This window comes from Ananas comosus, linkage group 4, assembly GCF_001540865.1.
Source record: "Ananas comosus cultivar F153 linkage group 4, ASM154086v1, whole genome shotgun sequence".
Lineage (NCBI taxonomy): Eukaryota > Viridiplantae > Streptophyta > Magnoliopsida > Poales > Bromeliaceae > Ananas > Ananas comosus.
Window position 1 is genome coordinate 2,754,097 of NC_033624.1, and position 140,714 is coordinate 2,894,810.

Below are 140,714 nucleotides of genomic sequence, written 5' to 3' on the forward strand. Positions count from 1 at the left end.
TTTTAATTTTTTTTTTGAAAGCGCAAAAAGAATTGTTGTACATATGTTGAGAGAGATCAAAGTGTAATATCAAGTTAGTACAAGGTCTATCCATTCATTGTCCACCAACGGCATCAGAGAAGGTACTATTTTGCAGAGGAGAGAGAGGGGCACACCTCACTAGATAATAATAGAGCTCCTTGCATTCCCATGTCCTCCGCCACCTTCTCCAACCCCTCCCTCTACCTCTCCACCACCACCACCACCACCGCTCACTCCCCCAGCCCTTCTCCGCCGCCGCCGACGCCTCCCTCTCTCCTCGCCCTCCGCCCAGCCGACCTCGCCGGCCTCATCACCGAGTCCACCTCCCTCCGCCGCGTCCGGGAGCTCCACGCGGCGGCGCTCCGCTCGGGCCACCACCTCCACCCCATCGTCAACTTCCGCCTCCAGCGCTCCTACGCTCGCTCCTCCTCCTCCTCCTCCGACCTCGACCGCTCCCTCTCCCTCCTCCGCCTCACCCCGCAGCCCAACGTCTTCTTCTTCACCGCCTCCATCCACTCCCTCGCCTCCCATGGCCGCCCCCTCGACGCCCTCCTCCTCTTCTCCCGCATGCTCTCCCTCTCCGTCCCCCCCAACGCCTTCGCCCTCTCCGCCGCCCTCACCGCCTGCCCCCTCCACCCCGGCCGCGCCCTCCACGCCCTCGCCCTCAAGCTCTCCCTCGTCCCCCACGACCCCTACGTCGCCACCTCCCTCCTCCACATGTACGCCCGCGCCGCCCACCCCGCCGCCGCCCGCCGCCTCTTCGACGCCATGCCCCGCCGCCGCCTCGTCTCTGCCACCGCCATGATCACCTGCTACGCCAAGATGGGCGACCTCGCCCGCGCCCGCCGCCTGTTCGACGAAACGCCCCACAAGGACGCCGTCTGCTGGAACGCCATGATCGACGGCTACGCCGCCCACAGCAGCCCCCGCGAGTCCCTCCGCCTCTTCCGCCGGATGCTCGCCTCCGGCGCGACCCCCAACGAGGGCACCGTCGTCTCCGTCCTCTCCGCCGTCGCCCAGCTGGGCTCCGCCGCCCCCGGCAAGTGGCTCCACTCCTACATCAAGTCCGACGGGTCGATCCGGCTCACCCCCAAAGTCGGCACCGCGCTGATCGACATGTACTGCAAATGCGGCAGCCTAGAGGACGCCGTCGCCGTGTTCCACACCGTCGCGAACAAAGACGTCGTCGTGTACAACTCGATGATCGCCGGCTACGCCATGCACGGCCGCAGCCGTGACGCGCTCGAGCTGTTCGCCCGCTTGTGCGACCGCGGCCTTCGGCCCACCGATATCACCTTCATCGGCGTCTTGAACGCGTGCAGCCACTCGGGGCTCGTCGACGAAGGCCGCGAATTCTTTCACTCCATGGAAAAGGATTATAGCATCGAGCCCAAGATCGAACACTATGGGTGCATGGTCGACCTCCTCGGCCGCGCAGGTCAGGGTGAAAACTTGGTTAGATTAAATTCGTATATTCATAGCAGTTTAACAATATGCTTATTTGTTCCATGGTTCCATGGTACAATGCTTGCCTTGTTCTAATATAATACTCATAAGAAAAATTATGAACATATTATATAATTCCATTCATATCCGTATCCGTACTGAGCAAATATGATTTCCTAAGCTATTATCGAATTGATGTTTATATCTGCATCCCATATTTGGAGTATTATAGTTACTGATACGGTTTATTAGCGGTCGTCTGATCCATTTTCGATCCGTTTTATCCCCTACATATGCGCAGGACTTGTGGACGAAGCGTACGAGCTCATTCGTAGCATGAAGATCGAGCCCGACACGGTCATGTGGGGATCGCTGCTCGCCGCTTGTCGGCAGCACAAGAACTTGGCTTTGGGGGAGAACATCGCGAACTTTTTACTAAGCAACGGGATCGCAAACTCTGGTACATACGTGCTCTTGTCGAATATTTATGCGGCCGTGGGGAATTGGGAGGAAGTGGCGAGAATTCGGACGCTGATGAAGGAGAGCGGAGTTCAGAAGGAGCCCGGGTGCAGCTCAATTGAAGTCGGCAGTAAGGTGTTTGAATTCGTCGTCGGAGATTTAAGTCACCCTAAGAGCAAGGAGATATATAAGATGTTGGAGGAGATGAATGGGCTATTAAGGGACCGCGGATATGTCCCTCAAACTGAGCTGGTATTGCATGATCTGGGGGAGGCCGAGAAGGAGAGGGCTCTCGCGGTTCACAGCGAGAAGCTCGCTGTTGCTTTCGGGTTGATCAGCACTCGGCCCGGGACGACGATCAAGATTGTGAAGAACCTCAGAGTGTGCTCGGATTGCCATACGGCGTTTAAGATGATATCGGAGATCGTGAGGAGGAAGATCATTGTGCGGGATCGTAATCGATTTCACCATTTTAGTGAGGGTTCTTGTTCTTGCGGAGATTATTGGTGATTGTTATTTTGATTTTGCCGAATTATATATTCCGGGTATTGTACAAAATTTGATGTAGCTTCTTTTGGACTTGGCTACCTGTAAAGATTGTATCCATCTCCTTATTGCAGGGATCATATTCTTGATTACAAGAATAAAAATGAGGTTAAGTTAAACAGTAGCAGGGATCATATTCTAGTTATTTCCGAACAACTTCCTATTACTGTAGAAACGGCAGAAGCTTCAAATATCTGCTTGGAAGAGGCAGAAAAGTTTATTTTATCTTCTCACTGTAAAAAAGAGAAAAAATGTTGAAGTTTCATGTTTGGAAAATGCTGAACTCTTTATCAAATAGTAAGATTTAGAGATGTTTACGAACCGTGTGTGACTCATTTTGGCTGGTTTGGTTTAGGTTTTTTTGTAGTTCGGTTTGGTGAATTTTGAATACATCGATTTCCTCTCTCAAGTTCTGACATTTATAAAGAAGAAAACTTCTAAAAAAAAAGAAAAGAAAAGAGTACACTAAGTTGGATTCGGCAACGAAATAGCTGCGATCGCCGAATTCAGCAGCGAAAAACACTTCCCCTTGGGTGAAAATTGCCGACTCCGGCCACGCTCAGCTTAAAAAAATGATATATTTTTTTTATCCTGTTCCCGTACTTAAAATTTATGCATAAGACACTCAATTATTCTTATTTACACCAGAGTCCCTTTCCTTCCTTTCTCTCCTTACCGCTCCGCTCCCTTTTTGCCCTCGACGTGCCAAATAAACTGAGGCGGTTTGTTTTATTCCCCCATTTTTTTTATTTTTAGTTTTTTTTCCTTGTCTTGCACTTGATCTATTTGCTTTATTGCCTCTACCATGTTCCTACACTAAGTACATTTGATAATTTTTAACAAATTTTTTTTATTAAACCGTGCAGTTTTTAGGGTTTGAAACCTAGGATTTGAAGCGCTTGATGTAGAGGTACTCATAACGTTTCTTTTCTAGATTTTTTTTTTCTTAATATATAAACGTGTCTGTTGTGTGTGTGTGTGTATGTGTGAAATTACCGAAAAAATTTATTTTGATATGATTTTTGGTGACTTAATCGGTCTTAGGAATGGACATGGATAGTTTAACTTATAGTCGTTTTTGTGATTATTGCGAGATTACATAGTAGGCTCAAGAATAAATTTTAAGTGTGGATGTTCACTATTTACAACGGAGAATGGCTCAGTTCAATTTTCTATAGCATCTCTTCCATGCACGTAACCTGTTCGATGAATTGCCTCTTTAAGGTTTTATAGCCTTTCTTACCATAATTTGTTTCACTCCATTTCTTCATGGTTAGAAAAACCGCATTTCTTGAATTTTGGAAAAAAAACAAAAAAAAAAGAATGTGAGCTATCATATATATAGGCGAGCATATCTTTCACACTATGTTTTCGCTCATAATATGTGGTTTAATTGTGTAAGAGCGTTCATAGATGAAGTTGGTGAAGCCAAAAGAGCTGTTTCAAAAGGTGTACAAGTCCGGTTCGGCGGAGCAAGGTCGGTTGCTTGGATTGGATGTTGGAAATAAGTATGTTGGTTTGGCCATTTCTGATGCTTGCAACAAAATTGCATCACCTGTAAGGTATGAATCGCTGGTTATCATTTTACATAATTGAGATCTAAGAAGTTATGTTTACCTCAAGAAACTGATACCTGGAATCATGAGCAGAGTGCTTCATAAATTAGTTTATTGTCAAAATAGATGCCTTCAGATTTAGCTTATAAGTTCATGACGATTGAAGAAATTTTAGAGTATCTGTGCTGTCAAATGTGAGCCCATCGTAAAATTACCCATGACTTAACCAGGAAAGGCACTTTTGTAATGTTTGGCTTGCTTGCGGTCACAGCGATATAGCTTTGGCTTTTGATCTGATGGGAATGCTTTCAAAAAGTTATTGATTAATAGTTAGCTTTGGATTCTATACGTTTTGTGGCATTTCACTGCTTGTAATTTTCCGTAGTCATGTTGTTAATACTATGTGATGCAGTGTCTTGGTTAGGAAGAGGACAAATATTGACTACATGGCCGGGGACTTCAAAACACTGGTATGCTGAATATCTAAAATACAAAATGGATTACATCCTCTCGTTTTAAGCAGAAAATAGACCGAATAAAAGCTTGGGCTATGTCACAAGCAGCACTAATACCAATTTTACCAAATCACTTTTCTTGAGCCTAATGGGCCAACTTGGCCTTCTTTTTGGGCCCAAATATAAGACCAAGTCTGCCTCAATAATGAACTTCAAGTCCGTTCTTCAACAGACTCAATCCTATAAACAGAAAATGGAAGGATGGAGGGCAATAGCTTCTGCCGCACAGTCATACGCATGCATATCTATGTATGAATGTACCTATAATCAAGTGTTCTGCAAGTATTAGAACAAAGTGAATTTTCTTCTATTATTTTATGTTGCAAAACATGATTTTATTTTTTCCTGCTCTTAACTTGTTAAACAAATCTATTCATGACCTATGAAATCAATAAGTTCATGTACGAGGACATCCTAATAATGCTGATTATGTTATCGAAACAGAATCTCTTACTGATTCACTGCTTGCATTTTTTTTTTTTTCATTTTCCCCTTGAATATGTTCAAAATTTAAATAACTTCTATTAGTTCTCTTCACAGTTATTCGACATGAAAATCTATTAATCGATATGATGCTTCTGTGAAATAGGTTTCACAGTTTTCTCTCGTTGGCCTTGTCGTTGGTTACCCGTTCAGTTTACAGGGTCAAGCTAATTTTGAGGTTGGTTATTATATTGGTGAATTGTTGTTAAACCCTGTGACTCGTCCTTAATTACTACTGTCTCTGCAGAGCAGGCTGTTCAAGTGAAGCTTTTTATCGAAGATCTTCGCAAAACAGGAAAGCTAGAAGGCCTCAGCTACACATATTGGGATGAAAATTATACTTCAAAGGTGATGAGCAATCAAGTTGATTGCTGCTTTAATTTTTCTACAATAAGTTGATTGCAAATTTAGTCCCTGAACTTTTGATTCTAATTGGAGTTCGGATTTTAACAATTTAGTAGCTGAAATTTGTTGGTAACAATTTAGTACTCCCTGTTAGACTACTATCTGCAAAAAAAACATCAGATCAGTCATCAGCAGCACTTTTAAAATTGAAACCTCATGAACATGGGTAGCTAAATGAGGCCTAACCGAAGGATTTAATCCTCATACAGGACAGATTTTAGTAACTAATCTATTGAAATTCTAAAAGGATCTAGCAGGGTTAAACTCGAAGGGAAATTTTTTAATCTTAATTTTGTTTGTTTTTCAGTGTGTGGAAGCCCTTTTAGCTCCTCTCAATTTTAACCCAGTATTGAGCAAAACAATGACAGACAAATTCGCCGCAGTTGGCATACTACAGGTAACTTTGGGTGACTGCTTAAAAGTTGGTGTGTTAGAACTGATAACTTTGATCCTTCTCTAATGTATGATTTTTGGCTTCTCATGTTCAATAAATTAACCGATATAATCGCGCACTTCTTTTGTCTCGTAAGTTCATACTTGGTCTAACTTGGAATAACTCATCTACCTCTAGAAACCAATATGAGTTTTTGAGCCTTCTACTTCTATTGCAGTAAGAAGCTCTCGGAACAATTTAATAAGAAAATTGTTAATGCTTCTTCAAACAGCTCTATGTAAACAACGCTTTTGCATAAGATCTAGAAAGGCGCAATAGGCCCTTTGAATTCATTGAAAACAGCAGTATTTAATGAGGTTTATGTCTGATGAGTTTATTGACAGGGTTACCTCGACAACATGCATAGGGAGTCGAGGTCGGGAGACATGTCTGAAGAATAAATCATGTTGGCTAAGAATGCTTGTCTAAAGAGCACAAGTGGGCATAGAAGCAGCTTCCTCATGGATCTAATGTAATGGGCCACAAAATTTTTGTTATAGCATCTTACACTCTATGTAACTCAGAATTCTATTTTGACCAGACTTGTTAGTTTTGAAATGTAATTTAGAGTTCATGTTGTAGAAAATTTGTCGAGTAAACTGCAGTGAGGATCATCACCCTTTAACATTCGCATTTGGTTGCAATTGTAACTCTGATTCTCACCATTAAATTGCATGGATCAAAATGTTTACGGTATCGTCATGTAACTGCCGCTGAGCAGAATTAACCCAAACAAATAGTCATTTAGGTGGCTATTACATGGTAATTACTCAAACATCTCAGTCCATTTTAAGAGAGAAATTTAACATGCAAGGCATGAAGGGATTTAGCTGTAACTATCCAATTAACAGTTGAGGACCACCTCTGACAAGAATTTGAGCTTCTTGTGTTATTCATCAAATGCGTGCGCGCGTGCGCGTGCGCATGCGTGTGCGACGAAATCTATGTGCACGCAATTATCTACACTTCTTTCAAATTTCAACAAGAACTTAGTCTACAATTGCAGCTGAACCTTTCGTCTTGCGACGGGAAACATCATATGATTGGATATCGATTTCAGAAGCTAAATGTTGCTTTCCATTTAAGGTTTTCTATCATATGAACTAAAATTTCTCATTAGATAGCTAATAGGAAGGGATAACTTGGTCCAAAAGCAGCGGCTGAAGCACTAATTAGTCTTAATCTACTGCTTTAGTCTTGAACAACTTTTAGGGATCTCTCTTATCACTTTGACAAAGAGAAGCAGTTTCATTATTTGTCTCAGATTACTGGTACAAATTGACTTCTTTGTGTAGTCATTGTTGCACTTGTTTGTCTCCATTATCTTATCTTCAACCCTAAAAGCAGCTTTGAAGAAGCTTCTGTTTTAAGGTTGCAAGTAAGCTCAATTATGGTCTAGAGAGAGAGAGAGAGAGAGAGAGAGAGAGAGAGAGTCAAAAGTTTGTACAAAAGTACAGTTGAATAAAATTGTTCAAAAAAGTCCTAACAAATATCCTTTTTTTTTAAAAAAAATCATCTAATTAGTTTTTACTCGTTTAAACTTTTTCATCTTGTACAAAAGATTGAGATTTCTTAACCAAATATTTGACTTTGTCTTTGAACCACGAGATTAAAAACCTATACCTATTGGGTAGATAAAATAGTTATATTCAAAAACGTTTTTTCTGTATAATACTTACACCAAATAAGTTAGCAAAATAGAAACACCATCATCTAGCATAAAATGTTTAATTAACAATCTTTTCTCTTTCAACATTCTTTGTTACTCAAGATTAATTTCTCCAGTATAATGCAATTATAATATGATTCTTGACAATTTTTTCGTCATTTTTGTCGGATCGTTGGCGTTAACTATTAATCTCAAAAACTTGAACGGCTAGAAATATACAATTAATTCATTTATAGCGGACAGACACAGCATCTACGGATTTCGTTTGTGACTCGGCTCAACCAATCTCACGTCCCTTCGAATATGACTCGGCCCAATCCTACCTCCCGCCACCGGACACGATAAATTCACAGCATGGGAGAATCAAACCCGTGACCTCTATCTCATATACCATTTGTCGAATTGCTGGCGCTAACTATTAATTCAAAAAACTCGAGCTTTTAGAAATATAGAACTAATTCACTTAAAAAATACAGACACAGTACCTACGGGTCTTGATTGTGACTCAGTTTAATCAACCCCACACCGCGCCTCAAACATGACTCAACTAACCCGACCTCCTGCAATTTTGAACATGACTCGATCCAACTTAGCCTCCCGCCAAAGAGCAGGACGCTAGCTGGCCCCCTGTAAGCCAACACTCCTATATATCTCTCTATCTTCCTATCGAGGATCGAAAAGTGTCTCCGATCGGACGGCCAACGCGTCGCGATCATCATCCCCATATTATATCCCTTGTTGGTGTGACATTGCATGCACCTTTCGATCAACATTACCACAAAAGGCTTCTCTCTTCTTGCTTGCCGACTGAGAACACTACGTAGTACACCCTCCCCCCCTTTTTGTGAAATTATTCAAGTTGCTCTTTTTTATTATTTTATATAGTAGAGTTGCATTTCATTTCTATGTGGGACAAACTGAGCAAGTAGGACTTAGAGAAAAGAAGAGAATCACTTTTCTTTAATTTGGACCACCATGTACGTATATTAGTCCCTGTTGATTAATTGGTCCCGTTTTAGCCTACAATAACTGGCATTTTATTTAGCACGTCACGTTTCCTGCAGCTTTAGTGGTTTGTTGACAACAACATGGTACATCTTAATTATATCTAATAATACATAACAAGTGAAGAGGCCCACGCTTCGCACCGGAAGGTGCCCACGCTTCGCAGCGGATAGAAACTAAAAAAATAATTAATAATAAGAGAATATTAGATATTTTTTTATATATCTCATTTGCAACACCCACCAAAGGTTCGTCATTATTGGCAGCGGAAATGGGCCCGACGATGTCTTCTCTAGTGATGGCGATGGTGACAACAACAATAATCTCTTCGGCCGGATGGAGACGAGAGGTGGGCGCACATTAGTGACAAAAAAAATGAGAGGCGATAGTATTCAGAAAAAGATGAGGGATAGAGAGGTGAGAATTGTATATGGCAGCAGACCGTTTAGATGGATTAATTAGAAATCTAGTAAAGGGAATGAGAAGAGTCAGGATGAATTAATTAGAAATAAAAAGGTAAAAATTATAAATGACAGTGAGATCATTTAAATATATTAATTGAAAGTTTTATAGTAAATTATTTAGATGCATTAATTAGATAAATTAATTAAAAATTTGGTAGAGAAAAAAGAAAGATCACACGTTGGTGAGAGTAAAGAAAAACTTGCCACGTAACAAAAAAAAAAAAAAAAAATTGAAAACCCATATAGATTAATAATTAATAGTTAATAGAGGGGCCTTTCACATTTATGCACTGCAATATTATCTATTTACATGCATACTCCCTCGGAGAATCAAATGTAAATATTTAATGTTCTCTTAAAGAGAAATGCTCTTACCACGTTTATAGTTTAAGAAGAGGGAGGAGAAAAAGAAATGTCTCCCACGTTACCCATAATATGTGGAAGCATATATATATATTGACATTATTTCATAAAGTTTCCACATTATAAAATGGGGAGACCTAGGATGTAGATACCAGGGAAACGAACACATGGGAATTAATTAGTTTATTTGTCTTCGAATTAATCTAGATCTTTAATTTAAAAAAAAACAAAACAAAACAATTTTTAAATGACAAAAAAGAAAATTTCGTTTTGCAAGGGCGCATTTGAAGGATATGGATGAGATGCATTCCAACTTTTGCGTATAAATATATACTTACTAATTTAAATGTACTTAATTTGTTAACCTGTTATCAGATTCAGCTCTATTAATTAATTATATTACTTTCGTGGTGTATCAATGTGTAAGATAAGTGACTTTTCAAAGGTCAAAAAATTGAATTTGTTATGCGCATATATAAAGCAATTAATAACTTTGAAACAAACCAAAAAGATATGGAAGATCACAAGGAAAGAGAAAGAAATATAGATAGGGGTCTACTTTTCTTTGTGAGACTGTGTATTTAATTTCTTTTATTAGACCCACAGTTTGTAGTGATTAATCATTGTAAGGGTAATTAATGAGGATTCTCCCTATAATAATAATATAAACCCTAGCAAATATTGTAGGAGCAATTTGCAAATGAAAAAGGATGGGGGTTGTTGGTGCATGCTAGGGATAGAGGAGGCAAAAGAATCAAGTGTGGTCAAATTTGGATCTGATTGTGATTTAGGGCAAATGTGGTAGGATTTAACTAATTAACCATGTGGATTAAAAAGTTAAGCATGTGTTTTTCCTAGTTGTTAAAGAATGAATCTACCTTAAATAGTAATATTTCTTAGAACACATCTTTCTTTAATCACCCTTCTTAAGCACCTCAACAGTTGCTGTACTTAATTAGGGCATGTTTGGTATTGAACTACGTCTAATACTAATAGATAAAATAGAATTAGAAGAAAAAAACGTACAGGAGATACTTCTGGGTTTTCTGATGTGATCGTAAAAAAATATATCGTAACTGATTCATTGCAATACTACATATAAAAATAAATAGAGTTTCTCCCATCATATATTCTTACTGCACATAACGTAATTTCTCCGAAATTCCAATCGAAGCCTAAGTGTCCATTAATATGGTAACATAAATAATATATTGAAACTGAAAAACAGGCCTTTAATTATAAAAGTCCAAAATACTTATTGAAGTGTCGGTATTTGCTACATAGTGAGGACGCTTGGAGACACTTCCTCTAAGCATCGCCAATGATTTTTTTTTTTTTCTATGGAGATTGTAAATTTCTTTGTTTTATCAGTGTTATCTTCTTTTTGAACATTGTCACCTAAGTTTAGGTCTATTTGGATGCCAAGATATATAGCTAGAGCTTCACAAAAATTTGAAAGCGCTCAACCCATGTATAATAATCCAATCACAATGGATATATACAGGTGTATTTGTGTGCATAGTTAGAGATCCAACTGTAATGCCCTAACAGTCCCACATTGGATGAGATACTGATTCCGATCAGTTTATATGAGGCAATTCCATAGTTTTTCTCTCCCATTTCAATAGTTTATATGAGGCAATTCCATAGTTATTTCCTCCCTTTTCCATTCAGTCCCACATCGGATGGGATACTAATTCCGATCAGTTTATATAGTTATTTCCTCCCTTGATCGTGTGCGCAAAAGTAATTGATCGAGATTTTGAATATCACAATTCCATAGTTATTCTCTCCCATTTCCATTCCTGAAAAGGAATGGAAATGGGAGAGAATAACTATGGAATAGGAATAGGAATGAAAATGTGAAAAGGACAACGATAGATTGGCTGACGCTAACTTCAATGACCCGACCTGCTAGCAATAATAAATCGTTAGCCCCAAACAATCGGCCCAAAATACTTAAAATCAGTTATTATTACTAGCGTATAGGTCTCATATAAACTGATCAGAATCAGTATCCCATCCGATGTGGGACTATTGGGGCATTACACCAACACACCAATTAAAATATTTTTTGACAAACTATTTACTCTAGTACTCTAGGTAAAAAAAAAAATTTAATTAAGTCAGTTATTCAATTTTTCAAAATTTTAATTTTACTATATATTTTTTTGATTTGTTTGATTTGAGACAATCAACAGTATTTTGACTTAAAAATTTATATTAACTATTTATTTTAATAAATTTATAGCTATGAGCATTACAAAAAGTATACTAACTTAACTTATAAAGATAAACAATGCATTCAGATTTTAAAATCAAAATATCATTAACTAATTTAAATCAAACAAATTAAAAAATTAAATAATTAACTCAAAATAATTTATAATACGAATAAGTTGTGTATAATTTTTACTTTGTCGCCCCGGATCTTTGAAATCCCACAACTCATCCCAATGCTACAAAACAGCTGCAGAAACATCCACCGCACAAGCATCCCACCAAAGGGCCAAAATTTTGACAAACTAATAAGATAACAACAATATTAAAAATTAAACAAATTTTATATATATATATATATATATCTTGTTTCACCTTTTTATTATTATTATTTTTTATGCCCCTCCGCGCCACGTCATCACCTGCGCCGCGCCAATATTTTGCCGGGGCCGCCGGCCACGTATCCCTATCGCGGGCCCCGCCCCTCCTCCACTCGTCTCTCGCCACGTGTCGTATACCTCCCGCGTGTCCGACACTCGGGGCCCCACCCTGTCCCCCCTCCCCGGCACGTGTGGGCCCCCACCTTGTCCCCCTCCTCCCCCTACACATCCGTCCCCCCCAATGCTCTACGTGCATGGGCTCCCTCCCCTATTTATACCCACCCCTCCCCCCCCTCCTCTCTCCTCACACCCCTCTCTCTCTCTCTCTCTCTCTCTCTCTCTCTCTCTAATTGCAATCGTTCGTTCCAAAAGCGCTTTTGGAAATGGCGGTGGAGGAGGAGAAGCGCTTCCCGACCCCGCTCGGCGCCGCGGCGTGCGAGCGCGACGCGGAGAAGCTGGAGTTCATCGAGGAGACGACGCGGGACGCCGACCGGGTGCAGGAGAGGGTGCTCGGGGAGATACTCGGCCGGAACGCCGAGACGGAGTACCTGCGCAGGTACGGGCTCGGCGGCGCCACCGACCGCGCTGCGTTCAAGCGCAAGCTCCCCGTCGTGTCGTACGAGGACCTGCAGCCCGAGATCCAGCGCATCGCCAACGGCGACCGCTCCCCAATTCTCTGCGCCCACCCCATCTCTGAGTTTCTCACCAGGTGCTCCAATCGCACCTGATGTATATATTAAGATACTATACTTTGAGCCATAGATCCATACTGTAAAGAGTTTCTCAAAGTATGATGTATTTTGTTTGTTAATATTACTAAAGAGTGTTTTTTTTAATTATTATTATTATTTGGTTTAGCTCGGGAACTTCGGCGGGGGAGAGGAAGCTGATGCCGACTATTGAGGAAGAGCTCGACCGGCGACAACTGCTCTACAGTCTCCTCATGCCCGTCATGAACTTGTAGGTTTTTTTTTTCTTTTTTAATTAACTATAGAAAATAACATTATAATCATATATTTAAGGTGAAAAAAAATATTATTTATGTGTATATAGTAGCATAATTAATGTTCTCAACACAAATAAGATTCCGTTTGAAAGATTAAAACACATTTGAGATGCAGATATATAGTTAAGATGGAATTTTAATTTGTTAGCGTATTCTTCACCTGAGTTAGATATGTATCGGGACTGGATAAGGGGAAGGGTCTGTACTTCTTGTTCATCAAGTCGGAGACGACGACCCCTGGCGGGCTCCCCGCCCGGCCGGTCCTGACGAGCTACTACAAGAGCGACCACTTCCGCCGCCGCCCCTTCGACCCCTACAACGTCTACACCAGCCCCACCGCCGCCATCCTCTGCCCCGACCCCTTCCAGAGCATGTACGCTCAGATGCTCTGCGGCCTCCTCCTCTCCGCCGACGTCCTCCGCATCGGCGCCGTCTTCGCCTCCGGCCTCCTCCGCGCCCTCCGCTTCCTCCGCCTTCACTGGCCCCAGCTCTGTCATGACTTATCCACCGGAACCCTAAACCCCACTGTCGTCACCGACCCCTCCGTCCGCGAGGCCGTCGGAGAGCTCCTGACCAAGCCAGAGCCCGAACTAGCCCAGCGGATCGCCGCGGAGTGCTCGGGGGACAACTGGGAGGGGATCGTGCGGCGCGTGTGGCCGAACACCAAGTACTTGGACGTGATCGTGACCGGGGCGATGGCGCAGTACATACCGACGCTCGAGTACCTCAGTGGGGGGCTCCCGATGGCGTGCACGATGTACGCGTCGTCGGAGTGCTACTTCGGCCTCAACCTCCGCCCCATGTGCGATCCCGCCGACGTCTCCTACACCATCATGCCCAACATGGCCTACTTCGAGTTCCTCCCCCACATCAGCGACGCATCATCATTCAGTCACGACCACCCACGTCAGCTCATAGACCTTGCCGACGTGGAGGTGGGGAAGGATTACGAATTGGTTATTACCACGTACGCTGGATTGTACAGGTAAATCATATATATATATCGATTTATCAAATCAAATATTGTAATGCTTCTAATCTTGTTTTATTATAAACAGCATATTATATTATAAAATGTCCGCATGAGACTAAAAATAATAATAATAATAATTTTTCAGAATTGACCAGGATATATCGATTTTTTTGATTCAATTTTTAGTCAAATGGTACGATTCTGTAATAATCCAGTCCGCTAGCAATAATAACTCGTTAGATTCAAATCACAAGTCTTAAATATTTAAGCTTAATTATTATTAATAGGGCGAAGGTCTTTTTTATTTCCATCAGTATCATTCTCTAATGTAGAATTATTGGAACGTTATAGTTCACTATTCGATTTTCTCAGTACATATTATAATATATGTGCAGGTATCGGGTGGGGGATGTGCTGCACGTGACGGGGTTCCACAACGCAGCGCCGCAGTTCCGGTTCGTGCGGCGGAAGAACGTGCTGCTGAGCGTGGACGCGGACAAGACGGACGAGGCCGAGCTGCAGCGGGCAGTCGGACGCGCGGCGGGGCTGCTGCGGCCGCTGGGCGCCGACGTCGCAGAGTACACGAGCCGGACTGAAACGAAGGAGATTCCCGGGCACTACATCATCTACTGGGAGCTGCTGCTCAAGGAGAGCGGGAAATGGCCCGAAAAGGAAGTGTTTGATAACTGCTGCTTGGAAATGGAGGAGGCTCTTAACTCTGTTTACAGGTATATATTTCTATCACAATTGGACCAAATCATTACTAAAGTTCGTTTGAAATTACAGAAAAATTACATTACGTGCGTTGAGAAAGTACGATAAAAAAATATTTTATTTGTTTTCGTATATAATATTACGTTATGCATATCACGATGAGTCGGTTACGATATATATTTTACGATTCCACCGAAGAACACAAAAGCCTAAAACTTTTCAATCTTTATTGAATTTCATATGAATGTTGAACTTGTGACTTTGTGACTATGATTACAACAGGCAGTGCCGGGTCGCGGACGGGTCGGTCGGGCCGTTGGAGATCCGGGTGGTGAGATCCGGGACGTTCGAGGAGTTAATGGACTATGCGATTTCGAGAGGGGCCTCCATTAACCAGTACAAGGTGCCGCGGTGCGTGACATTCGGGCCCATCATCGAGTTGTTGGACTCGCGGGTCGTGTCGGCTCATTTCAGCCCGGCCTGCCCCACGTGGACCCCACACCGGACCAATTAATTAACTACCTCTACCTCCATCAACCAAGTTAATATAATATAATAATGTAATAATATAATATAATATAATACATGCTTGTTTTATTAATAATAAAATGTTCAATCATCCAGTATATTTGTTTAAAGTATTTATTAGGTGAACTCGGCAACGACTTTGGCGGGCTGTGAAAATTATTATGCAACCAGTAACCACCAGATAGCGTCGCCGTCTAGTTTATAAAAATATCTATTTAGCTAAAATCGGCGACGACTTTGGTGTCTTTGACGAATATATGTAACCGCCTGATAACGTCGCCGATTTCTTTATAGTTAATCATATCTGCTTGTCTCTGTTGTTTTTCTCTTGGGGGTGGGGAATATCTTGTGATAGGGAGATGTTGTGGTTGACTAAGCCATGTGTTGCGTTTGTATTTTTTTTTATTTTGATGTATCAATTGGGAAATTTAAATACTATTTTACTTGCGTGATTAGTTACTGGTATTCTTAGCAAAAAAAATTTTCGGGTAAATTACATGTTTGTTCCTCAAACCATGAGTTGCGTGACAATTTGGTATTCAAATTTAATTTGTTACAATTTCTACCTCGAACTCTCAAAACTATTGCAATCAAATTCTGTAACTCAATTTAGTTAAATATAATGTATTGCTAATGTAAAAGTAATATGACAATGTTGTAGTTGATAGTACAAAAATAATTAAGATGCTGCTGCACATATCACTTTTACATTAGTGGTGAGTCAACATTTAGTCATATATTTGGGATTTGATTGTAATAATTTTAAAAGTTCAAGCCTAAAAATTACAATATTAAAATTTGAGCACTAAAATATCACTAGCCTCATAGTTTAATGAACATAGGAGCAATTTACCTTTTTTAAATTTTGAGAGGTGTTCTTGCCTGCTATTCTTGTTGCCTTGGTGGAGATTTATAACTAGAATAGCATCTTTTGCTTTTGGCTTATCATCTTTATCGCTTGTTTTAGTTCGATTGGAGTTTCTGCAAATGTATTGTTTAAATTATCAGAAGAAGCACTAACTGTAGGCGCAAAAACTTCAAACTAAAATTCTTTCTAGCACGATCTCAAGTTCATTTTGACTCTCTAATTGTGTAACAAAAGCTTTGCCATTTGGATTTCGCGTTCCTATCATAATCAAAAAGAACATTCTTATTCCACATACATTTTTTCTATAATTTGTAACCAAACATTGATATAATTAATAAAAAATTCAAGGAAATATTTTAGATAGTTTTTAGAGTGTAGACCTTTTTGATAGGGAACTGTGTCACTCCCCTAACTGTAGGGTGGACAAATTATAGTTAGCAACAAGAATAAATAAAAGATTGAGTAGGTCATGGAAGTTAGAATCTTAACCTAACCCATGATGGTTCCAAATTAAATTTGGGTCCACAATTTGGGTTCAGGGTGGTATGGGTCATGTCTCATAATGTGGGTCCAATTGACCCACTTTCTCTACTGTTGCACCCCTAACTAAGCACAATCTTAATTAGATTTATTTGTCTGCGGTTTAACGCGCAAGAGTTTACTTACACTGATGTTAACAGGATAACCTTATTTAATGATCAAATTATTCCAACTAATTCCAATGGAATCTTATACTTAGTGTCTTATATATATATATATATATATATATATATATATATATATATATAGAATTAGGCTGGAATACTATTAATAGTAAAATGCTCTTTTTGCTATCAAGTTTTTAACCTTTGGATGAAAAATTGTAGGGTCATGATGATATTAGTCGGTTAGAGTTGAGTGGTCCCCCTAGGGTTGAGTGGTTCCCACTGGGTTATAGTATTTAATCCAATGGTTAGAAATAATGAAAAGAGTTAATCCAAAGGCTAAAAAACTGGTAGCAACAATGAGATTTTGCTACTAATATGTAACGCCCCCAATAATATTGCAACAACCCAACCCGCTAGCAACAATAACTCGCTAGGCCCAAACCATCGGCCCAAAATACTTAAGTCGGGTTATTATTACTAGCGTGTAGGTCTTATATAAACTAATCGGAATCAGTATCCCATCCGATATGGGACTATTGGGGGCGTTACAACTTTACTTTTGGTCGAAAACTGAAAACTCTTCCGAATTGTATAATTGACTTTTGGCTCACACCAGTTTAAAAGTCAATTACAAAAATAGATTATAAAATATTAATCTATTTCTCACACTTTTAATTTTTGCGTTACCAAACAAACAACAAAATTAGAAAAAGTTCAGTTCCACAGCTATACAAAACAAACAGCAGAAGCCAAAAAGGGAAGTAATTTCTATCTAAACTCTAGTTCACCCAAAAATCTACTTCAATAAAACAAACACGTCTTTAATGAGCCGCGCCGGATGGCTCGGCCCAAATCCAAGTTTTATATGGGTAAGCTCAGAATTGATCATTCAGAGAGGCCCACAGTTGATCTCTCTAGAGTTGGCCTTGTTAGTTTGCCCAACTCTACATTGAGGAGAGAGAGGTGACAACAAGGGGCATGAGAGAGAGAGAAAGATATGTTGAAAAGTTTTTTTTTTTTTAATTTTTGAGAGAGAAAGGTACAATGCTATCCGCTTTATTTATTTATTTTAGAAATAAACTTAGCTGAAAATGTAAATCAACTAGGATTTGAACTTAGGACCTCGAATATCAACCATCAAGCTCTTTGCCACTTGTGCTAAGGACAGTCGGTGATATGTTGAAAAGCTATTCGAGAAATTTTTAGAAGAGCAATTGTTAGTATTTTTTTCAAATGATTTTACTTAGACAACAATATGAGAAAGCTATTATTGTTAGTGCTATTTCAAGAAGTATTAGACAAACCAAGATGGCTCAAAGAGAGTGTCTAGATTGATGTAAATGCTTATTAATCTACGAAAATCCAACTAAACTAAAAGCAAAAAAACATAAAGTTTCTTTGTAGATCACACTGCATAGATGTGCGCTTAATATCTTATAAAAATATTTCTTTAAGAGGTTGTTTGGATTTGAGAGCCATCAAATACTGTGGGGGCAAAATAAGTTAGGATAAAAATATATAGAAATATATTTTTTATTTTCTAATAAAGTTGTAACAAATATATAATAATCAACACGTTATATGTGCGTCGTAATATAAAACAAAGCGAGAGAGAGAGAGAGAGAGAGAGAGAGAGATACAATCATACAAATATTAAAATAGCCATGTTGCAGCGAATTTGCTTTCAAAGTTTCCAACTTAATCGTTGCTTTCGAAAAAAACCAAAAAAAAATGCGATCACTATCAAGAAACGAAAATATCTAGATGGGACCATAGAGAAAATCAAGCCACAATTTTGTCCTCTACCATAAAAAACTCAGCAGTGACTTCACAACTTTATCTATTTTTTCAGGAGTGGAAGACTCTTTCAATGCTTAAATGATCCTCAATAATAATTGGCACACTCAAAAAATTACATGCAATGCACCAAAACAAATCCAACATCATTGGATTTGTTGTGACCAATGATATAGACCCACGACCGACCGTCTCTAAAGCAAGTGGCAAAGGGCTTGGTGGTTGATACCCGAGACCCAAGTTCAAATCCTAGCTGTTTCACATTTCCAGCTAAGTTTATTTCTAAATGAAATAAACGAAGTGGGTAACGTGCTATCTATCTTTCAAAAAAAAAAAAAAATGATATAGACCCATACTTAGAAAAATATCAAAACTTTATCTCTTTTTCAAAACAAAAAACTCAAATAGCTCAGCTTTGCTATAAATTGTAAGACCCAAAAGCTAATTGTAGCTTCCAGTTACAGGAAAATCGATCTCTAAAGTCTGGTTTGTGTGCTTTCAAAAATACAGTAATCTTCATGCCATCAAGTTCTTTCCGATGCTAGAACTTTCGAATTGACTCCGTTACACTTGATTTAGAGTATTGAAAGTACTTAGAATATAAATTTCATATTTTTTTAATATTATTTATCTAGTAATTAATGTACATGGTTCAAAATTAACGATTGAAAATAAAAATCTCACAGAAGTACTGATATGACGCTAAAAGTTTAGATCAACTGTATTAATCTTGTTTTATATAATATAAATAAGTTTCTATTAAAATTTCACATGATTTGGATATTTCTATACCGTTAAACTTACAAACGGCTCACCACCGTCATTAAAATTGTTAATTCTATACCTCTTCGATCGTTAGATAAATGATATTGGAAAATCGTGAAATTTATTTCCTAGATACTTCAAATACTTATATTAAGTCTAACAGAGTCGATCATCGATTTGAAAATCCTAATATTGAAAATGGCTTGATAGCACGGAGACCACCGTGTTTCTAAAAACGCACAAGCCTAGCTCAAATCTCTATTTTTCTTTTTTTGTAAGAAACATGATTGTACCTATTTTGTAGAAAAATTTACAACAAAAGGAGCTAGCTTCCAAACTATTTGCTATTGCTTTTCAGACAATTTGCTGCTGCTGTTTCAGAGCAGAGAAGTTGATAAGATGCTAGCTCCAGCATGTAGCCTGAAGCCAATATGGCAATATGAGAGATTCCAAATCAAAAGCTCTTCTTAGATAAGGCTTTTGCTTCTTGCTACACAGAGAAGCCATCATGAATCTATGTTAATCTAAAATAGAACTTCCTCAACAGATCTGCTCAAAGCAGCTCAACATCCTTCCATCACACAATCCCATATACATTTACAAAGAGAAGTTTCAGAACAAAGAGAGCTCACAGAAAGAAACCATATGCATGGCTCCTCTCACTCCAAGAGTGGTGGTGCCCATAGATGTGAGGAAGAAGCCATGGGAGCAGAAGCTGCCCCTACACAACCGGTGGCACCCGGAGATACCTCCGGTGGCTGACGTCACCGAAGGGGAGCTCTTCCGAGTCGAGATGGTCGACTGGACTGGCGGCCAAGTTACTGACAATGATTCAGCAGCAGATATCAAATTTATGGACCTTTCGATCGTAAGTCGATGCAATCGTGCATTACTAAATCAGTTTCCGCAAAAGAATTGATCAAGTGTTATAGGAACAATAAGTTCATGAAGGAGATGCAGCAATAAAATCTATTATGTATGCTTTTTACTGTAATAGCATGGAAGAAAAATAGCTTACAAAAGCCATCTACATATAGGAGCAGCACCCTTTGTTTCATTTTCAGAAAGAGCATTTTGAAGTTAAATTAAATGATTTACCACAAAAAAAGAGTAAATTCAAGTAGAATATCTTTTTCTTAACCTTATAACTATGCATTAAGGCTTATATTTCAGCACGAACGAATCGAATTCACACGAAATTTAAAAGTTTTAAGTAAACTTCACTAGATATTAGGTAATTAGCCACAATTTTCTCTTTCACAGACCCATTATCTTAGTGGCCCTTTGAGAGTTTTGGACCCCCAAGGGGTTCCGGCACAGCCCGGTGATCTTCTTGCAGTGGAGATCTGCAACTTGGGACCGCTCCCGGGCGATGAATGGGGTTACACAGCAACATTTGATAGAGAGAATGGAGGTGGTTTTCTAACTGATCACTTCCCCTCTGCAACCAAAGCTATTTGGTACTTTGAAGGGATCTATGCATATTCCCCTCACATACCAGGTATATTTTTTTCAGCTAAATTGTACCATAATTCCTCAATTTTTCACAAATTCAGGGTCTAAAGCTTTGAATCAACAATTAGGGACCAATTATGATTCGTCGAAAACATTTTATATACTTCTCTACCCTTTTACTGCATTGTCTATCAGTATAACTGTTTACAGGAATGATTTACTAATAAGGAAAATGTCGTCAACAGGTGTTAGGTTCCCGGGTTTGACCCATCCTGGAATAGTTGGGACTGCGCCATCAGTTGAGCTTCTAAATATATGGAATGAGAGAGAAAAGAAATTGGCGGAGAGTGGAACTGGGTCAATGAAATTATGCGAAGTTGTGCACCAGAGACCTCTTGCGAACCTACCGACACCCAGGAATTGCCTTCTTGGAAAGGTTACAAAGAATGTTGAAAATACCGAAGATGTTATGTAATAGCATACCTATTTCAGATTGCAGTGAATTATAGCATTTCTCTAGAATTTATACACTACTGAGTATCAATGATATCACAAAGGTAAAAATATGCAGACACTATCTACTTATATCGCATTTTGAAATCGGTTCTGAACTTCATGCACCCTTCAATTCTTTTTATCTCACCACCTCTCTGTCAAAAACAACTATAGTGATTTTCAGTTTTTTGATAGAATGTTCTGTAATCTAATGTATCCACTGTTACTTGTCGTAGTATCGATGCTTTTTTTTTGACGAAAACTGTGATTTTTGACTGAATCTGAGTGGAGAGGTACTGTAGTGAAATATAATGGAAGGTTAGTTGCTGAATCAACATTTTTTAAAGGTTGTATCCTTTTCAAATTGCATGATGGTTCAGGTAGCATCTATGATAAATACTCCCAAAGTCATTAACAAAAGCAATATATTTGCCATTTACCATTAATATGTTATTGTAGATAAAAGAAGGAACACCCGAGTGGGAACAGATTGCAAATGAGGCAGCAAGAACAATACCGGGAAGGGAGAACGGAGGGAACTGCGACATCAAGAATCTCAGTAGAGGCTCGAAAGTGTATCTTCCAGTGTTTGTAGAAGGAGCAAATCTTAGTACAGGCGACATGCACTTCTCGCAAGGCGATGGCGAAGTTTCATTTTGCGGAGCCATAGAAATGAGTGGATTCCTTGAGCTAAAGTAATTCTTCAAATCTCTTTGTTCTCAGCATTGTGCTGTTTTCACATATTCAGATCAATAGATTATGATATCCGCGAATACATATTGCGACAAAAAACAAAATCTTTTCTATTTCTTAAGCAAATGCTCAGGGATTTTGCCTCTCAGAAATATATTTAAGGAATAGTATTATGTTTCGGCATCAAATTTCAAAAACAGAAAATGCAATTAGGCATACATCCTTATAACATAGTATTACTAAATTTATGATTACTATTTATTATAGTATTTTTACTGTTATTACTTATTACAACTGCTACTTTTAATGTGATTAACACTGTTATAGTCATTCACTATAATCATGACAAAATCATGCATAATGGATCAGAAGATTCACTCTGGTTACTCTGAATCAGAATCATGACAAAACAAAGGCATGGAAAATAACATGTAATGTTTGATAGCAATAATAAAAATACGTAAAATGCTTCGAGTCTTTTTGCAGGTGCGAGATTATAAAGGGAGGGATGAAAGAGTACCTGACACCGATGGGCCCGACCCCTCTACATGTGAATCCAATCTTTGAGATAGGGCCAGTCGAGCCACGGTTCTCCGAATGGCTAGTGTTCGAGGGAATAAGCGTCGACGAAACCGGGCAGCAGCATTTTCTCGATGCCACAGTGGCTTACAAGCGCGCGGTGCTCAACGCCATCGACTACATCTCGAGATTCGGGTACTCCAAAGAGCAGGTACGGCGTGCTCAACTCAGCTCAACTCAACCACTTTCCTTGTATCAGTTGCACTCATGAAACAACTAAGCATTGAACAATAGTAACAAAATGGTGGATCAAATTCAGGTATATATTTTACTCTCATGCTGCCCCTGCGAAGGAAGGATTTCAGGAATTGTTGATTCCCCGAATGCAGTCGCGACCCTCGCCATTCCTACTGCCATTTTCGATCAGGTTAGTTTGTCAGTTTGCTTTCCAAATCACCTAATTGAGGGGGCAAAACAAAGCTACATTTACAGCAGAGTTTCTGATCTAGGCATGCATTAAGATCATGGAATGATCAAATGACAAACTATATATTAATCCCTGAAACAAACTATGAAATACCGAATTATGGTTGTGAATAGCGCCGATAGTAGAGAATATTGCATTCTGCTAGAAGTGATCATTGATAAGCTAGAGGGACTAATAATTATTAAAGCTCACTTATGGTACACAAATTTGCTAAGCTCACTACTATTGCTACTTTGGAAAAGCAAAAAAAAAAAGTAGTAACTAGTGTTTAACTCATACTAACATAGTATGTGATTTTATGCATGGTTTCGATGCAATGCGACAAAAGGACATACGACCGAGATCAGGGAAGGTGCCACAGGGACCGAGACTAATAAAAAGGCTTCCCGATGTGCTACGGTGCAAATATGACGGAGATCTACCGATAACACAAAACCCAGGAGGGACTACATAGAATTGTCATCGTTAAAATGACACTTCTATACAAATCTCTCTGCATTCGCAACTTGTTCTTCGTACATTTGAAATGTCGTCTATATGCGCATATCGAACTTTGTGTTACAGCTGAATAATTGTTGTAGAACGGAGAGTATGTATGCATCTTCACTACAAATAAATAATGTTTTTGATTCTGAATTCAGAGTATAGGTATTCCAATGATGATCATAGAAGCCCAAAATGCACAGCAAACAAACTATAGAGAATTGTATAGATGTTTTGAATTTACTGTTACAAGTAGTAAGAGTAGAGTACTCTTTGAGGCATTTTGTCGAATAACTTGTTCGCAACAAAATTTTAGTCCAAACAACACAGAAAATTAGGAAACAATGTGCATACAAAACAAAATATGAATGCATACACGGTTTTTTTGAAAAAAAAAAACATAAAGAAAAAGTTTACGAAAATAAATAGACGCCGTACTATGTACATCACTGCGACATTTTAGACTTTTCCGTAGGGCCCACAATCCTGCTTTGTGGGCCCATGTGTGATCGAGGCCCAAAACTAGCATTTGGAAGGAGACATTACTGGGCCCAAATTCAAACTTTTGGGCCCAAGCAACGGGCACTTTGGGCCCATCTAGGCCCATTATGTGGCCAGAGAGTTTAACACGGTGGGCCCCACTACCGACGCACCGAAGAGTCTAAACCCAACCAGTAAGAAGTGCGACACAGGTCAGCACGAATCTGTCGCCCGAAAATTTTCACACTGGACCAGGTTCACAGTGTTACCACTAAACCCTCCTGGTGACTTGCGTGATATCTTCGGCTTTCCTTGGATGGCGTGGTGAACATGGTCTAGGGAAAATTACTCGGTCGCCCAACAAATTGGAATTTATTAAGTGAACCCGGTGCAGGTCTGTGGACGGCGTTTATTGACATCTCGAGTAAAAGACGGTTGAGGAATTCTCGGTTCAAGAATATTGATGCACCGGGTGTGCTTATTATTACTATTATTTTTGTGTTTTGTTTTTGGCGAAGAGTCGACCTTTCTCTCCCGCTTTTCCTTTTCCAAAGCGACTGCGCCGTTTTTTTTTTTTTTTTTAATTCTATTCTTCGTCCTACTACAGCGTGGAGTATGCCTCTTTTGTCGTCGTCGTCGTCGTCGTCGTCGTCCCCTTTCACGCTCTCTTCGTCTTCTTCTTCATCATCTTTTCATATCCTCCGTCTCCAATTCCCCTCTCGCTCTCTCCTCCTCTCTCCTCCTCTTCCTCCTCCCCGCTCCTCCTCCCTTCTCCGTAGTACTCCGAAGCCGCCTCCTCCGCCCCTCCTCCGCATAGCCGCGGCGGCGATGGCCTCCTCCGACTCCGGCGTCGCCGGCGCCGGCAACGCCGACCCCCGCATCCCCAGGATCGCATCCTCAATCCGCGTGATTCCCAATTTCCCTAAGCCTGGTGCGTCTCTATCTCTCTCTCTCTTAGGGTTTTCTTGGCGCCACGGAGTTATAGAGATGTTTGGGATCGGGCGCAGGGGTAATGTTCCAGGACATCACGACGCTGCTGCTCGATCACAAGGCGTTTAAGGACGCGATTGATATGTTCGTGGAGAGGTACAGAGACAAAGGGATCACCGTGGTAGCAGGTAATGTGGAATTGATCTGATCTGCTCTGCTTTCATCTCTACATCTCTTTGCTTTTTGAATTCTAGCTCGGAAGTTTTGGTGTGTACTTACAACCGTGTGAATTGTGATGGAAGGGGCTTTTGATTAGGTGAGCATAAAGTAGCAACAATTTGCTTAGAATTTGATCCTCACTGTTCATAGAGATTTGGAAACACTTTGTTATTGTGTCGGTGATGATTGTGTGCCCTTGGTAGGCATTGCTATTCTGGTAATGCAATCTCTTTGAGGGCTGTTTGGCCTGAGCTAGAGCTATGAAAAAGTGTTGTTTGAGTAGTGTTGTTTGAAAAACTATAGCTTTATGCTGAACTTAGAAGCAAAAACTAAAACTTTGGCTTATGGCAAATAACCTCATTTCAGCTACTTATACTAGCAACAAGCTTGAGGAGTAGATAAGCTGTTTCAAAACCAGGATGATCAACTTAATTCATGTGTATAATGATGTTAAACCTTTGTGCTTTGTTTCTAAATTCTTATACATGTTTCTTATATATTTGCATGGGTTTGTCATATTAATTAATTAAATTAAACTTATTTTGCTTCTTTATAAATGTGATTTTGTTTACATGCTTCATTAGTTCCCTAATATTCTGCTCGAAAAGAATCTAGAATTTCTTTTTTCATTACTGTACTTCATCTAACGCGAGTATACAGATATGAGGTGCGACCCCTTTTCTTCTCAAGTGCAGTACTGTAGTTGAAACTATGTGTTTTTCGTCGTTTTTTGATAGATACTATGGTTTGCTTCTTTCCACAGCTTTCTTAGGTATACAGTAAATTCAAGTGCCTTTTATTTTAACCAGACATCTAGGGGTAAATCACTGTTTCCATGCGGGCCGCGAGAGCGGTACCAAATCGAGGCTAACCAATCTGTTGTTGATACTGATATGTGTAATTGAATTGCATTTTTATATTTATATTGAAATAATGATGACCAATTTGGTGGCCATAGATAGAAATAGAGCTTTTCCAAACATTTGTAATTTGTGGTTTTAATCAGCGGAGGAACCCTTAGGTTCTCGGGGCATTGGATTCTCAGTCTGAACAATTCGCGAGGTTTTTTAAATCCACCTGTGAGATACACATGACATACGTGCAGGATCATCACGAAAACCATCATACTTGCTGACTATCAATGAACTAATCGGATTAACCAACCTTTATCTGGTCTTGTTTTCACTTTTCTATTTATTCTAGATACAATTGTCAAATTTTGGACTTTCCATTATTTTTCTCATTCTTTGATCACTTGGGATTCGAATTCGAAAAAATATCCATCCCTTGATTTTACGCAAAATGCCTATACGAACTCAATTTCTTACTTCAGGATAGAGATGTAGTGTAAAAAGAAGTGCTTCAAATCATTGCTATTTGACTCGGCCCGTGAAATAGGATTGCAATTTTCCATGAATTTCCCATTTTTCACTCAACGATGAAACTTTGCTTATTTTCTCTTTTGAGGTTAATTTAGGAAAAAAGCGAAAAAACTAGAAATTTTAAAAAAAAGAAAATGCAAAATAAGAAATGAAAGGGGTTTGGATTTGATTTGTCCTCTCTCTAGACTTTGAAGCTATTGTTTGACTTCTGGCTTCTTTGTCTGGTATATCTTTTCCACTAATTTTTGTATATGGTGAATTACTTTTTTACAACTGAAAGTAAGACCAGTTAGCTGGGTTCTATGTTGGAGGAGATAGTATATTGTGATAGAAATTTGGTGTAAGAAAAATTAGCGAGAGTCTTATTGCTTATAGAAATGTTCTATGATAATATTAGAAATACCTTTTCACATAGTGTTCTGAATTTAGTTTTGACATCAACCAGGTATTGAAGCAAGAGGATTTATATTTGGGGGCCCCATTGCCTTAGCTATTGGAGCAAAGTTCGTTCCTATGAGAAAGCCGAATAAGTTGCCTGGTACTTTTTCTTGCACATCCTTTTTTATCCTATTCTGGACCTGGATACATCATTACTGTCTAATTTAATTGCTTGAAAGTGTATTGAGTCGGTACTGATATTTGTGGCCCCATTAGGTGAAGTCATTTCAGAAGAATATTCTCTCGAATATGGTACGGACCGAATGGAGATGCATGTAGGAGCTGTAGAGCCAGAAGATCGGGCCCTCATCATTGATGATCTAATTGCCACAGGAGGAACTCTATGTGCTGCCATCAGGCTTCTTGGTTAGTTCTCTTCGCTGCAATTGAATTTCTCTAATTACGATTATTCTATTCAGTCATGTCAATTTTCTTTTTCCTTTATAGAAATTGAGTTGAATTAGAAGTTAGTCTCCATAATCTTGTTGTGTTATTCTATTCAGATTTTGTCAGGTGTATGATTGATTTAGCACAATTTGTAATGACAATGAGTAATTGGTATATAAGGTGTATGATTGATTTTTTGTGGAATTAGTTATAGGTCTCAAGCCTATTTATCTTAACCTTTTTTTAATCTATCATTTCTCTTTATTTTATCATGGCCTCCCAGTATTTCTTCCTTTTTCCACTATCTAATTACTTTCCTTAACATTTATAATTACTATGTTCCAAATTTATTGTTATCCGGTCACATCTTATACACCTACAATGTGAATCTAATAGGAGTCATAGTTGCTTCTTGCTACATGTTTCTTTTGTCTATGAGTTCATCATTTCAGTCTTTCTTTAATTCTTTTTTGACTTTTGCAACCCAGTTGTACGATGTTGCAATACTACCATTTGAAATGATGCAATTACTTCTTTTTTTCCACTCCTTTTGGCTTTCGGAGGAGTATCAATTGTTAAAATCTTTGACAAAAATAATATTATCTGAAGAAGACAAGTAAGAAGATGAATTTCTGCCCACTATAATTTGTTTGGCATATCTCAACGGCATATCTCTTCTTTCTGATAATAAGATCTTTTCAGATGAATTTTGATTCATATTCACCATGGAATTATGACAGTACTTTATTCTCATCACGAATATACATTGGAAAGTTGTAGTGGTTGGTAGATACCATGGTGCATGTGGTACGAAATGTTAGTCCAATTTCCAGAGGGTTAATATTTCTCAAGATTCATACTGTAGGGAAGGAACTAAAGCATGGAACCTGTACCAAATGCAGTGTCTGATGGTTTAGAATATGAAACAAAAGCTGTTAAAGGGATGAAAAATCAGTGACTTATGGATGAAGTCTTGCTTTAAAAAACTGCTCAAAACAAAGAAATTCAATTTTCACGAAATATGAATACCCTGATGATTTCTATTTCGTCCATATATTATTCTTTCATTTGACTAACCCCACCTTAGTAGAATCTTACCTATGGCTTTTAATTACTCTTTCATATAATAGTAATGCACTACTTTGCAGAACGTGTTGGAGCAGATGTGGTCGAATGCGCATGTGTTATTGAATTGCCAGAACTCAAGGTAGCATGCTTGTTATAATCTTATTGCATTACTTTTTATGATTAAATTGCTTGGAGCTATTATACTGGTCAGCATGTATGATTTCTGCTTATTATTCTTGTTTTAACCTGAGTGTGGCGAAAGACTAATTTATAGTTTAACCTTTGAATGAACTGATTGTGGCAAAAGACTATATAATTTTACTTTTGAATGAACTGTTTTTCTATTTAAACATTTTGTCATGGAAAGAAGTAATATATATATATATAGCATAATTGCTGAAGTGATTTTTACTAGTTTAAGCAAATACCTTTTGACTGTTTCTTAAATAAATAAACATCTTCCTAAATAGCTCTTCGCTTTTAAGATAAACTGCACAATCTGAACTCAAACTTTCTTCACGAGCACAGACACCACCTTGGCTATGTAATCATTCTGCTAAGATATGTTTTTGGAATCCATTTATATTATTATAAGTTTTTAGGGATAATTTCATACAGCTCCTCGTAAACATATCGAATAGCAAATATATCCCTGCAAAGTTCAAATTGTTAGATTTATTCCTTCAAAAGTCTGGTGATGTTCATATTTGTCCCTCTGGTTTGTTTCCGTCAGCTCACTATTTATTTTTTAACAGAAGATAAGTTAAATGTCAATTTTGTCATCACGTCCATCTGAAAAACCCTAATAGTTAGAATCGTACAGAAATGTCCTTCCAAAAAAATTTCAATAGTCATCTTCTTCCTCTATAAAAGCTAACACATTCCACTATTATTGCAATCTCTTTTCTACCTCTTCTCTCACTCCTTTACTCCTTTATCTATCTAATACTGATACCCGGCGCTCGACATGAGGGAAATAATGGATGAATGGGGACGGAGAAATCCTAGTTACGGATTCGAAACTAGCATAAAGGAGAGGGACGAAGAGGAAGAAGAATTTCCATTGTTAGGTTTTTGATCGAGCTAGGGTTATGATCAGGAGAAGAAGGTATAATATCATAGAGGTAAAAAGGTCAATTTACCTTACTCACTAACCAAGGTTAAGTATTTTATCTATAGTTAACTACGCTTTTCTAACAGACACTAATATATTTGAAACCGTTAGGACTTTTTGAGGGATAAATTTGAAAAAATAAATTTTGTAGGGATATATTTGCTATTCAATGTGTTTACAGGGAACTGTATGAAATTATCCCAAGTTTTTAACGGTGTATACTCAATTAACTAACTCTATTTACAATACTAAAAGACTTGCGCAGCATTTATTAAATAGAATTAGACATAAACATGTGTAGAATTGTTATTTCCAAAGAATCCAAACCCCCCTTTTTCTAATTTGCAGTAAAACCTTGCATTGTTTAGTAAATGCCGAAGCATTTCCTAATTATTATGAGCACTTTTGACTGTTTCAGGGTCGGGAGAAACTCGGGGACAGACCACTCTTTGTACTTGTGGAAGCAGCGTGAGCAATGCTCATTTAATTTTATTGTTTGTTGAGTTACTTCCGTCGGATAATATATGCCAAAACATTTCCCGAAAGCTAGGTCAAAAGAAACAACCATCGTCAATTGGCTAATTCTCCACTTGGGAACAATAATGTAAGCTCCCTGTTCAAATTTGTCTGGGGTCTTTTCGTATTACATTACTACGTCGTGTAAACTATTATTTATAAGTTGAAATAAGGGAAGAATTTTATGTGTTGTCTATCTTTGGACTGCTCCGTTGTTCCTTTTTTCCATTTAGAGTAGTAGTGGTTTCGCTTACAGGATGTCAATTCTTTTATAATTGGTAGTTCAATTGGGCATGTTGGGTACCGTCCTCACTCTTGGTTAGTTATATTTTCTTGACAGGAAATAAAGATTGTTGCTAAGCGACATTTGGATCAAGTACTTTGTGATTGTGCATGTAACAAACTGTGCTGGACTGGTCGTCCATCTTGAATGGCTAGCATGGTTCCTGCCGCAGGTTCACTTAAGAGTGTTTGGTTGCATGTAGTCGCAACTAATCACAATGTAGTCGCAACTGCTTGGAAATTTAAATTCGCTATTTGATTTTATGCATTTAAATCCAACTATCATAGTTGAAACTATATTTAAATTAGCCACAGCTCCAAAAATAGTTCTATAAAGTAAAACCTCCCTAATAATTTTCTAATAAAAAATAATTATTTTCTATATAAAAAATAATCTCACCATCCTATATATATATAAAATAATTAAATTTTACAAATGCACTCGTAAGTCACATATTAGCATCAAAGTATTGTTTATAGTTGCTATACTTTTTATAATACCCAACCAAAAATAATGTATGTAATTATAATTATTGTATTTTTAATTATATACATCTGGAATTATACTGAATGTATTATTATATTTAACTAAATGGTCCCTTATGTGGAGGCAAGTATAAAGGAATTAAAATAATGCAGTGTTTATTATCCATAAAAGAGATCCTCAGAGAGCTTAATTTATCTACAAATGAATTTTAACACAATACATAAACTGTACAGTTGTCATCAATATTACTACCTAATACAACTGCCGTATAACTCCAACCTCCTTTTTTCTGATGTTATTTGGTACATACAACAAGAAACAGTAGTGCACAAGATTAAATCAACCCTACTCTCCGATTCATGGAAAGAATCACTTAATCAGCTTACACAAAACCTCCCTCTATTTCTAACTCTAGAAAAAATGAAAACGAAGGAAAAACAAAAAAAAAAAACGAAAAGAAAAAAAAAGGAACAGTGGTAGAGCACATGGAAGATGGTGTGGATGCTACCAGCTATGCAACTCAGGATCCTCGAAAACTTTGAATTGCTGTCGTGCAGTGACCATTAATATTTATGAGAGAATCGATTTCAAAGTTCCTTAGCATGAGGCTTAGGCAATGCACAGGGGTGAGGATTTCCATCAGTTGAATTGATACCGTTGAGAACAATTGATTCAGAGCTAGTTTTAGCTGATGTGATGCACTTTGAATGTGGAGAAAGCATAGTAGTAACTATTTCGGCATTGGATGGCGGTGAAGTACACACTGCTGCTAGCTTTGAAGTCTCACTATAAGAGTGGTTTGTTTTACTGTTAAAAGAGACAAAATTAATATGGTTAGATGAATTACCAAATGCAAGAATAGGAACATTTTTCTCGTAATTAATAAACCAACATAGGTTAGTTAAAAAGAAATTAGTGTCCAAAGTTGGATCCCAATTTCAGTAACATCCTGACAAGTTTCATCAGTTTTCTCAATTTAGTCCTCAGAGCTTCGTCCAACAGACTTTTTGCAAAGGACCAAACTTCGGTTGTCAGAGGCTAAGTTGCTGATATTAAAACTCTTGAGGACCATTTATATCGGGATCAAACTTTACGAACTCAACTCATAATTAAGCCTATTCACTAGCAACAAGAGAAATTACTAGTGGTTACCCATTGGCAGACGGTTTTCCTCTCACACACGAGTCGCTTTTAGAGGACTTTGTTTTGTCTCTAGGGTTACATGTAGGATCCTGTCCAGTAATTGGAGATATAGGTTTAAATATACTTGGAGCTGCAAAATTTGAAACAATCTAAGATTGAATTGGATAATATAACCCTTACAATGAGCTTAATCCCTGCAAACGAGTGTATTGAACCATGGAGGTTGTAGTGATGTGAGTTCCGAATAAACGGATGGTCCAATAGCATGGTTGCTGTTGGCCTATCCACAGGATTCCTACGAAAGCAGCGCCGGAGAAAGTCCTTTCCCTCAGAGGATAATCTGTCAGGTATTGGTGGGTCTTTGTGCAAAACCCTGAACATAGCTGCAGCCTAGGACAAATCAAATTTAAAAAGGAATAAGAATTTTAGTGCTCACAACACAAACAAGCCAAGCGCTTGCAGCAGATGATATTTCCTACATATATATTAATAAACGGAGCCGATCACAATTGTAGTCCTCAGAAGTTGAAAAGTTTAAAATAGGGTTTATTTTCGATTAATTATGGGTTATAATTGGGCTTATTAACTGAATCTTGAAAATACCCCTCAGCAGTTTGAAACATCAGAAATACCCCTGTAAACTAGATATTCTTGAATGATTTGTTCTAATTTTGACGGTACCCCTAAGTTTGAAAGTGTTGAATATATCGCTCGCAAGGTTGGGATACCTCTGTTACATGCTTATTCTTTCATGAATGCCCTTTACAGAGGACACTTATTAAAATCAAGCACATTTTTAGGGCCTTTATGATACTCCGAGAGCATTTCTTCAAGTATTTTCAGTGGGTTTTTATACTACCTTCAACTTTTGATGGGCATGCATGAAAATATGAGTCAGTAGTATACGTGCTTTTTTCCATAAATTATCCTACATCTCAAGCCAGAAGGAAAAACAGTATTACCCCTTCAAGGCCACTCCATGGATGTTTTCCAGTGAACATTTCAATGATGGTACATCCCAAACTCCAAATGTCTACAGCAAGATCATAACCAGCATCTTTCTTCATTGTAGCCTGTACAACCTGCAATAGAGAAAAGCAGAGAGTGCAAGAGTTATCAAGGATGCAACGGCAACAAGTGTTGATATGAGTTGAGAATTTAGTGGGTTAAAATGCAAGTTTAAAGCCCCAGTTATATTGTGATAAGCATATTAACCTTTCCTTGAGGTAAAGTGCAAGGTCTTCTAACAAACCGAGGGGTTATTTGTAGACTTTGATTATTGAAAAAGGTAGAGTGCATATTGCAACATATCCAGGGATTTTTCTTCAGCTAAGCCAATTCGGAACCAGAGAATAAAGAACCTGAGAGTTCAGATAAAATGTACCTCGGGAGCCATCCAATATGGTGTTCCCTTCAATGAAAGATTGGGTGCAGCATCACTCAACTGCAGGAACAAAAAGAAAAGGGTCGTACAAATATGTTAGTCATTCTATTTTTCTGGTCACAAATGGTGAGCTACTAATGGAAAATCTCTAACAACAAATTACTTAATCCAATAATTTAGATATAGAAACCTGGCAGGTTTCTGCATAGAAATCTCTACTTTGAGAGGCAAATTACTGTCCTGAAATGAGGATTACCAATTATTGTGGAGTGAGTTCTTGCTTATGAGATTCGTGTAGGTAAAGTTGAATTAACATACCCACATACACAAAGAGGACAGTCCTTCATCTAAGAATTACATAAAGCTATAAAAAAGCCAACACTCACATGTTTCGCCATCCCAAAATCAGCCAACTTGACAACACCATTTGCATCCACAAGTAAATTGGCTCCTTTAATATCCCTGCCAGAAGCATTTACCTTTTTAGGGTACGAAAATTCAAGTTTGACCTCAATATTATGAACAGAAAGTCCTTTTACGATACAAACACACAAAGAGATGCACATCCACACAAATATTCTCTCCCTCCATTCTCTCTCCCTCCCTCCCTCCTCTCTCTCTCTCACACACACACATACGCATTACGATACAAACACACAAAGAGATGCACATACACACAAATGCACTCTCCCTCCCTCCATCACACACACACAAGAAGGGACAAACATCTCTCTCTAGAAAGGCTATCGTACATATAGGACAAAGAACAAAAGAAAAGATGCAAGCTAATTATTTCTGCTCAAATCTGGAATAAAGGTACGTACCGATGCATTATCTTCTTGCTATGCAAGTAAGTCAGTCCATTAAGAATATGACGAGTGAAATTACGAACCACTGATTCTGTCATAGCTCCACAATGTTGACGGACGTATTTGTTGATTGAACCAGGATGAACATACTCCAAGTATATGTGAAAACGATCATCAATCTGCAAGCATAGAATAATTAAATCCATTAAATTGCATTTACAATAACTTCAAGAGTTCCAAATATAAATCCATTAAATTGCATTTGCAATAACTTAAAAGAGTTCCAAATAAAAAAAAAAAACAGTAAAGAAAGCTCACAATTTCACTCCCATAATATTGCACTATATTTTGATGCTTGAATTGACTAAGAAATTTTATTTCCTGCAAAAAGGCAAAAGAATTGATTAAACCCACTCTTCAAGCAGCAATAAAAGATGAATCGTTATTCACAATCATTACAAGAAAAAAGAGGAAAACATTTAAACAGTAAAGTGATTCAACAAATAACCGAAAAGTCAAGAAAGTACATCTTCTCTATTTGTAGCAACATCTTTCCAATTCATGTCACCTCCAGAAAATAACTAGTCTTAAATATATTGAGTTACTATTCATCTTGGATTCAAAGTAAACTGACTGTGATCTTCACCAGAATGTGACTCTTGGATGACAAAAAGAACTAACCTGCTCTAACTGCTTCAAACATTCTGCAGATTTGGAGTCGTCCGCAATAATATTGACTTCCTTCATTGCACACAAAGCTCCAGTTTGCCTACAAAAAAGACAATAATATTAAAAAAAAAAAAAGTAATGGTTCAATCAAAAAGAGACCAGTGCAACCCTGCAACTTTGTCTAGTCACACGTATACTGTTGTGAAATTGAGATTTCATATAGCTATTTGACTTAATTTAAATACAACAATTACCTTTTCTCCCAAAAAAAAAAAAAAAAAAAAAAAAAACAACAACAACAACAACAACAGATACCCATCTTCACAAAACCCAACTTTCCCCATGAATTGGATGACTCCCCATCTTACGGGTATTTGTGAAAGCAGCTACATTATTGAGGGTTACACATATCATATCATTCAGATTTTGCAGGCTTACCTATGTAGACCAATGATATTGCAGGTGTACATATAGAAAAGCCCCAATTAAACAAAAAAAGAGAAAAAAATGAGAACAGCCATCAAGCAGGACATACCTATTGGTGGCAACGTAAACATTCCCAAATGTACCACTCCCAATAAGTTTCCCTTTTTGCCACTGACCGGTCATTGGAGAAGCCTCAGCTTTCAATGCACTTCGATGAGCAGCAGGGGAATGCAAAGGAACTGCGGCTCCAGGAGGGAGAGGCAGTGGGTGAACATTAGCACTCCCATTACTGTCATGCCGCAAAACAGAATTATCTGGAAACATTTTAGAATGGACTGGTGATGGGGGAGCACTCGAATCGCTTGATCTCCATATTGTATTCTTTGTTGTTGGACTGTAACGGGCCGAACGGCCAGAATTACTGAAAATTCTTTCAGGTGAAGTTTGGCACGAGAGAGTAGTTGTTGTTGAATCCATGGAAGGGATTGCCGGAGCTGACCAAATATTAAGTCCGTTACTTGATCTTCGAGGGCTCCGAACTGGGCTTGCAAGCCCACTGGTTGGAGCACTTTTTGCAGGTATATTCAATTTAAAATCCTCCGTTTCAGTTGTATCCATGTCCTGGAATAGCTTTCGATGATGATTATAGGCTGATCCATTTGATAGTACATCACTGCCCCCTGTACTTCTTCGAGCAGTTTGGTATGCCAACCTAACATGCATCACAAGAATAATTATGAGTTATAAGGTCCTAAAAGGTACCAGCATAATGCTACATAACGAACCAAATGTGAAACAAAATCATTTGGCTGTTCACTATCAATTACAGAACCCGGCTACTGAATGTATTTATTTTGTTATGAGAAAGAAAAGTGAAATATTTGGCTTATATTGAAAAAGGCCGTTGAAACAATTGAAGAAGCTGTTAAGAACAAGCAAAGGATAATGCAATAAACAGAAAAGCGGTAACTTTTGAACAGGAGCACTGAGTAAAACACAGGATAATGCAATAAACAGAAAAGCAGTAACTTTTGAACAGGAGCATGGAGTAAAATCTCTGAGTAACAATCTAACGCAGGCCTAAGCCGCGTTGAGAGGGAAGAAGCATAAGGACAGAAAGAGAGGTATGTGAAGAACACAATTCTTCGACAAAGGGAAAAATATTATTGATCAACTCTAAAAACTAATTACATTAACCGTACGCCAAGGATTTAAGTGCCGTGGCACGGAGTCGTGCCAGAAACTTGCCGGCATGGTATGGCATGGTGCGTGCCGGGCCATGCCGATGCGTGGCGGTCACAAAAAATGTGTGTGCCGACAGGTAATGGCATGAAATATTTATTTTCTTTAGCAACAAAATATGCCAGTTATTTATTATGTATTTTTATCAAATTTTTTGAACTTTATTGAGAAAATTACTTATTAATGTCAAGAATAGAGGGTTTTGAGTTGTGTCATCGGCACGGGGGCTGTATCGTGCCGATATCTTGCTGGCACGGTGAATACAGCCCGTGCCGATGGGCACTTTAATCCTTATCGTACGGCGTACGCCACATATATATAGAAACAAAACCTGAATCCTACTATGATAGAAGATAATAAAATATATATATATATATGTCTAAATCTAAACCAATAAGAAATAAGTAAATAACTAGACTCAAAATAGAAAAAATACAAAACTTCCCAAATATATCCTAAAAATGCAAATTCGGAGCCCTAAATAGTTAAATTGTCTTGAAAAGTGTTTTCCAAATTGAAATTGCACGTTGAAAACGGACACCCGAGCGAAAATTTATGGCCGTTTAAAGATTTTTCCATGCCGATTGTAAAAACTGCCGAACTCAATATGATTTTTGGCCTAGCTTGGTTAAGTCACGCTTTTCCATGAATTCTAATGCTAAATTGGCCGCATCACAATCATTTACCTTTCATCTTAGACTAGCAAGAAACTTCTGCTTCAGTGAAACATTTAGGCTTCATCTATCTAGACTTCTTCTTTTTTAAAGCTCGAATTTTACATGATTAGATGCATCTGGATATACTTGATTTTCTTCCTGTTGTTAGTTAGCTTGCAATGCGACTAGGCAGGTGAAAAGCAAAGCAAAAACTGCCAATACAGACTCCTTTGGATAGAAGGCTTTTTTTGTTTCTCTCAATTGAAATTCAGTTGTTAGCAGATGGCGGATTGCTCACAGTCCATGCATCTAAAATTTTTAAACAAGAAGCTATCCTGCATCCAGCAGCGGCTACCGCAAGTGACAAGAATAGAGAAGTCTATCTGCTGACACACTTAATCACATAAAACTTGCATTTAAGACCAACACGGTGCTACCTTTTTGCATTTCTGTTTTAAATGACAAACATAGGTGTATAGATTGCCAACTTTCTGCTGCCTGGCCAACCCATTTAATGGCATAGACCTTGAGTTTAAATATTTGAATAAACACAAGCAAAATCAAACAAGGTATTACTATGTAAAAAAGGAAAAGGCATTGACCAAGAGAAGACATCAAACATTTTCAAATGGAGAACCATCAAACCACAATAGCGAATTCCCACATGAATTATAGCCAACATCACCACCACCACCACCACCACCACCACCACCAAACCACCATCGCCACCACCAGAGCATATGTACCCATCACAACAACCACCATCGCCACCACAACCAGAACTACCACAGGTTGGTTGGACTGCCGAGAAACTGTAAACATTTTCGAAAATTCCACCACTACCACCACCTTTACTACCATCAGTGAAGGGCAACCATTAGCAATACCAACACAATCACTACCGCTGCCACTATATGTTAATTGACAATAACCAACGATACCGCTGCTTATGTTAATTGACTATAATCAACGATACCGCCGCTACAAATAAACCGCAACTGCTTGGGAACCCACACCATCCGCCATCAACTCCCTCACTACCATTAAACTTATAGCTCATTCCGAACAGTCAATTTCATAGGAATGAATGAACCTTCTTTTCCTTCCAAACAAATGAACTCAACTCTACAATATTCAATTCAGTTAGCTTTTAATTACAAATCACTTCAATTCTATCTGAATTCAACCATAAGTTACAATTCCGACCAAAAACTAGTAAATCACTTGATAATGCAATACGATTAGAAAAGAACACAAAAAAATTTCGCTTACCTCCCAACAGGCGATACCGACGAGGCCCTCTCGCCTCCGACCGGCTCACTGAGAGACAATCGCACACAATCCCTCGCCGAGACAATCCCCGCCTCTCCCTCCGCTCTACCCGGCCACCCTCTCGGCGAAGGGAGGGGGCAACCGACGGAGCTCAATTGGGCGGCAGCAGCGGCGGCCTCCGGAAGCGGAAGCGGGTGCGGTGACAACACCGGCGGCGACGAAGACGACCTCGGCGGCGGCGGGGAGCGAACGGGGTCGGCGGAGGAGTCGAAGGAGGCCAAGGAGCCGAGCTCGGCGTCGTCGAGGTAGCGGAGCTTGCGCTGGCGCGTGAGGCGCGGCTGCGACTCACGGCCGCGGCTCGGCGACGCGGCGGAGGAGACGGAGGAGGCGGTGGAGGAGGAGGAGGAGGAGGGGGGGGGATTGGAGCTCTTCCACCAACGCATCTCGACGCGGGTGGAGGAGGAACATCGTAAGCGGGGCAAAGTGGGGGAGGAGACGAAACCCTAACCTTAACCCTAGAACATGTCACTTCGCCATGATCGGGGGTGGGGAACGGAACCCTAGATCGGGGACGAGCGGGTTGAGGAAGGAAGACGAGACGAACCCCGTCTCTCTCTTTTTTATTTTTTTTTTCATATTCTTTATTTCTTGCGCAACAATATTTTCCGTAGACCGATCTGAGCACGTGACCATGAACTAAACGCGTACTGAGCGAATCCTCCGCTTATGAATGGACGACGAAGTGTAGGTGGGACGGGGTCTAGTAGACGGGGTCCACCTAATTGACTACGTGGCGCACGTGGGTGTTGAGGGTTATGGATTTAGCAGAGGCGGTTCGAATCCTCGCTGTGAAAATCCAACGACGGCAAAAGCACGAAGTTGTTTTGGTTGTTGTCTCGTTGAACAGCTCATACAACGGCCCGGCCCGGCCCGGCCCGTTTCCAATTTATTACCGTAATGAGACTCGTTATTGGGCCGGCCCATTTGAAGAGCAAATTTTCTTCTTTTTTTTTTTAAGGTTTTTTTTAGTATAAATATCTACATGCAAAATACATGAAAGGAAAATGCTAAGACAAGTAGAAAAATCCTTTATTTTTTGAAACTTTTTTATAAAAATAACAAGGGATAAGACAAGTCAAAAAATTTACATCCTATAAAAGCTTAGGGATAAGATTTAGACCTTTGATATAGTGATATTTGCCTACGTATTACTAAATATCTTTTTTTTTTTATTTGCGTCGCTGCACTTGTCTAATTTTTTTATATAAATTTTTTAGAATTTTTAATAGACCTGCTGATGTGAACATGCATGCCAATAAACAATAATTATTTGCAAGAAACCAGTGCAAATAAATACCAACTGTAGGGAAATGCTTGTGCATTTTATTTTATTTTTATTTTGCAAGGGTATGTGTGAAAAAAAAAAAAAGAAGAAATGATTCATTGTTGCCTAGACCACGTGACGCGATAATGCAAAGGAAAATAATAATAATAATAATAAACTTAAGCTTACATGCCCTCGTACAAATCATGCGAGCACATCGTGAGGCATTATTCTCGGCCCATTTTTCAAATGTCTTAATTACTGAATAATTAAACAAATAAATCCTAGCCATCTAATGGGCGTTCACTCGGAGAGTCGACCAGCTAGTAACAATAATTTATTAGATCCATAATCTCTTATATATCTAATCATAATCTAATTCTCAAAATTATCAGGTGATAACCGACCGTTCCTAGAACAAGTGGCAAAGGACTTGGTGGTTGATATTGGAGACCCAAGTTCGAATCTTAGTTGATTCATATTTTCAGCTAAGTTTATTTCTAAATGAAATAAATGAAGCGGGTAACGTGCCACCTATCTCTCTCAAAAAAAAAATGAAGAAAGATTATTAGATGATATAAGACTTGTTTGATTAGCAACAGTCCAAGATTATCAGATGATATAAGAGTATTCGAGACCCAAGTTCGAATCTTAGTTGATTCACATTTTCAGCTAAGTTTATTTCTAAATAAAATAAATGAAGCGGGTAACGTGCCACCTATCTCTCTCAAAAAAAAATGAAGAAAGATTATCAGATGATATAAGACTTGTTTGATTAGCAACAGTCCAAGATTATCAAATGATTTGAGACTTGTCTTGTTAGTTTTGTATTCTAATTCAGCCTATCACCTTGTGATTTTGATCTTGACTTAGCATGTCCTCTTATATATCCAATCATAATCCAATTCTCATCTAATGTGGGACTATATATAGGCCATGACGTCTCACACACACAGCCCAAAATCCAATGATGTGAGATTTGTTTGACTAGCTACAGCCCAAAATCATCATGTGATGTGAGGCTAGTCTTGTTGTTTTGTCAGTTCGATCATGACTTAGTTTGTCATCCTACCATTTCAATTGTGGCTTAGTCTGTTATTCCGACCTACTTCTGACCGGTAATCGACTTTGATATCAAATATAATGATCCGATCCACTAATAATAATAACTTGTTACGTCTAAACCACTAGTTCAAAATATTTAAATCTAATTATTATTATATTACTAGTGTCCATAATCTCTTATATATTCAATCACAATTCACCATCTATTCACTACGAAATTATTAAAGTGTCACACAAAATCAAAAAAATTCAATTACACAAGCGCGTAATGGCACGGGGGAGTAACTGCTTTGAATTCGCAGCTCCTCCACGGGGAGTGTAATGATGAAGAGCAATGAATACAAACACCATCTAATGTTTTGTTTACTCCACCGCGTTTTGAGCTGGACCCGCCGAATCCAAACACCGCCGAAAATCGCTGCGTGATTTGCTTCATAATCCATAAGTTTTCCTTAAAAAAGAAAAAAAAAAAAAACCTCCAATGTATAAACTCTAATTTATATATAGCCTCTAATTTTTATGCACTTTGTTGAATAACAATACATTTTATAGCAGGATAAACACTGCTACATATTAAGTACCACACACAGAATTAGAGATTTTTTAAGAGTAGAAACGGGTTCAAGTGAAAGATACGTTATGAAAGTAAATTTACTCATCGTTCGCTAACTAAAAAGAATAAAATAATAACATAGTAAAAGATTAAAAACTGGTTATAATAAAAAGAATTAGAAAGTGCTAAACAATTGATTAAAATTGGATTTCCTTCAATTAGATGCATTTATTCTGGTCCATGCTACGTGATGAACGGTGGTGGTTGAGTGTAAGGTACACATTTTTAAATTATTATTATTTATTTGTATTATTCTTATTATTTGGGAAAGAATGTAACCATCTAAAGATGTTTACTGTAGAAAGATGTACTTATTGAATTAAACCAATGGTAAGAAGGCACGTATGCGGCGGATGTATTTTTTTTGTACAGTGGGGTTGTAGCGAGTTTGTTTGCTCCCAAGTCCCAACTGTCCCCGGATCCAAATCCATTATTTCGCCGTGGATTCGACGCAGTGGTTTGGTTCACTGCCCACACTCATTCCCACGCACCGCCCATCTTATTGCGTGGACCGTGTCTACCACGTCATCCGCAAACTTGGCCAGAAGTAGCTCGGTTTGATACCATGTTTAAAAATTATAAAATAATTAAGTAGAGTTTTTTTAACCACTTGCAACGGTGAAATTAATTTTTTGATGTTTGAGATAAGTTTTATATAATTTCATCAAATAATAATTAAAATTAGCTCTATTAAAATTAGCTTTATTTTTTATTTTTTTAGGGTAAATTTTAAATACCATTTTTGTCGCTTCGTATTTTTCTCACTTTAGTATTCTATGATTTAAAATGTATCAATTTAGTATCCTATGTTTNTTTTGTCAATCCCATCGTTAACTTTTCGTTAAATTATATACAAAAAACTTATGATACCCCAACCATAGTTTGTCGAATATATTTTTTAGTACTTTTAGTTTTAACTTGGTCACTGATTTAACGATGACAATTAGTGGAGGGAATAATAAAAATAAAAAAAATAAAATCATAAGATACGAAAATAATACACTTTAAATTAAGGATTTTAAGTGCTCGTCGGCACGGACCGTATCCATCGTGCCGTACCGTGCGAACAAGATATCGGCACGATATAGATTCCGTGCCAATGGTACAATTCAAAACCTTCTATTGTTTAAATTAGTAAGTGATTTTCTCAATAAATTTCAAAAAATATGATAAAAAGATATAATAAATAATTAGAATATTTTGTTGTCAAAGAAAATAAATATTTCACACTATTATGTATCGGTACATAAGATTTTTTTTGACCGGCACGTATCGACACAGCTCCGCACGCATCGTGCCGGCAAATTTCCGGCACGAACCCGTGCCACGGCACTTAAATTCTTACTTTAAACTATAAAGTACCGAAGTGAAAAAGTACAAAATCATAAGAGTGGTATTTGAAGTTTTTTTTTAATTAAAAATNNCTTCTGTTTTATGTGATGGGCCTCTTGAGTGTGGCAGTTCCCGACACTCCCACTTGCGCTTGGGCCCGTGGAGTTGATTAACGCTCCGAACCGGATCCGGTTCCCGCGCGTACGCGCAACCGCGTCGAGTGCGGCGCGGTTGGAGCGGCGCGCGCCAAAATGTTCCCAGCTGTAAAATTAAATGGAGGAACTGAGGCAAAATTGTACAGACACCCCTCACTGATATCTATGTTTGAAGTCGCCCCTCAGATTTAAATTCTACATATTTATAGTCTTTAATTTGTGACATCAAAGTTAAAAATTTAAAAAAGAATCTCCGAGTTAAAGACTTATTTTCAGAACTGCTAACTTTTGAGGGGTCTCCGTGCATTTTTACCCAATAGCATCTACTACACTTACCGATGTAGTGACCCCACCCCACCGCTCTCTCTCTCTCTCTCTCTCTTTCCCGCGTCTTTATTTAAAACCCCATCCCCCCACTTTTCCCCCTCCATACATACTCTCTCTCTCTCTCTCTCTCTCTCTCTCTCTCTCGATCTCGATCCCGATCTCGAGGTCGACAATGGCGAATTCGCCGGCGCTTCTTCTCCCTCTCCTCCTCCTCGGCTTCGTCCTCTTCGTGGCCCCGCCGCTCCTCGTCTCCGCCGACGACCCCTACCGCTACTTCACCTGGACCGTCACGTACGGCGACATCTACCCCCTCGGATCCAAGCAACAGGTTGCTTCTCCTCCCCGATTTTTGGGGATTGAACCCTACTTTTATGCATCTATTGGGTGTTTTCTATGTGTGATTCGGCTAAAGGATCCGTTCTCGGGTTGTCTCTCTGTGTGTGTGATGAAGGGGATTTTGATCAATGGGCAATTCCCGGGCCCCCGCATCGATTGCGTCACCAACGACAACATTATCGTCAATGTAATCAACAAGATCGATGTGCCCTTCCTCATTACTTGGTGGGTGATTCTTTGTTTTGTCTTTTCTTTTTTCGATCTCTCTTACTCCTTTTCCTTTAATTTATGGGGTGAACTAATTGCTCTTTAATCCACTAGTTTTAGTTTGGGAAAGAACCCGGATAACATTTTTTTCCATTTGCAATTTGATCCAAAAATGTTGGTTAGTGCCAAAAAAGAAAAACTTTGGATTACAAAAATGTTATTTAGTACCAAAAAGAACTACCCTTAATGGTATTTATACATTTCGTGAGGGTTTTTTTCCCCCCCCACACCAAATTAAACCATATGGCCACATTGCAATGGAAAACAAGTTAGTGGGCAATTTTTTTACTCGCTATTAAGAATACAAATATTGGGTTTTTAGGATTTTAACCAAATAATAATTAATGGGGTTGTGGTGGTGTTGTGGACTACTAGGAATGGGATTAAGCAGAGGAAAAACTCATGGCAAGACGGAGTATTGGGCACAAATTGCCCTATTCCCCCAAATTCGAACTACACTTACAAGTTCCAAACGAAGGACCAAATCGGGAGCTTCTTCTACTTCCCCTCCGTCGGCATGCAGAGATCTGCGGGCGGTTTCGGCGCTCTAAATGTGTATCAGAGGCCGCTGATTCCCGTCCCTTACCCCACCCCTAGTGGGGATTTCACTTTACTCATTGGTGATTGGTATAGGACCAGTCATAAGGTAATATTTATAGCAAGATACTTGTTTCTTTTTTAAGGCATTTCGGTGAACATGTGGGTTGGAATGAATTTTATTTGGTACAATGCATATGTTGCAGGTGTTGCAGCAAACTTTGGATTCGGGAAAAGATCTATCTTTCCCTGATGGGCTTATCATTAATGGTGGTCAGCCGACAGCCTTCAACGGAGATCAAGGTACTCTTTGTTTTGATGTTGAGGACAGTTCTAGTTTTCTCACAAGAAGCTCTTTTCAGTTTCAGGAGATCTTGCATGTATACTCTGGTAAAATTATCTTTTCATGGAGTAGGCCGTTTGATTCTTATTTGACCGTATTATTGCAGTTGCTTTATTAATCTCAAACACTTAATTGAGCGTCTACATCTTGTATATGAAATTAAACTGCAGCTTACCTACAAAATGTTCATATCATAATTGGGAAAGTGTTTTTGAAGGGCATACACAAAAAGCTTGATTTTACTGAGGGCCAGATATGAAAATGGAGATTTTACATGCATATAAGTATCTCATGATTTCTTCTCAAAAGAGGTAAAGATCTCGTATGATAATTTGGCTTCATTGTGCAGGGAAAACCTACCTGTTTAGGATCTCGAATGTTGGGCTAACAAACTCCATCAACTTCCGGATTCAGAACCACAAGCTGAAGCTTGTGGAAGTTGAAGGAACGCACACACTTCAGAACACCTATGACTCCCTTGACATCCACGTGGGCCAGTCATTGGCCGTCTTGGTTACACTTGATCAGCCTGCCAAAGACTACTATATTGTTGCCTCGACCCGGTTCACCAGGAAGATTCTTACCGCAACGGCGCTCTTGCACTATAGTGGCTCGAACTCCCCGGTCACTGGCTCCATCCCGCCCAGCCCTCCTTACCAAGTTCATGGGTCCATGCAGCAAGCTAGGACCTTTAGGTAAGCCATTCATGTGACTTTTAAGCTTGTTTACCCTTGCCTGATTTTTTGCGAAAATGCTGTTTAAGTGGAGTTTTTTCTTTTTTTTTGAGAAAAAAAAAATGCTGTTTAAGTGGAGTTATTTCAATATCCTTTATCACTCTCCAATACAGTGGAAGCTAATGCTTCAAAGTGGACCTTCTGGTTTTGGGGGTACAAAAGCTTGTTTAGCTTCCTTGAAGCATAAGCTCCAGATTTTTTGCTAGTCTTGTTTTTGCAGCCTTCACTTTTTTAGTGTAGAGTTGCCTTCCAAGAAGGCAACTTCTCTCTACTCCATGAAGCGAAAGTTAGGTGTTTGGCAATAAAAAGCTTAGAATTCCTATTGGAGTTAAAAGTTGGAATGAACTTCCAGGCCCTAGAAGCTTCTATAAAGGAGAGCTGTTTTAGAGGATTTTAATAAAAAAAACTATTGTTGTTTCTCCAAACAAGTCTTTTCTCAAACAACTCTTTTGAGGAAGCTCCAACGCAATTAAACATGCCCCAAGTGCAAATTCTTTTAAGACGTGGAACAAGATTCACACAATGCATAATTGTTCTGAATTACAGGTGGAACTTAACAGCAAGTGCGGCAAGGCCTAACCCTCAGGGCTCATACCATTATGGGACTATTCCTAGGGCAAGGTCACTACATATATTTAATTCCGCACCGATGATTGGTGGGAAGCAACGCTATGCAGTTAATGGTGTGTCATATGTCGTGCCTGATACGCCTTTAAAGCTTGCAGATAATTTCAATATTGCAAATGTGTTTGCTTGGGATAGCCTCCCATTTCCACCTACAGCTGGCCCAGCTGTACTTGGCACCCCAGTTGTTCGGTTCAATCTGCATGATTTCATTGAGATAGTGTTTGAAAACACAGAAAATACGATCCAAACATGGCATCTTGATGGCTACGACTTCTGGGTTGTTGGGTAAGATTTTGAATAGTGAATGTTCTTTTTTTATTTTGATGTCCTTATATTTGTTTATAAATGTTTTTATAACTCCTTGTTTTGTTTATTGATACTTGGAAATTACCCAAGAAAAACTTTGCTTGTTTTATTAAAATGTTAGTGTTTGAATTTTGCAGTATTACCTTTGGGGGAAAAAAAAAAAGAAAAAAAAGTAAGAGGCGTGCGTTTATTTTTCCTTTCCAAACCGTGAATGAAAATTGGCTAAGAAATTTCTTATCATTTTCTATATAAAGAAGAACTAAAATAAAGTATTTTATCAAGTGTTTATCAAATATGTAATTTAAAATAAATAACAGTGATGCCCAAATAGTTTTTTATCGTACTTGCTGACGTAATTTCTCACATTTTTGCTCTAAAATATTAATCAATCTCCAATGCAAGCATCTTTGAAGGGCCTGTAAAGGTAAATTCTCATCAGTCTGTTCTATATTCTAGGTAATATTTCCAAAAGGACCCACAAGATCGTCCATGTATCGTTAGCAATTATGGTAGAAGTTTAGGAGATGATTAGATCTCAAGACTCGAGAGAGTTTCTTTGTTTCAAATCTTGAACCTATCTATTATTTTTTATTCTACTTTTTTCCCTCAAATATAAGTAAAGATGTTTCCTGATATTACGGAGTTAATAATATTAAGTCTTTGATTTATAAATAATAAGTGTCGTTTGATCTTATACAAAACTTCTTATACTTTTTAAAATTTGTTTCTATGCAGCTATGGTTTAGGGAAATGGACACAGAATGTCACCAAGAGTTATAATTTGGTTGATGCTGTCACCAGGCATACAGTTCAGGTAAGATAGTATTTACTATTTACTTGTCCATTTCGTTATTTCTAGTTTTATCCATCAGTAATGCTAGTAACCTGAGAGGATATACACTCTGGATGTAACTTCTATAGAAGCTTTTCATGTATATATTTTCCTGTAAAATCATCTTTTTGCATCTATCTGACTCATAATTACACCTTTTCTGTAAGTTTAGTCATCTACTTCATGAGAAGACATATACTCTTGTATATCTAATTTGATGGGCATGAATGATAACTCAGATGTTATAGGTATAGACATGTATTTTGAGGGTTATATACATGTATCTCCACAAGAAAATGGTCGTAATCCTATTACCAAAGCAACATTTATGTTAACAAGCTTTTTTGCTTAATCGATTTATAGGTTTATCCCAACGGATGGTCCGCAATATTGGTATCTTTGGACAACGAAGGAATGTGGAACCTTAGATCATCGATGTGGGCGAGGCAATACTTAGGCCAGCAGTTCTACTTCAGAGTGTGGACTCCGCAGAAGAGCTACTCCAATGAGTATGACATTCCCCCGAATACTCTACTGTGTGGCAAGGCTGCTGGTCTCCACCATTAGCAGAAATTTACGCAACTATTTTGTTTGTTGAACTAGTTTTCGTCACAATGGGGTGACGGCAAGAGGCAAAAGATTTTTAAAAAAACACAAAAACAGGAAGAAATATTATATTTCTTGATTAAAAAGACAAATGTATTTGATTTGTGATTCTATTGTTTTTCTCAAAAAAAAAGAAAAAAACAATGTATGGGCAAAATTTGCTACTGAAATTTGCGCCAGATCTGCCTTTCTTAAGTCTATTCATGGTAGTCTAATTCTGTTTTTAACAGTTGTATTTCATCTTTGGTGAGGAACTCTATAGTTTTACTGTTGATGAATGCATACTAACTACAATACGTAATCACAGTGAAGCATTATGACTGCTCTTTAACTTCTCTGGTTACGTACTCACAAACTTTGGTGATTTGTCTTAGCTGTTTATAGGCACGTAGAATTGTTAGGGGTTACTTTTTTAGCTGATACATAATAATTAGTCCACGCCAAGTACTGCACTCCTTTGTATTTTTATCCAGAGGAACTGATGTCTGCCAGAACAATATCTACTATTGCAGAGTAAAAAGGATTAAAATATGATTAGATATAATGTATTGGCTCTGACAATCATAAAATTACCATCTTTACTTGTTAGTAAGCCTTGTGTTGAAAATTTAGTTAAATATAATATAAAATGTGATTAAAACCTTAATTATGGCTCCATGAGGGGGCAAAATGGACAGCTAAATAATGAGGAAGCTTTTACTTTCTGTTATTAGGAGTATAATCAAGCTTAGGCTTGTGGAGATAAGAACTGCAAACAAATCAGATGAGATCTTAGGGCATTGGAATGAGGGGCACAAGTTTTCGGTCGATGGGGGCATATTAGGGATGCATTATCGCTTAGATCTGGGGGCTGAAAATATTGCTGAAAGTGAAGACTTTTATGGTCAGTACTTAAGAAAAGAACTTCCACCATAAACAATCTACTTCAGATGGGGGTGGATGGGGGACTAAGCCTGTGTGTTTTATGCTGATGCTTACGAGACAGTTGATCATCTATCTGTCAGATGATGCATATTTAGCATATTTTTATTTGTATCGATACTTGAAGAGCCATAAGAACTCACGACTTATGACGACATGCGGATAAATTTGAGCACTATGGCGGCAATCTGATGAATAATCTGGCTGAAAAAAAACAATATAATTTTAAAATGTATAGCTCAAACCCTATGACAGTCATCACAAAGATCAAGAGCCTTATGAAACAATGAGGAAAGTTTTGTTATCCTCAAATTGTGCTCCTTATTCTTAGGTTTATATATATATATATATATATATAGAGTCCGGCTACTATGCTATTAATAGCACGAAGCACTTGGTGCTACCAAATTTTCCGCCGTTAGATCTACCATTTGGATCATTTTCACCCGTTAGATCATACTATTCAACCAACCACCTACTCGACCCTAGGGGGCCCACATTATCCTAACCACACATCTCTTAATCCAATGGCTAAAAACTTGGTAGCACCAACGACTTGGTGCTATTAATAGCATAGTAGCCTAGTTCATATAGAGTCCGGCTACTATGCTATTAATAGCACGAAGCACTTGGTGCTACCAAATTTTCCGCCGTTAGATCTACCATTTGGATCATTTTCACCCGTTAGATCATACTATTCAACCAACCACCTACTCGACCCTAGGGGGCCCACATTATCCTAACCACACATCTCTTAATCCAATGGCTAAAAACTTGGTAGCACCAACGACTTGGTGCTATTAATAGCATAGTAGCCTAGTTCATATAGAGTCCGGCTACTATGCTATTAATAGCACGAAGCACTTGGTGCTACCAAATTTTCCGCCGTTAGATCTACCATTTGGATCATTTTCACCCGTTAGATCATACTATTCAACCAACCACCTACTCGACCCTAGGGGGCCCACATTATCCTAACCACACATCTCTTAATCCAATGGCTAAAAACTTGGTAGCACCAACGACTTGGTGCTATTAATAGCATAGTAGCCTAGTTCATATAGAGTCCGGCTACTATGCTATTAATAGCACGAAGCACTTGGTGCTACCAAATTTTCCGCCGTTAGATCTACCATTTGGATCATTTTCACCCGTTAGATCATACTATTCAACCAACCACCTACTCGACCCTAGGGGGCCCACATTATCCTAACCACACATCTCTTAATCCAATGGCTAAAAACTTGGTAGCACCAACGACTTGGTGCTATTAATAGCATAGTAGCCTAGTTCATATAGAGTCCGGCTACTATGCTATTAATAGCACGAAGCACTTGGTGCTACCAAATTTTCCGCCGTTAGATCTACCATTTGGATCATTTTCACCCGTTAGATCATACTATTCAACCAACCACCTACTCGACCCTAGGGGGCCCACATTATCCTAACCACACATCTCTTAATCCAATGGCTAAAAACTTGGTAGCACCAACGACTTGGTGCTATTAATAGCATAGTAGCCTAGTTCATATAGAGTCCGGCTACTATGCTATTAATAGCACGAAGCACTTGGTGCTACCAAATTTTCCGCCGTTAGATCTACCATTTGGATCATTTTCACCCGTTAGATCATACTATTCAACCAACCACCTACTCGACCCTAGGGGGCCCACATTATCCTAACCACACATCTCTTAATCCAATGGCTAAAAACTTGGTAGCACCAACGACTTGGTGCTATTAATAGCATAGTAGCCTAGTTCATATAGAGTCCGGCTACTATGCTATTAATAGCACGAAGCACTTGGTGCTACCAAATTTTCCGCCGTTAGATCTACCATTTGGATCATTTTCACCCGTTAGATCATACTATTCAACCAACCACCTACTCGACCCTAGGGGGCCCACATTATCCTAACCACACATCTCTTAATCCAATGGCTAAAAACTTGGTAGCACCAACGACTTGGTGCTATTAATAGCATAGTAGCCTAGTTCATATAGAGTCCGGCTACTATGCTATTAATAGCACGAAGCACTTGGTGCTACCAAATTTTCCGCCGTTAGATCTACCATTTGGATCATTTTCACCCGTTAGATCATACTATTCAACCAACCACCTACTCGACCCTAGGGGGCCCACATTATCCTAACCACACATCTCTTAATCCAATGGCTAAAAACTTGGTAGCACCAACGACTTGGTGCTATTAATAGCATAGTAGCCTAGTTCATATAGAGTCCGGCTACTATGCTATTAATAGCACGAAGCACTTGGTGCTACCAAATTTTCCGCCGTTAGATCTACCATTTGGATCATTTTCACCCGTTAGATCATACTATTCAACCAACCACCTACTCGACCCTAGGGGGCCCACATTATCCTAACCACACATCTCTTAATCCAATGGCTAAAAACTTGGTAGCACCAACGACTTGGTGCTATTAATAGCATAGTAGCCTAGTTCATATAGAGTCCGGCTACTATGCTATTAATAGCACGAAGCACTTGGTGCTACCAAATTTTCCGCCGTTAGATCTACCATTTGGATCATTTTCACCCGTTAGATCATACTATTCAACCAACCATCCACTCAACCCAAGGGGGCCCACATCATCCTAACCACACATCTCTTAATCCAATGGCCAAAAACTTGGTAGCACTAGTGACTTAGTGCTATTAATAGCATAGTAGCCTAGTTCTATATATATGTTCTATGATCAGGAGCACTGTACTGGCCAACATTTATAGTTGCTGTTGCTGCATCCATTATTGCCAGCCAAGCTCTGATATCCGGCACATTTGCGATAATATCGCAGTCGCAGACTTTGGGCTGCTTTCCGAGGGTCAAAGTAATGCACACTTCTGCAAAGTATTAAGGGCAGGTGTACATTCCAGAAATCAACTTTGTGCTCGCAGTTGCTTGTGTCATCGTAACGGTGGTCTTTCGATCGACGGAAAAGATCAGCAATGCGTGCGGTGAGAGTTAAATTTCTGCATTCTCATCAACTAGATTCTTAATTACTGTTTGGTCGCGTATAGTTGTAAGCCTGTAACTACACTACAGTTATAACTGCATGTAAATTCAAATTTGATATGCATTTCTCGACTACAATACATGCATAGTCGTACTTGCTGTATCTACAACTACATGCGCCTCTGACTGAACTACATTTCTAATAGTATCTAAGTTTTGACAAAATACATACGAAGATACTGCGAAGAAATAAATGGAAGGCTAGGTATTGAAATCAAATATTTCCAAGTCAACACTATTTTTTGAAATGTGCTACAGTTGGACACTCTTTGTACATTTATAATATGCTCACCTAATACTTGCATAATCCAAATTTATAAGGAGGGGATTATTAATTCTTTTTGTCATTGTAATGAAAAACTCTGTTACGACATAAACAAATTTAAGGGTATAGTCATTCAAAAATAAACTATATCAAATTGGTGTCCAATGATTTCTATGTACAGAAGCTTTGCATTCGAATCTTGCAGGAATCGCGGTTGTTTTTGTGATGCTGATCACAACATTCATGGTGGCACTCATAATGCTTCTCATATGGAAAACAAGCATCTGGTGGATCACACTATTTGTGATAGCATTCCGCGGAGTGGAGTTAGTGTATCTATCTTCGGTTCTGTACAAGTTCGCGCAAGGCGGATACTTACCGCTAGCCTTCGCATTTATTCTGATGATGATGATGGGCATATGGCATTATGTACATGTGAAGAAGTACAGGTTCGAACTTTGCAATATAGTTTCAAGAGGCTATATGAGAGAATTGGCTCGGAAACAAACCCTACAAAGAATACCCGGTATCGGGCTCTTGTACTCCAAACTCGTGCAAGGTGTCCCACCAATATTCTCACACTTCATAGAAAAGATACCGTCCATTCATTCGGTCGTCGTTCTTGTCTCGATAAAACAGGTACCAATCCCTCGTGTTGAGATAGCAGAACGATATCTTTTCAGACAAGTTGAACCGAGGGATTTCAGATTGTACCGCTGCGTGGTGCGATACGGTTACATTGATGCCCTAGAAGAGCCGAAGGTATTCAAAGAGTCACTCATTCAACAGTTGAAAAAGTATATCGATGAAGAGAGTACCTTATGGAAAAGTGAGGCGCCTAGGCAAAGTGAAGTTCAGCGTGAGGAGCTTAATGATACAAAGCTACGATCAGGATCTTCGATTATACACATAGAGGAGACATTAGAACAAAATATTTCGTCGAACGAAACACACTCTTCCGAGCGAATTTCTATTGAGAAAAGCCGAGAAATTGAAGAAGAGAAACAAATCATCGAGAAGGAGCTCGAGAAAGGAGTTGTATACCTTGTCGGAGAAGCCAACGTGAGGGCGAAACAAGACTCTTCTATCCTCAAGAAAATAGTCGTAAATTATATGTACAACTTCATGAGGACAAATTTCAGACAGGGAGATCGATATTTGATGATTCCGCAAGACAAACTGCTCAAAGTGACCACCTCAAAATCATATTTCCTCAGAAACCTGACATTTTACTTTTCCAATCTTTATATTTTTACGTTATATAAATATAATCCTTTCCATGTATCTTCTTATTATAATTTCTGATCCCCTACCTTGGTGAAAAATTTGATATAGGCATAGGATCAAAAAATTATAGCCCTCCACTTTATGCCTCTGTTTGGTTATGCCTCTGTTTGGTTGGGACATAAAGAGTGGGATAAGAGGTTATTCCACGTTTTATACCCAAATAAAAAATGATTAAGACCGAGTTAAGGATGGGAACAACAGTTCCTATCCCATCCTGGAACAACGTTGTCCCAACGCTGTTCCTCTTGCACCCCACTTCATAAAACTTAAAATTTAAATTTAAATTTAAATTTAAATTTTTGAATATTAAATATTTCAAGTTAAAAATTAAAATTTTAAATTTTTAAAAATTATAATTTGTAATTTCAATATTAAAACTTATAATTTTAAAATTTTCAAATTTAAATTCGATCTTATATTTAAATTTTAAAATTTTAAAGTTAAAATTTTTAAATTTAAAAAAGTTGAATATAAAATTTAGAAAATCAAATTGAAATATAATAGGAGTGATTTCTATTTATAACTATATGCTATTTTTTTAATTATATTTTTATCTATCCAAATGTTGTTTTTCTTATTCTCGAGAACAATCCAATTTTCATCCAAGCGTAAAATTAATCTAATTCTTACTTATACCTAAACTTATACCTATCCCTAAAATAAGCAATTCTTGATTATACCCAAACTAAATGAAACCTATTGAGTACCAATACATCAATAGCAAACAAACCATGGTTGAATGTCAAAACAACTTAATCGAGTGATAACCTTATACTACGAGAATTTTTTTTTTTTCATAATGAGAAAATATGTAGAAATTTGATTTAACAAAAGGAAAGAAAAGAAAAAAATCTAGACCAATAGAGTTTTTTTTTTTTTTTGGCTTAAACTAGCAAATGAGAGTGAGTGTTACAAGCATTAAACAACAACAACAACAACAACAACAAACTTCGACATTTTTTTACTACATAATCTCCTAATATTAATTTAAAACTTTGATAATTTAGTAAAAGTTTACTGTCAAAGTGAGATGAATACTTCTGATTGACTCTTCTATTCCAGTTCATTAGTATATCTTCGGGTTGGTTGATTCGAAAGAAAGAATGTATAGGTATAAAAATACACCTATATTTCTATGTAGAGGTATAAATATAATCCTTCACCAACTCGGCAGCCCATTGTGTGAACAATGGAGGAGTGGCGGCGGCTTACCAGTGAGCCGCCACCAATTGAAGGATTTAGGGTTTAGGGTTTAGGATTTACGGAGGAGAAGTGGTGGCCATCCGCCGCCGACATACCTTCTTTGAAGGAGAACGGAGAGGTGACTACCCGCTGCCGCCATACTAGCGTCGATCGGGAAGGAAAAGTGGCGGCTGTTCGCAGGTTTTGATCGAAGAGTAATAATAGCCGACCAGCACCACCGCCATGTCGTCATCGAACGAGACGGAGAGTTGGCCGTCCGCCGTCCGCTGCCATCGCTGTGCCGTCTCCGATCGAAAAGGAGAAGCAGTGATCACCACGTAATACCTAAGAAAAAGGAAAAAGAAAATAAAACAACAAAAAATGCTTAAAACACTACTCCCAGTATTAGGTTCCAGAATAGAAGTGTAGGAAATGAAACATTACCTGCTGTACTAATATAATAAAAGCACCAACAATTTGGCCATCTAATTTAGCTTGACAATAGAAAGTTTCATTCAGATTCTACTCAGCTATAGCAATTTGGGAATTAATCAAACGATCATCGCCATGCCAACCGTCATCAAGATTGCTCTCAACTTCAAAAGTACAAACAAGAGTTCTCTAAGCTAGATTTGTCCGTGCTAATTTAGTATAAGCAGCAATAGGAATCGTATATGTATATTTAACCTCACATAGCTCCCGCTAGATCGATAGCACAAATGATTACATACACAAATGATTACGCCACTTCAAACATGACTCGGCCCAACCCGACCTCACCACATTTCAAACGTGACTCAGCCCACTTGGCCTCTCACCACAGGGCAAGATGCTGGTTCATTTAAGCCAACAAAAAAGAGGCAACGAGGAACCGAAGAAAGCGAGTTGCAATTGAAACAGACTCCCTGAATGGAGCGAAGATGTCGATGATATTGTCGAGGCCTCGTGGACTTGGGGAATCTTATCAAGGAGACTCAAACTGAAGCAAGATATTTGGATATTTCGAAACTTGTGCATGTATTGAGAGAGGCTAACCAAGCTGCTGACTAGTTAGCTCATTATGGTCGGAACAAACAATTTATTTTTTTAGAAGGGTTCCCGATTACTTAATATGGATATTATGGGCGTTTTTTTCTCGCTCCAATCTATGTACTGCAATTCGGCCATAGGCTGATTTGAATTAAAGCTCTGTTTAAAAAAATAAAAAAATAAAAAAAGAAGAAAGAAAGAGGAATCAAGAATTTTATCTATCAACCGAAGTTCTTGTACTGGTTCCCTCAAAGAAATGTGAGTTGATGCACCTGGAACAAAAAAGGAAACATAACCCAAATTTCCTTTTATGAGATGCAACAACACGAATAAATGTAGGTGAGCTTACTGACCATTCACACAAAAAACTGCAGCGATTGAAGCTGCTTGATGTGATTGGCTAATTAACCACCAGCTTAAATTCTTTTTTCCCCCTTTTTTAAATCCAATTTCCTCATTAAATCAGCTAATTATACCAAATTTTCCGCACAAAATTAACTAAAACTATCCTACTACTACTACAACTACTACTACTAATAATAATAATAACAACAATAATAACTAAGAAAGGAAGAAATATTGAGATTACCTTCAAAAGTAAAAAAAGGCCACAAAATCTAAACTATTAACATTAAGACATACCAATCTCTCATAACGATGAAGAACTACAGATCCATTATTCTGAATATGATTTGTGAGAATATAACCACAGCAAATACATAAATCACTATCAATCAAACTAAAGTCCTACAGTATTTCTCTGCATAACCTCTGATTCCAACTGCAACAAAGCTCATAGATTTTTTAAAAAATCCTTTTTTTTGAAAGCACAATGCTGAGACAGAAGCTCATAGATTTACCACAAGAAGAACAACCGGAGACGTAGATCAAACAAGAACTTGGGTGCTCAAAAGGTGTCCTCCTCGATCTCGTCGTCCTCTTCGTGAGAGTGGGGCGAGCGCGGCTCGGATCCGAACGTAGAGCGAGGACGAGTGGGGTCTACGGTTCGGTGTTGGGAACACGAGGGAAGCAAGGAGAGAGGGAGCGCCTGAGGGAGAGGGCAGGGAAACCCTAGAAATGGCCACCACGGCACCACCTCGTCGTCGTCGTCGTCCTCGCGAGAGAGCGGAGCGCCGGGACCAAAAGTCGGCCGAGCGCGGTGAGAGAGAGGGGATACGAGAGAGAGAGAGCGCCGTCGAGCGAACGAGTAATAGGGTTTAGGGTTTCGTCCGGGACTTTTTTTGAAATTGACACTAAGAAGGGAAAATTTCAAATACCATCCCGGGGTTTCATACGTTCTCATCTTAGTACCCTATAGTTTAAGGTGTATTAATTTAGTACCATCTGATTTTATTTTTATCTTTTTATTATCAATTTCACTAATTTTTTTGTTAAATCAGTGACAAAGTTAAAACTAAAAAGTACTAAAGTGAATATTCGATAAGTCTAGGTGGGAAATCTGAAGTTTTTTTGTATATAATTTAATAAAATATTAACAGAAAAGCTGACGAAAAAATAAAAATGAAACCATAGGACACTAACTTGATACACTTTAAACCACAGAATACTAAAGTGAGAAACTGTGAAACCACATGGTGGTATTTGAAGTTTACTTAAAAATTTTCTCCCCCCGCCCGCCCCATTTGGTTCGAAAATAAAACAGGGAGGAATAACAAAAGTTATCCCCGTTATCCAACCAAACAGGATATTTTTAGGCTGGAATATTTTATTTCGGTCAAATATTACTATTTCTGACTATTCCGGAATAACTTGAAATTTACTATTCCACCATTTTAAAGCAGAATAGTGTTATTCTATTCTAAGGTTTAATTTCAAATTTTATTAAGATTATAAATTGAATTAAAACTAAATTATATAATTTATGAGTATAAAAGGGTCAATACTCATAAAAGTATAGTAGCCGGACTCTACATTTACCTTACGATCAAGAGGTTATAAATTTGACAATTTTTAACGGCAGGTATGGGATACTTGCTAGTTTAATAATGGTGTAAAAGAATCGAAATTTGTTGAATTTTTGTTAAAAAATTCTATTCACTACATAGACAATAACTCCGATCTTGAATTGAAGGATCCGATCATTCTTTTTTAGGACGTCATTCGATTTTGACCGTTTTTTTTATGCCTACTTGATGGATTTTATTTTGATTTCGAAAATTTACGAAATTTATTTTCTAGAAGTTTCAAATACTCTTGATCATATTTAACTGAGTGGATCGTCGATTCGGAAATTCCATCATTAAAAACAACTTATAAGTACGAGGGCTCCAATACTTATAATAGTATAGTAACCATGGCCTATATATATATATATATATAGAACTAGGCTACTATGCTATTAATAGCACGAAGCATGCTACCAAGTTTTTGGCCATTGGATTAAGAGATATACGGTTAGGATAATGTGGGCCCTCTAGGGTTGACTGGGTGGTTGATTGAATAGTATGATCTAACGGGTGAAAATGATCAAAAGGATAGATCTAACAGCGGAAAACTTGGTAGTACCAAGTGCTTCATGCTATTAATAGCATAGTAGCCGGATTCTATATCTATCTATCTATCTATATATATATATATATATATATATATATTGTGAAATCAAAATTAAAAAAAAATGTAAGTTGAGAACCAAATGTTAGATTCAATTTAGATTTTACTAATTGGTTGAAAAATTTTTCGCCGACTGCGGTGATATGATTTGAAAAAAAAAAAAGAAAAAAGCCTGCAGAAAGAGCGTGGGGCATAATTTTCGCACATAATGCGAGTGTGCTCTTACCGTTTCGCATGATTTTTTTCCTGAATTGCATCGTGCAGTATTCGTGAAGTACAAATTATATAGTTGAGGGTCCATGCAATTTTTAAGTTAAAGAGATGGCAAATTTGATGACTATCTGATTTATACTTTTTTTGTTTCAATTTGTGCGGAAAAATTGTGGGTGACCTTGTGGTGGTAAGCAACAATTATACAAAAAAAAAAAAAGACGATCAGTTTGGAGATTTCAAGCCAGATTCTGGTTGGCAATAATAAAAAATATTCTACTGTTCTATGAAAAATACCGATGCAGGACTCAATATTTGAGATTTTATGCATCTGTTGGTTGCAATTGAGTGTATGGCAAAAAAAAAAAAGATGGTGCTCTTCCTGTCTGAGCAGATTCCTCTTGCTTGCTAAAGTTTAATTGAAATAATTTTCCTTATAAGCAACACTCAATGAACACTAAGGTCAGATGAATCAAGAAAAATATATGGAAAAATTTCAAAAAACCCTCCTGTAGTTTCGTAGTTTCTCACTTTGCCCTCCTGTGGTTTCTTTTTTCTCTTTTTCTTATCAATTTCATTATTTTTTTTCTTAAATCAGTGATAAAGTTAAAATTAAAGGGTACTAAAATGAATATTTGATAAATCTAGATGGGTATCTGAAGTTTTTTCTATATAATTTAATGAAATATTAACGAAAAAGCTACCGAAAAGATAAAAACGAAACCACAGAGGAGCAAATTAATACATTTTAAACCACAGGAGGCAAAGTGAGAAACTATAAAACCACAGGAAGGGCTTTTGAAGTTTTCCCAAAATATATAAAAGTAGTGACGCAAAGAAATGGACAATCTGTGGGCTCAAATGGTTTACCGGGCAATGATGATACATAATCAATAAAATAGGGCAAGTTTGATGGCCTTACAGCAACAGTTGCGCCTGTTGTTAGTTGAAAAAATGTGCATTGAATATGTAATGGAAAGAATGAGAGGGAAAGAATGCAAGTAGTTTTGCTGTCTGAACTCATTTGTTTTTTTTTTTTTTTTTAAACTATTTGAAACCACTGATTATCCATTTCTGTATCACTACTTTTATATTATTTTTTATTTATATTTCTTTTTGTCCTATATCTGTTGATTTCGTACGCTGATTCTTTGTATTCATTGAATGTTACTTATAATAATGAAAAAACTTTAAAAACTCCCCTCGTGGTTTCGTAGTTTCTCACTTTGCTTCCCTGTGGTTTGAAATATATCAAATTGACTTTGCCTCCCTGTGGTTTAAAATATATCAAATTGCCCCCATGTAGCTTCGTTCCTTACTCAAATACTCAATTCCGAAAGTATTTCTATAGAATATGCATCCTTACTTCCAAGTTTGCCCAAATTCTTTTCTTCATTTATTATTGTTTTTGCTAGTCCTCCTGCTTGGTCTGATGGTTTCTCTTTTTGTGAATTACATCGGAATTGAGTATTTGGGCTAAGGCGGTGATGATATAGAAGCCTCTTTGCGGTACTTGCATCTTTGCGTTCTGCATCTTCAGTTGAAGATTGTTATCGCGATTGTTGGTTGATAAAAGTACGGCAGAATGGCCGGCCTTTTGGCAACCTCTGCACCTGCTGAACATTATCGAGAATTAGCTGATATTTCCATCTTGATATGAAGAGCCCCTACTTTGTTGGATTAGATAAACAATTTGCTTGCACAGTACATATCTGAGCCTTATACGTTTCTTTCGTCGTGAATTGTTTTGGATTTTGCCCCGACGAATAAATTGCACAGCTTTTGTTTTGTTTTGTTTTTTTTTTCGTTTACAGATTTTCTAATAGGAATTCCCTACTTTTTGTCTAATTTGTATTTTAATAAAATTTAGAATTTTTTTAGGAACACATTTTGCCTACTAATTCTTACAGAAGTTCTTTATTTTTTTCCCCCTTCACATTCTTGGGCCTTCTATTTTTGAGATGAAAAACAAAAAAGAAGGGTTTTCGATCGAATTCTATTTTTGTTTTGTGGCTATTGTTTCCTTTTGTTTTGTGCATTTTCTGGACTGATATCATTGGGTAATTAAATTAAATAACTGTTGAAGGCCAATGATGATAGAGAAATAAATATAGAGCAAGTTTGATGACCTAGAGGCATCTCTTGGTTCTATCTATATTTTCTGAACTTTTATCTTTTGTGTTTCGGCAGCAGCTATTCCTATTATTGCCATTTTCTTCTTATGCAAATGTTGCCACTTTTGTATATCTCAATGATTTATGGAGGGTTGTACAATCAGAGATTATATTTATTTCTGCTTCTTAGCTTTGCCTCTTTCTTTACATTACTTTGCAGTTTCTGGTGTTGAGTTTTCTACTTATGTTATTATGGTTCTTATATAATAAAAAATAATAATATTAATAGTTATAATAATTTACTGTTATATTTTTTTCCCATCGCATCGCGCAGGGCCCCTTAACTAGTATATATTATTACTTAGCTAGCGAGCACAATCATGGCGCAGAGAGATAAGAGGTGCCTACCCAAAGATTCCTTTCTTTCTTTCTTATTTTGTGTCCTCCTGCTCCTCCAGCATGCTCCTCTCCGACGACCCTACCATAATAATAGACATTATTATTATTTACATGGACTATAATTATTTCTGTATGATTTCATGTAAAAAATAAAACAAGTCCACTAGTTTCCGTGCCACAGATTTCTGTTGCAAGGTAAACATCAAAAATGACAAGTCCCTGAGCAGATCGAATTTTGAGTGGAAAATGAAATGAATTGGCGGCCCCATTTGAACCCCTCTTATTCACACCGCCGCTAATCCTAATCTCATAGATAGAAGCGGTCCACCATGCTAAAATGTATGCGTAAAAATTATCATTACCAATTGCCTCTTACTCCCCAAAGACTCGGTTTGGTTATCACTCCAACGGACTCGTCCGGTAGAGTTTGTCCAAAAGAATGATTCACATCCACTCTGGGTTTTGACTACACCGGAAGAACGAAAGTGTGCGAGTAACTAGAAGCAGCAGCTGATGAGGGTTGATCAGTAAACCTGCATGTGCAAGTAATCAGAAGCAAGCAACATCTGTGGAGAAAAGAAAACACTTATTAGTGCTGCTGCAAGAACCGATCATTTTCTCGTGCTCAAAACTGACCTGAATTCCACAACCAATGGAGCTAAAGCATGGAGTTGAGGCTACTAAACAGAGAGAGATGCGAAACATGAAGACCTATTCACTTAATGCAAGCTGATCAAACGGTGCCCCGCAATTATATGTGCACAACATCAGAGTAATGCTATTGTCTCCGACGAGCAAGTCTTAAAAGAGAAGGATATGATACATTGATCTTCCAACAAGCCCTATAATAAAGTATAAATATTTTTCAAGGAATTGAATAGTTTCGAGGTTAGAACTGTACAAGTTTGACCAATATACAATAGATGATGAGTTCAAGATCCTAGAAGCACATTTTCATGTACTAACGACAAATTAATACAGGTTCCTCAACAGGCCAAATGACCATCCGAACTCATTAAAATAAATCAAATTTCTTGAATTCGGGACAGAATAAGGTACTAATAATTGGATTTTTTTTTTTTTTTTTTTTTTTTTTTGGCCATCAAACAAGCCAGAGAATCTAAATACATACTATTCATGTTGAAGTAATAGGATATTATGCAGACCACAAAATCCATTGTGTTTTTCAAATTTCAATTGGAGTATACCACACCAATTGTGGCCATACATTTTATGAGCAAATGTAGTAGGTGTTCCTATTAATTTAGAAAGCTACTTGAAAACCAGACTAAAAAAAATTCTCAACACTCTCACTAGTCAATGAGAACAAAGCAAGTTTCATTAACGTGGAACTTCATATTTAGAAGTGGAAGCACCATGGTCATTCCACTGTGACCAGATAAATGAAGTTGCAAAGCAAGAGAGGGGCAAGGATTCAAATTCTACTTGTAAAGGAGATATTTTGACGAAGGCATTCTGTGTCTCTGTCTAGATAAATATGTTCATATTTTCCTGATATGTTCATATTCTCCCTAATGCAAACAGCTCATCAAAGGGACACGAAGATTCATGCTATATAATAATTAGTGAAAGTTGATCTGCGTGAGCATTTAAAATGCAACAACCAACAACAAGAAATACCAGGAATTCTTTATAAACAACTTCCCTAAATCCTAATATATCACCTACAACTTTTACCGAGTGAATCACAAATGGAAAATACACAAGGTAGCAACAACAACAAGAATCCTAATTCAAAGTACGAAAACGATGATATCATAAGAACTCGTTTACAACGAGAGTTAATCTCTTATACTTTGATTACTGTATTCATAAAAGATCATCAAACATGACGGCGCTCAAATGCAAGTACCTCTAAACAAAATAAGCACTCAATGCATTATCAAAATAGTTAATATCAATACGCTTCAAGCACAGCTTACTGGCGAATTACCTCCCTACTATGAAAGGCCAATAACATGGTGTAGACTAAGAGCTTCATTCTATGAAATGAACATAACATACGGCTAGATGAACACATTCATATCAATTATGGCAATCAAATTACCAGATAGATAACAAAGCCATAGCACAGGATTTGAATAATGCTAACATCCAATTAAAGCTATTACCAGCAAATCACAGAGAGACGAGCAAGTTACCATCCAGCCAATCAATTCTTCTCGTGCCTTGTATGCTTCCTGCTCCTCTCCTCGGATCGCTTCTTCTCCTTCCTGCCTCGCGGCTCTTCTTCAGAATCCGATCCGCTGATTTCAGAGTCGCTCGATGAAGCCGCTCTCCTCTTCCTCCGGCGCTCATTATGCCTGCTGGACCTCTTACGATCATCCGACGGCTCGTCACTTTTATCAGAATCACTCTCCGATGCTGATGCATCCTTCCGCCTGTTCGTTTGTTTATGGCGTGAATGCCTATCTGGTTCTCCTTCCGAATCATCCTCATCAGAGTCCTTCCTCTTGTGATGGCTCCTCCGCCTCTTCTTTTCCCTCCTGCTCTTCCTATGCTTCTTTTCATAATTATAGTCGTCATCATCATCCTCTGAATCCCTGCACCTTCTCCTCCTCTCCTTTCTCCTCTCTTCGTCCTCGCTATCGATCTCATCATCGCTCTTGTTCAAGCTCTTCCCGCTCCTCCTATGCCTCGATCGGCCCTTCCTCCTGCGGCTCCCCTCCTTCTCATCATCGGACCTCTCCTCTCTCCCCCTCGCCGCCGAAGCGGAGCTCCTCTTGCTCTTCTTACCGTAGCGAGCAGTGATGATCTTCTCAATCTCCGGATCCACATCCGAATCCGAGCTCGAGCTCTCTTCCTCCTCCTCCGACTCGTCGCTCTCCCCCGCCTCCTTCAACCCGCTCGCCTTCTTGATCCTGTCGAAGGCGTGGATCGCGGCGCCCTCGTCCCTCTCGTCTTGTTGGTCCTTCACGCTGAGGCAGTTGCGGCACTGGAAGGGGAGGTGGCCGACGCGGCCGCACTTCTTGCAGGCGCCGCGCGCCTCGTCGGCGCTGGAGCCGGTGATGCGGGCGAGGGCGAGGAGGCCCTGGAAGCTGGCGTAGGCGTTCTCGTCGCCGTCCCCACCACCACCGCCTCCGCCGCCGCCGCCGCCGCGGGGAGCGGAGGATGGCTTGGAGGGGTCGGGCTTGTCCTTGTTGGTGGGGGCGTAGGGGTCGTAGCCTATCGCGCTCTGCCATATGCCGTGCGTCTGGAGCGCCGCGCTGCTGTGGACGCGGTTGTTCGCGGGCATGCGAACCCTCCCCGCCGTCGCCGGCATCTTCGCTCAAGATCGTCGGAGAAGAAGAAGACGAAGAAGAAGGGGATCGCTAGGGTTTCTTCGAGAGAAAAAGGGCGAAGAGGTAGAGAGGTCGTTCGAATCGATCGAGGAAACCCTCGATCGGTTTCTTTTATATATTATTTTAATGGCGGTGTGGATGCGACGCCGAATTATTGGGTCGATCGATCCCAACCGTCCGTTTTCGACTGTTATGATCCGCAGCGTCCCTTGGGGTCCACGTGCGTTGCACGTGATCGAATCTTATCCACGCAACCGGGCCCAATCCTTTGGGCCGAATTTGGAACTCCACAAACCAATTCACAATCCATCAAAATATATATTAATATGATTATGACTTCAATTGATTTATAAAAGCTTTAAATCAATATTAATAAATATAAACAAATTTGTTAATTCGGATTTCCCAGTATTTGTATTTTCCATGCATATCTATCTATCCACACAAAAACGAAAAAAGAAAAAAGAAAAAAAAAACCTTGCTAATCTATTTTATGAGTGACCAAACAAATTTAATCCAACGGACCAACCTCGTTCATTCCAAACAAAAAAAGTTCAAGCCCTAAAGATTCACGAAATTACTTAGATTCACATTATCCCCATCAAATCCTTACCTTATTCTAGTACTCATTAATTCCTAACATTTAAAACTAACGTATTACTAATATGCAAAAAGATCAAATTTTGTAAATATGCACGTATGGGGCTCGAACGGCTGCCAGCATGATCCATCGGGATAAATGGATTCAAGGGAGAGGGAGAAAGATGGGGTAATAATTTGAATTGTAGGGAAACATTAATTATTGTGTCAATACAGGAGAGTGAAAAAAAAAATTGTCACATCAATATAGGATCTAAGGAGGGTATAGGGAGAAAATAATAATTACCGAGAGGAAGTTGAGAGCTAGAGAAGGTGTAATAAATGTTTAGAAAAGAGAGAGGAGCATGAATAAGGAGGGCGAAATTGAGTGAGAACTCCACACGTCAGTTGTAAAAAACTGTCAATTTATGGGCGTAATAATTGACAAGGAAAGAGAGAGGCGCGGGACGGGGGGAATGAGGAGCTGCTAAATTGAGCAAGAGCTCAACATGGTAAAATTAAACTGCCGATTTATATTTGTATAGATAGATAGATAGATAGATAGATAGGTGCGAAGGTTTGTGTAGGGCCCAATGTGAGGAGTCGAACAATATTGTTGGGCAAAGTATTTGGGCCCATGGAGGAGTCGAACAATGGAAGACTAAAATGTTACTTGATTGAATAATATTGGATAGTCGATTCAAAATGATCAATAATTTAGATAAGTTTTATATGTTTTTATCTATAAAACGATAAATTGCTTGTTTTGTCCTCAAATTATGAGGCGGGTGAGACTTTGGTCTTTAAACTTTATTTGTTATAAATTTTGGGCGGAATTTTCGAAAGCAATCAAGCCTTATAAACCAACTTAGTTCACTAACTATTAATACATAGCTAATACGGAGATAATGTAGTAGTGTTGTAATTGATGGTGCCCTAATAATTAAGATATCATATTAGTTTGTGCATCAATGATGCGTGAAAATTTAGTCAACTATATTAGGACTTGGTTGCAATAATTTTAAAAGTTTGAGCCAGAAATTGTAATATATCAAAATTTGAGGACTAAAGTGTTACTTGATTCATAGTTTGAGGAGCAAGCGTGCAATTTAGCCCCTATAAAATATCTTCTCCCTCCTCTCTTTGCGTCTCTCTCATGTCCACAAACACACTCTCTCTCTCTCTTTCTCTCTCTCTCATATCCAATCCATAAACCCTCATAAAACCCCTCTGAAGCTTTCTCCTCCTCCCCTCCCCCTCCCCTGTACTCTGTAGCGAAACCCTAGTTTCGCTCCATCCATGGCCGCGGCCAGGTCCCCTCTCCCCCCAGTCTCGCTCCCCGACCTCCTCTTCTCCGGATCCCCTTCTCGCCCCAGGGTTTGGTGGAGGCTCCCGGCGCCCAAATGCCCTCGCCGCCCCTCGACAGGGATCCGCACCAGCGCGTTCTACACCGAGGGCGCCCCCGCCGCGGTGGCGCCGCGCAAGGAGAGGGCGGAGCCGGAGGCGGACGAGATCGCGCTCCTCAATGAACGGATCCGGCGGGAGCACGGCCGCCGCGAGGCGGCGAGGGCGGCGACGCCGCCCATGGACGCCGCCGAGGCGGAGGAGTACATAAGCATGGTGAAGGAGCAGCAGCAGAGGGGGCTACAGAAGCTTCGGGGGGGCGACGGTGAAGGGAAAGGTATAGGAGGGTTAGGGTACCGGGTGGATCCCTACGTGCTCCGGCCGGGGGACTACGTCGTGCACAAGAAGGTTGGGATTGGGAAATTTGCGGCGATTAAGTATGATGTGCCCAAGGATTCGTCGTCGGGGCCGATCGAGTACGTGTTTATTGAGTACGCAGATGGGATGGCGAAGCTTCCTGTTAAGCAGGCGAGTCGCGTGCTCTACCGATACAATCTGTGAGTCGCTGAAACCATTCCTTCCTATTTAACATCGTTTAAGTAGCTGCATTGTAATAGCTGATGAAGAGGAAGCAATTCTCTGTTTGAATTTATTAGCTGCATTGTAAGTAGCTGCCTTTTAATAGAGCTACGTGAAATAAATCGGTAATTTAGTAAAAAATTTATTCAATTTATGTGATTCTCTATATTAAGTATAGCCAACATCACCTGCCAAATCGTTTGCATTTCAACTAAAAAATCATAACAAATTTTGGATCGGTTTGAGACAAACAAAATGTGAAGCTGAAATTGAAGCAATTGAAACTCCAAGGGCTAATGAAGATTGAAGAATGGTGAAGGTGTAGTAGGGGTGGTGTCTAAATAAAGCCTCTCTTATTGTAATTTCTTTCTTTCTTTTTTTTTTTTGGGTAATTTTGTTCGTAGATGTAGAGATTTGCTGCAAGCATTACTGAATTTCCAGATGTCAAACTTTCTCTATCTGTTAGTCAGTTAATGTTATATCTTGCATGGCGGATTTTCTGTATGTATAGTTTAACGTACTGTCCAATCTTTTAATCTTGGAAAAAAAAACATATATATTGACTATTTATTCAGGTTATTGTTTTTGCAGGCCAAACGAAACAAAAAAGCCACGGGCCTTGAGCAAGTTGAATGACCCTAGCACATGGGAGAGGAGAAGGATAAAGGGGAAGATTGCTGTACAGAAAATGGTTGTTGACTTGATGGAGCTATACTTGCATAGGTTAAAACAGAAAAGGCCCCCATACCCGGAGAATCCGGCCGTGGCTGAATTCGCTGCTCAATTTCCTTATGAGCCTACTCCTGATCAGAAGCAGGTTTATTACTGCTTGACAATTATCTTCTCACTACCGGGGTTGTACTGTGTAGAATTCCGGCTTCTAATGTTTATGCATTTCAAACTGATGGTTCATAGTTTATTGATCTACTAGCTTTACTTAAGTTGACATATAATGGAGGTGATCATTTTACAAATTTTTTTTTTTCCTTTTCAGTATGCTAACTATTTTTTCATGCTGCTGGTTTCTGTATAACTATATACATTTATCATCGGTTTGTTTTATTGATAAGGTGTCATAGGTACTGCAGATGCATATTTGTATCATATCTACACATAATTTACATTACACTTCATGAGATTCTAATATGAGTTTGATCCTTGCTGGGCAGGCTTTTATTGATGTTGAGAAGGATCTTACGGAAAGAGAGACACCGATGGATAGATTGATTTGTGGTGATGTTGGGTTTGGCAAAACTGAAGTTGCATTGCGTGCCATCTATTGTGTCGTCTCTGCTGGGAAGCAAGCTATGGTTCTTGCACCGACTATTGTCCTGGCTAAGCAACATTTTGATGTAATTTCTGAGCGCTTCTCTGGATATCCTCATATAAAGGTTGGTCTGCTGAGCAGGTTTCAGGTACGCCACTGTGCTAGATAGGTTCACATGTTATACTTCATGAGAATGCAGTTTTTCGAATATGCTCTATTTGCAAATTTCTTCAAGTTACCTAATTATTTATCGTGCATTTTCTGTTATCAGCTCAAATAATCATAAGTTTTCATGATTTGCTTGTGTGAAATTTCCTACTTTCTGAAGCTAAAACTGATTAATTCTCTTCCAGAAAAAGGTTTTGTTATTTTGCCAAACTTTAACAAATTTTGTTTACCTATCAAATTATTCAGCACCTCTATCTTGCGTAATCATGTAAACCAGTTTGAAATCATTGTATGTCTTACCTGATTTGTATGATAAAAAAGTTGCTGCATTCTCACTTCATTAGTTGTTCTATAATACACACTTTTAGTTTAATGGCTTCCTTGTTCTTCGAATTACATTTTCTTGTTATCAGGTTGTTTTTTTATCCGTCTTAGTAAGATGCACTTTACTCTGCAGACAAAGTCGCAAAAAGAAGAATATCTTTCAATGATAAAGAAGGGCCGTTTGGATATTATCGTTGGAACTCATGCTCTTCTTGGGAACCGAGTGGTCTATAGCAATCTGGGTCTGCTTGTTGTCGACGAGGAGCAGGTTGTTTCTAGTATTGTCAAATATTGTATTTGTCAGATTACTTTGACTGTTGAATTGAATAATCAATTCTCTAAAATTCTATGTGAGCCACATAATAAGTTAATGTACCTACGAACTATATGTTCTTCTTCAGTATGAAACTATGAATCCAGTCAATGTCGAGTTGGACAGAGAATGAGCTAGAAAATTTCATGATTCTTTCTTGTGAAACACATTTTTACAATTTTAACCTCTATGTTACCCATCATGCATCTAGGAACTCGTTTAAATAGAAACTAGGAACAATCATGCGTCTGATATGCTTTTGTTAAATTGCATCCTTATGTAGCTTGCTGCATGTATCATTGATCAGGTTCTTTTTTGCGTGATTTTGAACTTTCATGTTGTCGCACACTTTGTCTTTTTTTGCCCTTTAGATCATTCCCTATCATTGTCTTCTGAATTTACAATATCTCTCTTGCATGTGCCAAAGCTTAAGCTGAGGTAGGGATAGAAATTGCGAATCTTATGTAGTTTTGCTGGTAATTTTTCTTCTAGGAAGCGGTCCATTTGTTGTTGTCTTCTTTACTAAAGACCAAAGAAGTGTCCTAGTCCTAGTAATATCTCACTTAGGGCTTAACTGGTTTACTCATAGTATTTCATTTGACAGAGGTTTGGCGTGAAACAGAAGGAAAAGATAGCATCATTCAAGACTTCTGTCGATGTCCTCACCCTCTCTGCAACACCTATTCCTCGAACTCTTTACCTAGCATTGACTGGATTTCGTGATGCTAGGTAATACCTCCTTGTTGATTAGTTCTTGGTTACATTAACATACATAGTTACGTACTATTACTGTTTAACTGGTGGAAAGAGTGCATAATTTTCATGCAGCAGGACTTTGGCTATTGACATGCTTGTATTCTTGCACTAATCAAGTATTTGATCTTGTTTCTCGACTTCGACTTTTGACAGAAGTATATTTTTCTTCTGTCAGCTTAATTTCTACGCCTCCTCCAGAGAGGGTTCCAATAAAAACCCATTTGTCAGCTTATAGTAAGGAAAAGGTTTTACAAGCTATCAAATTTGAGCTGGATCGTGGTGGTCAAGTGTTCTATGTGTTACCCCGGATTAAAGGCAAGTTTCAAGTTCATTTGGATTACAATTTACATCATTCATAATCCAATGTGTATATAGGTGCTAGAAACAAAACTAAAATCGTAAGGGAAGCTAGTTTTATATTGGTTTTTCTCTTAGCTGAGTATTGTACTTTAAATATGAATCTTTTACCAGTGAAATCAGTTTCCTAGATTCTTATTTCCAGAATGGAAAAGGCAGAAAACTGCCATGGTCTATGTGCAAATCTGCATTCCTCTAATTCAAAGAATTAAAAAAGGCAAATAGGGAGACTAATCATGTATTCTACTGTCTTGATAATTAGTGTAGCTATCAAAATAAGATGAAACAAAACAAAAGAAATTAACATACATTTGTGAAGAGGTTTGTGAGCTACATTCTGCATGGAATCATTAAAAGGACTAGATAAGGTTAATGTATTTACCCTAGTTTGAAGATAACAGGATTTACAATGCATTTTGTTTCTTCTTTTTTCATAGCTTCTTAATTTTGCTATATTCTTGTAACAGGGCTGGAAGAAGTAAAGGAATTTCTAGAGCAATCATTCCCGAACATAGCAATTGCAATTGCTCATGGAAAGGTTCTAACGCCAGATATAGTTTATGGGCTTTCCTGAATACCTCCGTTATCTCTGAATGGAATACCATAGTAGCCACTTCTATTCCACATTACCTATTTCTATCTCATGCTGCCTTTGATCCTGACCCTTTTTCAATTTGTAAAATTTGCTCTATTAATTAGCAAATTTTGCTATCATCTATATAGAGTTATCTTTTTTAGAAAAATCTAATTATTTTATGACATGTTTTTTTGTAATTGAAATTTAAAAACAATTATGCTATACCAACCTTTTCCCATGTTCTATGACTTCACTATTAGGCAGTGTCTAATTGACAGATAGATATGATTCATGAGTTCAAGAGAGAGAGAGAGGGAGAGAGAGGGAGAGAGACCTATCAAATGTACGAGTTGTTGAGAGTTTGTAAAAAAGGCGGAAAGTTGGGTGTAGTATTACTTTTTCAAACTAGCACATATGGATTGTTGAAAATAATTTGTAATAATTATTTCTTAGGAGCTGCACCTCTGGCCAGTGGCCAATGATTGCTGGAATAACTCTTGGTCAGATTTTCTGTAATATCTAGGTCCTTATGTACTCCACCCGAGATTGCATTTTAGGATTAGAATTCATTAATCAGGGCTGGATTATTGCATATAAAATATTAAATTTTTTGTCAGTAAACTACTTAAATTTAAGCTATGTTCTGAATATTCTTACTCTTCTTATTTGATTGGCAAATTTTGCAGCAATACTCGAAGCAGCTTGAAGAAACAATGGAAAACTTTGCTCTGGGAGAAATTAAAATTCTTATTTGCACAAACATAGTTGAAAGTGGACTTGACATTCAGAATGCTAACACCATTATCATTCAGGATGTTCACCAATTCGGGCTTGCTCAGTTGTATCAGGTAGCCTTCTTCTTCATTTCATTCTTTTATCATCTGTTTACCTTAATATCATTTGCTTAGACTGCCATCAATTGACTACATAACAATTAATATTTGCTTGTAAGTGAAGGAGAAATAGTAGCTTAATGAAGACATATTAGAGTGGAATATCATTAGGACATTAGCATAAGAACATCATTGTTGCATAATATACCAGATTTTGATTCAGCAACTTGGCATCAAATATAATCTTTATTAGGTATTTACTAATTTATATACATATCTTTTTCTTATTTTTTATTTTCTCCTTTTTGTTGTTTGGGCGGTTTGTACTTGAGGTGAATATATTACTCTAAACTTAAAAGAAATTCCTTCCAATAGTTTCCGGTATATGTTTCAGAAGGTTGGTATTGAAACTGTGCTGTGCCTTTATTATGGAGAAGTTGGGTTTTCATATGATCCATACTAAAGTTAATACTCATTGGCTATTATCGATCAAAATTTTCTCATTTAATACTACTATTATTATAGTTGCTAATGGATTGAGCCTTCACTCAATGAATGCTTAAAGACAATCATACAAGTTTGATATTATAGGAGTTTTCATTTAGTAATATAGGTATCTCCATGCGGTTAAAGATCAATATTGAATTCTCAGATCTTTAATTCCTGCTCCTGAAACCACTTTGTTTATGAATTTTTTAAAACTGCAGGGCAACAAAAATCTAAGAAGTCCTATTTTAGTCTCTAGTTTTTATTTCTAGCTCCACTTTGTGCCACCTCTAAGAACTCTGTAACTTTTTGCCACATTGTGATAATAAAGATGCCTCTGATGGATCATATGATGACACTGTTGCTTTAATACCTGTTTGTTTCTGTTTCTCTTTTTGTTATTTATTGATATGAAGTTTCTTAATAGCTGCGTGGGAGGGTGGGACGAGCAGACAAAGAAGCTTTTGCATATTTATTCTACCCTGACAAATCATTGCTCTCTGATCAAGCATTGGTATGTTTCCTGCTTCATCTCTGTTATGTTCTTTATATGACAGTTTTAGAAATATCCTTTCACTATTCCGAAAAGGTGACTTGCCTCTGAACTTTTCACTTCTTTGGGCCCTTAGCTTTCTCTTGTGTTGCAATGTCATCCCTGACCTTTTTAACTGTGTTTCAAATACGCTAAAACAAGCAGCCATTTCATAGTCGTAAATTTACAGGAAAACTTAGACTCTTGTCACAGTCAGGGATGAAATTTTTGTATACGAGAAAGGTCACAGACCAAGTCACCATACCAGGATAGTACAGGGACTATCCATATAAAATTTTTGTTGGGAATGAAATTCGTATAGTGAAGTTTTTATTGAAACTTATCAGCTATTATTTGTGAAGATTGTTTATCTGTTTTTGCTTGTAGTTTTGATTGTTTTAACTTAACCTAGTTGGTTATTATGCATTTTCTTCTTCTGTCTCTAGGAGAGATTAGCTGCTGTTGAAGAATATGGAGAACTAGGCCAAGGTTTCCATCTTGCAGAAAGGGATATGGGTATAAGAGGATTTGGAAATATTTTTGGTGAGCAGCAGACTGGTGATATTGGAAATGTTGGCATCGATCTTTTCTTCGAAATGCTGTTTGAGAGCTTATCAGAGGTATTTATAGTCCTCTTTTCTCACTTATTTGACTTGTTATTTTAGTCCTCGTGATTAATATTATTCCAGTCAAATGCATATGCATGATGTCACTTTTAGTTGGCTCATTCCTTTTTTTTTCCCCAGCTTTCCTCATACATAAAAATTGCTGCATATATATGATGCATGGATTCTTTCTTTTGACGTTTGACTAGTTTTACTTTCTAGTTTTACTTTCTTACCTTCAAATGTATAACAGTTCCCTTCATAGTATGACAACACAAGCTTCTTTGTTATTATTAAGTTGCATGATACATGGATTTGTTCTTGTCGGACTATTTCTTTACAAGTTGATGAGCAATAATTGGCTATAAACAACCAATGCATTGTTGTTTCTTATATAACTCTGAAAATTCTGAGCTTGCTTCTCTTGTATCTTCAGGTTGAAGAACATCGCCTTGCATCAATTCCTTACAAAAAAGTTCAGGTGCTAATTACAGTTAGTTTCTTTGATGTAATATGCATTTGTTGATGGTATGAATAGTGCAAATGATAATGTTAACATGATTCAGTTTTACCTCTAATTGTTGTGATGTATCTTTCTGTGTAGCTTGATATAGATATTACTCCCCACCTCTCTTCAGAGTACATAAACTATCTTGAAAACCCTCTCAAGATAATTAATGAAGCTGAGAAAGCTGCAGAGAAGGACATGTGGAGCTTAATGCAATTCACAGACAATCTGCGTCGACAATATGGAAAGGAACCTCGGTCAATGGAGGTATGAAAAGATTAATCTCTTACAGTTGCTAAAGACCTACATTTTAGGAAATAATATAATAAGGTCTGATATTTTCATCCATTTTCAGGTACTGCTTAAAAAGCTTTATACACGGCGAATGGCTGCAGATCTTGGTATCAGTAACATGTATGCCTCCGGCAAGGTGGTCGTCATGACCACAAACATGAGCAAGAAGGTGTTTAAGCTCATGAAAGAGTCGATGGCATCAGATATACACCGGAATTGTTTAACTTTCTCAGGGAGTGAAATTAAGGTATGCTTTTTGCGTTGTACTAAGGTCAATATTTACCATCACTTTCCAACGTTAGATGAGATCGTCTTTGAGAGATAGCCCAGCACGATAGTGAATATCTGTGAGGTCTTTAAATTTTCGCATTTTAGGGCTGAGGGCTTCAATTTGAAATTAAACAGTTTTATTGGTTGACTCTGTTGTTGGAGGATTTCACCCTTGCAGTCCCAAAATTTTCTTTCAGAGATATGTGTTTTAAATGTAAATGTTAAATATAATGAGGTGCTCTAACACAACATACTTTTTTATTAGGCTGAACTTCTTCTGGAGCTACCAAGAGAACAACTCCTTAACTGGATTTTCCAGTGCTTAGTGGAGCTCTATGCTGCGTTGCCGGCTCTTGTGAAGTATTAGTATTCTCTCCCAAAGGACTTACATGAAAACTTTCCCGTCTCCCACTGAGAATGCAGTTGGCTGGTGCATGCCGAAAAAGGAGAACGACAAGCTCAGGCTTTTCGATCTATAAACTTACAAAGGAAAGTTGCAACGCATTACTCACTCAAGATATCTTTATCGATCATAATAGATCGTAAATGAGAGTCATAGCAATGTAATCTTGTTGATAGTGCCAACACTGGTAGGTATCTTACCTTCTCTTCTTAATTATTTGCTTCTTTCCATACTAACCTTGTTTTCTATTCTTCTTTTAGGAACTCGTCGAAGGAAACTGGTGTCCTTAGCCTGGATTTGCTCGCACAACAACAGTCTCCAGCTAGTTCTGGTGCGGCATGTTTACTAATTTCATAAACTTTCAGATATTAATAGAGCCTAACATGATGTCACATTATTTAGAGTACACGAAGAGGTTAGTATCTATAAATCTCATAAGAAGCAGGCTAATAAATAGCAGTAGGTAAAGACGTATGGATCTGACCTGCACTATGGCCTCTGAGGATGACTATCCAACTTTTAGATGTTTTGATTTTGATAATTAACCTTCTAGTTTGTTGTATTGAGTCATTTGATAGCACTTCGATCACTGAATTTAAGCACATGGTTTCTAAAATGGATGTTGTTGTCCTCAATCTCTGCTTCGTAACACTAAATAGCCCTGATGAAATGAGGTGCTTGGTTTATTTCCGGGCGCTCAGATTTGTGGATTCCAGAGAGCCTACTCTCGAGTTAGGTAGAGACCAGGCGCCTGGGTTTCTTGAGAGCTTTCTGTTTGGTCAAAAATTGGACGCTTGATATGGTTCTGGATGTCCGGACCTGTGAACTAGTTTCTGTTTGACCAGAAGCAAAACCTGGCGCAAACAGAAAAACTGGGCATACGGTTTTCCAAACTCAGCTCTCTATCCAGAAATTAGGCTTAACAAATTGGGCGCAAGCAGAAAATCAGGCGCTCTGATTTCCTGTTGAAGCAGGAAATCAACTCAAAAATGCAAAATCAAAAAGAGGTGAAATCTTAAATTGATCAAGCCAAAACATTCAACAAAATAAGCAGTTTAACATGGTGCAAATAACATAGTATAAGTCCTGTTTCATACATATTTGCCAATTGATCTCTATGTGCTGAAAAGCACAGTAAGATATACTATTAAGAAGTTGAGGATTCAAGTCCCAACATGTCTAATTTTCTTCTTGAAGCATCAAACTTGGCATCATCAAATGTAACATTGTGTTTGCATGTTGTGAAGGTAATCGTTGCTAGAATACATGTCAATTATACTATAATGAGATGATTCAACACATTGCATGACTGGCTAATGCTATTTTCAAATAGTTTACTGGAGACAGATGAGGAATTTGTTACCAACGGTGCCAATGCCAATGAATCATTCTTTTTTCATTTTCTTCCGTGGTCACGAATCCACCATTCTAGCTTTGAAGTGACTTGAGTCTTGAAGAATCTTCCTTTATCTGTTGCTTAAAGCCTGGATTGATCTACAAGAGCAAATCAATGGTGATGAATCTTCCTGCTCTGAATATATGTGTTGTCGTGATGACCTCTCGCATAGTCATATTACAATATATCAAGGTTTGAAGTGTCGTCGGCACGGGCTGTATCCACCGTGCCGTACCGTGCCAACAAGATACCGGCACGATACAGACTCCGTGCCGATGGTACAGCTCAAAACCCTCTATTCTTTAAATTAGTAAGTAATTTTTTCAATAAAATTCAAAAGATGTGATAAAAAGGCATAATAAATAGTTAGAATATTTTGTTGCTAAAGAAAATAAATATTTCATGCTACTATGTGTCGGCACACAAGAATTTTTTTGGCCGGCACGCATCGGCACGACTCCGTGCCACGACATTTAAATTCTTGCAATATATGCAATATAAGGATGGGTCTTGGTTGGAAGTTTTAACAAGTACCTTTTCGGATATTTTAGTTTTGCGAATTTTATATTATTTGGATTTGGAGCATACCTGGGACCAAAATTTCTTAACTCTTATTCGGGAAATTGAGAAAGATGGTCTCTTCATTGATTGCTCCCGCCTTTTGCGGCTCTACTTGAAATGTTGTGAATATTGTTTCATCTGAAAGTACGATTGTCAAGGTTAGTAAAAGTTTGAGTGCTTTTAATTTTTCCTTTCTAGAGCCTTTTCTTCTTGATTTTACCTGGCTGCGAAAGTTTTATTTTTGGGTACTTACATTACACTGTTAGCCAGTTTATAACTACTACTCTACATGAAACATAATTTCAAAATTAGTTCATTGTTTTCCATGAATGTCGCTAGATAGCCAGACAGCTAATTACTCTTACCCTTTACTGTGGCTTGAAATTGACAATCGAACTGCAAATCTCATAGAATTAGAGCTTGATATGTGTAGAAATGTCCCTCATTTATCTCTCCTTTGTGATTCACATTCTCCATCAGTGACCTTCAGATTTTAGGCTTGAGTCTCGATTAGTGACTAGTGTCTCACTTTGGCTCTCTTTGGAATGTCTTCATAGAGGATGCTGCATATCAATAAAAATTTGTCACAAAATCCAGTAAGGGCTGTTTGGTTGGATGTGATTATAAATATAGTATAGCTAGAGAGGCATGTTATTGAAAATGTAGCAGCCATATATAGCATTTTGTTTGGCTTGATATAGTAGAAAATATTGTAACTATAAATAATTTGTTTGGTTACGTGTGTTTGGGAATTTTTGTTTACAAATTCTACCATTTTATATGTAGGATGGTGAGGTTATTTCGGGATGTGGAAGAATAAAATATTTTTTGTTTGAAAGGTAATTAGCAAGGTAAGCAGTAAGCTTATCTTTAGTTCGAAATTACTTCTTTTAATTGCAGCAGTAAAAATTGCAGCCAATTTAGACGTAGTCCCAATTGTTGTTGTTGTTGATCATTCCTGTGCAATTCCAACTATAGCAGGTGGATATAAATGCGTCAAATTTAATATTGTATTTGAATTTGCATATAATTACAGCTGCAGTGCTATTGTAACCACAAACAACTAGAAAGTCTCTCAGGCATGTTTGCTTTATTGAAAGTGGAGAGCGGTGAAATGATATTCAATCGTAAATTATTGCTTTCGTTGTTTGGTTCACTATAATTTTATTTTTAGTCGTACTCAAACTCCTTAAAATACCTCTGGTCGGAAGACAATTACAAAAAAAAAAAAAGAAAAGAAAAAATAATAAAATATTGAAGATGAAAAGTTTTAGCTATTGCTTTATTTATTTTTTATCAAATAAATAAATAGGAGGATTAGAGGAATTTTAGTTTCATATTTAAAAATAATATTTATTGGAATTTTAATTTATTCAACAGTCTATTTTAAATTTGAGCTTCAACTCCAGTGAAAGGAATAGTTACTGCATGCAAATCACTTATCAACTTAAGATTTTAAGAAATAAAATATAAAGTATTTAAAAATTAAAATGAAAAAGTGAAAAAAAAAGAAGAGAATATTTACAGAGTTGATGTAATTTTAGCCAATGGCATCAACTTCCGCGTCCTTGTCAGAGATTTGCTCGTTCATCCTCTGCTAACTTTTTGAAGTCTCCTCCTCCTTCAACTGTTCTACTGTCTTCTTCAGCCCCCCATTCTTCTTCTCCCTCCTCCTCCCTCTCAAGGGAAGTCTTCTCTCAAAACTAGACAGGGGGAGAGAGGCAGAGAGGCAGAAGAAAAGAGTGGAATGGCGGCCGTTGTGTTCTTCCACATCTTCGTGTTCCTGTCCCTCTTCCCCTTCTCCCTCTACCACCTCGTCTCCTCCACCTTCTCCTTCCTCAAATCCCCTCCTCTTTCTTCTTCCTCTTCCTCTTCTGCATATTCGGCTCGCATCTACTACCCTCTCCCACTCCCCCACNCTTATGTTGGCCTTGTATTATCGTATTATGAAGTGAGGAACTAAAATGCCTTTCATTTCCGTGGGTATGAGGCTTCCTTTCGTTGCAAGATAAATCTTTTCTTACTATTTTCTATTTTGTTCTTTTTGTCTTTTCTCTTATCTGTCTCCGGAGGCCTAGTTGGCTCGTATATGTAGCTAAGTTCATTATTATCAATGAATGAAATAGATAACACACTATCTTATTCTCAAAAACCCAAAAGAGAAGTATTATCAAGCTTTCTTTTCCCGTCTTTTGTATAAATAAATATTTTGTATAAATAAATAGACAAGTGATAGATGGCTTTCCCTAGATATCTATCGCCCTAAACTATTCTATTTCATTAGCTTTTGTCATAAAAGGTTACCTAATGATTCTAAGTTCTACCTAAAGAAACATTGGCTAGCAGTAAATTAATTATTTGAAAAGGTAAAAAAAGATCATAGAATCGAGCCAAGCTCGAACCTATCGGGAGCATGCAGCATGGCTCAGTTCAATTATCACTCTGCCTATCAAACCACCGGTGGTCCGATGAGTACAAATTCAAATACCCTGAGGTTAGAATTTAGTGTCCAGTATGGACTTAAATCCGGGATTTTGGTGGAGCAAAGATAATAACTGCACAGCCTATCTCATTTAATTTATTCCTTTTTAGTTTACTATAAATATTCGAAAAAGTAGTAACGCAAAGATCTTAAAAAGAAAAAAGAAAAAGAAAAAGAAAAAGGTGGGGTACATAGGTAGTATATAAGACGCAGTACACCTGAGACTCCCATGTAGAGCCCATCAGGCCCATCCAAAGAACGCAAAACCGGAAAGGCCCTCGGAAGCCCAAACATTCGCGAAAATGCCTCGGCCCAAATCCACTCTTCACCCCAGCTGAGCCGCGGCCCCGGGCCCACCAAAGCCGCTATCGTGCGCCGGCGCCGAGACCGCCAACTCCTTCCAGAAGCACTCCCCCTCGCCACTCAGCACCCGCCACGCGTCCCCGCCTCTAACGTGCGCCTCCTCGTCCCACAGCATCGTGGGCCACAGGAGCGGACACTAGCCCGAGCCCCGAACCCCAGCGCGAGTCCTCCAGCGGCGTGGCTCGAGCCGAGCCGAGCCCGAGCCCGAGCCCGAGCCCGAAGATCGGCTCGCCGATCGGCGCGCGCTCGGAGGAGCGGCGGCGCGGCGGCGGCGGCGGCTGCAGCTGGGCCGGCTGGGCAGGGTGCTCGGCCGGCTCGGCTTGAGCCGCTTGCGGGTGGACGCCGATGGGACGTCGCGGAGTGAGCCGCGAGGGTCCAGTAGCGCGGCACGAGCGGCAGAAGTGGCGCGCGCGCGTGTTGTAGTTGTTGTAGTAGCAGAACTTGGTGTCCCGCGACTCGCACCGCGGCACCGCTCCCTCCTCCTCTGCTCATCGTCTGTCGCCGACGCCACCGACATTGCCTCCGTCATGTCGTCTGCGGCCCTTCGCCGCCGTGCGCCGCAGTTTGCGGTCATGATCAAGTTCTCTCTACTTGTTTTGTAGAATGAGTTGGGGATTTTGTGTAGGCCTGTTTAGTTTGCAGGTTACGCAGGGGGCTGCAGGTTATGCAGGGGGGAGTAGAGTGTGAGATTATTGCATGGAAGTTGCTCAATTTATAGACCGGGGTGTCCCAAGAGAAATTATTGCATGCACTCGGTGCATTCGTACGGATGCTGGTAGGTCTACAATTCAAAATGGATTGTAATTCTATGACACACTGGTTCATTGGTCGCTTTAATTTTATCCACATTTTTATCACTTTATTTTTTAAAAAAATTACTAAAAGTCAGAAAGGAGTTAGTAAATTCTAGCCACAGTTGGATAGAGTGGCTGTAAGGATTATAATTTTTTTTTTTTTTTTTTCCAATTGTAAGCTGAGCATTTCTCTTTCATCTTATATGCCAAAATATATTGTTACTAATTAGTTGCAGTATATTTTGGTGGAAATATATTGTCACTAATTAGTAAATTTTAGCCACTGTTGGATGAGTAATTTATGTGCAAAAGTGAGAATTTAACACTCGAAAATGCACGCACTAACCACCCACTGTAGATAGCAATGATAGTAATGGTTGTAAAGATCAATGTTACATAAATCTATTGTTTAGTGAGAAAATATTTATGAGAATTATGATTTTTGACATATAAGTCATGCTTGGAAGTTAGAATAAGTTAACTAATGATGATTTATGAGAATAATCTTGTATAATCAGAAGGAATGAGTTTGATTTTCCTCGTTGAAAGATCTTAACTTTTATAATTTGGTAGAAAAACATTTTTCACCTACAAAATAATTTATTTTATTCAAAAAAATTATTTGAAGGCGCGCAAAACATGATAACAATTATTGACATTTAATCACTTCTCATTCACCAAATACTACAAACTTTTTGATTGGCACCTCATAAAGGATACGCCGAAGAAGGTGTTCATGTATCCAAACAACTTCATTAGGCCCTGTTTAGAAGTTGGAATAAGTTATTCACGGATAACTCATTCGATATAAAAATCCTTTAGTGTGATTATTAAAAAAAAAGTTTAACTTTTGCTCCTTGAAAGGTTTGATATCTGTGATTTGTTATGATAGCATATCTTAGCTACGAAATAATTTATCTTATTCCAAAAAAATAATTTGAAGGCCGAATATAGAATCTAATTCTAAACTTTGATTGCATTTCTCATTTACCAAATATAAAAACTTTTCAAGTAAATTTCGAAGATATATCAAACAAAATATTCATACATCTAAACAAAATGTTAATTAAGCTGGCCTGATATCATCATCAGATAAAAAATAATTCAAAAATAGTCTTACAATTTACTTGATCCATGCGAGAGAGAGGCAGAGATAAATAGAGAGAGAGAATCCGGTGTGAACGCCGTAAAGATATACTGAACAAAATATTTATAAATTCAAATAAGTGTTAGTTATAACTGGTCTGATATTACTATCAGATAGAAAATAATTCAAAATTAGTCTTACAATTCATCTATACATGGTCCATGCATGCAAGAGAGAGAGAGAGAGAGAGAGAGAGAGAGAATCAGAATCTGGCGTGGGTGTCGAGGTAGGTACGGAGGGGAAGATAAAGGCTGAGTTTCATGGCAATGCAGGGCAGGGAATTCTCCAGGACGACGACTGATTGGTGTGTATTTATTTGGCAATGACCACCTTTTCAGTTTTGTCTCCTTTCTAATGTTTGTTTTTTTGAAAAAAAAAATAAAAATAAAGGTGTTTTTCTTTTTCTTAAGTTCTACTTTCTTTTTTTTTTTTTTTGAGAACAAGGTAGCAAGCTACCTGTTTCATTCATTCAGCGAAATGAACTAAGCGTACAAGTTGGAGACAGCTAGGGTCTCCTAAAAGGTCCGAATGGATACAAGAAAGACCGAAAAATAAGTTCTACTTTCTTAATTCTCCTTTTGTGTGGTCACTACTCACTACTACATGGTGAAGAAGAGTATAGGATGATATATTCACCCTATGTTTCAGTAAAGAGAGCAGCGTCGTGTATTATTAGCGTCCAGCAAGTTCAAATTCAAATTATTAACAATTCATACAAGTTGGAAAACCAAAGTTTGTAAATTATTGCTCAACTTGTTGCCATTTCTTGTTCCCTGGAAAAATGCATGCACTATCGTACGTGTTCATCAATCTATACTTTACAAGTTAATATGTGCGTGATTTTAGCATATTAGCTGCTTAATTACGGCATCTATACAGAGTATGCGACACTGTTTTTGTTAAGTATCTTTTTTTTGTTTTGACAACAAATCTAATAGAGAAAAATTAAAGAGAAAATCAAGAGAAGATTTTTATTTTTATTTTTATTTTTTTTATTTTCTTGCTGTTCCATTCAGAATGAGTCAGAGCGACAACAAGTATTTGGTGGATCAGAAGGGATCAAGAGAATGAAAGCATTCCTACCTTCTTCTCCGTTTCTTTAAAAGATCAAAACCGATTCTAAAAGAATTATTCTTCTTTTTTTTTTATTTTTAACTTTTACTTATCTCTTTATTCAGAATGAATTAAAACGAAAGCTTCATCGATCAGAATCCATTTGCATCCCTAACCTTGACAAGCTCTTCCTACCCTAAACTGTAGACCATTGGCATGACTAACCGGGCCCCACTTCTATATGTTGGCCCATCCATTAACTGACAAGTCAGCATGCTCAGCTTAATTACTGTCCCCCTGCTAGCATAGGACCCAGCATATGCTGCAACCTCCCTTTGGCCACTTCCATTTGGTGTTTTCTTATATGCCAAAGAGAGAGAGAGATCAGAGAGAGAGAGAGAGAGAGACCCACCCTCTCATGAGAATTAAGCCAAACATCTCTTCTGAAACTACAGAGAGTAGTACATGAGAGAGAGAGAGAGAGAGAGAGAGAGAGAGAGAGAGATTGGGGAACCTTGCATAGTCATCAGGATTATTTGAGCCATACATTTTTTATGAACTTCTTTGTTTTTTGAGAGAGAGAGCAAACTTTCCGGTTTGTTCATTTTAGAAATGAACCAGTTAGAGACAATAACTACACTTCGAACTTGAAACTCTAGATATCAATCAGTAAATTGTTAGCCAACTACGTTAGGTATGGCCTGTCATTTTTTCCGAACTTACAGAGATACGTACAGAGTATTTGTGGGCAGTGTTATAGCATTCTAGTCCATGCAAAAACTTAAGCTGGTAGATGGGAAAATTCTTTTATATCATATACAGATCATGATTCTAATTTTAATCCAATAACGAGTTAATATTATTAGGATAATGAATTGAAGAGGGTCTTGTTGCATTTTATAGTATAGCTTCGGTGTTTATTTTTATTTATTTTTTATATTTAACACTCCCTCTCACATCTGTATTCCAAACTTTTCGCTACGCCCATGAAGTGGACATGGATTAAATGGAAGAAAATTAATAATATTAAAAGTCTGTACTGTTATGATATCATATTTAATAATAATATAAAATAATCATTGTACTCTAAAAGCTTATAGTACAACGATTGTTTCGCATTATTTAACAGTATCCAAGTATTTCCGATTGTTTTTTCTAAAGAAAAAAGCAGTTTTGATATTTACATAGGAATATTCGGATACTTTTAGCATTTAAAATACAACAAAATTACCTTATAATGTTCTAAATTAATTATAAAATAGAAAACAGTGAGAGTTAATTATCTCTATAATTCTTTTTTTTACTAATGTAATCTTAGAATCCACCAACCATTACCTGGACTAAACCTAATTTTCAACCAAACACAAAATTACTTTAACCGCACCTTAATCCTGAACTTAACTCCATTCCTGAAATAATAAGTTTTTACTTAACCCCGAAACAAACTGTGGCTGAGAGTGTTAAATATAAAAATGATATGAGGGGGAGTGTTAAATATAAAAATATTTAAATACCGTTCTCTAACAGCTTAAGATTTTAGAGTACAATGGTTGTTTCACAGAGAGTTAATTATCTCTATAACTTTTCTTTTTTCACTGATGTAATCTTAGAATTCACCAGCCATTACCTGTAATACATTATTATTTCACAATAAAACTTTGAAGTATCCAAACAAATCTTGATGTTGATGGTACTGTGTACTTCTCTCCACTGCCTATTTATTAATCTAGTGGTCCATCAAGTGAGACCCGATAGCGATTCCTCGATCAGGTGTGAACACTGATGAGTGCCAGATTTGGTTCAAACTGTGTACCTCCAATTTCGCAGAAATTTTTTTAATAGGTCTAAAATATAAATTTAATTAAATAAAAAAACTTGAATAGAGCATTTAGAAATTTTCTGTAATGATATCATATTAAATTATATAGTTGCTTAAACTATTTATATTTTATATTCAACAACTTTTGTTCCACGGAGGAATAATAAATGTAATTTAAAAATCTCCATATTATTCAACAGTATAAGAATATATATTTTTTAAAATAATAACTTAAAATAAAATTATCATATTATTTTTACGAGATACTTTTCCATGTCAGAGGACGTGATAAAAATAATTTAGAATATATATCTTATATAGTGTAAGTGTTAAAACAAAAGACGTTTTTTTTTTAAAAAAAGATCTTTGAGCCACAATAGAGCACGCAAATAATCGATTTTATTTTTAACAAAAATAATTGGATTGAGATAAATAAAAAGCGGGTACGAAAAATTTATGGGAACGGGGCTACAAACTGTGAGAGTCTCACTCATCATTCATTGTGCTTTGAGATTCGTACTGATCTACTGAATTTGCGCGGTGCACGATGTACGTGACTATTTAATGTTGGAAATTTGTTAATGTAAATCCTTTGTTGGGGAACGAATGTGTTACGAGGAGAAGCGGATTGGGTGCGGGTACCGTAGGACGCTGTTTCGTACGACCCGATAAGTGAGTCGCTGCAGGGCGCCGTACACGTAGACCGTCGTAGTGGCCGGGACCAAAAAAAAACCGGACCGGGTTCACCGGTTCCCGAGGAAGCAGCAACAGAGAGAGTGTGGCGCGGGCCGCAGGTGACTAAGGTGCTTTGGTCGGGCCCAGCATCCGAGGCAAAAGATGCCCTGGGCCCACATAGGCACAAATTTTAATTCCGTTAATTAATAAAATTGGCGAATAGTTGATTTTTTTTTAAAATTATTCCAAAAATATGAGTTATTAGGTAGCGAATAATTTCCAAAAAACCAACTATTTACGATTTTTCACCATAAAATACAAAACAAAAAACTGGGAACTTTGCTGAAGCTTCTGGAACAACGTGCGGGAAGGGACCGCGAACGAGTCAGGAATTGGACACGTGTCGTTCATCGAGAGGGTTACGGGTCCATGGGGCCCTTGTGATGTGGCGCGTTTACAATATGACACGTGTTGTCTAGTTCGGCATTCCCTTGTGTGCGCACCTGGGCCTAAGTTGCTAATGGGCCGAGTCTACAATCCTGATACATTCAACAAAACCGAAGAGCTGTAAAATTAGCTTTTTTTACTGCAGAATAAAAATTATGCAAGAAAAGAAGAGTTTAAACAAGATTAGCTCTAGAAACAATTCAACTGAACCAAGATTCTGAATCCGCAGCAACTCATTTAGTCGAATTCGCCATATTACATGCTCAATTTTGACGAGTTTTGCTCGCTACATTCTCCGCATCTCACACACATCACACACAATTATCTCCGTCAAAGCAACATTCAAGAGATCACCGCGTTGTCCAGACACGCATTCGCTTTGCATTCGAGCGAGAGCTGAAACACATTTGAGAATTCTCTAATTAAGGATTCATGAGTCGCATCCATTAGGGTCGCATCGTCGATGTTCTTCACATCTGATTCTGTTTCCAGTAACTGTTTGAGACTACAGACCCCGCGATCCCGAATGCCGCAGGGGACGATGTGCTGAAAGGGGGTTAAATCTGCGGTAACATTCAGTGCCAAGCCGTGATAAGTTAGCCATCGGGAGACACGAATCCCAATCGCCGCAACTTTTTGATTCCCTTGAATATTTTTAGGCAAATAAGGAGAATTGTCAGCACGCATTATATTATTGAGAAAAAGGGAAAAATCTAAAAAAAGTTTAGATTGTTTATACATGCGACTTCGAATTGAACTAGATTTCGTCAGAGAAGATACACAAGTCCAAGATATTTCGGTGAAGAAACTTATTGTGTGGCAGTGGAAACTAACTTTAGTTCGGGTGAATTATAGCAGAGTCCCCAACCCTTTTTCTCAGTTTGATACTTGACTTTTGATTTGATTACAGTTCACTACAAACATACTGCTCTAACGAAGTTCCTTGAACATGATAGATAACAAGAAATCTAAAATCGATTACATTATGTTGAACATGTGAATTTATGTCCAGTTTGGTAGAGGCATTTGTAAACTGAGAAAGAATGCAAAAAATGCATAGGTTAAGGACCCAGATTGTGTACCGTTTGAAAACGTCGGGACTTGGGAGACCAAACTGATAGCAGGTAAAGATTTAGCAACTTGGCGCAAATTACTTTCCTTGAAGTTCTTACAAGTTACACTTGAGGTTGTTCATATTTTAGCATTTTCTAGGTGTGCCATTCATTATGAAGCAGATTATTGATAATATTAGAAATATAAGAAGCCAAAACAGTTGAAAACAAGAGAGCAAGGACATACCAACCCAAACTCCGGTGAAATCCTTAAGCCTCGATGCCTTGATAGAGAATGTTGAAGTAAGCGCCCGGATAATCACTTCTTCAAGTGACCTAAGGTACCAATGCAGATCCATTTTGTGATACCGCAAATTGATAATAGGGTACATAACAAGCTAAGAGGGAAAAAGAAAATAGAAGCCATAAGAAAAGAGCATCAGGAAAGCACCAAGGAACAGCAATGGGGAGATTCAAAGGCTTAGTTTCTCTTTTCACGCTAATATATGCATCAAATTCAACAAACAATCACACCAAAAATTGTTTCTGTCTTCTTTTTTTATGAAGGGTATATATAACCACATCAAAATAAAGAGTTAAATAACTACATCAAAATAATAGGAAAGACATGTTTTACTGGAAGAATCCGGATGTCCTTTAAGAAACAGCAGAAATAAATCAATTAACTGAGATAACCTAAATCAAAACAACTAAAGCTTGATGGGTTGTCAATCAAAATATTAAGTTGGGTAACCTAGTCAAAATGGACGACAATAACACTTGAATAACAAACCTGTCCAGGACCATGATACGTAACCTCCCCGCCCCGTTCAGTGCGGTAAAGATCAAAGGGAGCATTCTGTATATCAAAATTCAGGTACTTCTCCATACTAGCCGTACCTAGAGTATAAACAGGATGGTGTTGGAGAATGATCAAAGTGTCCGAATAATCTTCATCTTTATCTATCATCATGTGTCTCTTTTTTACAACCGACTTTTGCCAAGACCAAGCCTCATTATAAGGAACAAGTTGTTTGTAGAGATCAAAGCATTCACACCTGTTAAAGAACATAAAGATGATTCATCTTGCAATATAAAGTGAAATCAAGGCAGAAGTCGGTCTAGGAAAAGATCAAAAATGGAATTTAGATTTTGTCACTTAACTAAAACTATTTGAAATTTCATGACTGATATCAGAAACACAAAGGCATATTGTTCTGTTTCTCTGTGACTTTATTGACATAACTTTTATTATGAGTAATTGAAGGCATTCTCTAAGTAATCCATAAATAACAAAATCATCTTCACCAATTAATGAAGAAGTTTTAAGTTTGAACAAAAGGAAGCATAAGGCGTCCTTAAATCATAACAGATGGTATCACTATCGGCCCATAATAGGCAATCCAAAAATCCATTTACACAAAATATAGGAAAATATAGCCAAAGACAATTCAAAATTTTGCGAAGAATTATGAGAAAAATTGTCTGTGGAGCCTAGCCTCCACAATACTAAACTATGGAAGTGAGACCCATAATTAACTTACATAAGGGCCCATTACTCAAAAAACTTGATGAAAATATTATAAGCCTTTCCACCTAAATTACCCTAGAAGTGCCCTAGCAGTATCCAAACCAAACCAGCGGTTATTAGCTCCGAGCAATGTCATTTAACATACAAGGATAGTATATAGATCCTTTCTCGAACACCCTAGATAAAATCTATTTAGTTAGCAACTCAACATGATTCATTAAGATGCACATGTTTGAGCCGGATTTGGAATCTTCTTAATTTGTCCATGGTGTGTCAAAAAAAGGGGGATTTTTGAAATTCACGGGTGAACTCACCAGATTTGAAGACTTTAATCACTTTTCGGCAAATAAAACCAGACCAATTAATGGTTAATAACTATTGTAGTCACTATATTTAATAAGATCTTTAAACCAAGTATTCGAGTTCAAATAAAAAAAAACAGAAACAATGCATAAAGCTGTTCTCAACTATTACCCATTTTGGTCTGACTATCTAACCTTTAAAACTTCTTGATTTTGCTATGCAACGTTTTAATTCATTTGATTCAACCAAGTTACTGACTCTTTAACTTTAAATTTTGATTGCATTGTTTATTTTTTGCAGATTTAATTACTATATTTTATCCAATTCATGTAACTAAAACTTTATTAAAGTAAGCAATTACCTTAAATTTTGCATCGGAAAACAGTCATCAAATAAATTAAATCAAACAAATTAAAATGTTGCGTACTAAAATCAAAATTTTGAAAGATTAGGTAGTAGAATCAAAAATGGTCTATAGTTGATGTAAGTTTTATACATTTTTACCTAAAAATAATCAAAAGTTGAGGTGTGATCTCGATACAAATTTTTTTTTAAAAAATTATTACCTCCTGTTTACATTGGAAACCCTAATTGGATTAAAGGGGCGATGGTTCTTCCTCTTGCTTACGTGCTTGTGGGTGGGAAGTGGAGGCGTGAAGCACGGGATTGTGGAGATCATTGTTTCTTCATGCAGCTGCAATGGATTTGAAAGTAAAAGTAAACTTTTAAAAAATTGTGAAAATTTAGCAACTTTTCTACTGCAATTTGTGAATTTGAGCACTCAAATTGGAGGCAAAAAAGGGGAAAAACTAAATCGATCAAATAAAACAACAAAAGAAAAATTAAGCAAAAAACGGGACGAAGAAATCGAAATTTTTTGGGGGGAGATTTGAGAAGAATCTACCTGAGATCAGAGACCGATAGGTTTGTAGTATCCGATTTCGAAATTCCTCCCAAAGAGAGCGAGAGAGAGAGAGAGAGAGAGAGAGAGAGAGGAGACGCGGGAGAAGGGGTTTCTAGGGTTTGGACTCGACGGAGATGCCACAAGGGAATGAGGAAACATGTGACGTCATTGCCTGCACCGGGTGTATAATTAGATGCTGTACACCCGGTGCAGCGCCTATTGAGCAATGCTGCACTTATAAATAAATAAAGGGAAATTTTCAAATTCCACTCATCTGGTTTTACACTTTCTCACTTTAGTAATTTTAAATACTACCATGTGGTTTTACACTTTCTCACTTTAATACCATGTGGTTTAAAATGTGTCAATTTAGTGCCATGTGATTTTATTTTTATCTTTTTATTATTGATTCTACTATTTCTTTTCGTTAAATTAGTGACAACATTAAAACAAAATGGTACTAAAGCGAATATTCGATAAATCTAGGTGGGGTTCTGAATTTTTTTGTATGTAATTTAACGAAATATTAACGGAAAGGCTAACGAAAAGATAAAAATGAAATCACATGACACTAACTTGATACATTTTAAACCACAGGGCACTAAAGTGAGAAAGTGCGAAACTACAGGAGTGGTATTTGAAGTTTACCCATAAATAAATTTTACAGTATTTTATAAACTAGCATACCTTGACGGTATTGAATTGGTAGAGATATATAGATCACCAGAAAGTATACTAGTAGTATTGCTCTTGCTCTTTGTTATGTAAAATGATAGATATATCGCACCCTAAACAGGGACGAAGCCGGTAATTAAAATCCTGGGGGGCAAGATTTAAATTTGACAAAAAAAAATTAAATTTGAATAGTAAGAAAAAGAGTTTGTCTAGTTTACTGGTCATCTATTACTAATAACAATAGCGAAAATGTGTTTAAGGAGGATCTAGTAAGACTATAAGAACTGAAAGGAAAGGACCAAGGGGTTCGAAAAAAATTAGAACATAAAAGTTTTATTAAAAAAAGATTAACTTGGCTCTCTTCAAACTAAAATTCATAGTATTTTAATTTTTACTCTAAAATACTTCTATATAATTTTTAAAAGTTGAGAAAGGCCATGGCCACCGTGGGCCCCACAATGGCTCCGTCTCAGACCGTGAAAGAAGTATATGATTTATAGTTTTTGCATCTAAAATTCACAAAGCTCTTAAAATTTTGAGTATTTAAAACAATAAAATGTTTACAAGATAAGACCTTTGAATGATAGAGTGTAAAATATTTTCTTTTTTGAGTGTATACTAAAGACACTGCTCAAAATTTATATATTGATTCTCAAACATTGCTTAAAAATAAATATAAAAAATATATTATATTCATTTTTTTGGTGTACATGTAGTATTTTTTATCTAAATAATGAACAAAACATAATGAAATACATTTTTCCACATTTATATGTAATCTGTCAACTTATATATTTTTTATTAAAGTTTTGCTATCAAATTTATGTCATAAAATAAGAACCAATTTCAACAAAAGCTTTACTCGTTTTATAACTTTTTATTGAAATTTCTGAAGTGCTTAATTTTAGTGTCACATTTTCTTTTTTTATTTTTTTGAATTTTTGTAAGTTTATGCACGAAAGACTCATTGTTACTACACTCATTATAGAATATAATAAGCACCATCTATCACTAGACTTTGTAATAATTTGGTAAAAATGTGCAGAGAATCTCTCAACAATTTTTTTTTCGCTTTTGCCTTTTCTATTTTTCCTTACTCTTTGCCAGTTTATTCATGATGTTTACCTAACTACCTCAGAACTAAATTCAGTTTTTTATTGAATGAAGAAGATATGATGCTACTTTTGTCTCAAAAAATTTTTTTTTTTTTTTTTATTGAGACTTCTCAACTTTTATTTTCTTATTTAAGTTTTTATACTTTATTAATCTAAAAATTTTATTAAATTTAATGATTCTATTAGTTAATAATTATTTTTTAACCTAATTTTTTTTTCACTAAAAAGTGATTATTATTGAATTTGATGAATTTATTAATGAATTTAATAAAATCTTTAATTTTTTAATTAAAATTACTTAACCTAAAAAAAATAGAAGTTGAAGTTAATTATTAAATTCAATTAATTTAACAATAAACTAATAAAACTTTCAAATATTTGAATTAAAATCACTTGTAACTTTTAAAAAAATAGAAGTTAAAAGCATCTCGAAGAAAAAAGTTGAAACCAATTCCAATCACAATTTTTATTTTCATAATTTTCGGTCCAAATTTTTTTTTGTCTTAAAAGTAACACGAATCACATTATTATAAATAATTTATCTATAAGTACTTTATCTATATCTATAAGTATTTTATCTCTAATTAACTCTTTAATGAGAGTTTATCAGAAGTGCCATAGTTAATTATAACGGTAGTATTGTACAGTAAATTTCTTTTACTTGTATACATAACTTTTTCCTTTTTTACTGAGCGATCTTTATGAATTTATTTATTTTCATCAATATATTTCGTTGCAATGGTCATCATTGCGAGCACGGGTCTACAGAAAGGTGCTTGTTTGGAGAACTAAAATGGAAGATGAATAATGGTGTGCTTGATTGGAGGGTGACATTTTCGATGGAAGCAATGGTGTGCTTGATTGGATAGTGCAATGGTGTGCTTGATTGGAGGGTGACATTTTCGATGGCAGCAAGTCGCCACATTGGTGTTCCCACTCAACTCCATTCATTTATCTAATTTTTCAGGTTTGTTTCTGATCGAGACAAAATAAGTTCAATGAGGTACTATCCGACAGAATCATATCTAATTTTTCAGGTTTGTTTCTTGTTGAGACAAAATAAGTTCAATGAGGTAGTCGAGACAAAATAAGTTCACTGAGGTACTATCAGAATCATATCTAATTTTTCAGGTTTGTTTCTTATCGAGACAAAATAAGTTCAATAATCAGCGGTTGGGGTTACCACTCAATTCAATTCATCTGTCTAATTTTTTAAGTTTGATTCTTGCTGAGAAAAAATACAATTTGCTGCTGAAGTTTTTCATCTTTACAGATAAAACTATCTATATTTCTCAAGCATCTTATTTTATTTTCAGTTATAAAAAATTTATATTTATTTAATTTAGAAGCGAACTGAAACTATATCATTATTATTTTAGTTTCCTCTAATATCTCAATGCAAAAATTATTTGATAAAACACATAGTTTTTAATAGGAAAGAAAGGTTTATGGATAAAAATATAATTTTTACTGGCAATTAGATTTCTAACCTTTCACTATTTATAGTAGTCTGTACTAATGTGATTCACAAATATAGTTTCCAAATAGAATGAAAAAAAGGCATGATTGAACATACAAATTCTATTTCATTATGAATAATTATATAACATGCATGCATTTGTGATGTTTTGGTTACATTGAAGTGCCGGTAGAGGGGGGCATGGTCACCCCTGCATGAAGAATCACCCGCTGTTTATAAGCGCGGCGGTGATATCTTATGTGCACAAAAGGACGACCTAATAAAATCTCCTGCAAACTTTAAAAACTAAAAAAGGAATGATAGTTTCATCTAACAGGAACTGTTACAAACTTTAAAAGCCGAGCTTCATACAATCTTAAAAATAACACCATTACAAACCTCTAAAACTGCGCTTTAAACACTTGTTTAATTGTGTCAAAAATGAGGATTCGACGTCTAGAATTCAAGATAGATATGAAACAACTGACTCACCAGACCAAGTTCGTTGATGGGAAGCAAATAATTGAGCTGGGAATAACTGCATTAGTACCGGCGTCTTCTACTGGTATGTGTACAGTTTGTTTGGACTGATGGAACTAACTAGTTTTGATCGTCGCAAAGGATGATGCTACCATATCACGTCCAACAAGGAAAATCTTGTACCGCGTGGGACGTCAAAGACATGAACTGCAAATGTGATTTTCATCCTGTAAGGCTTCTAGTTCGACTATTCCAAAGTACTTGGATAATATGGATTGGATAGATCCCAGGTCTTGGTCTGCTACTTTTCACCAATATCTAAAGGAATTGATGTTATTAGAGCAAAGCTATTTTGAGAAGCGCCAATTGCTTCCTAGTTGAAATCATCCTCAAAGCTTCTCGCAATCTTGCTGCAGTAAAAGCAGAAGCTTCAAATCAAATCATACCAGGTCTTGGGTCTCGGAAGCTCCTTTAGCTTTCTTGTTACAACAAAGTCTTTAGGTTTTCTGTTATTTGTGTCGAAGATCTGGGTATCGCTTCTTGAAGTAGAGAAGTTTTTTCTGAAAGCAAATAAAAATTTAATCCCCTTTCACATTTGCGCCCATTTCAACCATCTCCGCCTTCAACCTTTCCACCATCTGAATATTGCCGACCCTCTCATAAGCCGTAATAAACGAATCATACACCTTCTCACCGGCCTCGAACCCCTTTCCGGCCATCTCCGCCTGAAGCTTCAGCGCCGCCTCCACCTCCCCCTTCTCGCAGAACCCCCGAATCAAAACTTGGTAGCTCTTCCGACTCGCAGCAAACCCTTCCCTCCTCATCTCCTCCCGCAAAATCTCCAGCGCTTCGGCAACCATCCCCCTCTCACGCATTTCGTCGAGCAGTTGGTCTGCGCTCGAAACTTCCATTCCGAATCCCTTTCTCTTCATATCTCTATACACAAGCAGCGCCGCGTCGACGTCTCCGACCTTACAATGGCCTCTGATCAGGCGATCGAAGGTCGTGGCCGTGGGCGCGATCCCGTCCAACACCATCTCTCTGAAGAGCTCTTCGGCTTTGCCCATCTCTCCCGCTCCACAGTATCCGCCGATCAGAGTGTTGAACGCTACGATATCGGCTCTGATCCCCTTCGCCGCCATCTCCTCCCACAACTGCCGAGCCTCGTCGAGCGATCCGCGGTCACAGAGCCCGGCCATCAGGATGCTGTAGGTGTACGCGTTCGGAGCGCAGCGAACGGCGTCCATCTCGTTCCGGACTTGGACGGATCTCTCCGGCTTGTTCTCGCGGTAGAGGGAGAGGAGGAGGGCGTTGAAGGTGCGGACGTTGGGGGAGGCCCTAGCGCCGACGCAGCCGAGGCCGCGGGAGTAGATCTCGCGGTAGATTCGGAGGGCGGCGTCGGAGCCGAGGGAGGCGGAGACGGAGCGGAGGAGGGAGGCGGCGGCGGCGGGGGAGGGGCGGTGGCCGCGGGAGGCGAGGAGGCGGAGNTTTTTTTTCCTCGTTTGATTATTGTGTTATAGAAATAATTTCAATCATACATTTGCATGATATGCGACTTCTTTTAAACAATATTGAATAGTTTTGTTGAACGATTACTTTTTTTTCATTATAATTTTATTTTTTATAGTTGTTTGTTTATAATATAGATTATATTTATTATTTTTTATACTAAACTGATATTTTTTTTATAATTTTTTATTTTAATAGTATCTATTCGTCGTAATATATGGGTCACTACACTTATTTCTCAACGTACCACAATGATCGTGCTGCACGTGTCACTTATTAAGCATGTCTGCGCTATACGTCGACAAGTACCATGTTTGTTTGCATGCGAGTATGCATGCAACTCCACATGCAGACACATGTGGTTCTGCGTACGTCGACACCTTCGAACGTTGCACTCTATTTATACCTTAATAACACTACCCACTCTTGGATCCGGTCCACTAGCAATCCACCGGGATCGGGCTCAGGCCCGGCTCGGAGTTCGACCCGCGGGTTTTGAACAGGATGGGACGACGACGACGACGACGACGACGACGGTGATCGTAGCGTCAGGTTGGTCCTCAGATCCCAGTTTATTCGGATCGGCGGCGGCGGCGCCATGGACGGTCGGAGCACATGTAGGAGAGTCGTGGTTATGGAACAGCTACTACTGTTTTAGTAGTATTCAACTGTGGTAGTTAACGTTGTTAAGTGAAAACCAAAAACAAAGGCTAAAACGTAATGGTTGAAGATCTTAGTTATCTTCATTTCAATCACCATTGGCATAGCTCATTTAGAGCTTCTTACATTTAAGAATAAATACATAAACTTCATCTTAGTTATTTTCATTTCAATTATCAATCAATTTTTTTTTCAAAAAAAATATAAAATATGAACTCAGTTCAAACATTAATCTATAATCTTTATGTAAAAAAGAAATGAACGAGGCAAACAATGTGCAACCTATCTCCAGAAAAAAAAAAAGGAAAAGAAAAGAAAAGAAAAGAAAAGAAGCTAGAATCTTTATTTTCACACCTAAGGCAGGATTGGTTCTCTCGTCCCAGTAACGCAGCAACAAATTATTTCATGGACTAAACCACATCAAATAAAATACAAATTATACCCCAAACATGTAATATTCTTATAATGCACTTTTAGGTTATGGTTGCTATAGAAGCTGATCTGTAAAAAAAAATTTAGAAGGATGAGAACCTAATAATACACCTAAAAGGAACCAATTCCTCTAGCTTTGTTTAGCTGAGAGCTAAGAATAATATGATGTGTTGAGCATACACCACTGATGCCCAATTGCACTCAATTATTGTATTCACTATCCTCTGTGTTGTTCCCTCCAAGGATAATTTATCCCCACCTTTAGAAGCATTATTTTAGTGGGGAAGATGCATCAACAAAGATCATTCTGAAGATCAGCTGAATATTTACACCCTTATCTTAAATACTAACTCATTTTTAATTGATGTAACATTAATCAACACACTTCTAAAATCAAAATTTACTGGTAACTTTATGATCTGTTATCGATCACATCATTAAAGAAGAACGAACAAATCGTACTATCTCACAGTGGGGATATTAGTGGTTAATTTTTTGTTCTCTTTAACAACACATTGATGAATATACAAACATATATATTTTAAAAAAGGAAATCAGATTGATGAGACCCTAACACACCAGCAAGAACTAATTCCTTCCTTTGTAGAGAAGCTAAAGAATAATCTGATGTCTAAAGCACACATAAAATTAATGCCAAAATGTAGACGATTAGATAACACAAAATCTACTAGGTAGTTCCCTTTGAGGATAACTTACTTAATCCATCTCTAGCAGAACCATTTTGGTGGGGCTCATCAACAAAAGATCATTCCCACAATCAGCATCTAATAATTATTCAGAGGAAATAGAAAAGAGAATGATGCTTCATTTTATGCAAAGCTGAAATAAACTAAATAAAAGAGTGAAAGCAGAAGCAATAGGAGAATTCTACAAAAAAGTTTTTAGAGCTTCTTTAAATAAATCTACCTAATACCACTCTTGTAGAAACAACACAAGCATCAAATACACTTCCATAGTCACCTCAAAAGTTACTAGTGGGCTAATATTGTTCCTCATTATTGATACAAAGAATCCCCTACAAAGTTAATTCTTAAGTTTCTAGTAGTGCCTCCCATACCTGTAATATTCTTGTTCTCATTTTAATGTTTCAATAATAAGAGCATTAACTTTCCCTTTTAGAATAGCAAATTGATTAGACTCTGTAAGGCACAAGTGAAGAACCAATTCCTCCCTTGGATAAGCAAAGAACATAGAATAGTCTGATGTGTAGAGCATAAGCCAACTATTACCAAGATGTAATTACAGAATCATTCGTAACGGCGGTGTTTGGTTCGGAAATAAGGGAAGAGATAAGCCCTTGTTCCCGTTTTGTTCCCACACGCCGTATTTGGTACTATTTTTGGAATAAGTTGGTATAAGACTGGAACTATTGTTCTATCCTTTTTTTGTGGAACAAACTTGTTTTTAGGTAGGGACAAGATTAATTAAAGTCTAAATTTAATTTTAATTATAGTATTAAATCACTAATTAATCTAATTAACATATTTCAATTATTATTTATTGCTTAAATAATAAAATAATTAATTAATTTATTATTTATAATTAATTATTAATAATTTAATGTATTTATTCATAAACTAATATTTATATTGATCAACCATTAATATTTCTATTAATCTAGTTAGTTTTTTTTTACTAGTTATTTAGCTAAAATAATTTACTAACTAATTAAAAAGTTAAATTATTTTTTATAATTAATTAATTAATTAATATATTTTTATTATCTTAGATAATATTCGTAGCTAATAAATTTATTAATTTATTAAATTATTTTTAAATAATATTTTGATGTTAATTAATTAGATAAAATAATTTTAATTTAAAATTATAATTTTTTTTTTGTTCCAATCAAACAATTTAAATACTATTTTCCTTATATTCCTATAAACAATCTAATTTTCATCCAAACGTAAAATTGATCTAGTTTCTGCTTATATCCGAACTTATACCTATCCCTAGAATAAACAGTTTTTCTTACACCTGAACCAAACATAGCCTACGGAAATAATTATCCTCATCCCCTAGCTATTTATTAAGGTGTATGCTATTCACATACTTTGCGGCAATAGATAGACGAGTATGATTGGATGTTAACAATGGCATATCATATATGCCTTTTGAAGTCATTTTCCCACAATAATATTAATCACTTTGTAACTGAAATGCATTGTCCTAAAAAAAAAAAATCACAAAATACCAAGATCTTGCAATGAACTAAAAGTAAACTCTGTAGGTTGCACACACGAATGAACACTCAATAACTTGTTCTAACATCTAGACAAGTCCTACAAGAATACATTAATGAAATCCTTTCCACAAAATTAAAACAGAATAAAAGAGAAATGATGTACCCTAACATCCAACATAAATATAAAACATGTTGTGGCTGAGATTGGTGAAAGAGATGGTGTTAGATCAACCACAAACTATCAAATCAACAACTCATGAATTTGACAGACATTATCTTACATGCACATAAAATGGTCGTGAATATAGCATTTTGTTGAGGGAAAGGAAAAAGCCCTGGACTCTCGGAAAAAGGAAAGGAAAAAAATTTCACCATAGGTCCCATGAAAATAGAATTCCAAGTTTTAGGTACTCAAAATAAGCTCATCTGAAAGGCATTTTTTCAGTACACCATCAGTTGCCATCAGAATCCAATTATTTCTATCAAAAGGTTTGCTTGAAATCTCATTGAATTCCATCACAGAAATTGCAAAAAACTCCAGTTATTTCACATAGTATCAAAGTAGGAATGCGTAATATCAAAGCTGCAAAGCTTATTTTCGAATAGTTCATCCATCATATAATCAGAAATGTCCATCCATTTGACTGAAAATTCACATCTTGAAAAATTCTCTCTCGAAGCCAAGGATGAAGCAGAGAGTCTGACATATAGCTTAAATATTTAGCTCATAAACAAGCTTTTAACATTAACCTCCCTAAAAGAAACTCAACTATCTGATGAGGTAGGCTAAAATACTTACTTTACAAATCAGTTGTTTCACATAACCTCTCTAAAAGAAACCCAAAAATATCTGACGAGGCAGGTGGAACCAATACTTAATCATACCAAGATGCCATGTCCCCTCTATTCTTGTCTTACACATAATCCACTATTCAACGAGTGCATAATGCTTTTCTCTTTCCCGAGTACATATTCCAAACACCCTTCTGCTTCAAGCTAAACCTGGTCCCTATTCCTACTTGTTCTAGTTCTTTCTATATATTCAACCCAAACACACCAAAACCATTTAACTCAACTCTCCATTCTCATATTATTTGATGCTTGTTCTTCTTCTTCTTCCATATTAGCCTCTACTGATCATTCCTTGATGAAGTACGGCGAGATTACCCACTTCAGCCACCCGCAGCACAAGCTGCGATATGAGTACTCGGAGATCCCCTTCAAGTGCGATGGGTGCAAAGAAGTTGGCATCGGCACCCGCTTCAAGTGCAGCACGTGCGATTATGATCTCCACAAACAGTGCGCGCTGCCCTCGCCGACAGCACCCTCACCAACTATCATCCGCCACCCTTTCTACCCTAAATGCACGTTCCAATTCATGGCACGCGCACCAGGTGGGGAGGGGTCACGGTACTGTAATGCGTGCGGACGCGATGTGAGAGGGTTCGTGTACCATTGCCGCGCGTGTGGGTTCGACCTGCACCCATGCTGCGCAGCGCTCCCACAAGTGCTGGAGGCTGGCGGCGGTGGCAGGGACGGTCAGGTGGTGCGACTGTACTTATACCGTAAGGTTGGGGCTGCATGCCACCAGTGCGGAAGGAAAGGACATGGTTGGAGCTACCGGAGCGGGTGCAAGAACTACAACCTCCATGTTGCCTGCGTGACAGAGATGCTAGTTGACAGCTGGTATGAGATCTATTATGGTGTGAATAATGGAGGGAATAGCAGCTGGAATAACAATGGGACGAGGGGAATAGCGGGGGCGAATAACAGTAATGGAGGGATGTATGGTGTGGGTGGGAATAGTAATAGGATTCCGAGCATAAGAGGGGTGGGGAAGAATCACTACAGGGGAAAAGGGAAGGTGAAGAGGTGCTGCGAGCTGGCAGCGATGGCGGTGCAGGTAATCATATCTGCTGTGCTTGGTGATCCAACTGCTATTATCGCTGGAGTTATTGGGTCGTTCATCTCCAGATGACGATAATGTGTGATCAAAGAGAGAAGATCTACTGTTTATTAAAGCTAATCAAGAGGCCAAACTTTTCTAGTTTAAGTGACTTCAATGACATACCTGGTACTTGATCAAAGTAACGAAAACAGCGAAGTCGTGTATAGATCTGAGTGTTTTATTACTTCGAAAAAATTCCAGTCCTACTTTGCACAAAAAAGAAAGAAAAAAAAGGAAAAGGATGCCTGAAATGCAAAAAAGATGAATAACTACACACACAAGCCTATAGATGTCCTAAGGAGGGAAATTTGGCCAACGAAACTTTGACGAATGAAGAAAAATATATGAGCCATGTGCACTGATAGGCCGTTTGGTTGTATGTAATCAAAAATCCAGTATAGTTAAAAATATATGCAGTTGGAAATGCAACATCTACAATTACATGCATCTTATTTGGTCAGATGTAATAGAAAGCGATGCAAATATATATAATTTGTTCGGTTGGATGTAATTAATAAGTGCATTTCCAAAATTTCATCATTTTAGATATGTGGTGGCGAGATTACCTTTAGCATAAACTTAACTTTTGTTTAAAATTACTTCTACAATTGCTGCAGTTGGAATTGCGGTAACTTTGGACGTAGTTTCAACAATTACAGTTGGATCTCCTTGTGCAATCTCAATTGCAGTTGAATTCAAATGCATCAAACTAAACACCGAATTTGAATTTGTATAGAGTTACAGTTGCACTACATGCAACCAAATAGCTCCTAAGAGAAATTGCAAATTCTTCCTATAGTCATAATTTAGGATAGAAGATTACTACCTATATAGAACACAACTGTTTTTACTCTATTGCATTTGCAAGAAGCTTCAAAGATCCAGCACAAAATAATTCAATACACGAGTAACGCTACAGTACCTCTCGAGGAATCTTAAAATATTGTTGATAAATGAGCATAATACACATGGAAGCTAATGATTGGTTTAATTTTTTCGGTTTCAAACATGTCAATTGTTAAGACATCAAATCTAAAAAGGTAAACCAATCACTAGTTGCAACATATAGAAAGCCAACTCGTCAAGAACATGCTCTGTCTGAGATACATTAAGTATTAATCTTAAGGTAAAAACGTACAAAACTTACCTGAACTATGAATCATTTTGATTTTGTTATCCAACCTTTCAATTTGTTTGATTTAAGTCAATCAACGGCTTTTAGCTTAAATTTTGAAGTCAAAAGTATCGTTGACTGACTCAAATCAAACAAATTAAAAGGTCGGATAGTAATATCAAAATTTTGAAAGGTTAGGTTGCTGAATCAAAATAGTTCATAGTTCAGTAAGTTCTATACGTTTTTACCTAATCTTAATTCAAGTGCGCATAAAAATACCTGATATACGACAGACTCAAATCTTAACAACAGTCTTGAAAAGTGAGAATTTCCAAAAGCATGAGGCAAAATTGTCCAGACACACAATAAATCCCTCAGAAAGATCTGACCACCACATCTGTTGAGACTTCTTCATGTTTGTAGAAGTGACTACACATCTTGCATCCAAAACAGTAAAATCTGGTGAAAGTCTCTAATTCTACACAATATAGTCCACTTTATTGTCACTTTTGCCCATGCTTGCTTATATAAAACTCTTACATACTCAGCAAGAAATACTTGCTTACTATTAGGCACTAGCATTTCAAGAGTCCTGCTTGCTCTTGTAATGTACATTAACCCGCCTCATTCAAAGCACCTTGAGTAGGATCAACATCAACAATCCATAACACCAATCAACATCAACTGTTTTGAGTGTTTGGTTATAGGCACTAACTAAATAGCTTATTTAGGAGAAAACTATGCAACGAATCATGAACTAGTTAGCCACTGGCCTAGCCTTGTAGTTGTTAACAAGGTTGCCGTCTTAGATGTTGGGAGTTTGATCCCAGCTTGTGCTTTAACCAAAAGGGCTCATGCCCCAGGTTTCTTGGGAATCAAAATAGTATATGTATTAAGGGGTTTTGGTGTGGAGGCCTACGGATGAAATATTTTGATTAAATAACTTAAAAAACTCAAATCATAAAAGTTATTGATAAAGAGAAGAAACAAGCATCATGACAGCGATGGTCAATGAACCGACTACCGCACAAAAGAAGTTGAGCTTAGGGATGACACTCCTAATAAACTTTGCCTTATCCAATTAATACAAGAGCAAGAAAGCAAAGGCTCGGATAGAAAATATATCAAAGGATGGAAAAGAACATGCTAATAAAACTTTATATTATATCAACAAGGAATAAGGAACAATAATGCTACCACAATGCAAAAACAAAACAGTTACTATTGGCATCTTAATAGTTCACTCTCATCAAACAATCTTACTTGTAGCTATACAATTATGTTCTCTTAGTAAAAACTAATGATTAAACACAAACCCTATAAAATCAAGGGAACAAAGAAAATATTTCTTTCCCCAAAGTCCAAATAATGAGCTAAAAAGCCAACAAACATCAGTAATAAATAATAATTATCTAATGCAACACTTGTTCTGCACAAGAAGCGCTCAAATAGAGACCAAATTTCACAATCTGGAAACACAACGGCATACAAAACTGTCAAGAGACAAAGCACAGCTTATTCATCATCATGCAAACACCCTATGAACAATTTTTCACACAAAAGCCAAGTATACTGCTTATAACAGAACACTGATGAATACAGAAAATAAAACTAAAAATCATTCTTTGTTCGCATCACCAGAAACATATTAACATGGCACAAACTATATAGCTAAAATGCAACAAGGCTAGCAACAACAAGCATACCAACCAGAATCAGCAAAGCCTTGAGATAAACATCTGCCTGCTGCTGCTGCGGCCCGCCTTGAGCGGCATGCCGCGGATACGCATGACCATGCCCACCATGAAATGAATGACCATAACCATATGGAAACCCTGCACCCGGTCCATAGGCCGCTGCATCGGGAAGACCGTGCACCTGGAAACTCAACAGAGGGAACAAACCACCAATGGCGGCGGAGAATGTGTAGTTCCCCCACCTCCCGCCAGCCACCGGGGCTCCACCACCCATGAACCATGGGTTCGGTTGAGCGTAATGGTTCGGGTCTGAGTGGGGGGCCGTAGGGGGCCGCTGCCCGGCTGGACGGTTCGGGATATTGACACCTGGCACCGACTTGGACCGCGGGTCGGTAGGGTTCTTGCCACGCCCATAGAGAGGGACGAGCTTGTCCTCTTCTACTATGGCTTTGCAGACTGGGCATTCAGGAGAATGGGAGTGAACACGGAGCCACTTGTATAAGCAGGGCCAGCAGTAGAGGTGCCCACAGAGGGTAACTATAGGGTCTTGGGCGAGCTCGAAGCAGATATTGCATTCAAAGCTACCCGCTTCGGAGTTGTTGTTGTTGCTTCCAGAGGTGCTCGCGGATTCACCGTAGTTGCTAGCCATTTATGAACCCTCAAAATTTATACACTGCAATAGCAAAAAGGAACTGGATCAGTTTATGATATGATTCGTTATAAAGAAATGAATGTGCAAGAAATTAGTATTAAAAAACTCATTTGGAAGATATCATGCTATGAAGGAAACCGCAAGTATTTTATAAGATTCACATAAAAAGGAAAATTATCATTATATACAACCATATAAAGGAAAGTTCAAAGAGATGTTTAATAACAATGTGCTAACCTCATAAAACTTCTAAAATTCTATAAAGATCAGGTAGAAATTTTTCTCAAAAAAAAAAAAAAAAGATCAGGTAGAAATTGACGAAGAAATTCCCAAACTGACATACAACCAAAATTAATACAAGCAAAAGTCAAGATCAAACAAAACATAGAAAGCAATCAAGAAAAACACATGCAAAACCCTACATCAAAATTAATATACATGATATCAAAATACCTATAAAGAAATCAGAAGTCTAGGGAGCTAATTTTATAGACGGATTACAATCCACAGAGTAATTTAATATGAAGAAAGAAAAATCGACAAAAAAAACATTACATATTGTGACGAAAATAGCAACAAATCTGATGAATCGGAACCCCAGATTAAAGCAATATTTGATATAAACATCACAATCAGGAAATACAAATCTAAGGAAACCCAATTCACAGGCATAATACAATCCACACACTAAATTTGTCAAAAATAAAAGAGAAAAAAGAAAGAGAAATCGACAAAATATTCATAATTTATCACGAAAAAAGCATCAAAATTAGCGAATAGAACCCTAAACGATAATAAAATACCAGTTATAGCAGAAAGGAGGGCGAAAATTACCTAAAAAATCGTGACAAACGCGTGTGCGAAGATCTCCGGACTCTTGAAACGCAGCAATAAATCACAAATCTAAGGAGACCCAATACACAGGAAGATAACAAATTTACAATCAACACACTAAATTAATAAATAAACAAGAAAAAGAGAGAGAAATCGACGAAAAATTCAAAAATTATAACGAAACAGGCATCAAATTTAACGAATCGAAACCCTAGAAATGACAAAAGTGAAGATAATACTATACTTATGAAATGTCGAAGAAAAAGAGAAGGGAAATTACCAAAAAAATCACGAGAAGCGCGTCAACGGAGATCTCCGGTCTCTGCTTCCCCGAAGAATCGAAAAAATGGGAAAAAAACGACGAAGGGGAACGACGCGACCAGCGATGGAACCTTCGCGATCTTTTCCTCCGCTCCCTCCGCTGTATCGGATCTTTCGGGGGGTCTTATCGGGTCTCGGTGATATTTTCTCGAATCCGAAGGGTGCGGTGGCATCGGCGAATGAAGGAATGACACGTGGCCAGCAGGAGTGTGGGCCCCACAGGATGACACGCTGGACATCGCCGGTTAGATTCGGGTGAGTTGGGCCTGGCCCAAGTTGGGGCCCACGGCGAGATAGAGCGGTGCTCCTTGGGCCCAAGGATTAGCGAAGAGGATTGTGAAATTTGCAAAAAAAAATAAAAAAACGTAAATATTATTACCAAATTTGAAAGATCCATATCTTTAGAGTGGGGGCTTTTTTTGCAAATAGCCCCCTAACTAATTTTATTTTTAAAATTGGCCCTGTCAAAATTTTATTTACAAAAATGGCCCTGGCCCCGCCACGCAAGCTGCACGTCAGCGCCACGCGGGCGGGGCTGGGCCATGTGTTTAAGTTGAACACGGTGAACCATTCACCGTGTTCAATACAAGGTTTTTGTATTAGACACGGTGAATGGTTCACCGTGTCCAATACAAAATGGTTAACTGCGAGGTATTTGTATTGGACACGGTGAATGAATCACCGTGTCCAATACAAATAATTGAACACGGTGAATGATTCACCGTGTCCAATACAAAAACCTTGTATTGAACACGGTGAATGGTTCACCGTGTTCAACTTAAACACATGGCCGAGTCCCGCCCGCGTGGCGCTGACGTGCAGCTTGCGTGGCGGGGCCAGGGCCATTTTTGTAAATAAAATTTTGACAGGGCCAATTTTAAAAATAAAATTAGTTAGGGGGCTATTTGCAAAAAAAGCCCTTAGAGTTGTAAGTGAAAAATTAGATAATTTCGCGATGTTGGTGCCAAAAAAATATGTGACACGTCGACTCTCTCGGAATCACGAGTTGAACGTCTCAAATTCATAAAAAACAACTAAAAATTTTAGGGAATCGTTAGATTCGATGTAATTACAAATACATTATAGTTGAAAATGCATACAGTTAAAAATACAATAGTTATAATTACATATATTATGTTTGGTTGGATGTAATAGAAAGTGCTGCAATTATAAATAATTTATTTAGTTATATGCAGTCAAGAAATAATTTTTTAAAATTTTATCATTTTATGTATATATGATTGTGAGATTACCTCCAATACAAAAAAAATAGCTTTTATTAAAAAATATTTAAAAAGGTAAGGTTATTTTTTATTTAAAATTACTCTTCTATAGTTGAAACTTTAGCTAATTTGGACCTAGTTCCTACAGTTTCTACTACAGCAGTTGAAATTAAATGCATCAAACCAAACACTGAATTTATATTTATATATAGTTACAACTCCCGTACAGTTACAATTATATACAATCAAACAATCCCTAAATAAAATAGAAAGTGAAACTTGAAATTACATGCCTACATCCAAATATTAAAAATTTATTGGTCAAAAGACTAAGGTGACCTTTAGTTCCGGGAAAAAGAAATCAAAATATTTTTTCAATATGAAAAATATTTTTTTGCCTTTTGGTTCGATGTAAAAATAAATATTTTATAGATTTAAAAAATATAAAAATTTTAATTTTTGATGTTTTTCAATAGAAAACAAAAACTCAAACCGCAAACAATTTTATTTATTTTTTTATACATCAAATAAATGTGAAATTTTGTTTTCTTTTAATCAAAAAATATTGATGAAAAATTAATTTTCCGACAAATAAAATATTATAAATCATAAATTTTTTTTCACCAAATTTTTTTTTTTTACAAAAAGTTGTGTTTTTTTTTTATTTTCCGTTGAGTGACTTGAGTCAAATGGATCCTAACCCAAAAGTAAATTGGCTGATGTTTTAACAACCCGCGCTTAAATGCTGCGAGATGATATAGGTTGTAGGGAAACATCTTGGGGATGACTGATGAGGGGGAGTCTACGGATAACTTTTCTTTTTTGCATTAACACAAGTTTAAATTTAAATTATAAAAAATAAATGAGAATTATTTGTATTATAAAAAACCTTATGAAGTTTTTTCCAAACTAAGGGACCATTTTGATTGCGTGTACTTACAATTATACTATAGAGCGAACTGGACGCCCGTGGAGTACGAGAGCGATGAATCTATTCTCGAACCTCATCGCGAAGCTGGGAGTCATCGATCTGCCGATTGCTAATCAGAAATATACTTGGTCAAATATGCAGGGTACTCCGTCCTTAGCCAAGCTTGATAGGTTTTTGGTATCGACGGAATGGGACCAAAATTATCTGCACAGCAGGGTCTCCGCTCTACCTAGGATTACCTCCGATCACACCCCGTTAGCTCTTGTAACAGGGAACGATCCCATCCCGAGAATGTTTCGATTCGAGAAAGTGTGGCTCTCGAAAGTGGATTTTCACAATAAGGTACCAATCTGGTGGAACGAGATCACGGACAAAGAATCGGCTATCCTCACTCTAACGGCGAAACTCAGACATTGCAGAATCAGGATGAAGGAATGGTGTAAGACAGATTTCCATAGTATATCTAACACTATTAAGTGCCTCCAGGATAAAATCCAAGCTATCGATCGACTAGAGGAACAGAACATACTGTCTCAGGCATCTCGGGATAATCGGGCCGATCTCAAATCACAATTGCAATGCATTCTTAAGGAGGAAGAGATCCTCTGGAAGACTAGAGCAAAACAACACTGGCTTAAAGAAGGCGACAGCAACACGAAGTTCTTCCACGCGGTGGCCAATGGACGGAAGCGAAGTAATACGATTGAGTCGGTGGAAGATGATACGGGCAGACAACTCCATTACGACTCCCAAATGAGATCCTACTTTTTTCAAGCTTTCAAACGTATGTTCGGGAGGACGGAGGAAGGTCCGACATCATTTGGGGATTGGGATGACCTCTATCGCGCGGATGTTCTCTCAGATCCGGACGCCCTTACTAGCCCGATAACAATAGAAGAGGTCAAGAGGGCTACTTTTCAGCTCGGTAGTGAAAAGGCCCCAGGTCCCGATGGATTTCCTTTCTTATTTTTCCAAGTATTCTGGGAGACAGTGAAGAATGACATATTTAACATATTCATAGATCTCCAAAATAATGTGCTCGTTACGGCACCAACTGATTATTCATACGTCTGCTTAATCCCAAAAAAGGAAGGAGCGTGCAAAGTTTCAGACTTCCGACCGATAAGTCTCTTGAACGGAATTCAAAAGATTATTTCTAAAGTGTTGGCGAACAGATTGGCGTCCATTCTACCGGCGATAATATCTCCATCTCAATCGGCCTTTCTGAAAGGTCGCATTTTAGCGGACTCTTTCGTAACTGCAAGTGAACTCCTTAACTGGACTGCAAAATCCGGTAAGGAATGCGTTAGCGTTAAGGTGGATTTCGAGAAAGCTTACGACAGCGTAAGTTGGACTTTTCTACACAGTATATTGAGGTCACTGGGTTTTACCGAGAAATGGTGGAACTGGATCGAACAGTGTATCTGTAACGCCAAAATCGCGGTATTGGTAAATGGTACGCCGACAGGCTGGCTGAAAACAAAGAAGGGGCTTAGACAGGGTGATCCGCTCTCGCCCTATCTATTCATCCTAGTGGCCGACGCTCTCGCGAGAATGACGGAAGCAGCTAAGAGTAACGACTTACTTCAAGGAATTGGACCCACCGGGAACTGTCAGACAGTGCTGCTACAATACGCGGACGACACGTTATTCTTTTCCGAACCAAAGAAGGCGGTAATGCGAAATCTGTTACTCCTCTGGAAATTATTTGAATGGGCCTCAGGACTTAAGATAAATATGAACAAGACGGAACTAATTTACCTGGGCCACAACGCCAGTAGAGCTATCAGACTAGCGGACATTTTGGGATGTAGAGTGAGCAAGTTACCTTTTCGCTACTTGGGGCTGACGCTCCACACCAAATCCCTTCGGAAGGAAGACTGGGCGCCATTGGTAAATCGTATAGAGGCACGAATCGAAGGTTGGAAGGCAAAACTGCTATCCTACGGGGGACGATCCGTCCTCATTAACTCTGTGTTATCGAACCTCCCGTTATTCTACTTTGCTATTTTTAAAGCGCCAAAATGGGTGCTGAACCGCATCGAGACACTGAGAAGGGCTTTTTTTTGNAAGATCAAGTTGCGAGGTGTGGGGGTAACCGAGGAGGTTCTGGTCTTTGCTAGAAACATCTCGATGCATCCAGAGACGTGGATCGATTTCCCGGCGTTTGGGGACGATGAGGATTCTAATGGTATGCCTTCGATCCTGAAAATTTTTTGGATTTGTGATGTTGTTCATGTAATTCTTGCTCGAGTGTTTAATTCAGGTTCTTAATTTCCAATAGATTACAATTTGGAACATTCTTCTTTTCTGATTACTTCTTTTTTCTAACCCTAGACATCAGTTCTCTATCAGTTTACGTGAAGTGAGAAGGGAAACTCATTTTACCTCATCTTAAATTATTAGTATCAGATATATATCATTATCATGAATCATGAGGTTTAAATTCTTACAACTTACAACAAAAATTTCACCTTGTGGGTTCATCTTACGGATCACATTGTGGCGCCATAATCCAAATTTGTAACGGAGAGAGATAAACTAATGAACATCCCCTCACATTTGATGCAATCCTCATTAACATTTACTTGTCTTTATGCACATGGATACATGGGTAACTTATAGCCATTCTCCTCAACTATGATATATATATAAGAGAGAGAGAGAGAGAGAGTTGAGGTGGTATACTATTAATACTATTTGGGCTCTTTTGCTATTGATTTTTTAACCGTTATATCTACACTTTAATCAATTCTATCCTTTAGATCATACTATTCAACCAACCGCCCACTCAACCCTAAGGGACCACCACTAAACCCTAGGGGACCACTATCACTAACCCTAACTTGATAGCAAAATAGCTCTAGTACTATTAATTGTATTCCAGTCTAATTCTATATATATATATATATATATCAAGTGGACGATCTCTTGCTATATTAAGAGTTGTGAACCAGTGAACCTTTGTTGTCCTTTTGGAGGTTGCAAGTTTGAGATTTCCTTCATTCCACCAAGACGCACTAAGTAGTCATCATTTTGCCTTTTGATAGCTGGTAAAGATAGATTAGATATTTTAACTTTTTTGTGTGCTTCGAGTCGCTTTTTGCTTTCCTTTTAGAGTCTAGTCTAGTTCTAAGACTTGCTAGTGATATCTCCAGAGCCGGAGGAATAGATGAATTGTATTGTTCCTAAGAATATGTGATATACGTGAAACCTTTTGTACTTGTTTTGTAACTTCTCATCATTGTAATTGTTGCCAACCAATTTGAGTTGTAGCTAGGAGTAAGATATTCAAACAGTTTTTTTTAAAAGGAATGAACAGTCCCTCATAAGTCATAAGTTAACATATTTTAGCTTATGTCTGACTCACCTTAATATCTCCTTTACATCCTGTTCGATTTTTTGCCAGATTTTGAAATGTCTGAAGCTCAACAAGAGCATGCATTGGCTATAGAACATCTTGTTCCTAGAATAGCTGCTTTGAGCTCTGAGCTGTGCCCAAGTCAGATGTCTGAAAAATGCTTCTGGAAGATCTATTTTGTGCTTCTGCACTCTAGACTCAATAAACATGACGCTGAACTTCTCTCAACACCTCAGGTAAGTTCCTGACCTCTGATTAATTTTTTCCTTCTTTCATGGCATATTTTCTTTTTGTCGCCATTTTTGTTTTCTATAATACTATTTATTATCATTACCATTCTGCTCACACAAGTTTGTACTGGAAGGGGATTTAATTGCATCATTTCATCGTTGTATGCAGCTTCATCTATGTCAATATTTAATGCTTCGACAAAAAAAGCATGCAAAAATTTGCAGAAAGCTAATTTTTGTATGCAAAATTTCTGGTTAAACTCAAAAACCCATGGCTTTTTTTAAAGCAGAAAATTTGACTCCATAGTTTGCAGATTGCTGGTTTTTCAACATGTTGCATGTGCACCTAGTAATTGTACAAGTCAAATAGCCAAACTGCTACAGTTACTGAAGACAGGTTTCAAGCATTATATTCCTTGACATATGGCACATTGTTCTTGCTTCCTTTCACTTTGTTTTCAATTTATTAATGAACTAAAAGGCTAGGGAATTCATTCTCTTTAGGGAAAAACAATAAGAAGAAAAACAGTGTATCAATTATGGCAGAATTTACATGCTTCAAAATCATATTGGAGTTGAAATTTGCTTTCTTCTGAAAAAGAAGGCATGGGTTGAATGNTATATATATATATCAAGTGGACGATCTCTTGCTATATTAACAGTTGTGAACCAGTGAACCTTTGTTGTCCTTTTGGAGGTTGCAAGTTTGAGATTTCCTTCATTCCATCAAGACACATTAAGTACTCATCGTTTTGCCTTTTGATAGTTGGTGAAGATAGATTAGATATTTTAACTTTTTTGTGTGCTTCTAGTTGCTCTTTGCTTTCTTTTTAGAGTCTAGTCTAGTTCTAAGACTTGCTAGTGATATCTCTAGAGCCGGAGGAATAAATGAATTGTATTGTTCCTAAGAATATGTGATGTATGTGAAACCTTTTGTACTTGTTTTGTAACTTCTCATCATTGTAATTGTTGCCAACAAATTTGAGTTGTAGCCAGGAGTTAGATATTCGAACAGTTTTTTTTAAAAGGAATGAACAGTCCTCATAAGTCATAAGTTAACATATTTTAGCTTATGTCTGACTCACCTTAATATCTTCTTTACATCCTGTTCAATTTTTTGCCAGATTTTGAAATGTCTGAAGCTCAACAAGAGCATGCATTGGCTATAGAACATCTTGTTCCTAGAATAGCTGCTTTGAGCTCTGAGCTGTGCCCAATTCAGATGTCTGAAAAATGCTTCTGGAAGATCTATTTTGTGCTTCTGCACTCTAGACTCAATAAACATGACGCTGAACTTCTCTCAACACCTCAGGTAAGTTCCTGACCTCTGATTAATTTTTTCCTTCTTTCATGGCATATTTTCTTTTTGTCACCATTTTTGTTTTCTATAATACTATTTATTATCATTACCATTCTGCTCACACAAGTTTGTACTGGAAGGGGATTTAATTGCATCATTTCATCGTTGTATGCAGCTTCTGTCTATGTCAATATTTAATGCTTCGACAAAAAAAGCTTGCAAAAATTTGCATTTCTGGTTAAACTCAAAAACCCATGGCTTTTTTTAAAGCAGAAAATTTGACTCCATAGTTTGCAGATTGCTGGTTTTTCAACACGTTGCATGTGCACCTAGTAATTGTACAAGTCAAATAGCCAACTACTAAAGACAGGTTTCAAGCATTATATTCCTTGACATATAGCACATTGTTCTTGCTTCCTTGCACTTTGTTTTCAATTTATTAATGAACTAAAAGGCTAGGGAATTCATTCTCTTTAGGGAAAAACAATAAGAAGAAAAACAGTATCAATTATGGCAGAATTTACATGCTTCAAAATCATATTGGAGTTGAAATTTGCTTTCTTCTGAAAAAGAAGGCATGGGTTGAATGTCACAATTGTACCTTGCATATGAGAATCAATGGCCAAATTTCTTTCATTTTTCTTGATTGGAATTGGCCCATTTTAGATAGTGTTCTTTTGTAGAAGCTCTTCTAGAAAGATAGTTGTGCTTCTCTTCTCCGTTAATACCGCCCTACTTCAGTAGAGAAGCTATTTCAGAAGTTAGGATGGACACTGTTGTGACCGTTTACCTTGGTTAAATTACAATACAAGGCCTTAACAGTAAATCAAGTTTCAATGTAATCTTTCAACTAAGACATTCAACACCCTAAACTTGTCGAAGTGCTTTACTTTACTCATTGTTTTAGAGAAATAATCATTGCCTCACTTGGTTCATTTGTACATTCAGTGCAGCACAAATCCGTTTGCCCTTAATCCATCCCATACTTTCAATCAACCATCTAATGTTTANAACCCAGTTGGCGGCGATATGGTGGGTCATATGGGCGGAACGCAATAATATTATCTTCAACGACGCGCGACCCAATGCTTCTCAGGCTCTCGTACGTGCTGCAGACTCTCAAGGAGGCCTTAGCTGCCTCCATTTTGTTCGCCTAATTCATTTTACTTAATGAATGAAGCAGCTAGCTTGTTACCTTTCTCTCAAAAAAAAAACTGCATGCAAATATAAATTCAGTGTTTGGTTTAATATATTTAACTTTAATTGCTGCAGTAGAAATTGCAAGAGGAGGACCAACTGGAGCAGTTGGAACTACGCCCAAATTGGCCGCAGTTTCAACTACAGTAATTTAAGAAAATAATTTTAAACAAAAGATATCCGTATTTCTTTAAAAAATATATATTTTTTACATTGAGGGCGCGTTTGGTTCGCTCTATGAAAGATTACTAGGAATAAAAAGATGTCCGAGAATCTTATTCCTATTCATCCTATTACTAAAAATATGACATTCTTGTGTTTGGTTCGTACGGTTATATTATTTAATCATGTTATTTAAGATTACAAAAACTATACAATTAATTTATTTNCTAAACTTGTCGAAGTGCTTTACTTTACTCATTGTTTTAGAGAAATAATCATTGCCTCACTTGGTTCATTTGTACATTCAGTGCAGCACAAATCCGTTTGCCCTTAATCCATCCCATACTTTCAATCAACCATCTAATGTTTAAGTAGGAAAAAGGCTTTTTTAAATGGATGGCAGGGATTGATATATGAGATGGGTTCAATGGCTGATGGATGCTTTGTATATGGATGTACAGATACAATGGATACATGCAATAATTTTTTTCTCTGAGCCGAGGAATAAAGTGAAGCACTTAGATTTGGGATTTCAAATGTTCGACTTTTTGAGCGCTAGAGTGGAACTTGATTAAAAGTTTTGGGACTAGCGGTGCAACACTCTTGTTTCTTTAGTTTGCGCTATGTTTTTTTTTCTTTTCCCAACAGATAGTAAAAGCCAGAGAGAATTTGCTGGTAGACCTGCCGCATCGGACCAAGCCAAAACCTCAGAGAATTGTAAAAGAACCCCCCTCTGACAAAGAGAATGTTAGTTCCTCCCCCACCGAAGAGAAAGTCATATTGCCTTTAACCACCCAAAAAGAAGTCATTATATCAGAAAAACCTTCAATCCACGAAGATGTTGTAACCGAAAAGCATCCTGTTGAAACTTCTGAAGTAAAAATTGTCGACAAGTCCATAATCAAAGAAGAATTATCAACTGAAAGTAGGGGCAAGGATTTACCTATTGCGACATCAAATGTATCCTTGCAAAAGGATGAAGAGGATGGCGATGACTGGTTCGAAGAAGAAGAGACTGGTGAATCAAACAGCATGAGAGGCGCTTCTATTCCAATATTAGGGAATGAGGAAGATGTATCCTTCAGCGATTTAGAGGAGGAAGACAATGAACAAGGCAGGGATATTATTTCAAGAACAGCGCCTAATGTGGAAGGTTCTAGAACAAATACGTCAAGAGGGTGGGTTCAGTTGAACAAAGGTTCTCCACAGACTACCGAAGGCAATGATTGGTCAGATATCGAAGATATCGATGTGGCGTAGCCAATGATCCTGCCGTATCTTATTGCGAGGTATGCTTCGTTGGTCTATTATATCTCTCCATGCTTCTAGTTTTATTCTGCTGCTCGAGTTTGTTTGGACTAGCAGATGTTTTGTACATAAAAGGCCTCATGAGCTACTGTACATCTTTCTACGGTACTTATGTTTATTTCCCGTTCTCCTTTGCATCATGCACGAGTCAATGAATTCCACTCGAACAAGCTGATGACAACCTGTCTTGATCATGGCATCATAAAAAAGCTGAAGGTTGTATTTGCATTAATTATTACAGCAGTTTTCTTGTTGTATGATGTCGATATGACTTTGCAGTGATGTGTTTTTTCAATCAGAACTAGTTAAATCAATGGCCACCGAGTAGGATGAGATAAGACGAGAGAGTGATGTTGCTCGAGAATGAGAATTTATTGAATATCGAGATATTGAGGATGCGCGAGGTTGGAATTGTTGAATCTTATCAGGCCAATAATCCTACAGGAAGGGGATTATCGAATCTCACTGGAGAGGTTGGATTGTACAGTATCAGATTCGCTAATTCCCATTGTAGTCATTGTGACCCATGCCGTTGCTAAAATCCTTGTTTCTTTCCTTTCGGACATTGTTTTTTCATCTTATTCTATTCGATACAATTTTGAGTGCTAGATTCTACAAATTGTATACCGCTCTTGTATTCTGATGGAGAGGTGTATTCCTCGACCTCGTGATTCGAACCTACTTCTCAATCATATGCAGCTTGTTTGTTTCACCTAAGGTAAAATTTAGATTGAATTAAACTTTTGCATAAATTAGAAATCAAATAAATTTTAAAAAAATTATTTATATAGCTGTGAAATTAAAGTTTTTTTACCTTTTTTTTTCTTTTTCTTTTTTTTTTTTGGCTTGGCTGTTGAGTAGGGCTGCTGTGCTCTCAGAAGCATGGAGGCCTCCGTGCTCCTGAGCCGTTTTCGATGATGAAATTTTCGAATCGACGATCGGTTCCGTTAGACTTGATTTAGGATATTTGAAGTTTTTAGAAAATAATTTTTGTGATTTTTTGATATCATTTACCTAGTGATCGAAGGGATTCAAAATCAATAATTTTTAACGGATGAAAATAAAAATCCTATAAAAAGTGGTGATATAGCACTAAAATTTTCGATCAGAAATGNTTTTTTTTTTTGCTGCAGACTCTCAAGGAGGCCTTAGCTGCCTCCATTTTGTTCGCCTAATTCATTTTACTTAATGAATGAAGCAGCTAGCTTGTTACCTTTCTCTCAAAAAAAAAACTGCATGCAAATATAAATTCAGTGTTTGGTTTAATATATTTAACTTTAATTGCTGCAGTAGAAATTGCAAGAGGAGGACCAACTGGAGCAGTTGGAACTACGCCCAAATTGGCCGCAGTTTCAACTACAGTAATTTAAGAAAATAATTTTAAACAAAAGATATCCGTATTTCTTTAAAAAATATATATTTTTTACATTGAGGGCGCGTTTGGTTCGCTCTATGAAAGATTACTAGGAATAAAAAGATGTCCGAGAATCTTATTCCTATTCATCCTATTACTAAAAATATGACATTCTTGTGTTTGGTTCGTACGGTTATATTATTTAATCATGTTATTTAAGATTACAAAAACTATACAATTAATTTATTTATTTCTTTAATTAATTTTAGATAATGCGACAAAAAATTTCAATATCTTTTTAGAAAAAAGGAGAGAGAAAGTAGGTTAGAGAGAGAGAGCATAATTAAAGAAACAAAAAGAGAAATAAAGTCGAGATTTGAGGGAGTGAGAGAGTTAAGGTTTTAGAAAAAGAGGGGAAGGAAAAGTTTAGCTTAGAAAGAGAAAAAGAGTTGAAATTTAAAAAGAAAAAGATAAGTTTAGAGAGAGATAATGAGGTTAGAGTGTAAAGGAAAATAATACCAATTAGCTGGCGGGTAGGGAGAAATAAAAAGATTAGATACATTATAATTATCCCAATCCATTAATATGAGATACTCACCCTCCATCAAGAGAATGAGATTAGTACTTTGGGATGAATCTCATTCCTAAGTAAAATACAATATTACCAATTAGATTACTTAGTGTGTTTAGCCAAATACCGTTATATTTTTTTATTACTATTGGATTATTAGGAATCTTAAAAAAATAGCGCGAACCAAACGCACCATGAAGATAATCTCATCATCATATATATAAAATAATAAACTTTTAAAAAATTATTTCTCGACTGCATGCAACTAAATAAATTATTTATAATTGTAATATTTTATACTATATCCAATTAAACAGTATGCATATAGTTACAACTACTATATTTTCTATTACATGTATTTTTAATTATACTGTATTCTTAACTACATCTAAGCAGATGTTCCCCAAATTAATGGAATTATTATTTGATAAAAAATAAAGAAATAAAAAAGCAATCAAAACAGTGTACTTGAGAGTTTAGAGTCGATAAGAAGACCCACTCCCCCATCCCCACTCCCACCTACACGCTCACGCGCTGTGGAGGAGCGTTGGGGTCACGATGTCATGGTTTGCCAAGTCCCTCGTGAACTCTCTCATCTCCGCCGCTGCTCATGGCGACGAGGAGGAGGAGGAGGAGGAGGAAGAGGAGGAGGCCGAGGCACCACCGACCGATCCCCACCACCGCCATGACGAGCGATCACCACCACCACACCCACATGGAGGAGGAGAAGGAGGCGAGGGAAGTAGAGAGGACGACGATGAAGAAGCACCGGATACCCCCTCCCGTGGCGTCAAGGACGACCTCTCCGAGCTCACCGTAACCCTAGCCCGCCAATTCTGGGGCGTCGCCTCCTTCCTCGCCCCCCCTCCATCTCCTCCTTCCCATCCGAACCCTAATCCCTCGCCGGAGCCTGCGGCGGCGGCGGCGGAGTCGGAGGTGGTGGCGGCGGAGTCCCCGAGATTGGCAGGGATACGGAGCGACTTCGCGGAGATCGGCGGGAAGTTCCGGAGCGGGATCTCGATGCTGTCGAACGCCAAGGCCGTGTCGGAGATCTCGAAGATCGCGTCGTCGATTATACAATTCGGATCGCAGGAGGAGGAAGAGGAAGGGGATGGGGACGATTATGAAGGGGAGGAGCTGGGGGAAGTGGAGAAGATCAAGTTGCGAGGTGTGGGGGTAACCGAGGAGGTTCTGGTCTTTGCTAGAAACATCTCGATGCATCCAGAGACGTGGATCGATTTCCCGGCGTTTGGGGACGATGAGGATTCTAATGGTATGCCTTCGATCCTGATAATTTTTTGGATTTGTGATGTTGTTCATGTAATTCTTGCTCGAGTGTTTAATTCAGGTTCTTAATTTCCAATAGATTACAATTTGGAACATTCTTCTTTTCTGATTACTTCTTTTTTCTAACCCTAGGCATCAGTTCTCTATCAGTTAATTAAAGTGAGAAGGGAAACTCATTTTATCTCACCTTAAATTATTAGTCTCAGCTATATATTATTATCATGAATCATGAGGTTTAAATTCTTACAACTTACAACAAAAATTTCGCCTTGTGGGTTCATCTTAAGGATCACATTGTGGCGCCATAATCCAAATTGTAACAGAGAGAGATAAACTAATGAACATCCCCTCACATTTGATGCAATCCTCATTAGCATTTACTTGTCTTTATGCACATGGATGCATGGGTAACTTATAGCCATTCTCCTCAACTATGATCATATAATACTTAGAGAGAGGAGAGATAAAATGAGGTGTATACTCAATTATACTTATTCTGGTCCTTTGCTATTGATTTTTTAACCGTTCATAACTACACTTTAAATCAATTACTAATCCTGTAACTAACAAACCAACCGCCACTTGTCAACCCTAATGGGAACCACTAAACCTTAGGGACGCACTTATCACTAACCCTTAAACTATAGCAAAATAGCTACTAGTACATTATTAATTTATCCATCTAATCTATTATAATAATTAGATATCAAGGTGTAAAACGATCTCTTGCATAGTTAAGAGCTTGTTGAAAACCGAGTACTCTTGTTGTCCTTTTGGAGGCATGCAATAGTTTGAGATTCCTTCATTCCTACAAGACGCACTATAGTAGTATCATTTTCCTTTTGATAGCTGTAAGATAGATTAGTATATTTTCTTTTTTGTTCTCGATCTCGCTTTTGCTTTCTCTTTTAGATCTAGTCATCTAAACTGACTAGTATATATCGGGTCAGGCCGAGAATAGATGAATTTGTATATGTTCCTAAGAATACTGTGATATACGTAACCTTATTGTATCTGTTTGTAACTTCCATCATCTGTATATTTTGCCCAACCAATTCTGAGTTAACTAGGAAGTAATATATTCAAACATTTTTTTTAAATAAGAACTGAACAGTCCTGCATAAGTCATAAGTTAAACATATTTTATCTTATTGTCTGACCACCTTAATATCTCCTTTACATCATTTTCGATTTTTGGTCCAGGAGATTGAAAATGTCTGAAGCTCAAGCAAGAGCATGCATTGGCTAAGAACACTGTTCCTAAATACTGCTTTGACTCTAGCTGAATGCCCAAGTCATTGTCTGAAAAACTTCTTCGGAAGATCTATTTTGTGCTTCTGCACTCTAGACTCAAAACCATACGCTGAATTCTCTCTCAACACCGTGGCTAATTCCTGCCTTTCTGATTAACTTTTTCCTTCTTTCATGCATATTTTTCTTTGTCAGCCATTTTTGCTTCTATACAGACATTATATCATTACCATTCCTGCTCACATATATCTTTTCCCAATTGTACTGGAATGGGATTTACTCTGCGCTACATTTCATCTCGTTGTATGCATGCTCATCTATGTCAATATTTAAGCTTCGACAAAAAAAGCATGCAAATAATCTGCAAAAGCTAATTTTTGTATGCAAAATTCTGGATTAAAAACCAAACCCATGGCTTTTTTAAAGCAGAAAATTGACTCCATAGTTTTCAGATTGCGCTGTTTTCAACATGTTGCAATGTCTAACTATAATTGTACAATCAAATAGCCAAACCTACAGTTACTGAATGACAGGTTTTCAAGCATTATATCTCCTTGACATATGGCACAATTTGTTCTGCTTCCCTTATCACTTTGTTTTCACATTTATTACATGAACTAAAAGGCTACGGAATTTCATTGTCCTAGGACAAAACAATATGAAGAAAAAGACATTGTAGTCATTATAGGCAGAATTTACATCTGTCTTCAATAATCATATTGAGTAAATTCTTTCTCTGAAAAAGAAGGCAGGTTGAAGTCACAAATTGTACCTTGCATATGAAATCAACTTGGCCAAATTATCTTCACTTCTCTCTCGAGAATTGGCACGCATTTTAGATAGTGTTCTTTGTATTAACTCTTCTAGAAAGAGTCCCTGCTTCCTCTCCGTAATACGCCCAACTTCATGTAAGAAGCTATTTTCAGACAGTAGGGATGGACAGGCTGTTTGACCGTTACCTTGGTTAAATTTACAATACAATGCCTTAACAATATTCAAGTTTCAATAACTTCCCAAACTAACGACATTCAGACACCTTCTAAACTTGTCGAGTGCTTTACTCTCATATGTTTTAGAATATAATCATTGCCTCACTTCGTTCATGGTACAATAGGCAGCACAAATACCGTTGCGCTTAATCCATGCCCAATACTTTTCAATCAACCATCTAAATGTTTAAGTAGGAAAACAGAGCTTTTTTTAAATGGATGGCTCAGATTGATTATAAGATGTCAATGGCTTGAGGATGCTTTGTATATGGATGTAGCAAGATACAAGGATACAATGCAATAATTTGTTCCTCCTGAGCGCAGGAAAAAAGTGAAGCATCTTAGAACTTTGGGATTCAAATGTTCGACTTTTTGCATCCCACGGATAGTTCGACTTGCATTAAAAGTTTTGGGACTAGCGGTGCAAACCTGTTTCTTTAAGTTTGCGCTATTTTTTTTGCTTTTCCCACAAATAGTAAAAGCAGAGAGAATTGCGGTCAACCATCCGCATTATTCGGACGCAAAGCCAATAACTCAGAGAATGTAAAGAACCCCCTCTCTACAAAAGAGAATGTTAATTCCTCCCACCGAAGAAAACTCATATTGCTGTTAACACACCCAAAAGAGAATCATTATACAGAAAAACCTTCAATCTTCACGAAGAGTTGTACACCTTAAAAGCATCCTTTGAATACTTCTGAAGTAAATTGTCACAAGGTCCATAATCAAAGAAGAATTTATCAACTGAAAGTAGGCAAGGATTTTGACCTATTGCGACATCAATGTAATCTCTTGTGCATAAAGGATAAGGACATGGCGCATGACTGTTCAAGACAGAAGAGACCTGTGAATATCTAAACAGCATGAAGCGCGCTTCTATTCTCAATATTAGGGAATAAGGAAATGACCTCAACCGATTTTAGAGGAGGAATACAAGACAACTGCAGAATTATTTCAAGAACAGCGCCTAATTTGGACGTTTCTAGTACATACGTCAAGAGGGGTTCAGTGATAAAGGTCTCCACAGACCTAACAAGCCAATGATTGGTCAGATATCGAAGATATCGATGTGGCGTAGCCAATGATCTTGCCGTACTCTTATGTGAGGTATCTTCTTGGTCTATTATATCCTTCCATGCTTCAAGTTTCATTCGCTGCTCGTTGTTTGGACTAGCAGATGTTTGTACATAAAAGGCCTTACTGAGCCTACTTGTACAATCTTTCTACGGTACTATCCTTCATTTCCCGTCTCCTTTGCATCATGTACCGTATCAATGAATTCCACTCCGAAACAAGCGATGACAACTCCTGCTTGATCATGCATCATAAAAAAGTCTGAAGGTTGATTTGCATTAATTATTACAAGCGTTTCTCTTGTTGTATATGTCGATATGACTTGGCATGAATGGTGTTTTTTCAATACAGAACTTAAATCAATTGGCCACACCGAGCTAGTATATATAAGACGTAGAAGTGATGTGCTCGATTAATGAGAAATTATTGAAATATCGAGATATTGAGGATGCGCAGTTGGAATTGTTGAATCTTATCAGTGCCAATAATCCTCAGGAAGGATTATCGAATCTCACTGGAGAGTTCGAATTGTACAGTTACAGATTCCGCTAAATTCCATTAGTATGTCATCTGTGACCCCATGCCGTGCTTCAACATCCTTGTTTCTTTCCTTTCGGACATTGTTTTTCATTTATTCTAATTCGATAAAAACATTGAGTGCTAGATCTACAAATTGATTATCCGCTCTTGATTCTGATGAGAGTGAATCCCGACCAGTGTGATTCGAACCTACTTCTCAATCATATAGCAGCTTTGTTCACCTAAAGTAAAATTAGATTGAAATTAAACTTGCAAATAATTATAAATATAAATAAATTTTAAAAAAATTATTTATATACTGTGAAACTTTAAAGTTTTTTACCTTTTTTTCCTTTTTCTTTTTTTTTTTTGCTGGCTGTTGAGTAGGCGCTGTGGCTCATCAGAAGCATGAGCCTTCCGTGCTTCACTGACCGTTCTCAGATTAATTAAATTTCGAACGACGATTTCGCTTCCGTTAAGACTTGATTTAGGATATTTGAAAGTCTTTTAGACAAATAAAGTTTTTGTGAAATTTTTTGATATCATTTACCTAATGATCGAAGGATTGAAAATCAATAATTTTTAACGATGAAAATAAAATCTATTAAAAAGTGGTGATATAGCCACTAAAATTTTTCGATCAGAAATGTTAATCATGTTTGTAAGAAGTATAAAGAAGATGTATTTTGATAGCCTCATGACGTATAAATATAAATAGAGTGGATAAAAATATATTGGCATATGTTCTGTATTTTTTACATAAAGCATAATATTTTCGCCATTCTTATAAAAATAAAGTCAACCGCTAAATCAACCATCTGAAATAAAAAAAATAATATTTTAAAAAATCTAAATGAAAAAACTGCTAAGGCCAGAAATCTTAAATGATAAAAACTGGCCTAAGCCAGATAAATGAAAATGAGTGTATGAGATGCAGGGATCGAACCCTGTACCTCCCGCATGCAAAGCGACCTCTCCATGTTGAGCTAGCATCCCTTTCATTATGCGAACATTTATCCATACATCCTACTAATAATAACATATCAAACACAGCATTTGGATTAATACAAATACACACTATTGTAAACGCTTTTCCGGATTACCTTCGTACTAATTAAAATACTGTATTTGGCATTTATATGCACATTTTTTTTTTATATGATAACGATAATTGATATTTTTAGCAGCCTAGCAACAAAAATCTAAAAAAATCAAAAAAGCCTGGAATTACGTACTTCGAGCTGTAAAGAGCTGTATAATCTGCTTGCACGCAAAAACTACAAGACAAATTTTAATTAAAAAACTATTCGCACTTCTCCGAGAAGCTTTACTTAAATAGCACTTCTGCCAATTAGGCCTTAGGCCTTAACACATGTACGCAAACTACAAAAAGAAGGCACAGCCTTCTATTGTTTGTTTCCACAAGAATATGCTGCAATTATCAGTTCAATGTGACCTACTTTACTTCCTGATAAGAGAAATACCAAAAACAGAAACTAAAATCATTGTATTAACCAACAAATCAGCTTGAACACTACATTCAAACCACTTGCCCCTGCTGTCTACAAAAGCAACCCAGTAATGGGAAGTAGAACTCTAAAACAAGCTGTGAATAGCTCCAGATCCAAAGTAAACAACAAAATCAAACACACCTTACAAATTTTGTTCTATTATTACTTGATAGTATCATCCAAAAATTTTCAACTCTCATGACATTTCCTCGCAATGATTTGTACAGCATCTTCTCAACTTGTATTATCGGTGCCCCCCTCTTTCGCCGCTGCCTCTTCCTGCAGCTTCTTCATCCAATATTTCTCGAGAGGAGGTCCAAATATCACATTCCCAGAAACTACTCCAATCCTACAATAATTGTAGTTTGTTCCGGAATAAGCAGTGAGTTCACATGTTAGAAAAGGGGGAAAAAAAGAAAGAAAAATGAGATTATTCTGCAACTATGACCACAAATATTATAATCATTATATCAGTTTTTGAGAATGTAGGACTTGTTTGGCCTAGATGGAGCTTCTAAAGGAATTTTAGTCTAAATAAAGCTGCTCAGTGAAACAGTGATAAGGTCACTAAAGCCTCGATTGGCTCATCTTTTTGGGTGCGGTGCGGCCCTCCACATATAAGCAGCCCATTTAGATGCTTATTTTCGCAGTGAGGAGGTGTGTCCAGCGAGCGCACCCTCGTGTGCAATAACTCCATAATTCGAGCTTTTGCCGATCATAGTGTGGTGCAGTGCGGTGCGTTCTCAAATTTGTATTCACCATGACCGAACAGCTTCACCCCACAGCACAAGTTGCAGACTGATTTGTTTGCCAAATACCTGCTTCAACTTCTCCAGTACAAATATTGTTCCAGAAACTAGGCCAAACAATCATTTATCAGAGCAGATACAGCTCCGTTAATAAAATCAAGCTACAACAGAACGGGAAAGTTGAAACGATACGCAATCATCACGACGCAAGATTCCATAACCAATGTTCCTAGCGACCATAAGTTGCCCACAGGATTAGTTGTTTCAAGGCCATTCCGATTACAAACATCAGACCATTACAAATGATCAAATACGTGAATAATCTTAAAGATCTCTTTTAGCAAATTGACATTAAAAAGTGTGAAAAGGATCTTTCGCAGAACCTAGTTGCACAATTTTATTCTAAACCAAAAAAAGGAAACCATTAATTCACATTCTCTCATCACACAACGGATGCCAACACCTGAATTTTACTGACGATGCGTTCGGTTTTTTATTCCAAGAGAAGCACAGAAGTTAATATTTTGGTTTTGTTACTGACAATGGGGAGCATCTTATTCTCTCGCAGCCGAAATCAATTTTAGCTTCAATCAGAGGAAGATAAATTTCTGAATCAATCATCGGAACTGAATCTTTTCTACAATTAGGGTTTTACTACTGTTGATCAATTACATCTGATTACATTACTCTTGTGTTTAATTTTTTTTTCTTAGAGGGCTTTACATCTATTCATCATGAATATCGTTAACATGATTCAAACCCCAGTCATAAAATTAACTAAAAATATACACACTTTCTACAAATTAACAGCTCAAAAATCCGTCTTTAAAACTCATTTTTTTTAAAAAAGGGGAAAGAGAGAGAGATTATGAGTACCCTTAAACTCCATCAAAAAAATATGAATTTTTCCCCAATTTTTGATCTCCACAACCCATTTCCACACAAACCCAGATTAAAGAACACAATCCAACAAAAAAAAAAATAGCAAGGTAAATTAGAGCAAAAAATTACACTAAAATCATCAAAAAATGCTAATATCCAGATCCTAGAATTTGCAATTACTGATATAAAAAAGAAAAAAAAAATTGGGGATTTAGAAGGTGATGAGGAGAGCTCACACGATCGCACCAACCACCATGGGGAAGGAGACGCGCCTCCTCATTGCGGATGCGGCCTCTCTATGCGGACGCCGAACACGCGAAACGAGTTACGGTGTGCGCGTATCATGATCCAAAGGCTAGGATTCAGTGAGCTCGTGATAGGCAAAATTGGACTTTTAGTCCTCGGACTTTGAAGACGATCGCTCTTTAGTCCTCCAACTTTAATTTATTGTGATTTTTAGCTCAAATTTTTTAAAATATTGCAATCAAAGTTTCAGAATTTAATTTTATTTGTTAAATAGTGATGGATCGTAATATAATATTGATTTGATTGTGTTGTAATAGATAATATGATAAGTATTATAACTAAATTTACCGATAGAATCTAATAATAATAATTTAAAAAGTTTAATTTGAAAGTTATAAAAAATTAAAGTTTGAGGATGAAAGTGTACGGGTAGTAAAATTTGACTACCAAAAGTGTAGTTTTGCGGGATTTTTTAGACGGGTTGAATTATGAAACGAAAAATAATGTCTATATATACAAGTAAATGTAGGTGCCACCATTATAGGTGTTTACAAAAATGGAAATAAATTTTTAGTAAAAAAAAAGTTGATTACTTCTTTAAACTTGCTATTTATTATTATTATTAGTTTAAAAAATTTTAAGATAAAAGTTGTAGGCAATTTAGTAATAAATAGAGTTTAATTACAATATAATATTAGTTTTGATGAACCCAAAAAAGATAAAAGAAAATGGAGTAAAGCTTAAACAAAAACAAAAATCAATGAGAGCAAACAAGAGAGATTGAAGCAAAAGATCTAGATAATCATGGAAAACAAATTAGAAAAGAAAAAATTGAACATGAACCCGAAAAAAAGAAAAAAAAAGAAGAAAAAAGGAGAAGATACACATATAATTAAGGTTTAAGAGCACCTTGCAATATTAAAGTTGCAGTTTTTTATTCACAGAATTTGACATCTTCTTTTATGTCATCGGGAGAAGATTAATTAACTTTTGTGCTCACTTATTAATATTTAATTAAGCGCTTCTAGAAAGAAAAGCACGTAGTACCTTCTTGATTGATGATTTATGTCTAGTAATTATATTTTATTTGAATTAGATATACACTTAATTATCACGAGGTAGTCAAACTCAACAACTATATTAATTGCAAGTGTATATATATATATATATAATATACTTCCGTGAACTCAATCAAATGCTTAAGCAAGGTAAAAGTTAGCAAATTAAGTGTGCATAAGTAGGAAGTTAATTTTAACCCCAAAATAGTTTTGAGTAATACAATGATATATATATATATATATATATATATATTTGTATAATAAAATTAACTCAATGATCAAAACCCAACACCAAATTAAATCAACAAAAGTAAAAGGGAAAAAACAGCTTATAGAATTTAATAGTATCTCTATTTTACTACATATATAGCATATATAGTGCTTGGTATTACAAGGCATGTATAAATGAAAACTTCATATATTAATTAGCAACATGCATATATATATTAGTAACACACACAAATACACAATGGAAGTTAATTTTAACGCCAAAATAGTTTTGCGTAATACAGATGATATATATTTGTATATTTTCATAAAAGTAACTCAATGATCAAAACCCAACACTACCCATACATATATAAAAGGCAAAAATTAACCAGCTTAATTATAGAATTTAATAGTACCTCTATTTCACTACACATATAGCATACATAGTGCATGGTATTACAGGGCATGTATACATATAAATATGTATAAGAAAACATCATATATATATTAGCAACATGTATATTAGTAACACACACAATGGAACCCTAAAATATACATTATTAATATTTTCCTATCTAGTTGTGCTCCTCATGGGTGTAGATGTAGTCAGTGTGAGCACTAAGTGTCCTCCTCATCAAGCATTCCTCCTCTCCAACTCCCTCACACCTTTCAACTTTTTCATTAATCTCCTCCTCCTCCTTCTCCTCAACACCCTACAAAAAGTTTAAAACCATAAAATTCACATTAAATAATGAATACAAAAACAAGTATAAAAAGATAAATATATATATATGTCAATATATATATATTATGTATATGTATGTATATAATGAGTTACCAAATGAGAGCTCTTATTTGGACTCATTGGTACAACCCTAGTAGCTTGGGTCATGTTGGAGAGAAAGAGGAGGAGAGTTATTATGGCTAGGATGGTTGGTTTAGACATGGTTGGAGTAAAAAAAAAAAAAAAAAACTTAAGATGCTTAAGAGGGAGTAAGGAGAGATAATGAAGAAGTGTGTGAGTTGGAGAAATGAAGGTGAGGCTTAAGTAGGTGGTGAAAGAGGCAAATGGTGTTTGCCTTTTATATTGTGAAAAAGTATTTGATTTTCTTTTTATTGTTTATCTCCTTAAAAAGGAAATTGATACTTCCAAGGAAAATTTTACTATTGTCAGAGTAAAGAGGTCCAAATAATGACTAGATATAATATATCTGCTTTGACAATATCAAATCTTGTGATCTAGATATATCAATTCCCCTTTAAAAAACTTGTTTAGCTTATATTACTTGATACATATATATGAGAATTTAGTATATCAAAATATTGGATTATTATGTATATACAGGAATAAGCTATTTGATGAAGACAAGTGGACTTAATTAGTTGACGAAGACATGTACCCTCTACACAAAGGATTGTCTAAAAGGAGTTGTTTATATCTTTTATGTATATTCTAGATATGGTGCGTCGCAAGGGACTTAGCTGATCGCTCCTGTTAAATATATTCTTGAGCATCAATTTTTTGAGTAATTAATATGATACTACACCGTATTCAAGCTTAAGCTCTCACCATTTTGAGCATTTAAAGTCACAACATTAATTTTAAAACGACTTAAATCCCCAATTATAATTATCTCAGATACACATAAAAAAAAAATCTTATAATTAACCTTGCATTAGGACTTGGATTTTATTTTTTATTTTTTATTTTTTTTTTTTTTTACTTGCTAGTATATTTCAATATTAGTCATTCTATTTTCAAATGATAGGTCAAGTAAATCCAGATACTTCCCTTATTTTTGGGATGCATGGTCACACTTAATTACTTTCAAGCTCCTTTCTAATGTGAATGGAAAATAAGAATTGGGAGGTACCATTCATACACGCATTCAAATTAAACAAAAGGAGAAAAGACAAATATGCATGGGGGCTAGCTTTTTATAGCATTTTCTCTACTCTTGAAGTAGAATATTGTAGGTGCATGATTAATTGAATAGTTAAAGTTTTCGAGAAGCTAACACGAATTTTTAGTTTCTAAAAATAAAATCTATAGATTTCTCAAAAAAAAAATAAAATCTATAGCTTGAAATTTAATCAAGTCTTAAGCCTAGCAATAAGATTGACGAGATTTCACTAACAGGAAGCATCATTTATCTGTAGAAGTTTAAGCTGTATAGAGCGATACTATTTTAAGAGTCTGGCTACAATGCTATCAATGGTGCAAGGTACTTGGTGCTATCAAGTTTTTTATTGTTAAATCTACTCTTTTTACCATTTTCAACCCTTAGATCGTACTATTTTATCAACTATCCATTAAACCCTAGGATACTTATCCTAACTGCACATCCCTTCGTTCAAGAGTCGAAAATTTAATAATAGTAATGATCATGACTTGGAACCTTTAATAGTATTCTAGCCTAGTTTCTATTCTAAAATTTTGTATTCCACATTGCCCCTATGGATAAAGTTTTTGATAAGCTCTAGAAATTGGCTTCAATTAAATAGAAGGAAATTAAATAAGATTAGTGGTTTAGTTGAATTCGAACTCGTAATCTGTTGCTTTTAGTATTATATGAAATAAATTATAATTTTATAACTTGAAAGATTTTTGTGCAGCGTCGTTTAAAAAATAATTATGTAAAAGCTCTAGTCAAACTAAATTAACATGGCCTACATGGTGTGTCATTGCGAATACAATACACTTTGAAAGTGAACTCCAGGTTTCTTTATTTAAGCTGCATTTGACTACTATATATAAAGTTATTATTAAGTTAACCTCATTCCAAATACTTGATATGAGATTAATCAAATAATCAAAACCAAGATGAAGATTGTGACACGGAGGTTGAAATTATTAGGTATTTATATATCACAAGGATGACTCAAATGTATGCATCAACCTTTTTTTTTTCAAAAAAGAGAATGTTCTCTTTCTATCTTTTAATATTTTATAGGTATCTTTTGCACATATACCTTGCAAGTATGTCAATAAATTTTATTTAAAAATTTAGAAAAGTCTTGCAATAGTTTATTTACGCTCCAAGGTGGCAAATTCTTATTTCTTCTTATTTAATCTTATCTTTTTAGTTATTAAAATTATATTATTTTGCCCGTGAATTAGATCATCCTATTCATTAATTGTAACGATCCAGCTTTATAAGACTAATAACTTGAGTTGTAGTATTAATAATTTATTGGACCCATATCACCGATTGAAAATATTTATGTCTAGTTATTATTATTAGAATTTTCGATCATTATATTCTCAATCATAAATTTTTTTTTCATCCGATGTGTGACTATTAGGACGTCATATGAATTGCACTAAGTGGTATTTAATTGAAATTCTCCACATCAGTATGCAAAGGGTGTTTCGTTTTCATGCACTCAAAACACAGGAAAACCGACCATCGTGAACTCTCCATAAATCGTTGTTTAGACCATGGATATCGAACTATCCACTTCGCTCCGACACGTGTACTATCCTTACCACAAATTGCCGACTCTCATCACGGCCAGAAGTTGCGACCTCGCCCGCGAGGCACACGTTGTCGAATTCACGTAATTCACGAGCGACTTGGGGTGGCGAATAGAACAAAACAAATAGACCCTAAGTAAAGGTAGATTAAAACGTGTGACCAAAGTATGGCGTTACGCATTTCATACGTTCTTGTGTTCTCCAGAGAGTGCATGTACATTCCCATGTCTCCTCCCAATACACAACAAGAGAAGTGATTGATTGGGAGACCATTATCTTGGAAGTATCTAGAAACTTCAAAAAGTTTCCACAAATTACTTCCCCAAAAATCAGGTGAATGTGAAATGGTCCTTGTCCTCTTCCTCCCATATATCTAGAAAAGAATCATCCTAGATTTTAGGGCTTTTGAATATGTTTTTTCTCTTTTTTTTTTTATTTCTTTTTTCCTTGTGGGAAAATTTTTGGAGTTATGAGACACGTACGTGGCGTTGACAAAAGTAAATAGGTCCAAAATTCTCTCGGCCGTTATGATAAACATCTAATCTAATCAAATAAAAAAATAAAAATTCTGAGTATATATTCTTTCAAGAAGCTATAGTTAATTTAAAATATTATTAATTAAATATATTTATAAATATTTTAATTTTTCTAGTCGTACCAATCCATGCAAAGTTTACAAATCGTCTCTAAATTTCATTTTCACTTCCCTGTGAACTGAAAGCATAGCTAAGCAATTTTTATAATTTTAACAATTTTTTTAAAAAAGTTAATAAAACAAAAGCAATAGATCATATACTGATATACACACTTAATAAGGAATTAAAAAGTCATGCTATAGGATATAAAAATAAACTGATTGTATTTAAATTTAAAAAATAACAATATGTATTAGTTTATATATTTTAAGGGACATATGGTATTTAAAATTTTGAAGAGGTATCCATAAAATTTCNCCCCACAAAAAAAAACTCTCACTAAATTAGAGTTTTGCAATGTAATAAGTTTATCAATCAAATCCTTAGTTATAAGTCATTAGGGAACTCTTTTTTTTCACCTCAAAATGCAATATGTTTTTTTTTTTTTTAAATAAAGGCAAAAAAAAAAATCCAATAAGATACATGTTTTCCTAATTGGGTCAGCCCAACAAAAAACCAATTAGAGAACATTGAAGTGATATAGTGCCTAAAATACGTAGTAATTAAAAGTTTATAATTAGCCCAATTAGGCCCAATTAAGCTCAATCAAGCCCAATTAGCCGAAAATTAAGAGCCCGTTGTTTAAAATGGACCAAAGCCCTGGATGAAGATTTTACTCATCAGCCCACTATCTTTATTTAAATTTAGTTTTTTTTTGAGAAAAATTTATTTAAATTTAGTTAGCATCTCTTTTTTGTTATTTCCAATTAACATATAACCATTAATTAATCTTTCATCATAAAATATATTAGGGTCAACAAAGTGATTAGTGACACCTTTTTGTGTTAATTTTCGCTTGTAAAATATAGATAAATTCCAGAAATATAGTTACAAAATTTGTCCCTACTTTTTTTTATAAATCAATCAAAACAGGGAATGTTGTATTTGATAATTGTCGCACAGACACAAATAAATTCCTCTCCTTCTTTAAAGAAAATGAAAGAAAATAAGCATACATAATTTTACAGGTGCAAGTTGTAATACTCAAGTTTTTAATCCTATTATAATCCAATTCATATTTCTTGTAACTTAAATTAAATTTCGCTTCTTTTCGCGCATTATCGAAGACTAAATCATTTCTAATAAGCAACAAATATTACATACAATAAAGAAGGCATATAGCTAAACAACAACAACAACAACAACAACAATAATGCAACAAATCAAATACACTTGATTGAGTCTTATTTGGTGTTAATAATTTGATCCTCTTTTGGAATAGTAAAACCCTAATGACCCTCATTCTATTTGTTTACAAATAACAAAGTTAAGCACAAACTTGACATAAATGTAAACAAATTACATATTTACTTATCCTAAAACCTAATCCTCTCATTTTAATCCTCAAAGCCACTTGAATCAACCTCAGGGAGTTGGCTCATCCTCACCAAATTATCCTCTCTCACCCCACTATCCCTCTTACACGAAAGCGAAAGCCCGAGCCCGAGTTTCCGGACTCCGGACCACCTGTTTTCTCTCCTTCTCCTCTCGTTAACACTCACCTTATCTAATGGCTTCCTCACACTCTTTGTGCACTCTATGTAAGCTGCAAGAAATGGATCCTCCCCTATCGTGTCGCCTTTTTTCGTCAGTAGGATCGTCTTCGGAGCCTGAATCCGGCACGGCGGGAGCGGGACGTAGAGTTTCGGCCCGCGGGAGGCGATCGGCGGCGGGGACGGGGGCGGGAGCTTTGTTGGGCTATTGTCCATGTGAGGGGAGACTTTGGACATGCCTGGTTGGTTCTCCCATGAGAAGGGTACACTTTCAAAGGAGTGGTTAAGCCTTTGGTGGCTCATGCTTTTTTTTTGGGTTGAAGACGTAGGGTGTTTAATTATTTGGTGATGGAGAGAGAAAGGGTTTTGAGGAGCTTTTTTTCATGCAATATGTGCTGCTTTGAGAAGAGGTTTGAGATAGGGTGGTTTCTTTGAGGGGGAGAAGCAAATATTAAGTGTCCAAGGCAAAAGGCATGGGGTGTTAGGTATCCTATGAGAGAGAGAGAGAGAGAGAGAGAGAGAGAGAAATTGTTGTATCTTTCTTGATCACAAGGATTGCTTGATTTACTTATATTGTTAGAGAGAGAGAGAGACAAAATTGTTGTCTTATTTTCTTGATCAAGGAATACATTGTTTACTTAAAATGTTAGAGAGAGAGAGAGAGAGAGAGAGAGAGAGAGAGAGAGAGAGAGAGAGAGAGAGAATTGTCGTGAGTCTACATGTAGGGGATTGCTTGGTTTACTTGGGAACTTTGATTTGTTGAATAAGGAGTCTAGAAGATATGTATATATGTATACATAAAATGCTAGAAAAAGTGTTGACTTGTATAAGAGGAGAAAGAGAATTGGAAAAAAGATGGTGCCATTTTAATGTATTTGCTATCTTTATTTTTTTCTCTCACTGTATATAAGCGTTTATTGTATCAAATTAATGCACTTTTAAAATTAATGCACTTTTAAAGAGATTAGGTGAATTTTAAGAACTTAATTTAATGCAAGAATCTGAACAAAAACAGTAGATATTATAGTTTTGACAATTCTCTCTCTTATTAATAATCTAATGAATCAGAAATTTAAGAACACTGATGGTTTCTGCTTTCAAATATAGTATAGAAAATATGCACATAATAATAGTTTTATTAATAAATAGTATGAATATATTAGTCAAGTCCTTCAGATCGCATACAACACAAAATTCTAATTCCTCTAATTCCTCTTTACCATAGAACTGGTATTCTTAATACACTTTAATTTAATTTTTCTGTTTGTGTGTTAACATTCAGGCAAATGATTACTTAAATAATGATATACAAACACATTTGTCACATTAAAAGAGGAAAAAAAATTTTGAGCTTTCAAGGATAACTACTTCCTACCAAAAAACATAAACGGTTAGACTTCGTTTGGTTCGGATATAAGTAAGAACTACTTATTTCAAGGATAAGTACAAGTTCAGATATAAAATAAGAACTAGATCAATTTTACGTTTGGATTTGGTTATTTTCGAAAATAAGAAAATTAGCGTTTAGATAGATAAAATAAAATAAGAAGAATAATGGATATAAATAAAAAAATAATATTATCCCTCTCGTTATACTTGAATTTGAATTTTTAAATTTAAAATTTAATTTTTAAAATTAAAATTTTAAATTTTAAGTTTCAAAATTTGAAATTAGAATTTAAAAATAAACTGTCAAATTTTAGATTTCAAAATTTTAAAATTTACATTTTAAATTTGAGATCAAATTTAAATTTTAAAAATATAAAATATCAAATACAATTTAAAATTTAAAATTTAAAATTTAAAATTACAAACTTTAAGCTTGAAATTATAAAATATAAAATTTTCAAAATTAAAATTAAAATTAAAATTTTTAAATTAGTATTTGTGTTTGGGTACAAAGGGGGATAAGGTCTTATCCCCTCATGTATCCAATCTAAAGGGGGTGTTAGATAATGACTAAAACTAGAAAGTGATATAATAAGACTCTTAATTTGTTTTTTAGTTGGCTAGAAATAATTGTTCTTTGAATCCTATTCTAACTTATATTGTAACTAATTAAGGAAGCTTTAAATGAGATTTTATTGAACAAGATAAGCACGTTTTTTTTTTTTTTTAAATCTTTTATAGTTGTCAATTTTGAAAAACTTGTTTATAAGGATTGACAACTTATACAAATTTCACCATCTCTTTTATTTGTTCCATATTATTTCTTGACCAAGCAAATTCGAATAATTTGAACATGGCTTGATTAAAATCCCATTAGAGCTTTTCGTTAAAGCTTTTCAAATGATTAATTTTCTTGTTACAGAAAAAAAAGTATAAAAATTTAAAATTAGAATTTCTACTTTGGAGCTCGTAGATTTTTTTTTTCTTTATTTTTATTTAGTTCATCCTTAACAAAAATCTTAAAGGTTTATTTGTTTTATACTCTTCCAATCAATTATATTTTTATAGATATTTTTATAGATGTCCTTCTAAATTAAAAAAATATAATAAAAGAAGGTATTGGTAATATTCTCAACTTTGGAGGGGTATTCAGGATATTTTGAAGTTTTAGATATTATCAGTTAATAAAATTTACATTTTGGAAGGATCCAAACAAACTTTCTACGACCTCTATCTTAGCGGATCCTCTCAAACTTAAATCCTAAGGCTCAAGATTATCCAATCCAACAATGCCACGTGGTGTACAAAATTATATCCTATCGTATAATTATAAGTATTTAAGTGTTATATGCTGTTGAAAAATCAATTTTTATCTCTAATTCGAGTTAGAATTTAAAAATTCTCTTTCCCTTATAATAAAATTTATTATAGCGAAATTTAAAATATATATATATATATATATATATATAATATATATATATATATATATATATATATCTATATATAATATATATATTATTTAAATTTTTCTACCATTGATTATCACTATTTAAATGTTATATGCAGTTGAAAATTATTATTATTTTATTATTATTATTATTATTGTGTTGTTTGTGTTGTTGTTGTTGTTGTTGTTGTTATCTTTAATCCAAATTTTTATCTCTAATCAGAGTTAGAATTAGAAGATTCTCTTTCCCTTATAATAAAAAATTATAACAAAATTTAAAATTTTAAATATTATATATGTATATTTAATTTTCTACCATGATTGCCACTATTTAACTGTTATATGCAGTTGAAAATTTATTATTATTATTATTATTATTATTATTACTATAGATATATATTAAATTTTCTATCATAATTATCATATAATTCTGTGAAAAATTATTATTATCATCACTTTTATTTCTGATCCGAGTTAAAGAACCAGCATTATTAACTATATAAATATAAATAAATTAGCCTACATTATTTTTTTTTCTCATTAATTTTTTTTTATGGATGAATGATCGATCTCCATGGAATTTGCTTCTTCGTTAGCGTCTCCATCAGGGACGGCGATCCCCGGAAAATTGTTTGTCGGAGGACTAAAATCGGAGACGAACAAAGAGGCTCTTCACGCACACTTCGAGCGCTACGGGACGGTCGCGGAGGCCAGGATAATGTATGATTGGAGCAACGGCAAATCGCGACGGTTCGGGTTTGTCACATTCGGAGATACTGCGGCGGCGTCCCGAGCCCTCGACCCCGGTGAGAAGGATAACCACATCATTGATGGACACAAGGTCCTAAACTTCACCTCCTGTTACGTATTGTTTCATATTATTTTACATGCACCTTGATTATAAATTTATCATCAACATATAACTTTTAAATTCGAATTCTTTCTACGAGATTCCAAAGATTTATATATGAAATATTGCACAACTTAAACAAATTGCGACTATTGAAGCATACGATGCATTGCATGTAGGCGATAAAAAGATCTAATTTATGTTTTACATAACGCTATTGTTTTTTTTTTTCCATATTTTGATGCGCAATTTTTCATAATAAAATACTCTTTCCGAATTCGTATGTTAATTTATGTTAATTTATTTGTATATCTAATATTGTGAAAAAAGTATTTTTTTTATAATATGCAGTTTTTTATTGGTAAATATCTAGGCTTTATTAATGTAGATATCCACAAATATCATTATTGTTTATAGCAGTATACAAATATTTGTTTTTTGAAATTTTAAAATTAAGATATTATATATGTGAACTATGCTTGATTTTTATATTTACATTATCATTTTTTTTTTCAGGTTGATGTGAAACAGGCCGTACTTAAAGAAACTCGGACTGCAGGACCAAATAAGAACAGTTCCAGCAACGCCAACGTTCCAAACGGTAAAAAAATTTTCGTCGGCGGTTTACCAACAGATATCATAGATGACGAATTCCGAGCTTACTTCGAAAAGTTTGGTCCGATAACGGATGCCGTTGTACTGAAGGATAAGAACATCAACCAACCTCGAGGATTCGGATTCGTCACCTTCGAGACCGAAGAGTCGACCCACAGAGTGTTGGAGAATCAGTTTCATGAGATGAGGCCGGATAAGAAGGTCGAGGTCAAAAAAGCCATCCCTAAGATAGAAGGAAGCATACCATGCGACAACAACAACAACAACGACAACGGCATCAGCAGTAACAACAACGACAATTTATATAATGGTGGCAAATATATTCCAAGAATAAGAAAATTTCCGCCAGATGAATATACATATGTTGTCAATTATCCTGTACAATTTTGTGATTACACATATCCCTATACCTGGTATACTCCGATGGCCTATGGCCCAATGGGCTATGGGCTGATGGGCTATGGCCCAATAAACTATGGTGATTGGAATTGCACTAACCCAAACATAACATGGTATGATGGTCAGACGCACCCTGGTGATATTCAAAATAGCGGCCTTCCTAATTATAATAACAATCTAATTAGTAGCCCCACAAACTTAAACTTTAGCGGTTACACGACAAATAGTGGTGCGGTTGTTTCAGCGGATGAAGGAGTTAGTCAAAATACTAATGCAGAAGGGGCAAATAAAGCTTGCGGGGACAATGAAGAGCGCTCGAAGACTCAGCAATTGAAGGATAAATAATTTACTGGTATGACATTTGCTTTTCCAAAGGTTACTTTTTCGGCTTTTTATTTTTTTGGTAATTATACACAAGACATGCTTATAGTATACTCAGCCACATTGGCATAGCTTTATATTAAATATTTCGTAATATGAGATTGATTTAATTGAATAGTAGTGCCATTCAATGTTAATTTTCTCCAAAATTAAACTTAGGGTCAATTTAAAATTGCTATATGAGGGATTCTATCTAATTTTTAAGTTTTTAGGGTTTAGATAGTTTCATCTTTTTGAGTATGAATAAGTAAGGTAAACTTAGATATTTAAAGAGATTTAATATATAGTAGTAGAATAAAAAAGAATTGACTTTATATGATAATTGCGATCATGTTCAAATTATTATCTTTTAAAATTATACGTAGTTTCATTATGCTCTGTTAGTTTTTGATGATTTAAGCTTATCTATCTTGTTTACACATAAATGCATGTATAAACCCTCACTCAGTCTTTATAGTTTCCTACATCTCCTCTTTTTATAAAGTAGCGAGTCAATTAGCAAGTTGTTTTGTTAAAGTAGCTAATTACATAAAATTCCTATGATTATAAAAGGTGAAGTTTTCATTTGTATTTTTGACCCCTTTAATCAAGTATTTTACATTTCATTTGAACCCCGCACCTAAACCTAACGTGTCGCTTGATTTCAAAAAAATCCTTCAAATTAATTCCATCAGAAATGACTGATACTAGTGTATAGCTAGTGATATTATTATCTCATAAGATTGCGCAATTAAAGATTCTCCTCCTCTTTAATTTTAGTCAAATTCTCTTATACTTGGTAAACATGTCTCTAGACAGTTTCTTATTCTCAAAAAAAAATATCTAGACAGTATGATCATTTCCAACTAAGGTGGTCGAATATCATCTAAACACTTGCTCATCAATCAATCGTATCATTTCTTGCGATGTTTTACTTGTTGTCGTAACTAATTTGGCAATTCCTACAGCTTTCTAAAAGTCTCAGATTATCTTCTATATATTAATCTAAGATCTAAATGAAGGAGTTTTGGAATCTGGCTACAGGTGGCTGCTCTTTTTACTTTTCGCTGTAGATCCGGATCCTGAAACTGAAATTCTCTGCACCTGTCGGAAAGATTCGGCGCTTCTTTGTACAGCATGTATTTTCATTTGTCCATTGAACAATTTTTTCGTCGATTGTGCTGTAATTATATTTGTTGAGTATTTTCGATTTGTTAGTGTTTCTTTTGGTCAGAGTGTTTTCGAATTTTCGAAGGATTTTACGTCGGAAGAAAGTTTGTTAGAAAATTACTTTTGATTTCGAGTTCTAGAAAAAATACTGTTGGTTGCTCTTTATGCTAAAACATTTTCAATGGATGAATCTTCAATTTAAATACTTAGATACTTGAAAGCAATCCAAAGTAAGGGTGTGTTTGGTTCCGCCCATTTATACGCTAGAATCGGAATCGGAATGTTTCAAATACTTGAAAGTAATCCAATGAGATAATAATTTATTCCGATTCCGCTTTCAGCTTATTCTAATTTCGCTAGTAGGATTAAAGAGGATATTAACACCAGCCACCGCCTAGCACAATTGATTGAGGATTTAATAGTTAAAGTCTCGCAAGAAAAACTTGTTACTGGACTGAGTAATTATTATACTTGTGTAAGTTGGACAAAATTTAATTGATGTATGCCAAAAAAATATGTTTTAAATCTTAGGCTAGAAGTCCAACAAACAAACTCAAAAGAAATTAAAGAGAGAAAAAAGCTACTCATGCCAAAAAAAAATCAAAATAATTTTTTTTAGTAGGAACTAAACTAAAATAAATCCAGAAGCTTAGAAAGTACACTGTTGAGATTAAAAAAAAAAAAAATACAGGGACCAATTTACAAAATCAGGATAGTTCATGGACTAGCCACGCATTTCACTCTTGTAAATACAACCCAAACGACCTCTCCCGCCAAAAATATGACTCAAATTAACGACCTCTCCTCCTCCGACCAAATCCTCTCTCTCTCTCTCTCTCTCTCTCTCTCTCTCTCTCTCTCTCCTTTAATTCTTGTTTGCTTCTCTAGATCTTCTTTCTAGTAGCGTACATATGGAGGAGGCCTCTTCCTCTTCCTCTTCCTCGTGTGCATCTCCTCGGGCGGTGCCTTGGATGCAGATCGCCGTCCGGGGGGTTCCGCTTTCCGCGAGCGATGACGACCTCAAGAACCACTTCCGGCGGTATGGCCAGGTACTGGCGGTGTTGGAGGATGAGCAAGAGATGCCGCAGGATTCAGACGGCAAGCAAGCATGCATTTTCTTCGCCGATTCAGCCTCCGCGAACCAAGCCTCAGCTAGCCGGGAGAAGAACAACCACATCATCCTCGGAAAACTGGTCCTCCTCGGAAAACTATATATTTCATATATAGATTCTTTTCTCTTTCTCTCTCTCTCTCTCTCTCTCTCTCTCTCTCTCTCTCTCTCTCTCTCTCTCTCTCTCTCTCTTTTTGTTATCTCTTGTCTATGTATACGAATGTGTGACTGGAAATTATGTGTTGGTTACGGTATTTATATTAATGTTCTTTGTAATGTTTTTCTGTAAATTTGATTCAATTACTATTCTTGATCACTACACTCATATTTTGTTAAGTATATGATCTCCAGTTTCTATTGCATATGCGTGCATATATATCAAGAACGATTACATGGGTAAATTTTTTAAAAAAAGAACTATTCCATCTTTGTTTTTTTATTTGACATGCAGTACAACGCTATATGCTAATTAGGCATTAACTCGTGTGATCTGATTTTCTTTTATTTTTTTTTTCTTTTAGTTTTTGTTACATCTTCTTTTGATCTTTTTGCTATTTTCAGGTTGAGGTAAGTAGGTTTAGCATTTGGCTTCAACACAGGAGGATCAAGGTATATAATTTGCCGCCCGGTACGACGAGCAGCCAATTTAGAGCTTATTTTGAGGAATTTGGCACGGTGACGGAAGCAGTCGTTGGGCCCGACGGTTCGGGCTATGTTGTCTTCAAATGGGACGAATCGCTGCGGAAAGTGTTGAAGAAGAAGTTACATCTTTTCTACGGCACGGAGCTGAAGGCTAGGAGAGAATCTTGGGGGTCTGAAGCTTTTCTGGTCGCAAATGCAGCTCAGCATGAGTCGACCAGCAGCGCTACTCCGTGTGCCCATGGTGTTGCATATACACCAACAAGGCCAGCGTATACTGATTCGACGTGTATTGCTACTACTCCGTATGATGCTCTTTATACGCCTTCCTACAATCGGCCAACAACTGTTGTTCCGCATGCATACAGTGCTCCTACCCCTCCATTCGGTACTCCTTATGAGTCTTCCTCCGACAATCGGCCAATAAGTGTTACTACATATGCGTATGGTGCACCTTCTATTAGTCCATACGGTGTTCCTGCTACATCTTTCTACAATTCGTCGACAACTGCGACTCCACATGTATCCAGTGCTCCTACTCCTTCATTCGGTACTCCTTATACGCCTTCCGACAATCGGCCAATAAGTATTACTTCATATGCGCATGGTGCTCCTTCTATTAGTCCATACGGTGTTCCTTCTACATCTTTCTATAATTCGTCGACAACTGCGACTCCGCATGGATCCAGTACTCCTACTCCTCCATTCGGTACTCCTTATACGCCTTCCGACAATCGGCCAATAAGTGTTACTACATATGCGCATGGTGCTCCTTCTATTAGTCCATACGGTGTTCCTTCTACATCTTTCTATAATTCGTCGACAACTGCGACTCCACATGGATCCAGTGCTCCTACTCTTTCATTCGGTACTCCTTATACGTCTTCCGACAATCGGCCAATAAGTGTTACTACATATGCATATGGTGCTCCTTCTATTAGTCTGTACAGTGTTCCTGCTACATCTCTCTATAATTGGTCGACAACTACAACTCCACATGTATCCAGTATAGCACCTGTTAAGTATTGTTTCAATTTATTTTACTTGCACCTTGTTTGCAAATTTCTCATGTATATATACCTTAAAATTTAAATTTGAATTCCTTATATGCTTTCTACCAGATTCCGAATATTTATATATAAAATATTGCGCAAATTAAACAAATTGCGATTGTGGAAGCATATGATACATTGCATGTGGGCGATAAAAATATCTCATTTATGTTTTACATAACACTGTTCTTTTTTTCTTTTTTTTTTTTAAGTATGCAAAGAAAAAAATTATGTTTGCTATTTGCATTTGCATTTATTCGGACTTTTAATCCATATTTTGATGTGCAATCTTTCTCATTAAAGTACTCTTTCTGAATTTGTATGTTAAGTTATGTCAATTTATTTAAAAGCATTTTTGTATAAGATGCAGTTTTTTATTAGTAAATATCTAGTTTGTTTTCTTTATTTAAGGCTTTATTAATGTAGATATCCTCTAGTATCATTATTGTTTAGACCAGTATATACACAGATATTTTTAAAAAATTTTTAAGATATTACATATGCGAACCCTACCTGATTTTCATATTTATATTATCATATTATTTTTTCAGGTTGATGTAGAAACTCGTATTGCAGGACCAAGTAGAAACAGTTCCAACAACACCAATGTTTCAAACAGTAAAAAAATTTTCGTCGGCGGTGTACCAAGAGATATCACATATGACGAATTCCGGGCTTACTTCGAAAATTTTGGTCCGATAACTAAAGCTTTTGTACCGATAGACAAGAACATCAACCGATCTCGGGGATTCGGA

At 36.9% G+C, this 140,714-nt stretch overlaps 18 protein-coding genes and 4 long non-coding RNA genes across 39 annotated transcripts in view; 13 read left to right on the top strand and 9 right to left on the bottom strand.

Annotated features, from left to right (window-relative positions):
• Positions 1 to 2,596, top strand: part of LOC109708659 (pentatricopeptide repeat-containing protein ELI1, chloroplastic) — a 2,645-nt gene extending 49 nt beyond the window's left edge. The window contains exons 1-2 of the mRNA XM_020230475.1: positions 1 to 1,459; positions 1,769 to 2,596. The exon at positions 1 to 1,459 is cut by the window's left edge and continues 49 nt beyond it. Coding sequence (XP_020086064.1) covers positions 190 to 1,459; positions 1,769 to 2,436 — 1,938 coding nt within the window. The 5' untranslated portion in view covers positions 1 to 189 and the 3' untranslated portion in view covers positions 2,437 to 2,596. The remainder of the gene's footprint in view (positions 1,460 to 1,768) is intronic.
• Positions 3,042 to 6,566, top strand: LOC109708417 (putative pre-16S rRNA nuclease). Of its 4 annotated transcripts, none has more exons than XM_020230146.1 (8): positions 3,047 to 3,194; positions 3,339 to 3,382; positions 3,886 to 4,034; positions 4,441 to 4,498; positions 5,133 to 5,204; positions 5,279 to 5,374; positions 5,739 to 5,828; positions 6,209 to 6,566. In XM_020230146.1, the coding sequence occupies exons 3-8, from the start codon at positions 3,886 to 3,888 to the stop codon at positions 6,263 to 6,265; spliced, it is 522 nt and encodes a 173-aa protein (XP_020085735.1). In that variant the 5' UTR covers positions 3,047 to 3,194; positions 3,339 to 3,382; the 3' UTR covers positions 6,266 to 6,566. The 4 variants fall into 4 exon arrangements, with proteins under 4 accessions (XP_020085736.1, XP_020085737.1, XP_020085735.1 ...); XM_020230145.1 differs by having other exon boundaries at positions 3,049 to 3,194; positions 3,875 to 4,034; XM_020230147.1 differs by lacking the exon at positions 3,339 to 3,382 and having other exon boundaries at positions 3,042 to 3,194; positions 3,875 to 4,034.
• Positions 12,316 to 15,645, top strand: LOC109708627 (probable indole-3-acetic acid-amido synthetase GH3.2). The gene is made up of 5 exons (XM_020230432.1): positions 12,316 to 12,674; positions 12,824 to 12,925; positions 13,141 to 13,956; positions 14,340 to 14,672; positions 14,941 to 15,645. The coding sequence occupies exons 1-5, from the start codon at positions 12,349 to 12,351 to the stop codon at positions 15,170 to 15,172; spliced, it is 1,809 nt and encodes a 602-aa protein (XP_020086021.1). The 5' UTR covers positions 12,316 to 12,348; the 3' UTR covers positions 15,173 to 15,645.
• Positions 19,553 to 23,552, top strand: LOC109708832 (formamidase-like). The gene is made up of 7 exons (XM_020230691.1): positions 19,553 to 20,131; positions 20,527 to 20,764; positions 20,964 to 21,154; positions 21,673 to 21,908; positions 22,393 to 22,636; positions 22,745 to 22,852; positions 23,241 to 23,552. The coding sequence occupies exons 1-7, from the start codon at positions 19,913 to 19,915 to the stop codon at positions 23,364 to 23,366; spliced, it is 1,362 nt and encodes a 453-aa protein (XP_020086280.1). The 5' UTR covers positions 19,553 to 19,912; the 3' UTR covers positions 23,367 to 23,552.
• Positions 24,447 to 30,125, top strand: LOC109708833 (adenine phosphoribosyltransferase 1-like). The gene is made up of 6 exons (XM_020230692.1): positions 24,447 to 24,806; positions 24,883 to 24,993; positions 26,852 to 26,944; positions 27,061 to 27,210; positions 28,380 to 28,438; positions 29,832 to 30,125. The coding sequence occupies exons 1-6, from the start codon at positions 24,491 to 24,493 to the stop codon at positions 29,883 to 29,885; spliced, it is 783 nt and encodes a 260-aa protein (XP_020086281.1). The 5' UTR covers positions 24,447 to 24,490; the 3' UTR covers positions 29,886 to 30,125.
• Positions 30,853 to 38,932, bottom strand: LOC109709264 (mitogen-activated protein kinase kinase kinase 5-like). 2 transcript variants are annotated; one of them, XM_020231409.1, is made up of 11 exons: positions 38,300 to 38,929; positions 35,239 to 35,841; positions 34,716 to 34,803; positions 34,353 to 34,415; positions 34,050 to 34,213; positions 33,612 to 33,687; positions 33,226 to 33,285; positions 32,804 to 32,923; positions 32,022 to 32,231; positions 31,851 to 31,930; positions 30,853 to 31,505 (listed from the first exon to the last, which is right to left on the bottom strand). In XM_020231409.1, the coding sequence occupies exons 1-11, from the start codon at positions 38,740 to 38,742 to the stop codon at positions 31,286 to 31,288; spliced, it is 2,127 nt and encodes a 708-aa protein (XP_020086998.1). In that variant the 5' UTR covers positions 38,743 to 38,929; the 3' UTR covers positions 30,853 to 31,285. The 2 variants fall into 2 exon arrangements, with proteins under 2 accessions (XP_020086998.1, XP_020086999.1); XM_020231410.1 differs by lacking the exon at positions 31,851 to 31,930 and having other exon boundaries at positions 31,408 to 31,505; positions 38,300 to 38,932.
• LOC109708460 (L-ascorbate oxidase homolog) lies at positions 43,228 to 47,898 on the top strand. Its single transcript, XM_020230212.1, has 8 exons — positions 43,228 to 43,443; positions 43,567 to 43,676; positions 44,094 to 44,364; positions 44,462 to 44,558; positions 44,948 to 45,293; positions 45,879 to 46,244; positions 47,001 to 47,079; positions 47,461 to 47,898. The coding sequence occupies exons 1-8, from the start codon at positions 43,288 to 43,290 to the stop codon at positions 47,662 to 47,664; spliced, it is 1,629 nt and encodes a 542-aa protein (XP_020085801.1). The 5' UTR covers positions 43,228 to 43,287; the 3' UTR covers positions 47,665 to 47,898.
• LOC109708389 lies at positions 51,990 to 53,515 on the bottom strand. Of its 2 annotated transcripts, XR_002215719.1 has the most exons (3): positions 52,972 to 53,515; positions 52,746 to 52,822; positions 51,990 to 52,674 (listed from the first exon to the last, which is right to left on the bottom strand). It is a non-coding gene; the product is annotated as an uncharacterized LOC109708389 (long non-coding RNA). The 2 variants fall into 2 exon arrangements; XR_002215718.1 differs by having other exon boundaries at positions 52,746 to 53,515.
• LOC109708391 lies at positions 54,068 to 56,675 on the bottom strand. The gene is made up of 2 exons (XR_002215720.1): positions 56,286 to 56,675; positions 54,068 to 54,741 (listed from the first exon to the last, which is right to left on the bottom strand). It is a non-coding gene; the product is annotated as an uncharacterized LOC109708391 (long non-coding RNA).
• LOC109709235 (CAX-interacting protein 4-like) lies at positions 59,569 to 64,125 on the bottom strand. 9 transcript variants are annotated; one of them, XM_020231359.1, is made up of 4 exons: positions 62,882 to 64,125; positions 61,082 to 61,252; positions 60,729 to 60,798; positions 59,569 to 59,819 (listed from the first exon to the last, which is right to left on the bottom strand). In XM_020231359.1, exon 1 carries the CDS (start codon positions 64,000 to 64,002, stop codon positions 62,893 to 62,895), a length of 1,110 nt encoding a protein of 369 aa, XP_020086948.1. In that variant the 5' UTR covers positions 64,003 to 64,125; the 3' UTR covers positions 59,569 to 59,819; positions 60,729 to 60,798; positions 61,082 to 61,252; positions 62,882 to 62,892. The 9 variants fall into 9 exon arrangements, with proteins under 9 accessions (XP_020086948.1, XP_020086952.1, XP_020086947.1 ...); XM_020231363.1 differs by having other exon boundaries at positions 61,082 to 61,285; XM_020231358.1 differs by having other exon boundaries at positions 61,082 to 61,561.
• LOC109709152 (ATP-dependent DNA helicase At3g02060, chloroplastic-like) lies at positions 65,767 to 75,635 on the top strand. 2 transcript variants are annotated; one of them, XM_020231226.1, is made up of 15 exons: positions 65,767 to 66,501; positions 67,115 to 67,340; positions 67,693 to 67,938; positions 68,416 to 68,550; positions 69,200 to 69,324; positions 69,527 to 69,666; positions 70,176 to 70,246; positions 70,972 to 71,133; positions 72,032 to 72,118; positions 72,583 to 72,756; positions 73,178 to 73,222; positions 73,346 to 73,516; positions 73,605 to 73,790; positions 74,079 to 74,403; positions 74,477 to 75,635. In XM_020231226.1, exons 1-14 carry the CDS (start codon positions 65,900 to 65,902, stop codon positions 74,178 to 74,180), a joined length of 2,472 nt encoding a protein of 823 aa, XP_020086815.1. In that variant the 5' UTR covers positions 65,767 to 65,899; the 3' UTR covers positions 74,181 to 74,403; positions 74,477 to 75,635. The 2 variants fall into 2 exon arrangements, with proteins under 2 accessions (XP_020086815.1, XP_020086816.1); XM_020231227.1 differs by having other exon boundaries at positions 66,373 to 66,501; positions 67,099 to 67,340; positions 74,477 to 74,851.
• LOC109709153 lies at positions 76,252 to 77,315 on the top strand. The gene is made up of 2 exons (XR_002215890.1): positions 76,252 to 76,331; positions 76,960 to 77,315. It is a non-coding gene; the product is annotated as an uncharacterized LOC109709153 (long non-coding RNA).
• Positions 85,107 to 88,879, bottom strand: LOC109708375 (putative lipoyltransferase-like protein, chloroplastic). The gene is made up of 5 exons (XM_020230085.1): positions 88,744 to 88,879; positions 88,406 to 88,533; positions 86,799 to 87,063; positions 86,253 to 86,403; positions 85,107 to 85,597 (listed from the first exon to the last, which is right to left on the bottom strand). Exons 2-5 carry the CDS (start codon positions 88,516 to 88,518, stop codon positions 85,296 to 85,298), a joined length of 831 nt encoding a protein of 276 aa, XP_020085674.1. The 5' UTR covers positions 88,519 to 88,533; positions 88,744 to 88,879; the 3' UTR covers positions 85,107 to 85,295.
• LOC109708748 (pentatricopeptide repeat-containing protein At2g15980) lies at positions 93,051 to 94,581 on the bottom strand. Its single transcript, XM_020230568.1, has 2 exons — positions 94,388 to 94,581; positions 93,051 to 93,969 (listed from the first exon to the last, which is right to left on the bottom strand). The coding sequence occupies exons 1-2, from the start codon at positions 94,579 to 94,581 to the stop codon at positions 93,051 to 93,053; spliced, it is 1,113 nt and encodes a 370-aa protein (XP_020086157.1).
• On the top strand, positions 97,885 to 99,741 carry LOC109708569. Its single transcript, XM_020230368.1, has one exon. It carries the CDS (start codon positions 98,430 to 98,432, stop codon positions 99,258 to 99,260), a length of 831 nt encoding a protein of 276 aa, XP_020085957.1. The 5' UTR covers positions 97,885 to 98,429; the 3' UTR covers positions 99,261 to 99,741.
• Positions 101,736 to 103,957, bottom strand: LOC109708373 (E3 ubiquitin-protein ligase RNF5-like). 3 transcript variants are annotated; one of them, XM_020230081.1, is made up of 3 exons: positions 103,808 to 103,957; positions 103,528 to 103,596; positions 101,736 to 102,714 (listed from the first exon to the last, which is right to left on the bottom strand). In XM_020230081.1, the coding sequence occupies exon 3, from the start codon at positions 102,688 to 102,690 to the stop codon at positions 102,016 to 102,018; it is 675 nt and encodes a 224-aa protein (XP_020085670.1). In that variant the 5' UTR covers positions 102,691 to 102,714; positions 103,528 to 103,596; positions 103,808 to 103,957; the 3' UTR covers positions 101,736 to 102,015. The 3 variants fall into 3 exon arrangements, with proteins under 3 accessions (XP_020085670.1, XP_020085672.1, XP_020085671.1); XM_020230083.1 differs by lacking the exon at positions 103,528 to 103,596 and having other exon boundaries at positions 103,808 to 103,953; XM_020230082.1 differs by lacking the exon at positions 103,808 to 103,957 and having other exon boundaries at positions 103,528 to 103,752.
• LOC109708944 lies at positions 108,073 to 114,168 on the top strand (the record flags this gene model as incomplete). 2 transcript variants are annotated; one of them, XR_002215849.1, is given in 4 exon segments in its annotated part: positions 108,073 to 108,193; positions 109,412 to 109,599; positions 112,901 to 113,776; positions 113,860 to 114,168. XR_002215849.1 is itself a non-coding variant. In XM_020230904.1 (3 exon segments), coding segments are annotated over 3 exon segments (921 nt in total), but the record flags the coding sequence as incomplete, so codon positions are not given.
• On the top strand, positions 115,952 to 116,856 carry LOC109708487. Its single transcript, XM_020230256.1, has one exon. The coding sequence runs from the start codon at positions 116,044 to 116,046 to the stop codon at positions 116,839 to 116,841; it is 798 nt and encodes a 265-aa protein (XP_020085845.1). The 5' UTR covers positions 115,952 to 116,043; the 3' UTR covers positions 116,842 to 116,856.
• Positions 122,087 to 124,262, bottom strand: LOC109708418. The gene is made up of 2 exons (XR_002215723.1): positions 123,984 to 124,262; positions 122,087 to 122,465 (listed from the first exon to the last, which is right to left on the bottom strand). It is a non-coding gene; the product is annotated as an uncharacterized LOC109708418 (long non-coding RNA).
• LOC109708620 lies at positions 130,586 to 131,584 on the bottom strand. Its single transcript, XM_020230427.1, has one exon. It carries the CDS (start codon positions 131,228 to 131,230, stop codon positions 130,772 to 130,774), a length of 459 nt encoding a protein of 152 aa, XP_020086016.1. The 5' UTR covers positions 131,231 to 131,584; the 3' UTR covers positions 130,586 to 130,771.
• Positions 134,338 to 135,972, top strand: LOC109708750 (RNA-binding protein 1-like). The gene is made up of 2 exons (XM_020230570.1): positions 134,338 to 134,604; positions 135,130 to 135,972. Exons 1-2 carry the CDS (start codon positions 134,338 to 134,340, stop codon positions 135,970 to 135,972), a joined length of 1,110 nt encoding a protein of 369 aa, XP_020086159.1.
• Positions 138,069 to 140,520, top strand: LOC109708751 (mucin-2-like). Its single transcript, XM_020230571.1, has 3 exons — positions 138,069 to 138,350; positions 138,830 to 139,929; positions 140,511 to 140,520. Exons 1-3 carry the CDS (start codon positions 138,069 to 138,071, stop codon positions 140,518 to 140,520), a joined length of 1,392 nt encoding a protein of 463 aa, XP_020086160.1.

Coding starts and splice junctions, on each gene's coding strand:
- LOC109708417 (XM_020230147.1), top strand. CDS start 3,886: ATGAAGTTGGTGAAGCCAAAAGAGCTGTTTCAAAAGGTGTACAAGTCC. Junction 4,499..5,132: donor CCGGGGACTTCAAAACACTG/GTATGCTGAATA, acceptor TCTGTGAAATAG/GTTTCACAGTTTTCTCTCGT. Junction 5,375..5,738: donor ATGAAAATTATACTTCAAAG/GTGATGAGCAAT, acceptor TTTGTTTTTCAG/TGTGTGGAAGCCCTTTTAGC.
- LOC109708627 (XM_020230432.1), top strand. CDS start 12,349: ATGGCGGTGGAGGAGGAGAAGCGCTTCCCGACCCCGCTCGGCGCCGCG. Junction 12,675..12,823: donor ATCTCTGAGTTTCTCACCAG/GTGCTCCAATCG, acceptor TATTTGGTTTAG/CTCGGGAACTTCGGCGGGGG. Junction 12,926..13,140: donor CTCATGCCCGTCATGAACTT/GTAGGTTTTTTT, acceptor CACCTGAGTTAG/ATATGTATCGGGACTGGATA.
- LOC109708832 (XM_020230691.1), top strand. CDS start 19,913: ATGGCTCCTCTCACTCCAAGAGTGGTGGTGCCCATAGATGTGAGGAAG. Junction 20,132..20,526: donor AATTTATGGACCTTTCGATC/GTAAGTCGATGC, acceptor TCTCTTTCACAG/ACCCATTATCTTAGTGGCCC. Junction 22,637..22,744: donor TCGGGTACTCCAAAGAGCAG/GTACGGCGTGCT, acceptor GATCAAATTCAG/GTATATATTTTACTCTCATG.
- LOC109708833 (XM_020230692.1), top strand. CDS start 24,491: ATGCCTCTTTTGTCGTCGTCGTCGTCGTCGTCGTCGTCCCCTTTCACG. Junction 24,994..26,851: donor AGGGATCACCGTGGTAGCAG/GTAATGTGGAAT, acceptor GACATCAACCAG/GTATTGAAGCAAGAGGATTT. Junction 26,945..27,060: donor AAAGCCGAATAAGTTGCCTG/GTACTTTTTCTT, acceptor TGGCCCCATTAG/GTGAAGTCATTTCAGAAGAA.
- LOC109709264 (XM_020231409.1), bottom strand. CDS start 38,742: ATGCGTTGGTGGAAGAGCTCCAATCCCCCCCCCTCCTCCTCCTCCTCC. Junction 34,416..34,715: donor GTTTGAAGCAGTTAGAGCAG/GTTAGTTCTTTT, acceptor GCCTTTTTGCAG/GAAATAAAATTTCTTAGTCA. Junction 33,286..33,611: donor ATTTTGGGATGGCGAAACAT/GTGAGTGTTGGC, acceptor TTGTTCCTGCAG/TTGAGTGATGCTGCACCCAA.
- LOC109708460 (XM_020230212.1), top strand. CDS start 43,288: ATGGCGAATTCGCCGGCGCTTCTTCTCCCTCTCCTCCTCCTCGGCTTC. Junction 44,365..44,461: donor GGTATAGGACCAGTCATAAG/GTAATATTTATA, acceptor CATATGTTGCAG/GTGTTGCAGCAAACTTTGGA. Junction 47,080..47,460: donor TCACCAGGCATACAGTTCAG/GTAAGATAGTAT, acceptor ATCGATTTATAG/GTTTATCCCAACGGATGGTC.
- LOC109709235 (XM_020231359.1), bottom strand. CDS start 64,002: ATGCCGGCGACGGCGGGGAGGGTTCGCATGCCCGCGAACAACCGCGTC.
- LOC109709152 (XM_020231226.1), top strand. CDS start 65,900: ATGGCCGCGGCCAGGTCCCCTCTCCCCCCAGTCTCGCTCCCCGACCTC. Junction 68,551..69,199: donor TTGTTGTCGACGAGGAGCAG/GTTGTTTCTAGT, acceptor TTCATTTGACAG/AGGTTTGGCGTGAAACAGAA. Junction 70,247..70,971: donor TTGCAATTGCTCATGGAAAG/GTTCTAACGCCA, acceptor CAAATTTTGCAG/CAATACTCGAAGCAGCTTGA.
- LOC109708375 (XM_020230085.1), bottom strand. CDS start 88,518: ATGATCTCCACAATCCCGTGCTTCACGCCTCCACTTCCCACCCACAAG. Junction 87,064..88,405: donor GTTTCCAATGTAAACAGGAG/GTAATAATTTTT, acceptor GTTCTTTAACAG/GTGTGAATGCTTTGATCTCT. Junction 86,404..86,798: donor CGTATCATGGTCCTGGACAG/GTTTGTTATTCA, acceptor TTTCCCTCTTAG/CTTGTTATGTACCCTATTAT.
- LOC109708569 (XM_020230368.1), top strand. CDS start 98,430: ATGAAGTACGGCGAGATTACCCACTTCAGCCACCCGCAGCACAAGCTG.
- LOC109708373 (XM_020230081.1), bottom strand. CDS start 102,690: ATGGCTAGCAACTACGGTGAATCCGCGAGCACCTCTGGAAGCAACAAC.
- LOC109708487 (XM_020230256.1), top strand. CDS start 116,044: ATGTCATGGTTTGCCAAGTCCCTCGTGAACTCTCTCATCTCCGCCGCT.
- LOC109708620 (XM_020230427.1), bottom strand. CDS start 131,230: ATGAGCCACCAAAGGCTTAACCACTCCTTTGAAAGTGTACCCTTCTCA.
- LOC109708750 (XM_020230570.1), top strand. CDS start 134,338: ATGGAATTTGCTTCTTCGTTAGCGTCTCCATCAGGGACGGCGATCCCC. Junction 134,605..135,129: donor ACATCATTGATGGACACAAG/GTCCTAAACTTC, acceptor TTTTTTTTTCAG/GTTGATGTGAAACAGGCCGT.
- LOC109708751 (XM_020230571.1), top strand. CDS start 138,069: ATGGAGGAGGCCTCTTCCTCTTCCTCTTCCTCGTGTGCATCTCCTCGG. Junction 138,351..138,829: donor ACATCATCCTCGGAAAACTG/GTCCTCCTCGGA, acceptor TGCTATTTTCAG/GTTGAGGTAAGTAGGTTTAG.